Here is a 144,179-nt window from a genome sequence, read left to right on the forward strand (position 1 = left end):
TAAGTCGTTGTTTCACTTGACAATCAGGAGAAACTTAAAATATTTTATATTTCGAACAATAAAATACAAAAGAAATAGTGAGTGGATGACGTCATCAGTCTCCTTATTTGTATACCGAATTACCGATCAGGATGTGCATATAACTGTTTTATGAAATTAAGCAAAACTTTAAAATGTCATAACTTTCTCATTTCACATCCGATTTTGATCAAATTTTCAGTGTTATGTTTGTTGGATTTTTTCTCTTTTTATTCAAATCAAATTTTATGGGGGTGCATTAACGAGAGAAAATGCTACTTTGCTTTCCCTCACAAGAAGTAGCCCCAAAGTAATCAATGCGGCATGGACAAGCGACGGTCGAGCCATATACAGTGCGTATCAAAAAAAAGTTTACACTTTGAAAAAGCCCTGGGAATTTAAAAATATACAACATGTGGGTAATTTTTGCACATATAATCTTGGGTTTGGGTCTCATCTATCCAATGAAAGTAAACACGTTTTGTCAGAATGTTACACTTGAGTGAGCACTGTCCATTTCTGAAAAGCTCGCAGAAATCTGTTTGCGCAGAAATGCTCGTTTTCATGCTGTGACAAGGGGAAAGGAAAAAATCAAACTTACCCTACGAAAGATTTATCATACATTTCCCTTGCACTTTTAGTCAATTGAAATAAAACGGATACATTCCAGCATTTTGTAAAAAAATGTTCACCCATAGTGAAATTTCAACTCTTATTAAGCACAACCTTTAACCTATTTGTGCCAGCTGGATCCGAGGACATAACTGAATCTGAAGAAAAGTTGATATCAGATATCTCCAGCATTTTTTACTAAGTTTTTATCATTGAAAGTGGGTTTACATTTCATTTCTCATTTAATACTTGTTTCTCCAGACTTTTCTCAAGTTTAGCAATGATAAACATAATGAAAATCAAGTTTAAGCCATTTCATGTAAATCACACCTCGGTGTATAGCAACTATCGTCACGATGGGCTCGGTGTGTGGGGGAGTGGGGTGGGGCGAAATGCACTCTTCGAAGTGTTTTGGGCAAGGAAACAAATCTAACAAAGAAGAAGATATCTTCAAATCAATTTTACTAGCTAAATTCCATGTGTTCTTCATGATTACGGTCTACTTTTATTCGCATAACTATTTCAATGTTCTGCGCAAATCATTTTTTCACTAACTTTTCAAAAGTAAGTGGTGCTCACTCAAGCGGAAATATTTTTGACAGTTATATCGTTATTTGCTTTAATGAACCTGTACCAATGTTAAAATGTGGAAAAATCTTCAGGATATTACAAATGCATAATTTTACAGGATTTTTTCAAAGTGTAAACTTTTTTTTGATACGCACTGTAGAACTCATTTCTGGTGATAACAACTTAGCCATTAAAAGAATATTACATGTAAACAAGACCTAGACCGTCTACCAGGATAAATTGATAAAGACTTTCTAATATATTTCTCACCTGTTTAGTACATGTGTTTTCGTGTACTTTGCATATTGCTGAACTCCATTCTTATTCATTATATATTGCATATTGTTTATTTGTATTTTGTATTTTCATTCTTGATTTTACACAAATATCGTATTTCATAATGTATTTTATCAATTTGTAGTTCATCTCAGGAGGATTTTTATCTTGTTAAAATGTAGTCTTTTTACTATTGCTTATGTTGATGGAAACACTTAATCATAACGATATAACCTTCAGAACATGTCTGTGTACCTTGCAATTACGTAACCAATGAATGTATATCTGACTCAGGGGCGGATCCAGCTTTCGCCAAAGGGGGGGGGGTCGAAAAATATTTTCATCAACATATTTCTCGATTGGCTGCTATAATCTTTTTTTTTTTTGGGGGGGGGGTTCAGGGGGTAATCCTTACTAAAGACTGAAGTCTTAAGTATATGTTAGTTTTTATTGTTATAAATAAGATAAGGTATCTCATGTGGTCTTAATATATAATGCGAACGCGAGGGGCGAGCTAAAATTCTTTGATATTTTATGACCTTAGAACTGAAGATTCTGAGCAGTTTTTATAATCATGAGCAAAGATAAGTATCCAACTAAACAATGCGAGCGCGAAGCTCGAGCAAAAATTTTATTATAGTAACGAGAAAAGGGACTCAATTAGGACTGTTTTTTGTGATTAATGAAGAGGATACAAGTATCACCAATTAAACAATGATAGTGCGAAGCGCGAGCTCAAAGTTTTTGATATTCCGACCTGAAAACTGGAAAGTCTAAGCGCGTTTCTATTTAAATAATAAGCTGTGTGTCTCAAACAATTAAATGCCAGCGCGAAGCACAAGCTTAATTTGTTTTATACTGACATACTAAAGAAGCATTTTGACAAATTTTGGCAAGAATTTCCGAACAGGATAGGTATCTCACAAATCAAACAATGCGAGCGCGCAGCGCGAGCTGAAAATTTGTGTAAATCAAACAAAATAATGAAAGCTTGATGTGCGAGCTAAAATATTGTGTGCAAATTGTTTTCAGAACTGGACATATGAAGTGTTATTTAATCCTCTTAAATGGGATTCATTACACAGGCAATGCGAGCGCGAAGCACGAGCGAAAATTTGTATATAAAGTTTATTTTTCATTTCTTTCCCTCATCTTTTTCTTGTTTTCTTTCGGGGTCGGGCCGGCCGTTACGAGGCTGTAAATTGCACATCATAGGTATAATACCTCTCTCTTACTTTTCTTTCTGTTTTTCGTAGTTACTATTAAGATAAAGAGTACAATTTTTTTCTGCAGGTTGTCAAAAATAGGGGGGGGGGGGCCGGCTCGGCCCCCTCCTGGATCCGCGACTGTGACTTACTACTTCCATTTCACTGTTTCATGATGCTTCTGATAATGAGTTTACCAACGTATATGATTGTAAGTGGTGACAAAATTGAAGATGATAAAGCTATTGCAAATTCCTTTAACCCTATCTAGGCCGGGGGGGGGGGGGCCTCGGAGGCCCCCCCTCAACGAATCGCGCGATAATTTCGCCGTGCGAAATTGTTTGACCGCGCTGCTCGGTGACTTTTTACTTTCAAGTCTTGCGCAACTTTTGAGACCAATTTTGCGTCACCCGGGTACGTGGTTCCGAAATTACGCATCATTATGTAAGTGCATGTCAGACCGAAAATTGCTCAAAAACGTGATTTCGTGTACAAAGTCAATGCAAATTGTGTTTTCAACCAAAATTCATAAATGTATGATTATTTTTAGTTTTGCTGGTCTAAATATATTTATTTTATTCTTTTTATGACCACAGAAGAGTCCCCAACAAATTTCACTGAAAAAACAATGAAAAACAAAAGGTCAAAAAACAAAGAAATACATAAGAAATTGAAAAAAATAACATAATACATAAGAAAATGATTTGATATCGCAATTTTTGTCATGTACACTTGCTAAGAACACCACAAAGAGCTTGTATACCAAAAATTAGTACATTTGGAGCTTTATTTAGGGAGTTAGAGGAAAAAGTATGATTTCGCATACTAATTACGCATAAATTAGCATAATCACTTAATAGCGATTCGCATGAAATAAATTACTATACAATCTTGTAGATTATGTCCCAAGCAACCCGCGTGCCAATTTTCGGCGCGATCGCGCGGTCGACGGCCGAGATCTTAAGGGGGGGCCTGGGAGGCCCCCCCGGCCTTATGAACTCCCAAAATACCCCGGCCTAGATAGGGTTAATGAACTATTTCTGAATCCTGGTAACAAATTGCATACGTCAATTGAGAATAATTCTCTTGATTTTGAACAATACATATTGCACAAAATACCTGAAAAATCACTTATCAAAACCTATTGATGAAAGTGAAGTTTTAAATGTTGTTAAATCTCTTAATCCTCAAATTTCTGTTTCTGTTTGTGGTAAATCTCGTAGGAACTCAGCAGGACAGCATTTTGCTGGTAACGCCAAGCTGGTATATAATCAATTACCTTGGAAACATTTTACGTCTGGGTTAATCAGTCATAGTGGCTGACGTAATAGACGACAGATATCCCTCCTGGGCCTTTTTATCAAAGTGGAGACAATGGCAGAGTTTTTTTTTTTTTTTTTTTACATTAGAGCGCCTCACAGGCAGCACTGTATTTTGCTCTGCAAGTTTTTTTTGTGTGTGTCTATCTCTATCTTTATTGTTTATAAATTGTGACATCCTGTTTATTATATATCACTGATCTTACAGGACCACTTTGGTAAGGTTTTGTGCTCTAGAATCGATGTATTTCTATGATAGATATTTTAGTGTTTGTAGGTCTGGTTTGGTTTGATTTGCTATGCCCATGGCTTCCATGTATGCATTGTACACACGTTCTATTGAGAAGCCTTTGGCTTATACCAGAACACTTTTATTGTATATATCCCTGTTAATCTTGTTTCTTTGTTATACATGGTCAAGTAGACCTATTCATCCATTATTCTCAGTGGATACTGGCATAATTGGTCTAATTACTAGATCTCAAATTCTTGAATTGAACTGTGATTTTAAGCTGCCTTGTGATGTATGGTCACATATCAAGGAATTGGGAATACACAGGAAGCCTATTACTAGGCGTAGAACAAGAGCTGGAAGGAGGAAGGACAAGAACAAGGCTGAGCATCGTTCAGAGAGAGCCGCCGGAAAACATCGAGGTAATAAGCCATTTCGTTGTTCCTTTAAGCGCATGATCAAAAGATTCTACGCATGATCAGAAGAAGGTCATTTGCACTAAAGTGACATGGTGCTTTAAAATCTAATGAGATAAGCACCATCTTTGATGTCTTGATTATTCATATATTCTTTTGAATTGTCGTTTTCATTTACATCCACAAAAAACAACAATGCTTCCACCCCGGGGGGGGGGGGGGCACTCAGTATATAACGCATAGTGGGTATGTGCCGCGGAGGGGACCCCCATTTTTACACTCAAATTTCCGTTCCAAGGCATAGCATTTTTGCCTTGTTGAGAAAAAGAACAAAGAAAGCCGCTCCAAGGCATAGCATTTTCTTCTTATCAAGAAAAAAGAAGAGAGGGCATTCTCGTGATCGAAGCCACTAGTGGACTCTTTCCCCCGGACACTTTTGGTATTCAAATCATGTCCTACCTTTCGAAATTGAAAGTCTTTTTTTCAGCAAACTAGCCGTCCATCCAGGAATATCGTGCGCTTACATTGTACGTCGTCGCGTCGCATCTGCTCGAGCTCTGCCCAATTCGTGTGCAACTGTCATGCGCAGACACAAGTCGTACACAAATACGGTACACACTACTAGTGATCACCCGATGCATTTGATGACGATTGGGAGGCGGAGTTTGGAAATCTGTGACTTTGGGGGTGAAATATACCACGCGCATCAATTTCTTTCAAATTCTGTGGTTTATTTCGTTTTCCAACAGGTGGCTTGGATGTAATCTACTATGGGCTCAATCTATTTGGTCTCCTTCGAGGCCACTACTGTGTATAAACCTATGGTGTATTTTCCATAGACTTCTACACAATAGTGGCCTGGAAGGAGACCAAGTATAGTGAGCCGATATTTACAAAAAGTTATTGTTCAAGCTATACTTGGTATCCTTCGAGGCCACTACTATGTATAAACCTATGGTATATTTTCCATAGACTTGTACACAATAGTGGCCTGGAAGGAGACCAAGTATAGTGAGCTGAAATTTCTTTAAAAAAATATTGTTCAAGCTATACTTGGTCTCCTTCGAGGCCACTACTGTGTATAAAACTATGGTGTATTTTCCATAGACTTCTACACAATAGTGGCCTGGAAGGAGACCAAGTATAGTGAGCCGATATTTCTAAAATCTTATTATTCAAGCTATTCTTGGTCTCCTTCGAGGCCACTACTGTGTATAGTTTAACGGTGTATCTTCCATAGACTTGTACACGATAGTGGCCTCGAAGGAGACCAAATAAAGACAGATTTATATTGTATTTCATCAAATATTTTTTATATTAAAGCGTTCTTTTAAAAAAAGATAAGTTGTATAATTGTGTTTATTTTTATTTTCAGGAATAGGTAACTGTCTGAAAGTGGCAGAGTGGTCTTGAAGAGGAGGGAAATGAGGGGTAGATGGAATATACAGGTTAATTACCTTAATTCCCCTGTATTAGCAGTGGACAGTGCGAACAGTCCACATTTATGTGGACTGTTCGCACTATCCACTGCTAATACAGGGGATCTGCATTATTTCGTGTGCACACGCTCACAATTTTTGCTATAAACGTGATCGTGAGTGCACACGGTACTCGGTGTCATCTCGCAGCTAATTTACCCTGCATGGGAGGCGGAGTCTGGAAATCCGTGCCTGCGCATTGGTGATCATAAGCTTATCGATTGGAAGAATGGGCCGCGGAGGCGGAGTCTAAAAATCCGTGCCGTGATGAAATTAGCGCATCTATGTCAAATTCTGTGGTTTATTTCGTTACTAAGCAACACATGTGGCTTTGATGTAATATACTTTTAAAAGTGAATCAGCTTTAAAAATAGTCTCATTCGAAGCCATATTAAACTCTTGACGTATTTTTCTTATAGACTTTTGGTTCGAACAGACAATCATCTGAATATTTTTAAGGATGCAGGAATAACCGTCTGAAATTAAGTGGCAGAGTGGTCTTAATTGAAGAGGAGGACTAAAGTGGACCTTCCTCATTTGATAGATTTAGGTTATCGTCAGATCTACTTCATTGTTTTACCTTTTTTCTTTAATAATTATTTTAACTAAATAAACTCAAGGGTAAAATGAGTAGGCCAATAAACTCAAGGGTAATGAGTAGGCCCAATCTGTCGAAATACGCAGGTGACAACTTGGTTGATTTGATTACTTTTTATAACTTCATTTTATTTTCCAAATATCATGCAGTGCTAGAGGATTGCACTTCAAAACTGCGGACTAAATAAAGCCTACATGGCCCATGCACCTCACCAGCTGCAGCCCGTCTCGATCGAGAAAAATTACATGCTTAACGCTCGCTAGCGCTGTGCTGCAAAGTCACGGACAATGTAATAAAAACTGAAGGCGGAGACTCGGGCATGAGCAAAACTTTTCGCCAATATGCACGTATACATGCACGTTGCACTGCCGAGTGTGGCGCCCCCCATGTAGTGATATCTGCAATCTCATTGGCCAAAAGTACATACATCCACGGCGACGTGCGCAGAGAATTGAAATATACATGTTTGGTTGACTGGACTATAAATTCTTGAGTACTTACGCCATGTACCAATATCTTGCGCATGCCTTCTTTCGGCCAATGACATTACAAATAGGTCACTACATGGGAGGCGCCACTCGACGGTACTCGATCGTGATTGGCGAAAAGTTAGCGCACGCCCTATGGGAAAATACGTGTTGTAGCAAGGTCACTATTTCGGTTCGTCTGTGGGGGAAGTTTCGCATCGAGGACAAAAGATTTCTTTTGAAAATCATTGAAGCCGTCATTTCATTGAATCGGCCTGCAAATATTGGTAGGTGTTCGAAGAGGTCCTAAGTGGCTTATAACACGATATGGCCGAAGAGAGAAATCCGCTCCAAAGCTTCGCATATTTTTCGTTACGCCGCTCCGATCGCGTTGAATGAGCTGCAATTTTGGTGAAAAGCGGCCGCAGAGCTCCCCGGCGGAGGCCGCGCTAGCTGCATCATGCACGCATGACCGTTCCGTAGGGATGCATACGCGCTCACACGCTGGCGATCCGTTCCAAGGACCCCCGTTTTCACAAACATTTGTCGTTCCGAAGGACCCTCCTTTTTACAATAAGCCCGCTCCAAGGCCCCCGTTTTTTGTCTCGCCCGCGGCACACCCCCCACCACTTTTTTGGTCGAGTGCCCCCCCCGGGGCTTCCACGAACGACTAGTATTTCACAGTTTGTCAAGTACATTGTGCAACATGCTAAGATATGCATTCAAAGTAGGAATGCAACAAATACCTTCATTAAGCGTTCATTGGTGTGCTATTCTGGTCACCTGGTCTATTCAGTTCCTTCATCCTGCTATGTAAGGCAAGCTTACGTAATATCTTGCTTTGAAATCTGCCTATCATGATGAAAGAAGTGAAAGGTCATTTGACCAAAATTGCCATGAAGTAATTACGAACTGGTCTATACAAGTAGGTATGGATCTGTGAAAGCATGCCTTTGGAATAGTCAGTCAGTTCCCAACAAGAGTGTTCTACTGTGCGACTTGATCGTCGACAATGACTTTGACATCGCCTTCCTAACAGAGACTTGGCTTCAGCAGGATGACCGGGTCATCCTTGGTGAGATTTGTCCACCTGGCTTCTCCGTTCTTAGTGTAGAGACGAGCACTAACTTTATGTACATGTATCATGAGAATACTTCCTTTAATCTAGATTGTATGCTGTGTGAACACAGCCTCTACTATAACAATAGACATTCCCCTCTCTTGGATACAAGATGTTCTATTATATATTAGCCTTAAGCTGCTGCATTGGGCAATTTATAGGGATCTATTATAACATCATGCCTTGATCATTGATGCTTGGTAATGACCTATTAGGCACAGGGTATATATAAGCTAAGACACATTTGAGTATGAGTTGTTGTTAAGAGTCAATTGGATCCACCGCTGAATGCGTACTGGCCTGAGGAAGCACCATACCCCGGCAGCTACACTACAACTAGGATTCAGAGCGCTCTGACAACGGCACCTGACTTCATCTAGTTCGAGTTCCATTCCAGGCCTTCATCGAACTTCGAGATCCATATATTAAGGTTAGATTAGTGCAAAGGTTATCGTAGTTTACAGTATAAATTTATAGGCCACGATACAATATTAGTGTTCCTCGAAAAACTTCTTGTGGTGGAGGTATCGCGCTGCAGTGTATGACAGCAATGTAAAGCTGCAGGATTGTTCTGATGCCCTCCCTGAAGTAAGCTCTTTTGAGTTTGCTCTATTCAGAAACCCACAAGTCAATTTTCTTGTTATCTACAGGCCTCCTTCTGGATGCCATCATCAACATTTTTGAAGAATTCGAGAAAGTACTCAGCTGTGCAGGTCTGCTGCCGAACAGGCTTGTGGTCGTGGGAGATTTTAACTTTCACATGGACTGTCCAAGTAAGCCTGAGGTCAAAAACTTCAACTCATTGCTTACCTCACTTAACTTCAAGCAGCTTGTTTAAGGATCCACTCATCGTTTTGGACATACCCTTGATCTCCTCATCGTTAAGGACAGTGACACTATCATCCAGACATGCTTCGTTGATCAGATCATCCACTCTGATCACTCTATGATAAAGTTTGATCTCAATCTAAAGAAGCCAGTTACTGCTAGTGACGTTCGTGTTCTCAGAAAGTTTAAGTCAATAGATCATGATCTGTTCTCTAAGGATCTTTCTAAAAGGATGAACTCAATCATGGAATGTGATAGAAGTGACATAGATGATCTTGTGCTACAGTACAACAAAGCTTGTCGTGAAGTCCTGGACGCCCATGCCCCTGCATCAACAAGGCCAATGTCTGTTCGCGTGAAGCCTAGCTGGTACACCGACGAAGTGAATGAAGCCCGACGTACCAGACGACGTGCTGAGAGATGCTGGCGCATAGCAAAGTCAGATGCTAACTACAGACTTTGTATTGAGGCCCAGCGGAATGTTGTCGATGTTGTTGTTTCCGCTAAGAAAGACTATTATCGTAACAAACTTTCTTCGTGTAATACTAAGGACATGTATAAGACTGCCAACGAATTGCTCAATGCCAGTGGTAATGTCCTTCCTGTGTCTCCCAGCTCTACAGATCTTGCCGAAAGTTTCTCAAATCATTTAGCCACTAAAGTTTCTAAAATTAGGGATGATATAGAGGGCACTGTCCCAACTGAATGTAGTGTATCTAACGTATCTTCAAATACATGTAAACTTGATTCAACTCTTGATAAATTTGATACTGTGAGTGAGAATGTATTACAACGTATGATTTTTTAAGTGTTCCTCAAAATCTTGCATTTTGGATCCCATGCCTACATGGCTGGTTAAGAAGCATTTGTCTGTTTTACTCCCAGTACTTTCACGTATCCTGAATCTGTCAATGTCTACTGGTGTTTTCCCAGAGAGTCTTAGATCGTCCATTATAACACCGGTTTTCAAGAAGTCTACTCTGGACAAAGATAGTTTAGGTAGTTATAGACCTGTTTCTAACATGCAATTTGTAGGTAAAGTGATTGAAAAGGCTGTTTCCAAACAGGTATCTACTTTTGTTACACGGAATAATTTACTTGATCCAATGCAGTCTGCATATCGTAAGGCACATAGCACTGAAACTGCTCTGATTAGCCTACAGAATGATAATTGCAATTGACAATAAGCAAGCTGTTTTCTTATTTTCTTATTATTGACCTCGCATCTGGCTTTAATACGGCAGATCACAAAATCCTTTTGCAAAGGTTGGCTGACGACTTTGGCCTAGGTAATAATGCTCTTTCCTGGTTCAAATCGTATCTTAGTAACAGGTCTAGTCGAGTACACATAAAAGGGTCACTTTCAAGTGAGAAACCATTGGAATATGGTATACCACAAGGGTATATTATCGGGCCTCAGTTGTTTACATATACTACATCGGTAATATTGGGAACATCATCAGTCGACACTCAATTCAGTACACTGTTAGAAAATTTATCCTTAAACTAAAAGAAGTTCCTGCAGCAGAGTCTTGAGAACACCTCTAATCTTACCAGATTGCGTAATCTTACAGGAAATTGGTATTTGGTGTGTGTAATCTTACAAATTTCCTTAAATAAAACACTCTTTTCCCTTTTTCTAACAGACCTGTTCTGTTAAATTGCAGAAAAATTCCTGTTTCATGAATTTAAAGAATGATTCTGGTATTGCTTTCTGCAAAATCTTCTTTTATTTTTCTGTAAAATCAGGGTTTTTTTAACAGTGTACCATGTTTATGCCGATGACATTCAGATGTTCACCACTTTTGATCCTACCAAGCCTGGAGATGCAGCCTACGCGTATTTTCGCATTTCAAAATGTTTGTCTGACATTGAATCGTGGCTTGTTGATAATAAATTGAAATTAAATTCTTGTAAAACGGAGTTCTTTGTTGCAGTGCAGCTCCTGCACACCTTGATCGGTTCCTTGACCTTTCTTTTTCTTTTAATGGCATAGATATTCCATTATCTTCAACCATTAAGGATTTAGGAGTTGTTTTTGATAGTGAAATGAAAATGACCGAACATGTAACATACTTGTGTCGCACTCTCAACTGGCAAATATATAATCCCAATCGCATGAGAAGCTTCCTGGATAAGGACACGTGCCATAATGTCGTTAGGGCTCTTGTGCTCTCCAGGCTGGACTATGGTGGTTGCTTGCTGGGGGTATTAGTAAACAGGATCTTGGAAGACTTCAACGCCTTCAGAACAAATGTGCACGATTAATCTGTCGAAAACCAAAATGGTGTAATGCTACCCCTCTTCTAAATGAACTACATTGGCTACCTGTTTCTGATAGAATACATTATCGAATACTTGTTCAAACCTATAAGTCTCTGTCAACCACACAACCTTCTTACATTTATTCATTATTTCAGCCACAAAGATCTACTTACTCTCTTCGTTCTACTGCTGCTCCTTCCTATGTAATTCCAAAGTCCATTCAGAAAACAGGCCGGTTTCAACTCCTTTCAATCTCTTGCCCCCCGTCTTTGGAACAAACTCCCTCCATCTCTTCGAAACCTCTCTTCTCTTAACCTCTTCAAAAAACATCTCAAAACACACTTATATAACCATAAACCATTGATCCGGTATTGATGATTTGAATGGTGAAGTCATAAGCTATCATTATTTTATACTGTTGTAACTCACACACTTATATTTCAAATTAATCTATTACCATAGGGATAGTTACGTCTGAATTAAAAGTTGCTATAGTTGTTCCGATTCATAAAATATGACATATATAATTCCTCAAAATACCGTCCTATTTCAATATTGCCCTTTTTCTCCATGATAATCATTAGAAAAGGTTTTATATACTCGTATTAATGATTATTTGTGTATAAACAATATGACCAATCCATGTCAATATGGTTTTCAAAAAAAATATTCAAACCGAAAAGGCTCTAATTGACTTACATGATACGATTATTTTTCTTTGAATACAAAAGTATACACGATTGGAATCTTTATAGACTCATCTAAAGCCTTTGATTCAATTGACAATGATATTTCAATTAAAAAAGTTAGATATGTATGGAATCCGTGATATTCCGTTACTATGGTAATTTTTTTTAGATTACAATATGTATCTTTAAATAAAACACTTTCCGACCCACTACTCACTTATTGCGGTATTTATTGAGGTATTCCCCAAAGGTTCAGTCCCTGGTTCCTCTCCTCTATCACGACGAAGACATTCTGGGGGCGTTTCATGAAAGGACTTGTCGGACATTTTATCCGACAAGTCCCATTTCATCCGACAGATACCATAGGAACGGTGCCTCTCAGCCAATCAAAATCATGGAAAGATGTCAGATCTGACAACCTGTCGGATGAAAATATTGATGAAACGCTCCCCAGGTGGGTGTTTCATAAAGCTGTTCGTAAGTTAAGTGCGACTTTAAGAACGACTGGTGATCCTTTCTTGTGTTACATGGTGTACACCAAAATGTTCATTGGCGATGGTTTAGCGCGTAAGAAAGGATTACCAGTCGTTCTTAAGGTCGCTCTTAACTTACAGATTTATGAAACGGCCCCTGGTCTTTGTCATTAGCGGAGGCGTTTTCTGAGTGCCTCCCGACCGACATCCTGGTCATTTATAATCAGCATAATTAACTTTCATGTCTTCGATATACTGCTTGGATCTCTTATGGATGTGATTTCTTACGTTTTTGCTCTATTTTTTAAAGAAAATAAACATTTGCAGATTTTATGTGATCTATAAGTTCATCATGGCTCCACCACCGAATACACGCAATTCGAAACAACAAGCTGAAGAGGTAATACCAACACGAGCCGAACTTGATAAAGTGTTAGAGAGTGACGTCGACATGCTTAACAAATTGGTAAGTGCTCTTAAAAAGACTCTTGTTGACGAAATCACACCCGTCATTACCAAACACATGACAGAAAATATACGTGAATTTATGAAGTTTGAACTCAAATCGAGAGATAATGAAATTGCTTCCCTTGAGACTCACATCCAAATTTCGCTCGAGAAACATGATGATTCTGAACAGTACACACGAAGAAACTGTCTAATATTTCATGGTATTAACGAATCTGAGAGTGATAACACCTATGAAACTGTAATCGCTTTATGTTATCAACGGATGAATGAAACACTAGATGCAAAGGACAATGACAGAAGTTGTAGTTTAGGGCCCAGAAAGGAAAGTAAAGGAGCAATTGTGAAATTCACCATTATGACACACAGGACAAATCTGCAGAAATCGAAAAAGATTGAGGGGTTTTATAGACAACGCTATGTTTGTTCATGAGAGCCTCACCAAAACAAGATCTTAACGTTTTTGGAAAGTCAAAACTAGCATGACTAGTGTAAGAGATGAACTTCATGCTCTACGGACCCAAGATGGCCGAATTCTGTGCGTTCTAAAACTTACGAAAAAAAAACGAGTCTCCATCACAAAGGAATGTGATCTGAAAAAAATGAATGCATCATAATATATTCTCCGGAAAAGGGATTACAGAGTCAATTTACCCCTCCTGTCTTCGAACTCGTCATCCCCTGAATTGTCCGCTCCTGTATTGCGATTGTGCGCCTTCTTTTGAGCCTTTTAACTAAATCCAGTGTTTTCACCTTGGCTCAACGACCGAACGCGTCATCGCTCTTTTGTGAACATCGGAGCTACTTTACTTCAGGCTACATCGTGCCAAGTCTGCCCAACTTCGTCAACGCCTTGATATCCGCTTTTGTATTATGATTATACGCCTTCTTTTGTCTTCGTGTCTCTTATCTTGGTGATCCGGATTCCAATGTTCTCACCTCGACACAACACATCATCCCACCTGAGATAACCTCTTTTGTTAAAAATCAGAGCTGCTTTATTTCGTCGATTAAGGCTCCACTTTGCCAATTTTGCCAAATTCCGTCAACCCCTTGAATCTGCCTTGAATTAACGGACGCCCTCACGGAATAAACTATGTATGAAAGAACTCTAGCGCCATCTACCTTCCCTAATTTGAAAATGTATAATCCATCGTACTGAGTTTGGAGGGTGGTCTCGTTGGATTAAATTTTACTATTCAAATCTTTTAACAATCATCCTAGCTCACAACAGTAAACAGATAATAATAAAACAAATATTCATAGTATTCATTTATCATTCCTTGCTCCTTGTGAAAAACTTTGTTTGATATGATAGCAACCTAATTCATTCATTTTACAAATATTTAGTGTAAATTCTTGCCAAACTATTTAATTTTATGATCTTTTCTTATTAGTAACATGATATATCACATCACTTTTGTTGTTTTGTTTGATTTACCGTATATGTTTTGCTTGTTTCATGTGTTTACTTTTTACTGTGTATTGTATATGGACCCAATGGAACAATATAGTAATGTCGACTAAACTGAATATGCGCTATCCATATGTTTTGCATTTTTGTGTGTGTTTTTTATAAGTAAAATAAACACTATATATAATATTTATGTAAGTGATTTCTGTTATTTCTCTTATGTTTTTAAGGTTATACTATTTGCTGACGATGCTACTTTGTTAAAATCTCATGAAAATGTTGTTGAATTATCCAATGTAATATCAACTGAACTAAATAATGTTAGCAAGAGGTTTGACAACAACAGACTACTTATCAATGTTCAAAAGCCTAATTATATGTATTTCCATAATAAACAAAAAGGTTTTTCCTAATATGAATTGAATGAAAAATTTAACAGTAAAACCAGTTTTAAAACAAACTTGAAGTGGTCCAGTTTTTAGGTTGCCCTATCGAACATGTTACTTGGATACATCATATACAATATATTTCATGCAAAATTTCAAAGACCACAGACATCCTTAGTAAATCACGTCCTATATTACCCAAAACAATTATTAGATTTTTATATAAATATTCTTATCCTACCCCACTTAACTTATTGCAATAGTGTATGGGGCGATACTTATAAATCACGTTTACATGGTATCTACAACAGAGAGTCTTAAGAATACACTCTTAAAACAAATCAGTCAAATTGACTAGACCAGTAGTCAGCTGGGAGCAACTGATATGGCAATCACTGATATTCACATTTCTGACATATATTCTAGTCAGAAATAACTCTGTTCTAGTAAGATAATATCTTACTAGATATTGACCAGAAAATAGTAAAATATGAGTAGAATAACAGTTGCACCCAGCTGACCCTATTAACTTGTCATTTTTGACTGATTTGTTTTTGGAGTGTATGTACCCTGCAGAATTTAGGGCCCCATCAAAACCTATGTATATCTCATAACGTTTTGAACATAATTATATACCAACTCAATAAATATTGCACAATGATCTTACCCTTCCACATGCATTAAATAACATATTATCTCTTGATAGCAGTATTCACTCTTAAAATACAAGAAGTTTGTCTAAATTCCATGTTGGTATAAAAACAATGAAGAATTCATGTTACAATCCATAAGGCATTCAGACCCATCTTTCTGGAACTCCCTTCCCTCATCCATTCTTGTTTCCCCTTCTCCAAATGTATTCAAACGAAGACTCCAATTATATCTTTTGTCTCACGATTTGGATTATTGATTATTTGACCAAAATCCTTGCTTTGAATTTGCAATGTACTTCCAGGTATTTCAATCTATTTATTTAGGCCTATGAATTTTAATCATTTTAATTTCTTCTCATATTCAATTATAAAAAATTGTTTTTAATCTTCAATTCTATGACTTTCTCTTGTAAGGTTATGCCTCGACTAAATAAATGTTTTTTTTTTGCAGTTTTCCTTTAAGGGGAATGAAACCTTTGGAACAAATAGGCTTGTGTAGAAACGGAAAAATCAAAGAATAAGAATACAGAAAGTTTAAGAAAAATCGGACAAATAATGAGAAAGTTATGAGCATTTGAATATTGCAATCACTAATGCTATGGAGATCCTCCCATTGGCAATGCGACAAGGATGTATGATGTCACTGATGAACAACTTTCCCTTTGGTGGACTATAAAATACCCTCAAAATGTCTCTTTTTGCTTTTTCTTATGATGATACAAACTCTTTATCCATGATGTATTCTTAAAAAATATGTATTACATGCCCTCATGTAGAAAGAACACATGATCTATGGATAGATGTGATAAAAGAGGCATTTCAAGTGAAATATATACTAAAGTAATGGGGAGAGTTGTCAGTGACATCACACATCTTTGTCGTATCGCCAATTTGCTATCTCCTTAGCAATAGTGATCGTAATATTCAAATGCTCATAACTTTCTCATTATTTGTCCGATTTTTCTTAAACTTTTGTTGATCTGTTTCTTTGATTTTTCTGTTTTCACATCTTGTTCCAATGGTTTCATTCTCCTTTTAGTCCATCCTTTTCTTGAAATCTCTTTATCTATTTAGGCAAGCATGTTTATATGTATATTTTCATAATGTCTTTTTTGTATTAACAATCTGTTATTACACCCACATGATTTTTTCTGTACATATCTTTTTATCGCAATTGAAAAAAAAAAAATGATCGACGCGTGAAACAATAACACGTGAATTATTATAGTGCTCAGTGATTCAGGGACTCCTGTACGCAGGGGCGAATCCAGGATTTTCAAGGGGGGGGGGGCGGCAAATTTTTCAGAGGAATGTTTTTAACCCCAAATCAACAAAAAATTAACAAAATATTAAGGATATTTCGTCCCCGAAAAAATTGACAAGCCCCCCCCCCCAAAAAAGGGGGGGGGACACTTCTGTTTTAACAGTATTTTTACATTACAAATTTTAATTTTGCTCCTCAAAGGGGGGAGCACGGGCCGGCTTTGCCACCCCCCCTGGATCCGCCAGAGCCTATGTGAAATTAGACGGCAAAATCTATAAAAAATAATATAAATTTATGACTGCAATCCAAGACTAAGCACTCGTTCGCTTTGAGGGTGGGGCGAGCTGGTATAACTTCCCAATACAATACCAACGCACAGGTGCATGAGGGGGTGAGGAAATCGCTCGCCTATCGATTGAGGGGTGCGCCGTTCGTAGCTCGTAAGTTGCGCTCACTAAATCGGGGATCCCGGGAAGGAATACTTAAAACAAAGTCGTCTGGTCATCGCGTTGTTTTTCTGGTTGGAATATTCAGAATTTCAGGACCCTCCTCTAAATTGAAGGAATATTTTCTCCTGTTTTTGAGTGTTCGAGGGATAAGCCATGCCGGTTTTTCACACGAAAACGATCGAAGCAATTTTGGATCCTGTCGCCCAGCAGGTAATGTATTGAGGCCAGTGTAAAAAGTTAACGGGAACTCGGTGGCTTTGGTCGCCTGAGCTCTCCCGTACATGTGATCCAGAACTGTGTGGTATGCTTATAAGTTATAGTAGATCCATTACGCTATGGATATGATTGATAAGTTATACCTAGGTTTTTTACCTGACAGCTAAGAAAACATGAATGCCTGTGAGCAAGCAACCAGGGGACCAATGGTTAGGGTCCTCTCCAGCTCCACCCATGGGTTCATATCGTCTCGCGAGTGAAGGATTATCAGTCATACGCACGCGACACACCACTACACTTCGAAAATACAGTGGGCTTTTGCCCACATAAAATATTATGTATAAATAAATATTCCACATCCTGCTATGACACTTACCGAATCATTTAGATCCTTCCGTGACTTCTCCTTGAAGTTTCTTTCTAAAAATATGTATATTTTCTTGATCTTTAGTGAAGATTTTACGGAGATAGAAATCAGTCAGCGTTGATATCAATTTTCTCCTGAAGAGGGCGCGCGATTTATATTCATATCAAAGACACGACAAGGGAAAGAATAGGCACCTACACTATTTTACACGCATATCGACGCAAGGCATTACGCAAAGTCCGTGAAGTGTCCAATCTTTTCATTGTATAGACTTTGGTATACCGTATACGTATTATTGACGTTCGTCCAAGCTTGTACTGCTGGTTTCTTTCCAGGCACGTATATTATTTTCATTTTTTTTTTATCAGTCATCTTTTTAAATTAATGCAAATGAGTAATATCATCACCAATAATAATCATTAAATATGTTTTTTGAAGGCATTTCATGAATTGGTGCCCATAATTAGTAAATTAATCATGAGGATTGCGCATTCAAAGAATTTAGATACAGTTATAAAATTACCGAGGAGCTGAATCAAGGTTGTGAAATTATTAGCGCCACCAACGGGCTTCCTTGTATTTCCGTGGAAGGGACAAGCGAAGTCACTTTCGAGGCCGAGGTAAGCAAAATGTGCTTTTTTTATCGGATTATTATTTTATTATTATTTGTATATTCAACAAACTCTTGCTACTTACCGGCAAGAGCCCCGGTGCGTAGCGAGAAGGAGCTTCGGCAAATATTACTTCAGCAATGAAGCGATGTTTGCCGACTACTTCGAAATCCAGGGTCAAACACGGTCTATTGTACGAGGTTAGTACATACTAACCTCGTACAATGTGTGAGTGCTCCAGCTCCAAGTCCAAGGGACCTTGTATTGTAATGAGGATAATGCCTTACCAAGGCAAAGTCATGAAAGTGGGCCGTGGGGGGGGGGGGGTTAATCTGGATCTGGGCATAATGCAGTTTCGTACCGGCCGACTACAAGAGAACTTCCCCAGTAATAATTGTTTGCAAATCCAGTAGAGGCGCACAGCACAGCCATTATCATGGGAGACTAGTCTTGAGGACGATGATTTTTTAGATACTGTCATATACTTCTTCATCATCGACGTCTTGACACTCCTCCATATTGTTTTAAGCGAAGGACCAAAGCAAAGATGGATTTCTCTAGGAAATCCATCTTTTCAAACCAAAATCGTAAGGTTTTGAAAATTATTTAAAAAAAAAAATGAAGATTTCTTACCTTACTGATGGTGTAGTCATGAAAGTGGGCCGTGGGGGGGGGGGGGTTAATCTGGATCTGGGCATAATGCAGTTTCGTACCGGCCGACTTCAAGAGAACTTCCCCAGTAATAATTGTTTGCAAATCCAGTAGAGGCGCACAGCACAGCCATTATCATGGGAGACTCTAGTCTTGAGGACGATGATTTTTTAGATACTGTCATATACTTCTTCATCATCGACGTCTTGACACTCCTCCATATTGTTTTAAGCGAAGGACCAAAGCAAAGATGGATTTCTCTAGGAAATCCATCTTTTCAAACCAAAATCGTAAGGTTTTGAAAATTATTTAAAAAAAAAATGAAGATTTCTTACCTTACTGATGGTGTAGACCCCTCGATCCACATGTAAACAACGGAAATACAATAGTGTCGACCCTTGAACCGCTTATGTATGTCGTACTTTTGAAAAGCAATGCCGTCTTAACAAACAATTTAGAGTTATTATTTAACAAATATTAAAATTTATTTTTTTATTATAAATAATATATCAATATATTTATGATCACGAAATAAATTTCAATCATTCGTAACTCTATGGAAATTCATCAGTGTCATAATTTTTTCTGCAGGAAATGTGCAAAACGTCTTTTGTAAACAAAGAAGAACATACCGCACTGTCAAGAAGTCAAATGAATTTAATATGGATACATATACAGTTCATACATTCTTATCTAGAAAAAAATTAAGCAAACATGCATTCCATATGTTGACTTTGCTGGCTTTCCATAGTTGCGGTTGATCGGATCAATCGCAACTCTTTGTAAGATGGGCGCCAGGGGCCCTGTGGGTGCTGCCTATTGAGAATGCAGCACTCTCGCCTCCAGGAAAATCTGGGGAGATGCTAAAGCACTCCCACCTCCGAGGGCCATGGTAGTCTAGTCTGGGTGGGTTTTTTTGGTACCTCTTCTTGAAAGTTGGTCTCTCTTCTTCTTGGACTCTCCTTGAAACCTTTATGCCTTTAAATTAATGCGCCTTTTTAGAAATTTATTGGACATGTACATGAATGTATGTTCCTTGATTCTATGTTTCAATATTGCAAATCCTTTGTAAATATTGTGATTTTTGATGATTTATTGTACCAATATAAAAGAGTGTGGTTGTGAATGATGATAAACCTTAAGTGACTTCGATGTCAAATTTGGGTTGCCATAAAGGTCTTCTATGTAAAGATCTTCAAGTATCAAATTTATTATTACTCCCTGCAACCATTATCAGGGTGCTTCATAAGCACTTGCCTGATTGCTGGGGCAAGTAAAAGTTAGAGTCGGGCAAGTGTTTAGAAGCAAAGACCAAAACTACATGTACTTGCCCGAATTGGGCAAGCAAAATTCTCACAGTAGAGTGACCAAAATTAGGGTCCACTCGATATGATATTGACCCTGATTTTGGTCATGGCAGGCAAAATACATGTAGATTCACTTTGGAAAAAAAATGCAATAACAAGGTACAGTGTAGATCAGTTCAAGAATGTAAAAAGAGAGGTCAATGGTCAATGGTTTATAAAACAGTAAAACTTTCTTTTCAAGAGGTAAAACTTTTTTTTCAAGGATTTTTTGGCAAGTGGAATAGATTTTTGGGCAAGTATTTCCCAACTATTTAAAAATTTACTTACCCGTGACTGGGCAAGTGCTTCTCAAAAGTATTTTAATCAATCATACTAGTGAATATTCAGTCAAGTTTAATATCAATGGAATAAAAACTTCTTACCAATTTAAAAAACCCACAAATCATTAAAGTCATCAAGAGCAGGGTTAAAAGTAACCATTCACTAAAGAAAATATTGGGTAAACTTGCTCCATGATGGTAATTATGTGTCCAACCAACATTGGGCATTTATTTTGGACTTTTATTTATCAAGTGTGATGAAAAATTTGCCCATTCTATAGTAATTGCTGCCTATGCTTCCTGCATAGGATAATATTCTGCCCAAAATTGGTTGGACACATAATTACCCTCGTGCTGGAAAAAAATTTACCCAATATTTTTAACAGTGTTGGACATCATCAAGATAGTAAAGGGTACTGTATAGTTTAAAGCTGCGCATTGAACCACTCGATGACAAGTAATTGACACCAAAATCAATTGTTCTAAAGGCTAAATACTAAGCCTGAGTCGAATCGATTTTTAAATCGGTGTTCGATCGATGTAATCGAACACCGGTGCAGATTTTGCAAAATCGGTGCATCGAAAAAAAAAAATATCAGCAATGTCCAACTTTACTACCACTTACTTGATTTCTATTGCCCCCACAATGAAACCGATTGAGTAATTATGATGCTATTCACCATTAGTTTGAAGTTTATTTCGATCATAGTTCGAGTCTTACTCGTCTGCTCGTGCCGAGATAATTTATGCACGATGAATTCATGAATGGAAGTCATGGCCATCGATCGTGCATGCGCAGTACTGTTCTTTAATCAAACCAGAAAATAGCCGGAAATTTACGCGATCAACGTAAAGTAAATCTTGCTTTCATGAACAATATTAATATCATGACCATAGAACATTATTTAATCGTAATATTTAACAATAATTTGCATATGATAATCATTAATATGAATTTAGAGCTTGATGTGAAACGTTTGTATTTCGTTTCAATTTTCAATGGCGGGCATCTCATGACGATCGACTTGACTTCTTGAGTCGAGCTAGTGCACTTGTCTAAAAAAAATAATCACGTCAGGATTGATTCTCGAACATTGTCTACATGCAAAAACTCTGTTCAAGTTCGTAATATCACCATATAATAACATTTTACATGACAAAACAGAGAAAATTGCGTTTGATTTTTTCCCCATCAATTTGAAGCTAGTTTGCGCATTGTGCTTATTTTCTCGGAGCTTGGAGGAGACGTCCAGAAATGGAATCATAGAAATAATCCCAGTATTAATTCTTCCATATGAACATAACATACTTTGCTGACATCGTCAATATTCTTAGTATGACCATAAAATCTTGTTAAATCGTAATAATTTAGATGAATTTAGGGCTCGATTCGAACCATTCGTATTTATTTTGATCGCATGCTCAATTGCGCCTAAAAAAATGGATTGTCATCAGGATTAATTCTCGAACATCGTCATAACTCATATTCCACAATCTTTCCTCACAATCGTTATATCAGCATTGAATAGCAATTCAAATGACCATCCAGAGAAAATTACGTATTTATTCCCATAAATTTATTTGGAGCTCATTTTGGATCCAACTACACAATCTCAGGCAAGTTACAGCGCTCTCCGTTGATTGCACTTGTTTGCTGGCGCTGACGTCAAGCACGCCTGTCGTTTCGGGAGAGTGAGTGTACGGAGCTGCGGACGGGGCTGGTGAATGGACTGCGAATGCTAGTTGACCGAAAAATCATTCGGATCGACTCTGCGTGATTCATGTCTTTATTGTTTCATTTTAAACTTATATGTTGTCATCTGCAAATATCATTGTTGAAGATATTTTGGGAAGAATTCTGCTTTGGTCCCCGGCATTTTTTGTGTGTTTTGTGATCATGAAAAATACAAACGAACTTTGCTCTGTCATCTGCTTGTGCAACGCTCACCCGGCCAACGCCAGCGCAGACCGTCAGTGCGTATAGTGCATATGCAAAGCGCATCGCATCGACGCAAAAACAAGACTGAATTTTCCCCGCCTTCAATATTCGATGCATCGATGTTCGATCGAATTAGAGCTGTCGAACACCGGTTTTCAAAATAATCGATATGACTCAGGCTTAAGGCTAAATACATAACCTCCGCATCACTAAGTGGTTTCAGACAGCCTTGAAGTTCGTCAGTTCCAGATCAGAAAATACCAGGTAATATTGGCAATGTGAAAGCAAATTACGCGTAATATCCCCAAAAGAAAATACCATAGTAGGAACTTGGCAAAATCACGAGAACTTTCACGGGGAATTTTTCCTAGGTCGCAGGTATTTTGGCAAAGTGAAAGCAGTTTACAGGAACTTTTAGCCCAGCATGTAGTTGGGCACGGGTGCCGAGGATGGCTGCTTAGCTACTGGTTTTGAATCTTGCGCCTTGCCCGTTTATCAGACCATACTGCACACGCTCCTAACTTCAGGAATTCATCCCGAGGGTACATGTATGTTTTGGGGCGGTGTTAATGCAGGAATAGTTAATGGGTATTTTTAGCCTGAAAAGGCTCTCGTAATTTAACAGGGATTCTTATGATCAAGGCAGTTTGAAACCACCTACTCTTTGTTTGTTTTAAATATTCTACTTAACACTGTTGGTAGGACGCTTGCCAATTTTAGTATTGATTACACTTATTATACCCTTTTCATAAACCTATCCTCCAATTAGCCGCCTTAGAGTAATGCGGATATATCAATAAAAATTGCGTTCATAAACACCGAAAATAATCCGCACTTTTTTTACGAGCGCCCGTCCTGAAAAAGGAGGATAATCGTCATGGCAACCACACACACCCCCTCCGATGCGGTTACGTTGGAAGAGGGTGACCTTGTGACCGCACCATGGCAATTATCCGCATTATTTGGAAATGCGTTCATAAAGTCAAAATCTAGTCCCGATGCTGCTATTATGCAGATAATAGCAGCATCAAAATAATGCGGATAACTCTGGTCCTCCTCCGATTTAACAACCAAATTATGCTGCTATTAGCCGCACAATTGGGTTTATGAAAGGGGTCTTTCATAATGTCCATTATCTTGGTTGATCAATGCATTTGTGGATCTACAAGTATGTAGGCCTACACATAGTGTATGTGTAGGTCTTGCAATGTAGGTTGTTGCCCTTTACACCGTAAACATGTAGGTCTTTAGAAATCCAGCTAAGCTGCGAATGTAATACAATATCTCCCACTGCCTGCATGCCTCCAAGAGAAGGGATCTATCCCTAACCCGTGAAGCATTCCATACATGTATTATGCATTATGGGTAAGAAGAGACCAGTAGGTCAGTGTAAGTGAGTTATTCGATAGCTTTAAAGCTAAATGAAAGTAGTTGCAGTGAAACACTAATTTCGTGAGAAAGTCTGTAAAACCAAGGTTAAGTAAATTACTATATCATCGTGGATCTAGATCTGGTACAGTTACATATACACATGTAAACTGAACTTTGTAAAATCATGAAATCTAAGCTGAAAGTGAATAACGATGACACTGAAGATCGCTATTAAACACAGATAGGCACACGTGGGACAATGTATTATTATTGCTGGAATAAAGACCCGACGGAAGTGCCCGAATCTGGGCTTATTTTGCTTATTTCCCAGCAACGACACAATTTTTTTCCAGAATCCTTTGGCACATGTTTTTTATTCATGATACAAACAGACACCTGGGTGGTCATGAACTGTAAAAAGTCATTTTGAGATTAATACCATAACTGGCATTTATCTTAAGTTATATACTTGATTGATTTTAATTGATTTAGATTGATTTCAAGATCCTCTTGCTGCTCAACCTTCCAATCACTGTTTGACGAAATCAGCTCCAGTCTATCTTTAATACCCTTTTCATAAACCCATCCTCCAATTCGCCGCCTAAGAGTAATGCGGATAATTCAATAAAAATTGCGTTCACAAACTCCGAAAATAAGCCGCATTATTTTTACGAGCGCCCATCCTGAAAAAGGCGGATAATCGTCATGACAACTGGACACGCCCCCTCCGATGCGGTTGTGTTGGAAAAGGGTGACCTTGTGACCGCACCATGGCAATTATCCGCATTATTTGGAAATGCGTTCATAAACTCAAAATCTTGTCCCGATGCTGCTATTATGCGGATAATAGCAGCATCAGAGTAATGCGGATAACTCTTGTCCTCCTCCAATTTTACGACCAAATTATGCTGCTATTAGCTGCATAATCGGGCTTATGAAAGGGGTATTAGAGTTAATATCAGAACATTCACCCTCCCGCAACTTGTGCTCAAGAAACAAATCACTCTTAATAGGTGGTTTCAGACCGCCTCGAAGTTCGCCAGTTCCAGGTATTCTCTGATCGGGAAATTTACCCCGATCAGAAAATACCAGGTATTTTGGTAATGTGAAAGCAAACTACGCGTAATCTCCCCGAAAGAAAATACCCGCTAAATAGTAGGTACTTGGCGAAATTACGAGAACTTTTGTGGGGATTTTTCCAAGGTCGCAGGTATTTTGGCGATGTGAAAGCAAATTACGGGAACTTTTATCCCAGCGTGTCGTTGGGCGCGGCGGCGTGGGTGGCTGCTGGGCTAGAGATTTTGAATCTCCCGCCTTGCCTGCTTATCAGACCACACTGCGCATGCTCGTAACTTCGGGAACTTATCCCGAAGGATGTGTTTTGGGGCGGTGTGAATGCAGGAATAATTAACGGGTATTTTTTAGCTTTAAAAAGTTCTCGTAATTTAACGGGGATTCTTGTGATCGAGGCGGTTCGAAACCGCCTAATACTTCCTGCCACCAATACCCAGTCTTGTGGTTCACAATCTTTTTATTCGGCATCCCCTCAACTCTGGAACAATCCACCGCAAAGTATAAAACAAGCAGATTCAACAGAGAAATTCAATCCCATGTTAAAAACCTACTAAATAGCCTCTCCCTTTGCATGTAAAGCCCCTCAACTCTTCTGTGAACTATTCAGTTACTTTAGTTTTCTGCTGAAACTCCTTGAACTCTCTTTCTGTTATTCTTCCTAAGCGCTTTAGAGACATGTTTTGTGATTAGCGCTGTGTACTTGGTTATTATCATTATTATACATACATTTATGTACACACTGACAGTACACTGTCCATCCTTTTAATTGTACATGTAGCCCCAGGTGGCAACATTTCTGTTTAATAATCTGGGATGGTATTCTGGAACACTGTCATAACATTTGTCATTTCTCTCCGAGATGTGCCGCTATGATTGTCACAAATTGGTATTCTGAACATTGTTTTTTCCCTGTCATATCTCTCAAAATTCCCGCCCATCTTTTCGGAAGCAAACCAATCAAAATCATTGTTAGTTCCCAGTGGGAGCCCTTCTAGCCAATAGGAAGGCCCCGTTGCAGGTAGGGCGTATCCCCAATACAGTTGCTGGCATCGCGCAACTACGCGAATATTGGTGCGCTTAATAGCAAAGAGAGACAGGGAGCTGTGAAGCATGTAGAAAAAGAAGGAAACAGAGAAAAAAGGAGGGATTAATATGTAGGGCCTAACTAATTGTAGCATGAAAAAATAATTTTGAAAATTTTCATGGATGATGAGTGAAACTAATACCACAATTTAATTTAAATGATATGATTATATGCTTGACATTCAGTTGGCAGGGTACCTGCCACACCCAAACCAAAAATAAGTCGACCAAAATGAATATTGAGATTTTTATTTAGCTTGAAAAATTCACACGCTTCACAATTCACAAAATTCATAAGCTTTAAAATTATATATGTTAAAATTGACCAACAATAACCATAACGAAACTTGTACCGGTACTTGATTGTATGCAGAGGAAATTCAGCAAGAGCTTAAAAAATAAGGAGAAAACATGGTTTGTAGTTTGGGGTTCACTTAAGCATGAGATGTGCATACATGTACTGTGTAATCTCAGTGAAACTTCCAAGCAGTCCAAGAAACCCTTGTATCTTTTCTTTTAGTATTCAACTTCACGACTTCATATTTTCACAGACTTAAGAAGAAGAAATGCTATTTCAGATAAGCTTTTTTTTTTAAATTTTGGGTTTTTGGAGACTAAATTACTATTTTGGCGACATACAGAGAACCTTACCTGGTGACTTAGAGGCCATTCTCATTACGCTTTCTAAAACTTCAGGTAATGCGCTGCTGTGGAAACGCTCTCAGTGGGGTGACATTTTTCGTGTGAAATTTGAAACAGCAACATTGGCATTCTACACCTGTCGTGTGGAGTAGCGCGCTCAAAATGTGCGAAGATCGCTTCCCGAAGATCAGTTGTGTCCTCACGCTCGCTAAAACCAGTTTAACGAGGCAAAGCGATCTTGAAAACTACATCGCTTCCAAGGCCGCTTTGACCGTTCTCACTACACTTTAAACTGGTTTCCACTAAACTAGTTTCCAGTAAACTAGTTTTAGGAACGTAGTGAGAACAGCCTCTTATTGGTGGAATCGGGGTGGTACAGGTGTCACATATATAGACTTACCGAGGAGGGCATTACATGTTTACATTGTAGATTGCAGTCCTGAGGTTATGGCGTAAATAAATCCTCTTACATAACAAAATAGAAATTTTATCTCATTGATAATTACAAATTTCCGGAAGAGAGATGCTTGTCTTTTGGCATAATTACGTGTTGAGCCTCCAGGACATACATTCAATATCCTGTTATTTCAATTTCCGTACCATAATTTCATAATACTATTTGTAATGCGATCATAATGAAATGAATTCTATCAGGATGTTTTTGCACATGTTTGCAAACATTTCCAGGGTTTTCGTCAGCGAGCTATCCAAGCCTTCTTTTGTGGTAAAAGTGGCAGGAAATCAGTTTTCTGAGACACTTGTCTGTCAGGTTTCGATTTCATGTACAGGAAATACCAGTAGCAGTTTCGAAGCAAAAGATCAACTCTAGAGCCTGGTGTGCGTGCATTGGTTATGTTTCCAATATATTTAGGGTGCGGCCATGGGTAGAATCAGACTGACTGAGAGCATTTTCATAATTTGTGAGGGGGGGGGGGGTGTAGATTAGATGACATTTATACCTTTGTATGTGATAAAGGTGACATTTCTTCCTCAATTCAGATATTGAATAATATACTGTTTACAGACCTCTATATTTTTTTCTTTCCTTTTTTTTTCTATTCTCCGTTCTAATCTTGTGTGGCCTCTCTCTGTTTAAAAAGTCATGAGGGCAAGCGGGTCTCTCCCTGCTCCACTGTATTGACAGTGTGGCACCCCTTGATGAGGACTACCCCCCATCTTAAAAAAATGACCCCCCCAAAAAAAATTGAGAGTAACAAGTATTATTGTTTTTTTTTAATTCTCAATTCGATATTGAAAATTTGTTTAAATGATTTTAAACAAGTTTGTATAATTTGAATTCCTTTCTCTCTGTATATTAACAGTGATACATGCGTAAAATGTGGCTGTGTTCATGTAGGCAAGGACTTTATAATTCAAATCAAAGTCTCCAGCTTCAACAAATGACCTAACTGGAGCTACACATCTCACCTGGCATATTATTAAATCTAGCATTTCTTTAATAAAATACAAAACTTGCCCTTTACACACAGATGTGTAGACCTACAATGTACATGATGAATGCTTTAGTTTTTGAAATAATCTCCAACACACTTCAGCATGAAAGGTAAAAGGGCAAATATTACAGAGATTGAGTAGTCTGGTAATGCCAATATTGTGGTTGACACAAGAATAGTCTTGAATGCAGACCCATTTTTTTATCAATGATCAGTACTAGGAAATATTTCTCAAGTCTGGATCGTTGTACATGTACTTGTAGGTGATTATGAATAAGAGGGGATTGAGAGAAGAGGTAAACAGCATAAAACTTAGGAGAAAAAAGAAGAAAAAAGGAGAACAAGAAGTACATGGAGAAGAAGATCAGAAGAAGATGAAGATGGTGAGAAGGAGAAAGAGAAGAGAAGAGAAGGGGGAATAAAAAGATGAAAAAGAAGATGGAGGAGAAGAAGGAGTTGAGAAGAAGATGAAGAGGAAGAAGAACACGGAGAAGGAGAAGAAGGTGAGGAGGAGAAGGATGAGGAGGAGGAAGGGATGAGAAGGAGGAGGAGAAGGAGGCGGAGGTTGAGGATGAGGAGGAGAGGAAGGGAAGGAAGGGAAGGAAGGAGAAGGAGGAGAGAGGAATTGCAGGGAATGAGACACGAGTAGGATGAGAAGAAAATACATGGAGAAGTGGGGGGGGGGAGGATTTACAAAATTTTCATTTGACTGATGATAGAGAAATGAAATGTTCCTGGCAAAAGAAAGAAGAAGAAAAAAAAAACAACCCTCAAATGCCTGGGCTTACATACATGCACATGTTGCACATACTGTATATTTCGTGTTTATAGAAGTCTTAAAGAGTTATAGGGCTTTTGAAAAATTCAGATGATTACATTAGATGTCAAAATTAATACCTCAAGTTGTGTGCATTCCTTCACTCCTCAATGTGACCTCAAATGACCTCAATGGCCAAAGACGTGCTAGTCTCATTTTGCAGGCCTTTGTTACTGTGATCTTATGAGCCATTGGCAAGGAAGGAGTAGGGCATATGGGGCATGAAACTGAATAATGTACACATAAACAAAAGAGGAGGAATAGGGAGGATACAAAGACAGAATGTTCATCAGGGGTCCGTTGCAGAAATCTTGAGTTGCGTTTAAAAGCAAGTCAGAAAATCAATCGCAAGTCCAAAATGCGCGCTGTTGATTGGTTAATAATCAAGTTGCGCATGATTTTTAGACTTGTGTTTGATTGCAACTCTCTCTGCAACGGGACCTTGGGCAGACAAAGGAGACAAAAATGAAAGTACATGTACAATGGTGATTGAAAACGCAAGAGAAAGTATTAGATTAATGCATACATGTATGCAGGCTAACATTTAAAATATTCCCAATGAAATCATGTCCTTTACATACGTGTAGCATGTAGGCCTTGATAAGCAAAGTGTGCAAAGGAATGGAACCACAAAATATGAAAACAGTGACTGTAGGGCTCAGCATGCTGGCATATTGTCAACTGATATTTCCCCGCCTGTGCACATTTGCCTATTACATGCATGTTTCACAATGAAACATAATATGCAAATGTGCAAAAGAAGAAGTACATACATGTATCATTAACCCTCATAAAATATTATCGAAAGCAGGAATGTAGACTGAAATGAAAATCCAAAGTGCTTGAAAAGTTTTGATAAAAAGGTTAATAAAACACATAAAACTGAGCCATACTGGTCCGTATTTATTAGCTCCGGTCTAAATTTGTGCTTGACTATGAATATGTTGCAAGTTTTTGACAGTAAAACTTTAATTTGTCGGGTCATTTGAGATTTCAAATAATTCATAACTGTCTGTGAATAATAATTGAAATAGTTTTCTTCATCAGCCTAAAAATTTATCCTTAAAATAAAAGAAGTTCCTGCAGCAGAGTCTGGAGAACACCCGTAATCTTACCAGATTGCATAATCTTACAGGAAATTGGTATTTGGTGTATGGAATCTTACAAATTTCCTTTGATAAAACACCCCTTTCCCCTTTTTAAACAGACCTGTTCTGTTAAATTGCAGAAAAATTCCTGTTTTATGAATTACAGAATGATTCTGTTCTTGGTTTCTGCAAAATCTAATTTTTCTGTAAAATCTTCTAATTTTTCTGTAAAATCTGTTTTTTTAACAGTGTAGGGGAAAGTACAGAGTACATGTAGGGCCAAATTGTAAGAAACATTCCAATGTTTAACCGTATCTGGAAATTTTTACTTTTCCATATTTTTTTCCATTATTGCCACAAAATACACGAGGACGTTTGTTAGGCACACAGGCTACTGAAAATAATTTTCTCAAACTGATTTACTGGCTTGACTCAGCTCATTACTCAAAATTTCAATTAAAATATTTTCTGAACTGGCATACACGTATGTTAATTGCCAATTCGTCCTCTCACTACATGGTCTAATTTCATTTAGTCTAATGCCATTCTGTCCATCAACATTTCATCTAACAGCCATTTGGTCCAATAACCATTTGTTCCAATCATCACTTTGTCTAATCACCATTTCGTCTGAGACCATTTCGTCTGATAACCAGTTGACCTGATTTCCATTTTATTTTTATTTATTTTGCACGATTAACACTTGTCCAATTAGACCAAATGGTATATGGACTAAATGGCTATTTTACCACCTGGTTATTAGACGAAATGGTGAGTTGACGGATCGGTAATTAGACCATGTGGATACTGGACGAACTGATGGTAGACCACATGATAGTAGACGAGTTGGCAATTTGACAAATATGGTATCTTTAGACGAATTGGAAATAAACCACGTAGTATTCAGATTAAAGCCTATGTTTATCCCCTTCTGGTAGGTGAGGCTATTTCTATAAATCACAGCATAATCAAACTCAAATGTAACTTTGAATGTCTTTAAAATGGGGCAAATTTACAATTTTTTGTCTTTATATAATAATAATTACCAATATTTTATTTTCAGACTTTTTGCAGGAAGGGCTGAATTGTACAGAACTTTAACATATTTAAAAGATATATAAAACATAACTATCACATACAAAGCATGAAAAAATATAAAATCATCACTTTTGGGGTTACATGTAATATGAATCAACACAATACTTTCAAGGTAATTGCAGAAGTTTTAAAATTTGTTTAAAAGAAATTCACTTTATAATTTGTTTAAAAAGGTAGAACTACATTTCCAAATCAATTCAAAGCATTCGATAAAAAACAATCACAAGTAGGACAGATATCACAGTAATATTTTTAAACCAAATTACAAGTCAACACATGGTAATATGGCGTATTAGATTTGAAAATGGTGTAAAAGCCAAGGTTTAGCTTGTAAAAACTTTACTGTATGCTTATACAGGAAAATGTGCAACAATCACAATTTTCATTTTTTATTGATGGGAGTAAAATGGTCTGAATCTACAGACTAAATAACGCTACTGGGTAAAGCCCAGTCTGACCAAGAATGTTGGAGTGGAATTCCAAAATTCTAATGAGCACAGTCATGTCGGATATTCTGGGATTCCTGAAGGAGTGCAAGCTTGAGTACAAGTTAATTTGGTTTGACAAACGCTGGGGAAAAAAGAAGAAAAAAAAATCATATGTGTAAAATGCTGTCGTCGTTGGAAGAGAGAATAAAGGTGAAAAGAGTGTAGTAAAAATGCAAAAGAAAGCCAGAGGAAAGCAATATCATTCATAAGCCATGCTCCTCTGTGAGCAATAACATTTACAAAGTGAATCAATAGTTATGCTAAGGCTTCCATGTTAAAGAGGAAATATCTTGATGGTGGTAGCAAGAAATGGTTCCATGACATTTGCTCTGGCGACAATCGCTCCGCTGTAAATTCCACACACTCAAGAAATAACCAACTTAAACCCTGGATTTAACACTATACCCCATCCTAAGCCTGTCCTAACCCTAAACCTTACATAGAACCCTATTGAAACAATGCAAACCTAACCTTATATCTTTAATAGACGAAATCTTGTACAAAGCCCAGAGCAGTTGTCAACGGAGGAATTACCGTGTCACCAGCAGAAACATCACTTGAAAGTTTCTGTCAATTAAAGCATTTTTAAACTTTTCGTAAAGGGTCTATAATTTTGATTAGTAATGTACAGTATTATTAAAAAAAACTCCCCCACATCTCTGTATGCACATAATTGTAATATCCTTTTTCCAAGGCCAAATGTATGTGTACATGTAAAGACCATGGACGTGTACACATACACTTCGGCCAGCAATGTACATGTGCATGTATCTGGTTACTAGTTCCGTTTATTACTTGATATTTGAAGGGCAGATGGGAGGAGGGTATCACCCATAGAAATCTGTGATAGCCATTAGCATTGTATGTCAGTGTGTCATGCTGCAAACCAAAATTACAGTCCACTAGTCTTACTGTCACAGACCCAGTTATATGCCAATCTGATCCCACCGCTGCCACAATAAAGAAAGAATGAAAATTTAAACAAACATGTCTAGATATACTAATCTTGAACATATTACGGGTGGCAGACTAGGAAATGGCTAAGGCCAGGGGCAGAATCAGGATTTTCCAAAGGGGGGGGGCACATTTTTTCGAGGAAAAATTTGACCAAAAAAGAAGGTTTTTAACCCAAAATTAAGGATATTACGTTACTTCTGTTTTAATGGCATTTTTACATTACAAAAATTAATTTTACTTCTCAAAGGTGGGGTGGGGCATGGGCCGGGTGTGCCCCTCCTGGATCCGCCAGTGGTTAGGGCGTTTTTGGCCTCCTTGCAATCCAAATCACTCCCTGCAATTAATACGCAAATGGAACACTTTTATAGGGGTGGCCATGTTTTCTATGGTCGCCCGAAGATCTACCACAAACAAAAACAAAACTTTTACAACAATTTTCACTGGCAGAATAATGTTTGCACTGGTTTCTTTTTTCATATCATTTATCAATAGCTTTGAAATGAAAAAAAATGAACAAAAGCAAACAAACAATGGCCCCCTAATTCAGCATTAGCCTAAAGGTCAAAGTGAGAAAACAGAGCATGGGGGTGTTTCACAAAGATTTAAGTATGACTTCCATGTAGAGTCGTACTTAAATGCCTAGTTGCGTACGGTAAAAAAGGCTTGACCGTATTGGTCAATCATGTCATGAGGACGCGCACTACTGCATATCAATAAGATGATGTGTGGCATATCATGTACATGTCGACATCTAAGTGCAACTTAAGTCATACTTAAATCTTTGTGAAACACCCCCCAAAATTATTAAGAATTATTTTCTCCACTGATTGCATAGATGAAGGTTACATAGGTGTTGATTTTGATTGATTTAATTTGATAGAATGTCATGGCCAATTACATCTAGCCAAGAATGTCCCATTAAATGGCCTCAATTCCCCCTACTTGGTCTTGGATATTTATTGTGCCTTTTTAGAATTGTCCCATTTGTGCTTATACTAAGACCTCATTCTCATCATAACTCTGTTTTACTGGAAACTGGTTCAGGAAACAAGTTTGGAAGATCGCTTTGCTAGCATTCCCCATTTGATCACCCAAAAGTGGTTTTCCAAACCACCTTACGTAAAGTGGTCTTGTTGCTTTGGGAACACTCTCAGTGGGGTGTCATGTTTCGTGCGAAATTTGAAACCGCAGCATAGGCATTCCACATACAGTGTGTGGAGTAGCGTGCTCGAAATGTGCGAAGATCGCTTCCCGAAAAACGATTGTGTCCTCACGTTTATAAAACCAGTTTAATGAGGCAAAGCGCTCTTCGAAACTACATTGCGAGGTGGTTTACTGAACCGGTTTGGAAGATCTCTTCCAAGACCGCTTTGACCGTTCTCACTACTCATTAAACTAGTTTCCAGTAAACTAGTAAACTTTTAGGACGGTAGTAAGAACGGTGTCTAAGTAAAAAGATGTGTTGGTGTGTGTTAGTTTGGCATGGGGGGTATGTACATGTAAATCTTTATACTACAGGGTACATGTACATGCATAGTGGGTAGATCTAATGAAGTAGCATACTAATCCTATTTGTCACTACATGCATGCATCATGATCAACTTTCATTCATGTAGTAGTTCTATACTACACAGTCTACAGTTTGGGCCAACATGTACATTCTTTATTGTTGTGATGGCCTGCATGTAGGCTGTAAGAGTGTCTGCTCACAGTTTTTAACAAGGGTTTTTAGGCATTTAAAGGGATGGTCCAGGCTGGAGATATTTATATCTCAATAAATAGAGTAAAATTCACAAAGCAAAATGCTGAAAATTTGATCAAAATCGGATAACAAATAACAGAGAACTTGAATTTTGAATATTTGCATTATTCCAGTGAATCAGTCCTAGGCACATCTTCATGAATATTCATTAAGTGTGCTAATGATGTCATATCCCCACTTGTTCTTTTGTATATGAAATTAGGTTTGTTCAACATTTTTCTATCAAGAAGTAAAACAATTGGATTGACAACTGATTAAGTGCATTAGTTATTTTTGCCACAACTTATTTCATCATGATGGAGACACATCGTTTACACATGTATGAAAAATGAAACAATTATGATTTCATGTAATAACATGAGAAAAAGAAAAGTGGTGATGTGACATCTTCAGCCCACCTAATGAATATTCATGACGATGCGCATATAACTGTTTTCGCAAAACGTTGATAAGCTTTAAAGTTCAATAATTTCTTTATTATCCAATTTTGATAACATTTTCAGCATTTTGCTCTGTTAATTTGACTTTATTTATTACATACAAATATTTTCAGCCTGGACCATCCCTTTAACTTCAGATGATGTTATTGGGATAGTTAAAGAAGAAAACATTTTCTTTGTGCATCTGACAGCTTCCATAAAGTTGTCCTTCGTTGACCATTCCTTATAATGAATTTCAGTCTGTTTTAAGCTGACATCATTTAGTGTAATGTATGTAGTCTATAGGCGGTGCTGCACCATCCCAAGTTTGCTCAATTTCGAGATTTTATACCGATCGGCCATCTTCGCGATTAATTTCAAGATTCAAGAAACCTCGTCTCCACCATCGCAAGAAGAGCGATTCCAGCTTGAGCGAGGCGTCGATGCATTGATGCATTATGGTCTGACGCCGTGAATAAATAATCCCGAGTGTGTCTGCACCTACGAATTAGCGTGATAATTCGCAAAATAGCGCATTATTTTGCAAATAAGATTTGTAAGAAATAGATAGTGATTTTCCATTTCAAAAAATGTTTTTTTTTTTCGTTTCTGATAATCTGTAATTCCGTTTCAACTTGATCTAAAAATGGAAATTCTGTTTTGTCACTGAAAATGTACACAACAAAAACCTGAATTCCGTATTGCAAAGGTTAATTCCATGTTATTTTTTACATGAAAATTATAAGAACCGAACAGAATTTCTTTTTCATTTACAGGTAAAACCCCCCAGAAAATCACTGTCCCTAAAGAAATTGGTACCAAAATACGTGGGGAGAATAATACCCCTTTCATAAACCTATCCTCCAATTAGCCGCCTTAGAGTAATGCGGATAATTCAATAAAAATTGCGTTCACAAACTCCGAAAATAAGCCGCATTATTTTACGAGCACCCGTCCTGAAAAAGGCGGATAATCGTCATGACAACTGGACACGCCCCCTCCGATGCGGTTGTGTTGGAAAAGGGTGACCTTGTGACCGCACCATGGCTATTATCCGCATTATTTGGAAATGCGTTCATAAACTAAAAATCTTGTCCCGATGCTGCTATTATGCGGATAATAGCAGTATCAAAAGAATGCGGATAACTCTGGTCCTCCTCCAATTTTACGACCAAATTATGCTGCTATTAGCCGCATAATTGGGTTTATGAAAGGGGTATAACACTATCAGGACATGATTAAATCAGTGAGTATTATATTTCAGTCTTGGGACTTTTTTATGACTCACTCTGTGTTCATATTAAGGGGCTTTCACAATTGCTTGCGCGATCGTTTGTGATCAATTTTGGTCACAGTATATGTTGCACACATTCGCAACAGGTGTAAGCAGTTGCACCACCAGTTTGGAAAGGGGCTTTAAATTCCTTGTTTTTGCCCATTAAAAAAAAAAAAAAAATGGCCAACTTTATGCAGCTTTAATAGGTCATCCCTTGGAAGTTACTTTTGTATTAAAAGCAAAAAATGGCAAAGCTGTAAAAGCTATCAAATGAAGAGAGGTTATTCAGAAGCAATCTACGTGATTGATACTTCACCTTCCTCTTGCCTGTGAATCGATATTGAACTTTCTGTATAGCTCAAGCCAATGCCAGGGACAGGGTAATAATAATAGCACACTCAACTCAGAATAGATTATTTCTAGTCAGATAAATATAGATCCCCAGGCCATGGACGGAAGAATCCAGTTTTAAAGGGGAAGTTCACCTGGATAAAAGTTTGTTGTAAAAATGCCCGCCAAAATGATAAATAGCTTTGGTGTAGATTTTAGGATCCAACCCATCAAAGATCGAGGAAGATAAGTTTTTGATTTGTGACATCATACATGTACATGTGTGAGCAGCTGCCCCCTACATGTATGTTATGTAATCTGAAATGCATATATTTATACATTCATTTTTTTAAAGGGTCTTAATGACGAGTACTATGTAGAATTAGTTTTCTTTCGGGAATGGGTGAGAAATGACTTTATAATTCCTGCTATTTTTACAATAAACCTCTTTAGTTTTCATAAGGGTGAATTTCCCCTTTAAGACAGGTCTTTGGGTGGTGACACACTCACTGATCAAAGTTTCAATCAGGGTCTGTGCCTGCAGACTAACTTTGTTATTTGTTAGATGATGAAATTTGTCCCAATTTGCTCTTTATTCAAATTCTTAAACTTTCAGCCCAGAGTACCCCTTTAAAGGGATGGTCCAGGCTGAAAATACTTACGGGTATATCTTAATACATAGAGTGGAATTCACTGAGCAAAATGCCGAAAATTTCATCAAAATCGGATGACAAATAATAAAGTTATTGAAGTTTAAAATGTAGCAATATTTTGTAAAAACAGTCATCATGAATATTTATTAGGTGGGCTGATGATGTCACATCTCCACTTTCCGTTTTCATATTTTTTCATTATTTCATACTTGTGTGATTAATACATGTATGTCTCTTATAATGGATTAAGTTGCAGCAATAAATATCTAATGCACTAAATCAGTTGTCGATCCCATCTTTCTATTTCTTGAAGGAAAAAATTTGAATAAACCTAATTTCATATAATAAAATACAAAAGAACAAGTTGGGATGTGACATCATCATCCCATGTAATGAATATTCATGATGACTGTTTTCACAAAATATTGCTAAACTTTAAAATTCAATAACTTTGTTATTTGTTATCCGATTTTGATGCGATTTTTGGCATTTGGCTCAGTGAATTCTACCCTATTTATTGAGCTATAAATACTTTCAGCCCGGACCATCCCTTTAATGACTGTTGTTCATGCAGTCATCACTCATGTTCCATCTTTTGCATGAACATAATATCTCTATCTGATGTCTCCACTTACATGTATCACTTTGTACAGTGTATGTTAAAGTGCCCATCAGCCATTCCATTGTGACCCGTGTGACATTCATACCAAATCTCCACTTCTTAAGATTCATTACTTGAAATTTGTATATTGCAGACTTGTTTTTCCTATTCTTTTCAATCAAGTTGCTAAAAATGCACACTGTCAAATTAATTTTTTTTTTTACAGGACTTACATGTATGTAGGAGATATTTCAAATGGTTTGTTGTGACTTATGTGACGCGACACTATTGAAGATACCTGACCTTACTGTATAATTTCTTTAATTTCCTAAGAAGATACTCACCAGATTTTGAAAAAATTTTAGGAGAGTATTTTTGAAACATCTGGAAATTTACACCTGTATGTTCCAAATTCATAAGGTCTGACTTATTATTTTGGTTCGATTGCCATTTGAAAATGTGACTCGCGTGACACAGGAGAGTGACTCACGTGACAAGTATCAATTGGGGGCCCTGATGAATCTCTCACCAAACTTGGACCTTTGTAATTCATGTAGGACTCCATGATGCACCAACTCTTTTGCATCCTTTCAATGGTCAAACCTCAACGGTCAAACCATACTCTTGCAGGGAATAATTTTCCTAGTATCGCATTGCAATTGCTCCACATTCTTTAAAAGGGTGCTGCGCATAACGTCTTTTACATAGCATATTCTTACATCAGACTATACATCACTTAGTTGAGAGCTTTTGTCGTATGACCAAAAATTCTATTCAAATTTGTAAAGCGAAATTATTCCCTGCTCTTGTGTGTCTGGACGGCATAGACTACTACCTTGCCCCTGACACACACAACCAATAGCATTCTACATACCATTCCCTCATATGGGAACCCCTTATTACAGACCGGTCTGCTTTATCCAGAACAGACCGTCGAATAAATTGATACATCTTGTGTCCACAGATAAACAATTGTAGGGTGATTAGGGGTTTTAATTACTCGTTAGGACTGCTTTTCTTAAGCTATATAGCAATTAGGGTGCGATATAGTGTGTACATGTACATGTACATGGTGATATAAAGGCTTAAAGGGGTGAGCTGTTTGCAGGCAGTATGCCAGACATACTATTTAAGGTCAAGTCCACCCCAATAGAATGTTGATTCGAATAAAGAGAGAAAAATGAAACTTCATTACACTGACAATTTCCTCAAAATCGTTTGTAAAATTAGAAAGTTGTGGCATTTTAAAGTTTTCGCTTATTTTTCTCAAAACAGTTTACTACACCTCAGTGAAATGCAAAAATGAGACAGGAGTGTTGATTATGTTCCTCACTATTTCCTTTTTTTGTATGAAATTTAAATTATAAATAAAAATATAGAATATTTCAATTTTTACAGATTTTACAATATATTGACCAACTTGACTGAACTGCAATATTGTATTTGGTAAATCCACATGTTCGGGGAGGAACAAATATTTGTCTCATGTGACAAAAAGGAGAAATTTAAAATATTTTGTAAAGATATTGTGAGTGGGTGACGTCATCAGTCCTCATTTGCATACTGAACATGATGTGAATGTACATGTACATGTAACCGTTTTGTGAAATGGAGCGAAGGTATAAAATGTCATAACCAATATTTTACACCCAATTTTTATGCAACTCATTTGGATGTAACTGGCTCGTTCATATAACTATTTCGTTAAAAATAAGCGAAACTTTGAAATGCCATAACTTTCTTATTTTATATCCAATTTTGATGAAATTTTCAACATTGTGCTTGTCTGATTTTTCTATATTGATTCAAATCAACATTTTTCTGAGGTGGACTTGACCTTCAAGTATATATTTTAAGACTAGCTATTTATCACACAAAGTCAATGAAATACTACACACAGCAAAGTTGGTCAGTTCGCTCCCCCTTTAAATGCAGCAGTGTTTCCAATCTTCCCGAAATAATGGATATTTGGATTTTTCCAGGAAAGTTTCAGGAAATGAAAAAATTACAGGAAATTTCGGGAAATCAGAAAATTTACATGTTGGTTAAGGTCTTTATTTAAAGAATTATTTGCATCAAAGAGCTACATAGCTCAAGCTTTTTGCTTGTGCTTCACGCTCGCATTTCGTAATTTTGTTCCCATTTTTAGAGAGGGCGTGAAAAAAAGTTTAATTCCTTGATTTTGATTACTTTGGTCACTGCCTGATTTTCGTTAAAAATCAAACTTGGAAATTCTAGGAAATGTCTGGGAATTTCAGGAAATTTGGGAAATTTGTTTTGGATCTAGTTCTCAATACTGAAATGTAGATACATGTAAATTATCAGAAAATTAGAGGTGCTTTAATAGGAGCTTATTGAGGTGATTATAAAATGTCAAACGTAATACCTTATTCAGTACCGGTAGCTTACCGCATAATTACTAAACGATTGTGGGTGATTACGCACTGCAAATACTAATTAGGATTGCTTTTCTTTAGCCATGTAGCAATTAGAATTAACATAAATTGTCTACACTGTGATAATAAAGGGGGTTAAAGATGTGTGGTAACAGACAACATTTCAAACACACAATTAAAGGACAAGTCCACCCCAACAATAATATAATTCAAATAATAAAAAACAAAAGAAATAGTGAGTGACATCATCGACTCTCTCATTTGATGTAACTGGCTCGTTCATATAACTATTTTGTTAAAAATAAGCAAACTTTGAAATGTCTTAACTTTCTTATTTTACATCCGATTTTGATGAAATTTTCAGCATTGTGCTTGTCTGATTTTTCGCTATTGATTCAAATCAACATTTTTCTGAAGTGCAATTGACCTTTAAGTCCCAGTCTCTTCAGGTATAACTGTAAACTTTCTTCCTACATGTACCTGGTACTCGTCCACCTCACCTGGGTAGAGTGCTGATATTGAGGACCTACCTTTTAACAAATGTTATCATTTAAAAAAAATCCGAATTATTTTAGATGAATCAAACCCTCTTAAAACAAAAACATGAGTTAGAAATGACTCAGCTTAGAAATGACTCAGACTTTCATGTAGAAATGACAAAAATGGTCAGTTGGAAACAAGTGCTGCAGTACAACCACAGACAGGAGTAGTTACTGCGAAGAAATCAGCATGTTTCTTGTACTGAGCATTGCATTTTAGCCTACAATACCAAGTAAACTGCAAATGCATACTTTTATTTTATGTAAGCAAGGAATTTGTTTAGGCTTAATTGACTTTGTAAGCCAAGTGAGCAATGGATGTGCCCCATATTGACAGGGTCTAATTAAGTGGAAGATAGGCATTCGCTGAAGATGGCACATCGTGCTAATTGAATTAGAGAGAGTCGCTAAGCAAATTATCAGCATGCTGCACCTGATACACAGTAAAAACACTCGTACATGGTGCCCGGGGGGGGGGGGGCACTCAGTATATAATGCATCTAGTGGGTATGTGCCGCGGAGAGGACTCCCATTTTTACACTCAAAATTCCGACCAAGGCATAGCATTTTTGTCTTATTGAGAAAAAGAACAAAGAAAGCATTTCATTCTTATCGAGGAAAAAAAAGAAAGAGATCCGCTCCAAAGCTTCGCATATTTTTCGTTACGCCGTTCCGGTCGCATTGATCTGCTACAATGAGCTGTAATTTTGGTGAAAAGCGGCCGCAGAGCGCTGTCTGACCATCGCCTCTGCGCGAGCGCACCTGGCGGCTAGCTGCATCAGACACGCATGCCCCTTCTCGCGCTGCCAGTTCCATGGGGATGCATACTCACTCACAAGCTGGTGATCCATTCCAAGGACCCCCATTTTCACAAACATTTGTAGTTCCAAAGCCGTTCCGAGGACCCTCCTTTTTACAATAAGCCCGCTCCAAGGCCCCCGTTTTATGTCTCGCCCGCAGTACACCCCACCATTTTTTTGGTCGAGTGCCCCCCCCCCCCCAGGACATGGTGTAGATGTTGAGAATTTAAAGATAAATGCCAGTTGTGGCAACGATTTCAAAATGATTTCGTACAGACTCTGATGAAATGTCCACCAAAGTATGTTTTTTTTTTTAAATGTGCCAAAGGATCCTGGAAGAAATTGTGTGATTGCTGAGAAATTAGCATACATGTATAAGCACAGGATTTGGGTCAAGCGGCGACATTCAAAGCTATAATAATACACTGTCCCACTTGCGCTTATCTGTGTAGGTGATCTTCAGTGTGAACATTTTCCAGTGTAGATTTCAAGAGTTCACAAAGTTCAGTTTATGTAACTGTACCAGATCTAGATCCTCGATGATATACATGTAGTTACAATTAAGCCTGGTTTTACAGACTTTCTTGTGAAATCAGTGTTTACTGCGACTACTTTCATTTATATTTAATGTGTTTAGATTTTTCAACCCTCTGATGTGCTTTTCTCTATCTTTCTGTCACAGGTTTCTCAATTGGTTATCCTCCATGAAGAAGCCCAGGATGGAAACGCCATGCCTGACCTATCAAATCCTGTCATGGCGGTCAGTGCTGCTGTCCAGAACCTGGTCAAGGTAACAACATTTTTTCTTTGGTCTAGTGGTTAGAGCATTGGACTCCTGATCGCAAAGTCATCAGTTCTAATCTCTGCTCTGCCATTGTCTCCACTTTGATAGCAAAGATCCGAGAGTAATTTTGGTCTTTTATATAATTAGCCACTATCATTGACTAACTTTGATGTGAAATGTTCCCTCCGAGGCCCCCCCGGCCTAGATAGGGTTAAGGGGAGATGGTGAAATATATTATTTGCAGAATTATTATGTGAAAATGAATCACCATATTGATTTAACAATGAAAATTTCCTTAATCTACTATGCATTAAAATAATAACTTTTGCTACAAAAGTCAAGTTTAAATGAGATATCTTAGTTGTTTGTGATAGGTATAAATTTTTCTAATTTAAAGCAATCTTTCATACAGTGTGAAATTTGAATGACAAGAGCTTGAGAATAGATTCACTCATAATATTCTTCACAAAACATTTCTGATGGGCCCTGTCTACAATGTCTGTAATTTCTCGTGCGTGCATTAAAGATCAATTATTCCTATTGGTATCAAACTGGAAGCAAAACATAATTGATAATTTCTATGTTTCCTTTTTTGACACCCTGTATAGTTTGGTAACGCCATTTTAAATATCATTGATAAAGCTGAATTACAGAATCTCTTGTAATTTTTCTATACAATGCCTATACTTGTAAAGTTGACTTGCTACATGTATTAGTTACAGATATGAATTGAAATGTATTTGATGATTTTGTGACAATATTATGACATGGATATCCCTTTTTCTTGGACACCCTGTATAGGTTGGGAAGGACACTGCCAACAGCACAGACGACAAGATCTTGAAACAAGAGATGCCTCCTGCCTTCACAGGTGTAGAAGAATCGTCCAACAAGCTGGCTGAAGCGGCCATGGAACTCAAACGAGATCCGTACTCCTCACCGGCCAGGAAAAAACTGATTGACGGTGCAAGAGGTAACTATTCTTGAGCTGTAGTGTGAATAGGGTTTCAAGAACAGTTAATGTTATTTGTAGATGTCTTCTTCATTATTCTTGATCATCCTCTCTCTGTTAGTCATCAAAATTCCATTTTTATCTTCCATCACCTTCTTTACATTTCCTTTAACACACCAGATTCACCCTTTCATCCTTCTATTTTGTTCATGCTCATGTTCACACATACATTATAACTCTTGCTAAGTTCTTACTTTCTGATTGGTTCTCTCCCTCTGACTTAAGTTCATTAATATTTAGTAGTAGTTATTCATATGCTATGTATATTCATGTATTTCTTTTATTTGCTATCTTTGCTTTTTGAAGATTCATTATTTATCTTTGTTGTATATAAATCAAGCATGAAATATCTATGCCAAATAAACCCCTGAGATTCAAATTTGTTCAGCCCTGGGCAGTTCATGACAGGCAATCATCGAGTAAGGTTGTCCACTTCATGTCTCTGTATAAGTTAGAACCATGCCCCTTTGCCTACCACTCTGGCCACTCTACACTATCTAGCACCCATCCTACCAAGATCGATGATTGATCCTATCGTTTGGGAGTCTTCGCTTCCACGACACATGACACATTCAAGAACACAGTAAATCTATTGAAAATGACCGTCAAGTCACAATGAACAGCTGGGAAGTCTTTGTCAGAAATTGGTGAACCAGAACAGCAGTTTCGTCCTAAGTTTGGAACTGATGAAAAATTTCAAATACGTGGTTTTTCAGGGGTCCAGGAAGAAACTGCTGTTTTTGATTCACTAAGTCTTGACATTGACTTCTCGTCATGGGCATGAAGGGCGTTTGACAGTACATTCTCTTTGTTCTTGATTATATTGTACGCTTTGAAGCAAAAAATCCCTAATTGTCCTGACCATTTCAGAAAAATATTGATTTGAATCAATAGAGAAAAAGCAGACAAGCATTATCCTGAAAATTTCATAAAAATGTATAATAAGAAAGTTATGACATTTTTAAAGTTTTGCTTATTTTTCGCAAAATAGTTATATACACAATAGTCACATGCAAATGAAAGAATCGATGGTAACCCTCACTCACTATTTCTTTTGTTTTTTATTGTTCATTTTGGGGGGAATATAAATCAAGTAAGTAGTAGTCAAGTTAGACATTACTGTTTATTTTGCTGATTGTGTAAACCAAACGAAATTGTAGGTCGATGTATTTGACCTACTTTTTTTCGATGGACCGATTTTGCAAAATCTGCACTGGCGCTCAAAGACATCGATCGAACACTCATTTTAAAATCGATTCGACTCAGGCTTAGTTCATTCAGCCATGATGTTGGTAGTTGGCATATTATTTTCCTCTTGTTTCGTTGTAAGGTATTCTGAGTGGAACTTCTGATCTCCTTCTCTGCTTCGACCAGTCTGAGGTCCGCAAGATTGTCCGGGTGGCTAAGGGTGTCCTGGAATACCTGGCCGTCTCTGAAGTGGTTGAATGTCTGGAAGATCTGGTGACATTTGTCAAGGTAAGTCACCGTATATTCAAACTTAAATCTATTCAAAGGAGAATTAGCATTTTCAAGATTCTGGACCGAACTTGAGAGAGAGAGAGAGAAAACCCACCATGATTTGTAGGTTCAATTTGTTACCTTGAATGCATTTCATTTCAACAAATCCTTTCTCAAGTTAAGGTCAAATTTGCCAAAGTGGCCTACAAAGCAACCTTGAGAAATAACGATCTGTTAGGCTAACCTAGGTATGAACTCAAGGAAGAAGTTATCACCAACCAGGCAGTTTTTGTGTTTGTGACTTGTATGTTTTTGATAGATACATCTCAATGATTATTAACCCATTGCCCACTGGAACCAGGTGGTCCCTATACAGAGCTTAAGTAGATCCTCGAATTCAGTGGACAAAGTGTTAATAGTCTTCATAGGTCTTGCCAGCTATTTGCAAGGAATCTGTATCCTCAGAGTGTAGAAATCCTATCTGTTATTTACCACTGAGCAAGTACATTGTAGCGCCTTGGTGTAGTGGTTTTAACTCGCCTTGTAATCAGAGGGTCATGCATTCAAATCCCAGCTTAGCCGAGCATCCTTTTGCAAGGCATCAATCCACACTTAGCTACCCTCACCAGGTGCTAATTGGGTACCGGTAGGAACCAACTGTCATTATGGTTGGTTTAGCAAGTGTGTGCCTAATACGTTGCTAAAAAGCTATGAATCCAGTTACCGGGTTATAATTGTGAAGCGCTTTGAGCAGTTGTGGATTGATAATGCGCTATATAAAAGCCAATTATTATTATTAGGTGAATTCATTCAACTTAAATCTGTCGTCACGTGTTTTCGTGAGCTGCTGACTGGTCACCCTCTTTACCCTGAAGTCAAGATGTGCCTGTCAAATTCTTGCTGAACGTTCTAGATTGTCTTTGAGTGTAGTCTTTGCTTCTTGCTGTATCTTTGCAGTTTTCATTATTTCTTCCTGTAGATTTCTCATGATACCATATTCAATAACTTCAGTTTAACTTAATCTAGGTTGATATTATTTGATGTGTACATGATAGTGGAGGAGCCGTGGTGTAGTGGTTCTGACTCTCACCTTGTAAAAAGAGGGTCATGTGTTTGAATCCCACCGCGGTCTGGTGCCCTTTCGCAAGGCGTTTATCCACACTTTGCCACTCTCGACCCAGGTGCTATATGGGTATCCGGTAGGATTTGAAAGTCATTGTAGCTTGTCCAGTACTGTGTGTGCCTCATCGGCGACTGACTGGAATAGATGTGCAAACATTTTGTGCGGGAATGACTGATTGAATCCGATGAGCGGGGTAAAAATATATCTGTAAAGCGCTTAGACATGTTGTTTCGATGTATTATTATTATTACTAGCATGGATCCCAGGAAGCCTTTTGATTTTGAGGTCAAAAGGTTAAAGGTCATGGTCACAGTGACATGTCTTCATCTTACCCTTCTGAAGTCCTTTAGTCCTTTACTTTAACTTTACCTAGGCTCATATAATTTGATTTACTTCAATAACTCCATACATCTACTTGATTTGCTAGTTCAGCCCTCTGGACTGCCATACCCGAAAAGAACTCCCAAGGATTTAAAAAGCGCGAGCGCGCCCTCTCCCGTTCAGGCTTACTACCCATGATCACCGCGCAATTAGCGTCCATCTTCCTCAACTTTCGCAAGCCCATACGTTGAAACATGTTGCTACGCAAGGCGGAGGGTCGGTGGGAGGGTATCAAGTAGATGTATGAGTTATCTCGTAAATAAGAAAATCAGGTAAGTATTTTCATAGTTTGTATTATACTAGTATGGATTACAGGAAGCCTTTTGATTTTTAGGTTAAAAGGTCAAAGGTCAAGTCTCCCCCTTTCACTTTTCTTGCTTGTGACCAATAACTCCATTGTCCATGTTACAGGCGGGTGTAATATGTGCTCGCCCTAGCGATGCTCTTGTTTTATATTATTTAATTGGTCTGTGAATGCAGGCATTTACATGTATAAAGAATTTGTGCATCCAATTGCTTTTAAGTACACACATAAAAGATAAAAATGCAGTGTATCAGAAGAATAGAAAAATATACATGACCAAAATAGTTTAAAATTTCCGGAATATATTAATGTCATTATTATTCATCATCCCTGGAAGGGATGTACACTTTTCTGGTCGTTATCAAGTTGTTTTCTGGTTTCTTAAACAGAACTTGTCTCCCGGGATGGCCAACATGGCCAACAAAGTTACCTCAAGAAGCAAGGAACTGACCCATACTGCCCATGCCAATGGACTGATCAACCACACCGAGAACCTCAAGAGGACCACACCGGTCCTGGTGTCCTCTATGAAGATCTTTGTCACTGTACTCAAGAAAGGAGGTATGGGTTTTACAGCTAAGGCACCTTGCCAAAATAGCCGTATCTTACATGTGGGAGTCCCACAAGCGGCCTTTCATTCCCAGTTCTCATGCTTCCTCAAAGTGCCTTTGGGGTAGGTTTCCTGCTAAAAAGACACGGACAGACTTTTGACTAAATACCTGAATCGCTCTTTCATTCCTTGTGACTTCACTCACACGGAGTAAAGCAAGATCATCTGGAGCCCAGCAAACTCAATGCTAGGGCACTCAGTGGCAGACCATGACCCGGAGGAGACAAAGCATCGGAGTGGCACTGTATTGTTTGTGATCATTGCTGTGCCCCTCCAATGCTTTGTCTCCTCGGGTCACGGTCCGCCACTGAGGGCACTAGTCAAGCAAGCCTAGCTTCCAGATTCAAATATTAATGGGGTGTTTCACAAAGATGTAATCATTACTTAGGTATAAGTCTCATGCGGAACTTTATGGCCCGAATTCCCAAAGGTGGTTTTGAAAACCCACGGTTGAGTCCATGGTTAATGCAGATTTCCTGTATTAATTACGCTTATTTTACAGCGTATATTAAAATTTGTCCAATGCAGATGCACGTTTTTGTCACAGTTCGTCAAATTGACGCCTGTTGCCGTGCTTATCCATGCAATTTTATTCATGAGTCCACTGTTTGAATAATGAGTCCACTATTCAAACAGTGGACTCATGAATAAAATAGCGTATCTTACTATGGTAACAAGCGTCAATTTGGCGCACTGTGACAAAAGCGCGCATCAGCATTGGACATATTGTATTCATGCTCCCGATACGCGCGAAATTAAGCATAATTTATACAATACAGGAAATCTGCATAAACCATGGATGCAGTTGTGGGCTTTCAAAACCACCTTTGTGAATTCGGGCCATTGTGTTTTTGCAAAATATTTCATTTATTCATGTAAATTCACTTTTGCTCATTTTATACTTGGTTTGGAAAAAATCAAAACAACCGAGAGAATTATTGCTTTAACCCTAACAGATTTAAAGGTTTCCCCAAAGGAAAAATGCGAAAGCATTCTTTCTTTGTTTTTAGAATTTCTTACGTGCTTCTTTGTTTTCTAATCTTTTGTTTTTCAATGTTTTTTCAATGGAAATTATTACAGACCATTTAACAACTAAATTAAACCCTATATTGTTAAAGCAGACTAATTAGAACGAAAAATAATCATCCTTTTATGAATTTCATCTCCCATAGACTTTGTATAAAAAATGAGCCATTTGTCATTACATTGTCTTGTAAAAAGTCATGTGATGTCACGATGCTATACTCGTATGTTGCAAATTTGGTCTCGAAAGTTGCGAAAGACCTAACATAAAAAAGTTATAAAATTTTTGCAGCACTGTCTTTTTGCGTTTCGGAAATATCGTGTGAAGCGTCAAGGGGGGGGGGGGCATCATGCCCCCCAGTCCTTTAGGGTTATACGTAATTTGATGAATGTGCATAAAAAACTGAATATCCTGTATATTAATGAATCATTTATTTGAATTTGTTTGAAATGTACATGTATGCTATTTTTCAATTACAATGTATCTTTTCATGTGATACTTATGTGTGGAATGAGTTGAGAAATAAAAAAATCTTGAAAAAGGAAAAAAAAGTTTTGTGTGATATAAAACACATCCTTACATTATTGCAATAAAGCTTGGATGATGTCCCTTCTGTTTAGTCATTAATGAGATTATGCAATAGATATCGTTTGCGCATTGCCATTTAAATACAACTCATTGCACATAACAAAACAGTCAGGTCGGCTTGATTTTCTCTCATTGCCCTTCTATGAATGTTCAATCCTACTTATTCCGATATTGGAAATTATGATCAAAGACATTACCAGTTCCAAGAAACAACTCATCAAACATCAATGATGAAACTTATCTCATTTTACTGGACAAAGAGTTGCTCACAATATTGCACTGCTTTGTTCTTGTTCCAGGGGGCAGTTTCATAAAGCTGTTCGTAAGATACGAGCAACTTAAAGAACGACTGGTGAACCTTTCTTATGCGCTTAACTATCGCCAATGGTCATTTTCCATAAGAAAGGATCACCAGTTGTTCTTAAAGTCGCTCTTAAATTATGAACAGTTTTATGAAACGGACCCCAGGTGCAATATAGCCCTCTGTGTAGAGTGTTTTAGCACTGCACATTTTTTAATCATAATTAGGAGCAGGACGGGATGAGGCTCAGCAGAACCGCAACTACATCATTGGATGCATGTCCCACGATGTGAACGAGATCATCCGCATCCTTCAGCTCACCTCTGCTGATGACGATGAACTGTCCCTGGATGATCTTGCAATCATGAAGAAATCCTTGTTGAATATCACCAACCAGATGACCATGGCTCAAACTTGGTTGGCCAATCCCAATGGTGAACCTGGTGGCTTAGGTGAGTGAATGCAATCATCTTGATGCCATCTTGAATGCAGGACACTGATTCATATCATGGCCTTGCTCAGACTAGGTAAGGCACCCCTAATGCAGAACCTTGTGGCTTAGGTTACTTGTCTAATGGCATTCATTTCTAGTTGAATATCACCAACCTAATGACCATGGCTCAAACTTGGTTGGCCAATCCCAACGCTGAAGCTGGTGGTTTAGGTGAGTTTATGCATTCATCTTGATGAAAATTTTGTGTGCTTTTCTTTGCTTACATAGGACATTCCGTAAATTTTGTGGAGAAAACAATTATCGGAGTATTTGACTTCCATATAAACCCCGCAAAAAAAGTTTTGCAACTCAGTTTTAGGGAATGATATTTTATTGGTTAATACAGTATAAAGGATGAAAGTGGTATCATTGGAAAGCTGAATTATTCTTCTTTACAATGACATGCCATTTGCTGTGATTATGTAATCATGGAATATGCAATCACCCTGAACATTGAGAAAAGTCAGAAGTGAAATGTTGCAAAATGCATTGATTTCTACCAAGAGCCTCCATTTCTATAGAATTTTCACCATGCAGGTGACAGTGAATGCACTCAGTCCATCCTCGAAACAATTGGAAATTCGCTATTGGAAACGACGCATATTTCATTTCTAACATTGCTGCGTATTATCATGTCTGTGTATTTCATGATAACACAAGCATTACAAATCACACATGATTGTAAAGAGGAATAATCATGCTTTCTAAAGATATCACTTTTACACATGATGATGGCATATTCAGAAATTTATTAGCACTCAAAACTTGCAGTTTGAGCTGCAGAACTCAACATGACATGGCAACGAATTTTGCAACATTTCATTTTTTACATTGCTGCATAATTTTTATGTCTGTGTATTTCATGATAACACTAGCATTACAAATGACACATGATCGTAAAGAGGAATAATCATACTTTTCAATGCTACCACTTTTACATAGGATGATGGCACACTAAGAAATTTATTAGCACTCAAACTTGAGTTGCAGAACTTTTTTTGAGGGGTTTAGTTTAGGTTGATTGGATCATTCATAACTTTCGTAAGGTGGGCCCAGGTATCATGTTCACTGGTTGGTGTTGATTAATACCTAAAGTGATTGTTAAATTCTCATGCAATTCAGGTGAGAAAGCAGTGCGAGATATCCTGAGGGATGCCAGGAGGGTAGCAGACCGCCTTGAGGGACCCCAAAGGGAACGTCTCCTTGCAGCAATAAATGAAATTGAGGCAATGATGAATGAACTTTGTGACTTGAGGGCCAAGGGACAAGTAAGTTCAGCGTCCCCTTTTATCCAGACTTGTTGTAGTAAAAAATGCACAATTTCTATAACAAATTTACCATCAGCCAGTAAGATTGAAGTATTTCAGTAGCTTTTAACTGTATTCCAAATTTTTGAAACTGTCCCCTGAGGTCTTATTGAAGTGTTGTTATTTGCCTAATCTTCAAAGGAAGGCACAGAATTGCTTGCTCATTTCGTAACATACTTTTTTTTACCAAGAGAAGGGATGAATGAATATTAAAGCACTTCTTTTAGTTAAGTAGACTAATCCTTTGTTTTAAGCATAAATTAGCCTAATTATTTCATGTGAAAAATCACACCCTAACTGTTACTTTCACACCAACCCACTCCCTCACCCACTCTTCTACCCTCAATATCACTATCACACCCACTCTCACCCTCACCTCAGCCTCTATCCCACCCTCACTGTTACTTTCACACCAACCCACTCCCTCACCCACTCTTCTACCCTCAATATCACTATCACACCCACTCTCCCTCACCCCAGCCTCTATCCCACCCTCACTGTTACTTTCACACCAACCCACTCCCTCACCCACTCTTCTACCCTCAATATCACTATCACACCCACTCTCTCAATCACCCCAGCCTCTATCCCACCCTCACCCTAGCCTCTATCCCGCCCTCACTGTTACTTTCACACCCACCCACTCCCTCACCCACTCTTCTACCCTCAATATCACTATCACACCCACTCTCTCCCTCACCCCAGCCTCTATCCCACCCTCACTGTTACTTTCACACCCACCCACTCCCTCACCCACTCTTCTACCCTCAATATCACTATCACACCCACTCTCTCCCTCACCTCAGCCTCTATCCCACCCTCACTGTTACTTTCACACCAACCCACTCCCTCACCCTCTCTTCTACCCTCAATATCACTATCACACCCACTCTCTCTCTCTCACCCCAGCCTCTATCCCACCCTCACTGTTACTTTTACACCAACCCACTCCCTCACCCTCTCTTCACCCTCAATATCACTATCACACCCACTCTCTCAATCACTCCAGCCTCTATCCCACCCTCACTGTTACTATCACACCAACCCACTCCCTCACCCACTCTTCTACCCTCAATATCACTATCACACCCACTCTCTCCCTCACCCCAGCCTCTATCCCACCCTCACTGTTACTTTCACACCAACCCACTCCCTCACCCTCTCTTCACCCTCAATATCACTATCACACCCACTCTCTTCCTCACCCCAGCCTCTCTCCCACCCTCACTGTAATTTTCACACCAACCCACTCCCTCACCCTCTCTTCACCCTCAATATCACTATCACACCCACTCTCTCAATCACCCCAGCCTCTATCCCACCCTCACTGTTACTATCACACCAACCCACTCCCTCACCCTCTCTTCTACCCTCAATATCACTATCACACCCACTCTCTCCCTCACCCCAGCCTCTATCCCACCCTCACCCTAGCCTCTATCCCACCCTCACTGTTACTTTCACACCCACCCACTCCCTCACCCACTCTTCTACCCTCAATATCACTATCACACCCACTCTCTCCCTCACCCCAGCCTCTATCCCACCCTCACTGTTACTTTCACACCAACCCACTCCCTCACCCACTCTTCTACCCTCAATATCACTATCACACCCACTCTCTCCCTCACCCCAGCCTCTATCCCACCCTCACTGTTACTTTCACACCAACCCATTCCCTCACCCTCTCTTCTACCCTCAATATCACTATCACACCCACTCTCTCCCTCACCCTAGCCTCTATCCCACCCTCACTGTTACTTTCACACCAACCCACTCCCTCTCTTCTACCCTCAATATCACTATCACACCCACTCTCTCCCTCACCCCAGCCTCTATCCCACCCTCACTGTTACTTTCACACCAACCCACTCCCTCACCCTCTCTTCTACCCTCAATATCACTATCACACTCACTCTCTCCCTCACCCCAGTCTCTATCGCACCCTCACTGTTACTTTCACACCAACCCACTCCCTCACCCACTCTTCTACCCTCAATATCACTATCACACCCACTCTCTCAATCACCCCAACCTCTATCCCACCCTCACCCTAGCCTCTATCCCACCCTCACTGTTACTTTCACACCAACCCACTCCCTCACCCACTCTTCTACCCTCAATATCACTATCACACCCACTCTCTCAATCACCCCAGCCTCTATCCCACCCTCACTGTTACTTTCACACCAACCCACTCCCTCACCCACTCTTCTACCCTCAATATCACTATCACCCCATCCTCTCCCTCACCACACCCTGTCTCTTACCCTAACCATCACACTCACTCTTTCTCTTTCAGCCCCCCACACACTCCTACTCTCAATCGCACCATCGCACTTACTTTCTCCCCCACCCACTCTCATATCACTGTCACTATCGCCCTCACCATCTCCCTGAGCCTCACCCACACTCTTATTTCAATAAATGTCACTATCACACCCACTCTCCCTTACCCACCCTCTCTCCTACTCTCAATGTCACTATCTCACCCACTCTCCCTCACCCACCCTCTCTTTTACTCTCACTGTCACTATCACACCCTCTCTCCCTCACCCTCTCTCCTACTCTCAATGTCACTGTCACCCACTCCCTCACCCACACCCTCCTCCATTACGCCACCCTCTCCCTCCACCCTTACTGTTACTATCACACTCACCCACTCCCTCACCCACTCTTCTGCTCTCAATATCACTATCACACCCATCCACTCTTTTCTCAATATCACTACATGCTCACCCACTCTTCTAATCTCAATGTCACTATAACGCTCACCCACTCCCTCACCCACTCTTCTAATCTCAATATCACTATCACGCTCACCCACTCCCTCACCCACTCTTCTAATCTCAATGTCACTATCACGCTCACCCACTCTTCTAATCTCAATGTCACTATCACGCTCACCCACTCTTCTACTCTCAATATCACTCACACCCACCCACTCCCTCATCCACTCTTCTAATCTCAGTGTCACTTTAACGCTCACCCACTCTTCTTATCTCAATTTCACTATCACAACCACTCTCTCAATCACCCCCAGTCTATCTTCCAACCTCACGCCACGCACTTTATTATGAAATACATTCTTTTTGGGAAAAATACACTTTTAATCACAGAATACACTTCTTCATTCCCAGAAGTTGGCAGGTCTGCATCCCCTTCACCATGAACCTCACCATCGCTTTCACTCTCACTGTCATCTCATCCTCATTCGAACACTACCTATTCCCTTTACACTGGAGACTTCTTTACGTTGAGCACATGTTCATTAGTAGTTATGTGGTTTGCCTTGTTTCTGAAAGATTTTCTCATTGCTAAGAACATTTTGTGGCATAATACAAATGTAATGCAGGGGGCCCTTTTTATAAAGCAGTCCGTAAGTTAAGAACGACTTTAAGAACGAGTGATGATTCTTTCTTTCGCGCTAAACCATCACCAATTCAATATACCACTTACTGCAAGAAGGGATCACCAGTCGTTGTTAAAGTAACTCTTAACTTCCGAACAGCTTTATGAAACACCCACCAGGTCATGTAGAGAGAAATGGAAACCTTAATTCATTGCAAAGTGGTGCTCAAGTCTAAACTAAGGGATTGTTTATCATGATTTCTTTTACAGGGTAATTCCCCTCGTGCTCTGCAGCTTTCGAAGCAGATCGGGGAGAGACTGGAGAACCTTCATCGGATGGTGGATGGTTCGGTCAAGGAAGCCATTAGGAGTGGGGTGACAAGGACTGCTTACACCCTTGCGGGTAAAGTGGAGCAGGCCCAGAAGTGGCTTAGGAACCCTGCCCAAGACGACAAAGGAGTGGGTGAGTTGGACCGATCCACTTCCTAGGAGGGGAGATCCACCTTGAGTTTATAAAGCTTTGTATATAATGAAAGTATCATGTAAAGTGGGATATGCAGATAAGTGTATGAAAGTTCTATGGCAGATGTATGCATCAAATTAGTGGATTAGTCACTTTTATCTCCTATCAACTGTTTGGCAGAGTCACATGTACTACTCTATTATTTGCCCTTTTTATTTAGGACGCAAAGCCATTGCTGGTATCGTTGCCCAGGGAAGGAAGGTGGCTCAGAACCTGACAGGCCCGGAACGATCAGAACTCCTGAGGCTCTGTGATGAAGTCGAAGGCCTCTCTCAACAAATAACGGATCTTGTAAACCGGGGACAGGTGAGTTATTAAAAGGGTAATCCGACCTGAAAATAGTTATATCTAAATAAAAAGAGAAAAGAAATAGCGAAGTTATTGAATTCTAAAGTGTAACAATATATTGTGGTAAAATATTCAGCATTTTGTTTGTTTAGTTTTTCTTCTTCTGTTTAGATGATATTGCTTTCATTCTAGAGTAGCTCTTTAGCCTTTTTTCATCAGTCTCAATCATCAATATGGCACAATTTTGTACAGGTAATTTCCTAAAAAAAACTGTGGTAGATTAATGATGAATATACATATCTGAATATCAAACCCCAAACCAACATAATGTCACTTAATATTTTATATTGAGAATTTCATACAGCTCGAACAACACATCCTAAGCTTCAAAGTGATATAAAACTTGTCAAAATTGATCAACAATAACTGACCGATTAACTTAATTGAATTTTAAAATAATTTGGTGAGGCATTCATAGAATAAGGAAAAAAAGGCTTTAATTTCGAGGTTTACACAAGCATTAGATGAGTACATGATGCAGTTCCTTGTGTATTTCATTTTTGCTTCAGGGGAATTCCCCAGCATGCTTGGAGGCTGCAAGAAGACTTGCTGAGAAACTTCCCGTTCTGCAGAAAGCCATAGAGAATGCATTAGTGAGGGAGGTGGCCGATGTTTTCATGGACACCACAACACCACTCAAGGAGTTAGAAAGAGCAGCTAAGGCTCCTATTAGTAAGAAAAAATATTTTTTCTCTTTTCCTATAGCATTGAAAAGCTTGAACCACATGTCATTTTTTTTTATCAGACTTTATGAGTACAAAGTTGCCACCTCATTAAGTCACCAGCTGTAGAAACCCTCCACCAGTACTTACAGCCATACGTTGGTGTCCCAACATTTTCTGAACCCTGTAGGCTGATCGTGGCACTCGTCATTTTTGTAACAAAAGATCTTATCTTTCTCTTTAATGAGGACTACTGATTTTCCACCACATATAGAAAGATGTCTCCGGTAGGCAATAGTCCTACAATGTACACCTCAAAGGCAATATCTTCTTAAACCATGCCAACAAGATTTCATTATCTGTATTTTGATCATTATTTTCTGATCCCTTGTAGACTTGCCAGTGCCACCAATGTCTTAATAAAAAAATCATCTTTGTATTTATCTTTAATGAAATGAAACACTGATTTTATACCAATGTATAGATGTGCCCAGCAGGCAACAGACCTACACCTCAAAGGCCACTATCTTCTTGAACCATGTCAACAAGATTTCCTTATCTGTACTTTGATCAATATTTTCCGAACCATTGAGTCTGGCCATGCCTCATATGATTTTCTAAATAAGAAATTGTCTTTATCTTTATTGCTCCACTGATTGTCCACCAGATATAGATGTGCCTGACAGGCAACAGACTTACACTTGAAAGGCCACAGTCTTCCTGAACCATGCAACAAGATTCCTCTTGTCTAATTTGATCATTATTTTCTGATCCCTTGAAGACTGATCGTGCCACATGTCAATTTCTTAATGAGAACTTGTATTAATTGACTTCTGATTTTCTACCACGTATCAATGTGCCCAACAGGTATCATTCCGACTTACACCTAAAAGCCGTAGAGGCTGTTCTCACTATGTTCCTAAAACTAGTTTACCGGAAACTGGTTTAGTGGAAACTAGTTTAATGCATAGTGAGAACGGTCAAAGCGGTCTTTGAAGAGATCTTGCAAACCAGTTTTGAAAACCACCTCGCGATGTAGTTTTCAAGATCGCTTTGCCTTGTTTTAGCGTGAGGACACAACCATTCTTCGCACGTTTTGAGCGTGCCTATGCTGCGGTTTTGAATTTCGCGGGAAAACGTGTCACCCCACTGAGAGCGTTTCCATAGCAACAGGATCGCTTTACGTGAAGTGATTTAGAAAACCACTTTCGTGTGGTCACGTGGAAACAAGAGCAAAGCGATCTTTCAAACTGGTTTCCTGAATCAGTTTCCAGTAAACTAGTTTTAGAAAGCGTAATAAGAACGGCCTCCTAGTCTCCTTGAATCATGCAATCAAGATTTTCTTATCTGTACTATGATCAATATTTCCTGAACCAGTCTGTCTGTGCCTCAAATAAATTGTTTTTATAAGAACTTACATTTATCTTGATTAATATAGAGCACTGATTTTCTACCATGTATAGATGTGCCTGACAGGCAACAGACCTACACCTCAAAGGCAACAATCTTCTTGAGGCATGCCAACAAGTTGTCGGACACTGCCAAGCTCGTGGCTGAGGCAGGGGCCAGCAACGACAGGCCGCTGGTTGTAGAACTCAACACCAAAGCACAGGAAGTGAAGGATCTTGCCCCGCAGGTGGTGGCCGCTGGGAAGGTTCTTCTGCTCAACCCGGATGAACCGGTAGGCTTTTTAACTCATTGGATCTGTATTATGTTGTCCAGTTTAACTCTGACCATTGTCTGATCCTTTGCTAGAATTATGGAAAGACAAGAATTTCAACCTTTTGTTTACTGTTTATGCTTAATATTCTTACTCTACTCTTTCATCATAATTTAAAGATGAAGTTAATTATTTTAGTTATTTCCAGACAGTTATATATATATATAGATAGATATTTTTGTTGTTGTTAAAAACCCTCAAACATCATTAGCGCCAAAGCAGAATTCTGTAGATTTTACATATGCATGGTACAAATTGGAAACATTGAAAAGCTCAATAATTACTAACCATGATTACTTGGATGAAGCAAATTTTTGGAGTATTTCATTTCATGTCTATTTTGAACAATAATATGTGGAATTTCATTTTCATTTTCATTTTGTTATTACTCATAGAATGCAGTTGCCCACTTTGATGAGTTGAAGAAGGAATATGTGGGAAAAGTCGAGGCTCTGACCGACTTGGTAGATCAGGCTGTTGATACTGTGGAATTCGTCAAAGCATCCGGTGAGAGAGAAAAAAAGGACATTATGGAATGGGTGTCATGCATAAGTAATTACCGACGCATGGCCAGCCATGCATCAGGTTATTACTTGTGCATGGTAAATTTACCGGATACATGGCTAGCCGAGTGTCCGTAATTACTTATGTATGGTTGTAAAAGGATTGATTTTTGGCCCCAAAATTCCACCATTCTATAAAATAAATGATACACAGGTTTGTTTGTGAATAGGTAGTAGAGTTGCAAGTAGAGTTGCAAAGGGCTGGAAAATTTCCTGAAATTTTGGAAACGTTCCATTGAAAGTTGCGGGAATTTTCAGCTGCCGGGAATTTTGGGAATTTTTGGGAATTTTCATTTTTTCACAAAAAGGGATAAATTCTGTTTTCAAATACAAAATTATAAATTGATATCCTCAAATATCATACTTTCCATTTGTATTTATACTATTATTCATTCTTTAAATTGCCCAGGGTTTAAAATATCAAACTGTACATAAATACATTATAGTACATGTATATGTATCCATTAACATGATGGGGCATTATGTACAAAATGAAGCTTTTCAATTTCAATCTTCTTGAACCATGCCAACAAGATTTCCTTATCTGTACTTTGATCAATATTTTCTGAACTATTGTTGTCTGTCTTTGCCTCATATGAATTTTTGAATAAGAAATTGTCTTTATCTTTATTGGACCACTGATTGTCCACCAACTATAGAGGTGCCTGACAAGAAATACTTACACTTGAAAGGCCAGTCTTCTAGAACCATGCAACAAGATTCTTTTTCTCTACTTTGATCATTATTTTCTGATCCCTTGAAGATTGATCGTGCCACATGTCAATTTCTTAATGAGAACTTGTCTAAATGGACTTCCGATTTTCTACCACCTATAAATGTGCCCAACAGGTATCATTCAGACTTACATCTGAATGTCCCTAGTCTCCTTGAACCATACAATCAAGATTTCCTTATCTGTACTTTGATCAGTATCGGTCTGTGCCTCATATAAATTGTTTTAATAAGAACTTACATTTATCTTGATTAATACGGAACGCTGATTTTCCACTGTGTACAGATGTGCCCGACAGGCAACAAACCATTTGTGGCAATAATAACTAATGCTCTTAATCATTTGTTAATCCAATTGTTCTAGTTCTTGGTAGAAACAAATTTGAATAAACCTAATTTCACATAATAAAATACAAAAGAACATGTGGGGATAAGACATCGTCAGTCCACCTAATGAATATTCATAACGACATTCCTAGAACTGTTTCACCAGAATAATGCAAATATTCAAATTAAAAATCAAATATTGATAGAATTTTCAGCATTTTTCATTGTGAATTTTACATAATTTATTGAGATATAAATATTTCCAGTCTGGACCATCCCTTTAAACCTAACATAAAACCATATTGCAACCTTAATCCTAACCCTATACCTTATGACAAAATAAAGCCCTGAGCAATTTTCGCTGGAGCAAATGTTGTGTCACCGTTCTGAATATTTCTACACCTTTTTCCAATCCCTCACAGAGGAAGCGATCAAGGCCGAGAGTGAAGATGTAGATAGGGCCATCAAGCAGAACAACGCCCCTGTCATCGCGGAGAAGGCATCCAACATCGCTAGGCGTGCCCAGCGGGTCGCCGTGGTCGCCTCCAAAGAAGCCGCCAATTCAGAGGACCCCAAGTTCGTCCATGATGTCAGCCAGGCAGCCAATCAGCTTTCAGCAGGTCAGAGGTCCTATGTCAAGGTTTAGAGTCCAAAGGGTTGGGCAGATTATAGTTTATTGAGCTGTTGTTGTTCTTCATATTGGTAGCCTTAGTATTTTTCTGTTTCTGTTTGTGGTTACTCCCGTAGGAACTCGGCAGGACAGCATTTTGCTGGTAAACGCCAAGGTGGTATATAACCAATTACCTATGAAACATTTTACGTCAAGGTTAATCAGTCATAGTGGCTGATGTTATAGACGACAGATTTCACTCTCGGGCCTTTTTATCAAAGTGGAGACAATGGCAGAGTTGGGATTCGAACTCATAACCTTGCGATTATGAGTCCAATGCTCTAACCACTGGACCACACGACCCTTGTTAGCTGTCATTTCTGTATCAGAAATAAATTGAATAAATTATAGTGATGTGAAGAATCTCATAAGAAGCTAAAGGGCGATTCCATGCGTGTCATAGGGGACATTTCGACAACGATTTCCTTTCCTGTAGCTGAATGCTTGAGCGATAAAATTTTCTTTTTTGTCAGGGATGAAGTCATGTGAAAAACCGATAACCAACAAAAAAATTAAGGTGAAAAATGTTGTGTGTCGTCTGGCACTCAGTAATGTCCAATTCGACATGCAACATTTTCTCCTCTAATTCACCCATGGACACCTTATTTTTGTTGGTTGTCATATTTTTACGTGACTACCCCGTAGTTTAACCACAAAGCACAAGTTCCTGATTTGTTCAGAAAGCAGGTTGAAAAGTGTTGTGAAACTGGCTGATTTTTCTAGCATGGAATCACCCTGAACATATGTGAAAGGCTTTGGGAATTGTTTTTTTGTTCTAAAGTTTCCTTTGTGTTGCCAATTTTGAATAGATCATTAATTAACAAATTTCTTAATTACTGGCCAATGCCAAATGAATGCAATATGTTTAGCAATAAGAGCTTGGGACTCTTGTATATTGTTATTATTTTTATTATGGTTATTATTAATTAATCGTCATGATTATGCTTTAATCCAATATTAGATATACCAGCTTCTGTGATAGCAGCTAAGACAGTTTCCCAAAACCCCAATGACCGGAATGGACAAGACCATTGGTATTCAGCAAATAAACAGGTGATATATCATTATATTAACCATTATGTAAACAATTATATAAACCATGATATAAACCTACATGTATCATGTAGGCAATGTGCATATATTTGCCTTTATTACAGATGGGTGTTTCAAAATGCTGTTGGTAAGATAAGAGCTACTTTAAGAACGACTGGGGATCCTTTCTTGGGTAAATGGTATATTAAATTGGCGATGGTTTAGCGCGTAAGAAGGGTTCACCAGTCGTTCTTAAAGTCGCTCTTAACTTGCAGACAGCTTTATGAAACAGCCCACTGGTGCCCTCTCTTGTCATTTATATTGTCCCATTTACCGGTGTTTCTTTAAGATGTTAGTAGGTTAAGATCTACTTTACGAACGACTGGTGATCCTTTCTCAGGAGCCAAATCCACACCAATGAAAATATGGTGCGCATAATACTACAAGAAAGGATAACCAGTCTTATGTGAAGTCACTCGTAACTTACAAACAGCATTATGAAACGCCCATCCGGAATAGTTGTTGTTTTTGGGGTAAATCAACTTTCTTTGTTGAACCATTTTATTTGGAATCAGTTAAATTTGGCCATAATTTTTGTGTGAACGGGAAGTGGATATTGCACACTTTCTCAAATCAATTACAGTACTATTAACAGGGGCCGGGGAAGGGGGGGTGCTTGAAGCCCCACCACTTTTTTTTCCGAAACCGTGTACAAAAACGTATAAATGACCATGTGATTGTGATTTTTTGCATGGTCAGTCCCCCCCCCCTAACTGAAAACCGTTCCGCGGGCCCTGATTATGTCAATGAAAATGCACATTGTAATTTCGTTGTTTACATTTAACTCTCTGCATAAAGATGTGCCTTTTGTGGCGGGGTTCACTTACTGTTGAGCGCAACTGAATATATGTCATGAGTTGTGTAAATGGGACAATATTTATGGCAAGTACAGGCAAAGATATATTTTTTTAGGCCCCTCCCATAATGTAAAAGCATTTATGAGAGTGCTCTTTGATAACATCTTTTGATTTATTCTACAATAATGGCAAAAGAAAATGCTTCATAATTGTTAATTGCAGACATGATATTCTGTTATTTTGTATGCAGATGTTACATGGTTCATTATTTTATTCTACTCTCATCTTTTTTTCTTACACCTGTATTGTTTTGTGAAAGAAAATTTTGTCATTAAAAATTTTAAGTGAATTTATTGTTCAATATGGCAGAAAATTGTAGAGTATGTGAATCTGTTATTTGTTATATGACTTGTATAATATATTTCCGGAAGAAACTTCATTCATGCGAAAAAGGAATCGCATTTTGTTATGAATTATTTTGTATTATTTTTGTTTATGGTTGTATTTTATTGAGAGAATATTTTATGTTGAATGTTTTTTTTTCTACTTCCTGATTGACAATATTCACCTTTTGTTGTGGATGCTACATTATTACTGACATCTTTATTTCATAAGTAATTTATATGAATGTTATTTTATTTGTCATATATTCTTTAGGATTTATTTGCAATAAACTTGGAGAGTTATGTTTTTAAATATATGTTCATGATTCAATTTCATCAATATTTATGTATCAGTTTGGTCTATAAGTCTGAATTTTCATTATATGATTTTTGCGAATATGGTTTTAGCCGTACATACATGAATGAATATTAATTTTCTTTTGTTCGCAATGAATATGTATGAGTTTCTTTTTCCCTTAGTTGAGGAAGTCTATTGCAGCTGTGCGAATCCCTCTCACCGTCGAAATTCCTCTGGAGCAGTCCCTCCCTCCGCCACCGCCTCTCCCCCCCATGGGAGCGATGGAACATTCTGCAGTGCCACTGCAGGTTGTTGACCCCATTCACGCAGATCATATGCAAAGCGATATGCAAATGAGTCCCCATTTAACTTCCTCCCTCATTAATCATTCATGAAAAGTGTAGCCGGCTAACCAAAGAATCCAAACAAGCTTATTTTTTGTAGCATGAGTAAATGTGTTAAAACCGATTTCTGTCCAGTTGTGTGTATGTGTACTTGTTTCGTGTGATTCATATACATGTACATGTAGAATGTTCTTATTGTTGGTAAAAAACACATGATTTATGTAAAGAATATATTAATCATATGCCAATTGATGTAGATTTATCAATCTAATCTTCTTTCCCGCCATGCATTTAGCGTACTAATTTGCAGGTCACCATACTTTTCCTCCCTCAAAAGTTGCCAACCATTGCAGAAAATTTCACATGTTTTTTAATATTCATTTGAAAGCTGTTCATGACGTAATCCTCACAGCTTCAAAGAATTGAGAGTGCATTGAAAGAAATCAGCTTCAAGAATGCAGAATTTGTATGCACGGAATATACACATTATGGCCTGTATTCTGAAGTCTGCATAGAATCTTGTCCACCGTCTATTAAACTCTGCGCTGAAATTATAAGAAGTAAAAAAATGCTCGAATTTTGTTCTTATTGTATGTTTCTCATGTTTTCTGTGCTCTTGATGTGATCGCAAGAAGAAAACTGTTATCATTGCCAGAATTCCCAGAGAGATATGGGTATTAATGATTGGAGTTAAAAATAAGCTGTTAAGTCAAGCATGTACTGTTCAATATCTTTGTGACAGTTAGCTATCAATAGATAGACCACAAGTTCATGAAGACCAGAGTTTACATAAGACCCGAGTTCAGAATACGGACCATGATGTTCAATGTTATGATTGTCTTTTTCAATCTGGCATTAGGCATTTGTTAACAGTACACTTCTAAAGGTTGGCAGCTGTGTTTATCTAACATTTTAGATTACATGTATATATCTCTTGCCCACAGCATGGTTGATGGCCTGATGAATATTCATAAGCACAGTGGAGTGGAGCAACCAATCAGCTAACAGCATGTAAATGAGTATGTAGAACCCCACCCCCTGACAGTTTCATGATATTCAATTAGATTTCATATATTTTATACCTCCACATCAGGGGCCCATATCACAGAGCTCTTTGTCATTGATTTTCACCGACAGCTGTTACAAGCTGCTGAAATGCTTGAAGCTGACTGGCTGAGGGCAAAGTTGCCAGTGAAAATCATTAGCAAGTTGCTTTGTGAAACACTCATAATCCTGATTGCACCCAATAACAAATTAAGTATTGTTTTTGGAAGGGGGGAGGGGTTGGGAATAAGAGCTATTTGTGATTAAAGAAGATAAACATTGAAGACCTTCTGTTGAGAGAAATTTAAAAAAAGGGAATTTTAGCTTGAATGCTCAGCTCTCAAATGTGTGTATGTGAGTGGGATTGCCTTGTTTGCCATAGTAGGGGTTAATGGGTCTTTACATTGAAGAGCCTTCATGTAGTGGTTCTGACACTCGCCTTGTAATCAGAAGGTCGTTGATCCACCCTTTGCCACTCTCCACCCAGGTGCTAAATGGGTACCCGGTAGGATGTGAAAGTCGTTGTTGCCTAGTCTGTGCACCTCCAGGGATAGAGCCTCGTTGATCTGGCGCTGCACGGCGGCTGCCGGGCCCACGATCAATTGGGCAGGGAGAGGAGGATATGCATACATTGTGTGCGATCATGTCTGAATGAGTCCGATGTCCGGGGTAACAATAAATCCTAAGCGCTTCGAGACTTACAGTGCATGTTTTAAGCGCATAATAAATTACAAGATAATTGAATCTCTCTGGATTTTGTCCATATTATAGTACAGTCAAGGTAAATAATAAAGGGCACACAAAATTTTCAAAGCCCCATGAAAGGGACATTGAGGCTAATGAATAACGCATCCAAGGCAATGGCCTTCGATATCCTTGCATGAAATTTGAACCATGGGATATCATCATATGCATCCTTGACTACTGACAGACTGTACCCTGCAACCTCAAATATTAATAAAATTCCTGATTTAAAATGATAATAGAAATGGAATGAAGGGTTGGGTGAATGCATGTGCCGATGTTTGACCTGGGATCGAAAAGTGATTATCATAAGTGTGTGAAATGGTTAGTGGCTGATACATGTTCAAGCTTACTCTATGTTGTGTGTGTGTGTGTACTAAGTGAGAATGTATATATGTACGACTATTGTGTGTATATTTTTATGAAGACTGTGTCTTATTGATTGCATTTGTGTATTTTGATTGTGTGTGTAAACTGTGTATACTAAGTACATGTAAGAAATGAGAATGTTTGTGTGTTGCTTTTTGTGAGGAATCAATTGTATATTATTTTTTATTTTATTTGGATCAGTTCCAATGCCAATCGCTGACAAGATTGAAATGAAATCAATCAAAATTGCATGAAAATTGGGCAGTCCTTTAAATTTTGGGACTAATTACTTACCATGGATGTACATGTATTATCCCTCTATTAAAAGTAATCCTAGTTTATATGAAACTGCAAGAATAAGAGGAGAAATGTTTTTTTTTTAATTTATAAGGAAGTGTGCCTTGTGGAGTTACATGATTTGTATTTTAAGTGTATAAATACCAATGCCAATTGCTAGCAAGATTTAAATAAAATCAATGATTTTTACATGAGAAAATGGGCCTTTTTTTATCTTCATAGGGAGTAATCATTATCTTCTGCCTGACAAGTTTTATTTGAAACAAGAAAAACAAAAACAAAAAGAAACACACTTGTATATAGCATGAAGTTACGCTGAACTTTCCATTTTTTTGTGTGTGAAATTAATAACCCAGTTTATGAAAGTACTGTTCCACAAATTATTACAACATAAAATGATTGCAAATTATTATTCATCATTTATAACTCTTGAAATATAAGCAGTATTACATGGTATATAGTACACAAAAGCCTCCCTCCAGGTAATAATTCAAACAGATGCACAGTGTAAACAGCACACCATTATGATGTCCATAAGACCATGCGTAATTTGTAATTGTATTGTACATGTTTTGCACCTATCTGCATGAAAATACATGTTGGTTTACTGTATAAGTTTTCTTTCTGTGTTACAAATATATCTTTTTTAAAAATTTCATTAAAATAATTCGATGAATTCATATTTCGTAGTTAAATAGATAATCACTTTAAGTTCCATTTAATAGTAAGATTTAGATTTTACATCTGTACCTATTCAGACATTCTTTATTCTTTTCCTACGTAAAAACCTAGAATGGGTGTGGAATAGGGGATAATGTAATTCCATAATCAAAAAGTCGATATGTATTTATTTTTGAAAATGGATACATAATTTTATTAATTACCAGAATAATTCAATTCAATGCATTTCAATTCATTCATTGCACTTCATAAAAGACAATTTACAAATAAATACTTTCAGTAGTAATGAATTTGTTATTTTTAGGCTGCATGATTTATATTCATTTAATTTCTATAACCAGAAGAATTGTGTTTTAATCTATTCCTGAAAATACTTATCCGTTCCTTAGAACCCAAAGTTCAAAATTAAATTGTAATTTTCAAGTAATTAAACATAATGAATGTTTGTAGATGTACTTTGAACCTATAATAGATACAATAAAGGGATTCCCTATGCTGATGTGTAAATGTGTATTTTGTGGAAATACACATTTTAAGTTTTAGTTTTAGGCATGCATATTCATGATCTATTGATTGGGCGGTTTCTATCCATAGAGAGGGCCGTCCTTTGATCCAATCCAGGCATCGTCCGGCTACGCAACAGAGAGTGCACCAGCCGTGCCTCCTCCACCTCCGAGCTCCGCCTACGCCAGCCAAGCCACGCCCTCTTACCAGGTTCATTATTATCTATTGAATATTCATTAATATATTGAATATTCATGTTGTAACATTATTCCATTGATGTCATAAGGTACACATTTGGTTAGGCCTAAAAAAATTATTTTTTTATTTTTATCTCCCACATACAAGTGTCTGTAATGAATAGGAAGAGTCAACATAATAAGGAAAAAACATGTTTCACCAATAACGATCAAGAATTTGTTAATAAATTATGTTTTGTTTTATCTGTAATGGCACGTTCTATTTTTTTTCTTCACTTTTTCCCTATTCTGTAAACTACACTAATTGCAAGCATGAAATTTACATTCTATTAAAAGAATAAAATATTATTGGAAATTGAAAGATATGCAAGCTGATTTATGACATAAACAAATCTTAGATACAAGATGATATTGGTGGGCTTACTATTAAACCATAAAGTTGTGGGGGATATAATGACAAATAAATGCATGGAGTTTGCATCATTCTAGAGTTTGTACAATCCTATCTAATTCATAATATAAATAAAGGAGAACAAAAGCATTTGAAAGTAATTTGTATATTTTCATTCCTCCCTAATTCATGACCCATTGCAAAGGAATAACGCATTTGACAGTGTTAACAGTAGTTTTTTTTTACCTGGTTTCCTACGATCCTTTCCCCTTACAGCCTCCATACCCTGACTCCAACCAACCTTATATGTCATCCATGAATGATCATCCCTATCACCATGACAACCCTCCAACTTATCATCCCCAGCCTTCCTCCCATCCTTCAACTTCCTTTTATAATGAGGTTAACCTCTTTGTTCAAATTATACTGATTAATTTAATATTTAGCTGCACAGTCCTTTGCAAAATGCTTTTTCCTGTCTTTTTTTTTTGGGGGGCAAATCCACCTTTTCAATAATTTTTTTTTTTGGGGGGGTTGTTTCTCAGTATACTACTTCGCCTGTACTTCTGTTTTATTTTCAATATTAATCATATCATTTCTGTATCATCCCAACCCCCCAAAAAAGGATTATAAGTTTCAAGCCATTAAACATCTTCATTTTATTTTTGATGCAAAATGACACACCTTCTATTTAATATTATTTGTTAGTGGATAGATTTCACAGAAAAAAAATTTCTTAGACCTCAATTTTATTTGAGTTGGGTTCCTTTCATGCTTTCATTCTGTTCTGCTTACTATGCCATTACGTCAAACTTCCCTTTGAAACAATATGGCAGTTCGGATTGAGAACTGCGGTGTTGTACCCCATTTTCCATTTGGATCTCCTAAAAATAGTTTCCAAGCCCTTATCAACCGCGCTTGGCCAAGTAATCCAGGGGTAATCCCTGCTGTCTCAATTTCACCCCCACAGGCCAGTATATGAGCGTTGAGCGAAGGACGAAAAGATAAACAACAGCTGCGCTATTACGTAAGACTTCTCTGCCTGTAGTAGGACCTTCGGAATGAAATGATTGTATTCCATATTTAATCACGTTTTCAAAGGCACATTGTATTCAGTAACCCAATGTTAGTCCATTTTCAATTTCGAACGAAGAAAATCGACCTCGGAATAAGGAAAGTAAGCGAATAAAAATGACGGCATGCTTACAGGGACCGCACTCAGCGCTGCGCATGCATCCCATCGTGTGTGGCCCCCTGCTGTGACTGTATATGCCGGGCTGTTGTTTTATCTTCGGACCAACGTCAAGAAACAGGTGTTTTGATACTTAAATTGCTTTCTTGAGGCAGTTACGGCTGGAGAAGAGAATATATGAGAAGGGGAACTGGGGTATAGTGTTCTCAAATGGAAGTTTTTCGTCATGGCATATGGCATGCGATTCCATGAAACTATCAATATTCTTATTTCTCTTTAAAGTACTCAAGTCTGCAATGTAAAACAGCCTCTGTGCTGATTGCTTATATTCCATATAAAATATATTTGAATGATTAAATGAATAAAAAAGATAAAAAGAATCCTCCCTACATATTATGAAATTGAAGAGAGAGATAGTTTCTGTACAGTTTGACAAATAGGGGAAGTGACATACATGTAAGTACGCATATACATTAAATGGAATTACCTGATAATTTGTAGTGTAGTGCAGTTCTGTAATTTGTATAATTTTATCTATATCCATCCTTATTTACAGGATTCCCTACCAAATGCTTCTCTTCAATCCTCCCACCCTCTAAACCCTGTGACCTCTGACCTTCGACCCCAAGGCCATCCTCTTCATATGACCTCTCCCTTTGACCCAACACTAACTTCCGACCCTAACACAAGTGGTCCTTCCTCCAACCAACCAAACTTTGTCTCGAGCTCCTCAATACGCTTGAACCCTCAGCCTCTGCACGACCCTGCTGTGACCTCCTCACCCCTCTATGACCTCAGCATGACCCCTGTTGACCTGGAGGTCAGTATATTGCAATGACATCTAAGTGATATTCATTTGGTTGATGAGTTGCCAACTACATTTTAACTAAAATACCCAAGGGACTTCATAAAACAAAAAGAACAAACAGACATGATAATCAAATCATATAATTTGTCTTAAGTTCAGATGAAACAATATATTCCCAGCTACAATTAAAGAGTCTGAAAACTTGAAATTTAAGGAAATTTTAACTTAAGTGCTTCTTTATTTTGTCTGGGAACTTTGTTGAGGCATTGCCCAACTGTTCAGTAGACCCATATGTGGCATGAGGATTTGATTTAGTATTAGGTTTATATTCTGTTACAGCCAAATGATGATTCTACAATGATAGTGTTAGTATAATTGTAGGAAATTATAATTTGTTAACAAATTTCGGCATTATTCCCATTTGTTTAAGATCAGTATGCTCGATCTGTAATGAAAATCATGAGTCAGAAAAAATTGGAACCAGTGGGATTGGAAGCTGCCATCTACTGCTTTCCAGGCAGCGAGTTAACTTTAAACTTACCCTTCTTAATATGCTATCTATTGCACCTATTTAATTGTAAAAAAATATTCAGTATTCAACAGATTAATTAATTGCAGCAACCTTTTTTTGTCACATGCCCTTAATACTCATAATCTGAGATTGAAGTGCTGATAATGATTGTCTTGATTTCCTTAACAGAATGGTGAGCAGTCCGTGCCGCCCCCTCCCCCGCCCCCGCCCCCAAAGGCAACCTCGGAACCTGCAGACTACCAGGTCTCTGTCGATTAACTCTTTGAATGCTTTAACTGATTGGTTTTGATTCTGAGATGAAGTGTGATTTGAAATTACGATATGAATCCCAATCTATGACTATAAGCGTATATTCAAATGAATTAATTTAGGAATGACTCTGATCTACATGTATCTCTTGGTCAAAATGAGTGAAACATGGGATATTGTTGCTTATTATAAGCCCTTCATGTGTGAAAATTGAATCCTGGAATTTTATCAAAAAGGGTCTAAAATGTATGAGAAACTGACTAAAATCCTCATTCAACATTCATAAACAACATTCCATTTTCTTAATTTATGTGAAATGTAATTTTTTGGACTTTGGTTTTTGTTAAATTCCTAGTATACAGGAAATAAAGTAGAATAGTTGAATATGGGTTTGATGATAATACAGAAAGCGGTTATTTAAGTTTGTTTCATGAGAAGTAATTACATTCTTTTAGATTAGATCTTATTCATATTCTCCCAATATATTTTAGTTAAAATTCATTCTTGGGGAAAGTCTTTCATGTGTACAGAAATGAAGGAAGCACAATATTTTGTTCAAATTCTGTTTATGTTCTCATGACCACATGTATCATATGAGCGTGGGTCAAAATGTGAGGGTCTTTGTGATCGTACCTGGGTGTGGATGCGTTTGTCTATCTGTGTGATTTTGGAAATTGTTTCATTTTTTTGAGACGGGTTTGAGTCTTGTCTGTCAGTAATGTTGAAATATCAGGTTTTAAGATAAATGAAGAATTCACAGCAAATAGGGAAAACTCTGTACGAGATAAACATCAAAAGATAGAAAGAATATAGCATGTTGTAAGATAAGAGCTCATAGTAGATATAAAAGGAGAGGAGAGAGAGAGAGGAGGCGTGGGAGTGGAGGGGGAGGGGAGGGGGGAGAAAGAGAGATGAGTCAAGATTTTAAAATGCATTTTGAGATTGTAAGGAATGGAACACTGCAATACTTGAAAGATAAATGATTTGCATCGATTTAGATTTATTTGATTTAGATTGATTTGATTCACAAGCATGCTGACACAGGGGTGGATACTGACTAATAACACCTTTCTACATTTACTCACAAATTCTTTCCTAACAGCCTTTAGGGACATCTCGCAATTTTCCTCACGGCCACGGCTCTTCACAGAAGAGGGCGCCCTCTGCTCACGATCCAGCAAGTCAACATAAGGCTCCTTCATTCACTATTCCACAAGAGGTTTTCATATTGTTTTCTTCTCTTCATCATAATCTAAAAATATTCCATTCATTTTTCCCCCTTTGTATATTCATGTTGCACTTACATGTTTTTTTAATATTTGATTTATGATTTTGTAAAAATTTGATTTTACCCCCTTTATTGCACACTAACAAAAAAAACTATGATTTGCAGATAAGCAGATGTGCACCAATGGCAGAGCTCCATCCATAAGCACCCATGTTGAGTGTCATTAACAATGAAAGCAGGCTGCTGATTGGCTACTCGCGATCAGAACAAGCGTCTGTGTTGAAAAGTCATTGCACTCTACCAATTAAAAAGAGAATGATTCGTGAATGCAAGCCCATTTGTGATTGGCTGATTTTGTTGTAACATACATGTATCGGGGTCTGTGAGTGGTCAGAAATGTCTGTTGTGTATGGTGGGTTGTGTTGTTTGTTCTGTACAGAGTCGTATATGAATATGTGTGTGTATTTTTGTATTAGTGTAAACTATGATATCAAACACACAGATGCCAAACCGTGAAAACCCCATGTGACTACACTATTACTCTTGTCCTATTTTACAGGTTATTTTCCTTTGATAATGTTTTTAAATATACATACACTTTTAAATTTGTCTTATTATTTTAAAATTCTTTTTGAAAACACAGTGGAGAATGAGTAAGGAAAAAGAATGAAAGTATATCACATTGGGTGCATAGGACATGTATAAGTCCCTTTTCCTCCACTCCCCACAATACCCATGACACAGCATAATAGCTTTAGATTTAGAATTCTTATGCCTCAGATTATTCATAATTTAAAACCATGGCCACCTTTACCTCATACTGTGTAATGCACCCATTATGTAGTACATGAATTTTCTTTATTGACCGCACACAGTCACCACTTGAATTTCCACTCCTTATATATAAAGCTAATTTACTGTTTGACTTACTATTTACATATGTGTTAGAAACAACCCACAATTCTAAATCCCTTATACTTATTAAACCATATGTGGCTTGAACACACCAATGTACATATACATTTTAGTATCACACACTATTTTAGCCCTATAAAGACACCCAACCTTATGCATGCCCATAGACTTATTAGACTTCACACTTCAAACTACTTATGCCCTGTTAGAGTGAGTATACATACTCAATAACCACATAAATGATATAGGAAAACCATATATGGTATAAGAATGCACATAAGAATGCACCACATTACCTGTGTAGCTATGGATACATGTATGTCAATATAACACCGATGTGACAGGCTTATAGGCCATTGAATATGTAGTATGTTTGATATTGTAAGAAATGAAGTTGGTTATGATGTATCTTGCAAGCTGTTTCATAGGCTGTTCTTAAGTTACAACAACTTTACCCACAGCGAATAATTTTTCTTGCATACCTATCATTTTTATTCCAACTGGATTAATTTCAAATAGAATCCTTATGGAATAAAGTTCTTGCATTAACAAACATCCACACACAAAATAATTTGACCAGCTTTGATATAGGAAATTCACTCCCAATTTTACAAAAAATGGGCTAGCTTATTTAGCACTTGATAGGTCATCAGTTGTGCATAAAGCTATGAATAAAATTGTGAATAAAGTTGTGCATAAAGTTGTTCTTAACTCCTGGGGGGTGTTTCACAAAGATTTAAGTATGACTTAGAGTCGCACTTAAATGCCGAGTTGTGTATGGTATGAAAGGCTTGACCGCATTGGTCAGATCGTGCCATGAGGACGCGCACTACTGCGTATCTATCAATAAGATCGCGCATTGCATATCATGTACGCGTCGGCATTTAAGTGCGACTTAAGTCATACTTAAATCTTTGTGAAACACCCCCCTGATCAGCTTTGTGAAAGGCCACCCTGGAGCCTGTTCTTGCTACAAAACTTGTTTTCCAGAGCTAAAACATGAAAAGCACCTTGTCGAATATGCCAGAGCATATTGTCCTTCAAGGCCAGGAAAAATTGAACAGTTTTGCTGACAGTCAGGCAAAAGGCAGTGTATGTTTAGATGTTTGATAGAGCTCTGGCATGTACATGTAAATGTGTAGTTATCTGTACATAGTTGGTGAACAAGTGCAGGACTGTTGCAATGCAAATGAATTTGGAACTCAATTGTTAATGTGTACATGTATTCACATGTAGCGATGGTTCTGTATAAAATGTCTAATGGATTTTTACATAGTCTCAAATCTTTCAACAAATCAACCAGTTGAAAGCGTTTTCCATAAAAAGGTTTTATTGTGCCAAATTTGTAGGATATATTGAATTAGGTATAGTGTTGACCACAATTGTGACTCACCACCCCAAAACCAACTATAACTTTGCCAAAATTAATTTTGAGATTTATAATTATATTGAGTGTGAAATAGCCCATCCTAAGTTTTCGGTGATGTACATATATATTTTTTTCAGTATTGATCAACAATAACCTACACAACGACTGAATGTAGAAGCAATTCAATGAGAGATTTTAAGAATTACACAAAAAAAGGTTCTGAAGTCTGGGGTACCTCAAGAATTGCAGGTGAAAAAAATCCCCATCAGCAGAGATCTTGGTCACTACCTCAAATTAAGAGTTTGCTTTTTTCATGGTTGATTTTTTGGAAGTTTCTTTATTGTGATTTGTATTCATATCAAGGCATCCGCAAACTGCATGGCTTCTTTTTAGCTTATCAAGAACCTCCCGCCCCATTATAGTACTCCCAAAGAGGATGTGTATACTATTACTGATTATTTGTCTGATATAGAGTTATATATATTTATTAGTATTTTATGTCTTCATGTACATCACATGTAGGTATATTAACATATTGCTATTTCATATTGGTGAAAGAATTTGTAGAAAGCCAAGGTATTTAACAATTTTTTCAACAGAATCAGGCAATCCATTTTAGAAAATAAATTCTGAATATTTTCTGGAATATTGTGCAAGACCTGGAATTTTTTTTACTTAGAATGCATCATAGACATGCTTCACCATGCCTTATATTTTGTTGTATGTAAAAAAAAAGTAGTTTTAGTTGTAAACATTGTAATAGAAGTGTATGTATAGATATGTAAAAACCATAAAGAGATTGAATATATGTATGCTCACTGCGCTAAATTTAGGTTTGATTTATTTTCACATATTATAGCAGTAGTCATCAGCCATTGCAAGTAGATGGCTAATTGTCTCAATATCTGATTGGTTAATAAGCTGATGACATCACGTTTAACCAGCCAATCACGTTTGCTTGCACACACTGCTCCCATATAGATACAAGACGACTTGGACGCCGTGCTGAAAACGTTCCCAAATTACCCTAGCACGCCATCGGTAGAGACTCCTACTTATGCCCCGCCCCCTGTGAGATCGGCTCCGCCCATCACGTCTCCCAAGCCAAGACAGGTTGACCAATCACTGCATCCTGTGTCCTGTTGAATTATTCATGAGTGCTGTCCACAATTAGTATACTCATTTACTGCATTTGCATCGTGCCACTGTGTTAACATGTCTGTTTTTACCTATTCTCTTTTCATGCGATGAATATTCATGGTGTTTTGAATATTCATCTTATTCATTTTACACATCCCCCTCCCTTCTTTTTGCATGAAATATGCCATAAGGGTAAATGTAAGGATGACAACAAGTTCAATACTATTCAATCAGTGAAAATATTTTGTGCAACATGATCCAGGCGCCTGTTCCAAACACCAAGCTGGGCAATAAATCGTATAGTTAATTCCAAAATTGGCGGAAAATGGTCATAAAAAGTTAACTCATAAAATAAAATGCTTTTTGAGGGGGATAAAACAAATTGTCCCTTACCTTATTTTTGAAATCAGTCCTTTCCCCTTCTTTGTGTTCAATTAGAATCAATTGTTTCAAGGCAGATGAAATTCGAAGATTCATTTATGTCTTCGGTAATTTCTCTTTCTTTATTTCTTCAAGGCCACATGGGAGATTTGTGTGTTTTTCCAGTGTGTGTGTGTGTGTTGGATAGCATGTGGTTTTTCAAGTGTTTTTCATTTTTTGTGAATTATGTGTTCTTAGCTTTGTTGTTTTCAGAATCATCACATATATTCACAGAAAAAAAGAAACAATTCTGATAAAATTCTGGCAAAGGAAATGCCTTGAACAGTGATGAATTATTTTGAAAAGGCAAATTAAAATTTTATCTTAGAATCACTTCAAACTGGAATGGAAGGATAATGACATTGTCAACTCCATCATTTCTTGAGACCGTTTTTCTCATGTAACGTCCAAACAGAAATTGTAGAATGTTGTTTTAAAGTATTGTTTTACATTCACAGGGGACATAATGTCCTGCTTTGAAATCATAAAAAAATTGACTATCCAAGTTAGCAACATAGTGCAGTCCTAATCAATATTATATACCTTCTTGTCAATATTCACAAAATAATCATCTGTTTGAACCATTAATATAATTCTCATCTAAGATATTGACATCTATTGAGTATCTGACTCTTTACTTTTGTTCTCATTACCTGAATGTCATCAAATATACCATTGTACTGTTCTCTCTATTAATTATGTGAAGTATTATATAAGATATTGTATTTGAATAGATCTAATCCCTATCATCCTTTACCAATTGCCATATGTCAGAAAGCGATATATTTGACTAACTTCACCACCTGTTTCGTCTCTGCTTCAAAATGTGAGTTTATTGTCGAATCTGTGATCGTGACAATGAAGTGGATTGTATCAACTTCAAGGCAACTCATGATATTTTCTTCATTTAGGTTCTACAGTTAAACAAACATCATGTATGAGCTACCATAACCATTTAGATATTTGTATTTTCATGGAAATGCATCAAAATGCATTGTTGCAGTACATCGGATGTACATAAACTAACACCCTACTTTTGTCTATACAGCTATGATATATGCATGTAATAGTTTTATATAATATGTTTCTCTGACTAACTCGTATTATAATTGTTTGTTTTTATGAAGTGTGTTCAGACTAATCATGTTTACATTTGAATCCAGCGCTAAGTGTTGGCATCGCGTATGAACATGGCTTTCATCATTTGTTGTGTTTCTGTTTTAAATAGCTAATGTGAATATTGCAGACCAGCCTTATTATTACACTTGTTTTTTGTTCCATTTAAGCTTTTCTTTGTACTTTAGCTTATGCAAGAAAATCACAATATCTGATGCTAACTTCAGAAACATTTTGTTTTTAATGGACAACATAAATACAATGCTTCCCACACAGATACTTTGATTGAAATTCCACAGTTCCTTTCACATTTAACACTCTGCCTATACCAATATGAAATCATATCTATATCACATGTGTTTTGACAATGTTTTGTAACGTAAAGAAGAATATACAGATAGATGAACCTTGCACTGTTATCCCATTCAGAAGCTCTTTTATCTGATGATGCAAGGGTTACAGTTTAGTTTAAATTTACGTTTTCATAATTGTAAATTTTGGTCAAAGCAAAGGCTCTGCTCAGTTACAGTTTAGTTTAAATTTACGTTTTCATAATTTTTAATTTTGGTCAAAGCAAAGGCCCTGCTCAATAGATGCACATCTGCACTTGCTGAAAAAAGGCCCATGCAAAATCATTTCAGTCTGAATTTTTGTTTGGAAAGAAATCTTTGTCAAAGATAATATAATTTCTAATGTGAAGGATTATACTTGCATGTATACAGGGTCCTTGGTGATATACAGGTTGTAAATTCATGCCATTGTCCATTTCAGTGCAGCTTTTATTTTTTTGGTTATTTTTTAAAATTTCATTTGAATTTAAAGCAAGGCATTTTAACTGGTTATTTTACAACATCAGATATAGTTTTAGAAAATATATTACAGGGGGTGAAGACACAGAATGGATTCAAATTTAGATTCATTTAGTGTATAGTTTGATATTTCTAAGGATTTGACTTGTTCACCTAAGTACTTCATTAGCTCCTTATTCATTCAATGTAGTTCAGCATGTCAAAAGTGTTTTTAGTTTCTGTTGGCACTTGTCCTATACGAGTTGAAATTGAGACAAGTGGTATAAAAAAAAAAAAATTCCATGGAATTTTGGCATATAAATGATGTATCGTGATCCTATAAGTTTTTATACCAGTCTTCCCATGTGGAATCAGGCATAGGGTCTGCGATAGCTTGTATTGCTGTTGCAAATTCCCATTGAATCATATATACTAGGCACTCCCTAACTAAACATCGGGCTTATGTGTAAAGAGGGATTTGAATAAAATGCTATATTTGAATAAAATCCTAGAATATTCAAAGGTGAAATCATAGCATTTCAAGTATTTGAAAAAAAGGTTCCCATTGCTTGCGAGTAGGTGAGATCAGATGTAGACATTAATATGTGTATTTTTCTAAAATTCAAATCCTTAGTGAAATTCAACATTTTTGCTTTGAATTTTTTAAAAAGTCCTTTTGAGTGGTCTTGCACTAGTTTCGTTCAGACATTAGGCTCAATTAAAACTACTTATTACTAAACTACTCCATTGGATTATAGTCTTTCTAAAGGAGCAATTAGATATAGGTTTCCAGACATTTGTTTCCAGACATAAGTTTCTTTGAATAATTCCCATTGCATTTTTGTCTAATGCTAGATGCAGCCGGGCATAAGGTTTTAAGGAAATCCATTTTAATGTTGTCTTCACTCGGGTTTATTCAGGCCAAAAATTTATTTTTCTAAAAATTACATTTCGCATTGCCATTATGTACTAGGTACAATAACAAATAAGGTGCCTTATTAGTATTCATTTTAAATTCCTATGGCATTATTGTCATTTACCAGATAAGAAACCATACATGGGGATTCATGTAAGTATTAACTTTGGATTTCCATTGCATTTTTCGTATCAGGTGCAATGATGCATGGGGATTCATATAAGTATCTACTTAAAATTCCCATTGCATTGGTGCTTTTTACCAGGTAAAAGAAATGATACATGGGGATTCATATAACTATTTACTTTCAATTTCCATTGCATTGTCTTATATCAGGTGCAATCAGATGTAGGAGATGTACGCAAGGCGCTTACAGTCAACCAGGAGCCAGCTATTCCACCACCACCTGATATGAGCAAACTCCAGCTTGAAGGTTCGTGCTAATAACTCTCTTGAAAAAACCTAGATGTCGCACTTGAATTCCAAGATTGTGCATGATAAAAGACACAACCACATTGGTCAGATCATGCCAAGAGGACGTGCACTACTGTGTATTAATCAGTAAGATTGCGTATTGCATATCATGTACAAGTTCGCATTTAAGTGTGACTATAAGTCATCCTTATATGTAAATATTTGGGAAACACTGACCAGGGCTCTGAACAAACAAAAATGTTATTATTTTCACTGTTAGTACATAGTTTGCCACGGACGTCCATTTGGGCTCATTTGTACAATTATTATATTCCAACTTTTGCCACAATTTTACTCTTGTGGAAACTTAAGGATTTGTTTATTTATTTATTTTATTTTTTTGTGGGGGGGGGGGGGGTAAATGAGCAGAAAATATGTTGAAAGTTTCCCCATTGTGAGCAAACAAGACAAGGGATGAGTTATAATACAATTGGTTATATCATATTGGCTACCATAATAAATTAATACTAAAGTTTAATGCAAAGCATATGAAATGTCACAAGTGATTGTGCTCTGTGAGAGAAATAACTTGTCATTCCCAGTTTCCTTTTTCTGGGACACACCATACTTGTGCTGCAATGTTTCTGAAATTCCCCTGTTCACTGCATCAACTTCATTCTTAGTGTCTCATTCACTCTGCAGAGGCTGCCCCACCCAGGCCACCCCTCCCTGGTGATGTACCCCCACCCCGCCCACCACCCCCTGAAGATCAGTCCCTGCCAGTCCCAGAGCAAGGATCTCACCAACCCATTATGGTAAGTTAGCTGCATTAACGGGACGACCACTTCTGGGCACTGTCTTAGAAGGAGTTGCAATTGATCCTATCAAAGACAACTATGGAAAGCCAGCATCATTAGCATCTGAAATAATTGTTCAAGATATTTTCCAAATATGCTGTATATTAATTGCTTCCTTGAAAATTCCACATGCCTCTCTTAACCACTTGACTGCTATAGGCTGTAATGCGCACCGAAAAAACATTTTGCGCGACAGTGTAGTGCTGAAATTTGTTTGGGGGGGGGTCAAAATGACCCCCCCAGTTTAGTTAGGAGTAAACCTTGGTAAACTTGGACCACTATTTTATGATATGCCACCAAGTGACATTCTCATTCTGTGCAAGAAGTTAAAAAAAAAGTTGTGAAATGTCAATATACAAAATTAAATGAATTAATTAGCACATTAAAAGTGCCACAAAAATCCAAGAAATATTAGCACTCCCTACAAGTGTGATTAAAATTCTAGTTTAGACTAGGGTTGAGCCTAGGTTTATGCTCGGCTAAATGGTATGCGGTAGGCATGGTAGTGAGAGGTTTCTACACGAAACTCTGCAAACTTTTTGTTGGAGTCAAGAAAAAAGAATACCATCCAACATATCTGCAGACACACCATTGAGAAGGTTCTATGATTATTTTGAATGTGATTTATTATGTTTTTTTATTTTTCAGCAAGCTGCATATGACCTTCATGTTGAAACAGCACAGTGGTCCAGCAAGGACAATGATCTCATTGCAGCAGCTAAACGAATGGCACAACTCATGGCTGCCATGAGCAAACATGTCAGGTATGTCGGATTATCTATCGATTCTTTTAACGATCTAATATTACTTGGGTTTTTTCCTATTATGATTATTTTTATTATTGTTATTTGGATTGTGATTATCATATCATGATTCTGTTTTTCTTTGTTCTGTTTCTTGTTGTCTTTTTTCCTTTCCATTGTCTTCCTCTTCTCCCTTTTCTTTCTCTTCTCTTCTTTCCTTTTTCTTCTCTTCTCTCCTTTTTCTTCTCTTCTCTCCTTTTTGTCTCACCCGCGAAGCAAAGTGAGACTATAGGCGCCGCTTTTCCGACGGCGGCGGCGGCGGCGGCGTCAACATCAAATCTTAACCTGAGGTTAAGTTTTTGAAATGACGTCATAACTTAGAAAGTATATGGACCTAGTTAATAAAACTTGGCCATAAGGTTGATCAAGTATTACTGAACATCCTATTAGAGTTTCATGTCACATGACCAAGGTCAAAGGTCATTTAGGGTCAATGAACTTAGACCATGTTGGAGGATTCAACATCGAAATCTTAACCTGAGGTTAAGTTTTTGAAATGTCATCATAACTTAGAAAATATATGGACCTAGTTCATGAAACTTGGACATAAGGTTAATCAAGTATCACTGAACATCCTGCATGAGTTTCACGTCACATGACCAAGGTCAAAGGTCATTTAGGGTCAATAACTTTGGCCGAATTGGGGATATCTGTTGAATTCCCATCATAACTTTGAAAGTTTATGGATCTGATTCATGAAACTTGGACATAATAGTAATCAAGCATCACTGAAAATTTTGTGCAAGTTTCAGGTCTCATGATTAAGGTCAAGGGTCATTTAGGGTCAATGAACTTTGGCCGAATCAGGGGTATCTGTTGAATTACCGTCATAACTTTGAAAGTTTATTGGTCTAGTTCATTAAACTTGGACATTAGAGTAATCAAGTATCACTGAACATCCTGTGCGCATTTCAGGTCACATGACCAAGGTCAAAGGTCAATGAACTTTGGCCGAATTGGGTGTATCTGTTGAATTACCATCATAACTTTGAAAGTTTATGGATCTGATTCATGAAACTTGTACCTAAGAGTAATCAAGTATCACTGAACATCCTGTTCAAGTTTCAGGTCACATGATCAAGGTCAAAGGTCATGTAAGGTCAATGAACTTTGGCCATGTTGGGGTTTTTTGTTGAATAACCATCATATCTCTGTAAGTTTATTGGTCTTGTTCATAAAAAGTTTTACATAAGAGTAACCATGTATCACTGAACATCTTGTGCGAGTTAGAGTAGTATTCAAAGTCAGCACTGCTGCTATATTGAATTGCGTGATGCAGGTGAGACGGCCAGAGGCATTCCACTTGTTCTTCTCTTCCTTCTTTGTCTTCTCTCTCTTCTATCTCTTTTTCTTTCCCATCTTCATTTTGTTCCTTTTTGTCTTCTTATCTGGGGGGCGTTTCATCAATATTTTCGTCCGATAAGTTGTCAGATCTGACAACTTTCCTGGATTCTGATTGGTTGAGAAGCACTGTTACTATAGTAACTGTCGGATAAAACAGGACTTGTCGGATAAAATGTCCGACAAGTCCTTTCATGAAACGCTCCCCAGATCTTCAGTATTCCTGTATTATTTTTATCATTATAACATATTTTGTTTTAATTCTCTTCCCTCTTATTTTATTTCCTCTTCTTTTTCTTCTTCTTCTTCTTCTTCTCCCCATCCTTCTTCTTCTTCATCTTCTTTTTCTTCCACTTTTTGCTAATATAATAAGTATAAAGCTTCATTTATTATTCTCCACACCTACGATATCTTATTTTATCCATTCTCCTTATAATCTGAAACCTCTCACAAACTAAAATATACCATCACTATTGTTTTTTTTTATAATCTGTCTTTACACTTAATGTCTTTTTAATATTGGTACAAGGTTTAACATTTCTGAGATATTGTTATTAAAGCATCTGTGTGATTCAAAAGAAAGACAAATCATTTCAAATAATCAAACAATATTTTCTCCTTGGCTCCATTCCAGTTACTTTATGATTTTTATGTGACCTGCCACACCCAAACCAACAATAAGTCGACCAAAATGGATATTGAGATTTTTCTTGAGCTTGAAAATTCATTTCCAAAACTTTTAAATGATATAAAATATGTTAAAATTGACCAACAATAACCATTATAAGTACTTGATTGAATGCAGAGGAAATTCAGCAAGAGCTTATTGAGGAGAAAACAAGGTTTGAAGTTCGGGTGTTTACTCAAGCATGAGATGTCCATACTAAATCTCATTGAAACTTCCAAGCAGTCTGAAAAAGTAGTGTCCAAGGAACTCTTGTATCTTTTCTTTTATTCTTCATGACTTCAAATTTTCACAGTATAAAGAAGAAGAATTGCTCTTTCAGATAAGCTGTTTTGTTAATTTTTTTATTTTGGAGACTAAATTAATATTTTAGCTATTGACAGAGAACCTTAACCTGGCGACTTATGAGTGGTTTTGGGGTGGTAGGTCACATATGTTGGCAACATCCCATTGGCCCTTAATCGTTGACCCTGTAACCTTTAACCTTTGACCCCCATGACCTTTATCAGTGGAGAGGGTGGTAATAAGAAGGACCTGATAGACACCGCTAAGGAGATCGTCAAGGTCGCTGCCTTGGTGACCCGCCTGACCCGCGAGATAGCCAACCAGTGCACCGATATCCGTATGCGAGTGGTAGGTACAGGCTGCCTAGAAAAAAATTGGACACGTCCTTGTTTCAGTACAAGGTGTTCAAAGACATGGATAGCATGTAGTGTCACTAACTTGCTCTTTCTGTTGACAAGAAATTATTACAAATCCCTTACGTGATTTTTTGTGACAATATATATGTGTGTGCTATTATGGAATATTATGATATGTATGTGTAGTGTGTCCGAATGAATTTCCGTGTTTCAAATTTCAAGCATATTTACTTCATATAAAAAAAGCATGCAAGAGCTGTATAATTGTATACAGTTATGTGCAGGAAGGATGCGGTAATCCTTGTACATGTATATTTATCTGAACCTAACGATGCCTGGCATTGCCCTTTTATATGCCTTGAGAAAAAAAAGCTCCATAATTATATGCGTACTGTTTGCATGAAAAAAAAGGCATATATTTTATCCCATGCACATTATCGCTAAAGTTTCTATGCACAATATCAGGCAAGCCCAAAGCTGGGGGAGTTGGGGAGTTCAGAACAATTCCCTGAAATATTCAAAAGCAAGAAAAAAATAAGGGAGGAAAAAAACAAGAGAAGGAAAGAGAAGGGTTTGAGCCCCTTTATGGAAAACCCTGGCTCCGGGCCTGTGTAGTTTGTTCTGCTTTAACTGTATGTGTAATCAGCTTACATGTATGTCCTAAGATAACTACTGATAATACTACAGATAATGCAACAACACTTTGAAAAGGCTGATTTTTTCGATTGACTTTTCCATCACTTGGTCAAGTTGAGTGAATCTCTCGGGTAAACATTCCTCGTATTACAAGGGGCCACAAATTGTATGACATCTGGAGAATAGTCCGAATTATTATTTCTTTTTTGAAAAATATTTCCTGAAAATGAATTTATTATTCATTTGGATGTTAAGCATGATTAGTAACATGAATAGTGGCCCACATACACTTACATGATGCACAAGTCATGTTTAGGAATGATGGTTTGCTCTAGTCTTGTCAACAGAGGGAGCCAGTTTGTTATTCAAATCATTGTTTGTTATTGGGACCCTGTTTCATAAAACCTGCTACAGCAAAAAAATGATTTCTGACAACCTGGCTCTCAACCAATCATGTGCCAAGATTTAAAGCTAATACCTGTCATGTCTACCTTACACCTGGAAGTATGAAAGATTTTTTTGATGGTAGGTTTGGTGAAATAGGGCCCCCCATCTCCTGGATTCTATCATAGTATAATCAATGATGATGCACTGCATAAGATCTGATTTGTCAACTTCTTTTTGGCAGTTCTAGAAAATCAAATAGAAATGGAGTTCAATGGAATATTTTTAAGATGGTAGTCATGGTAAATACGACATATACATGTATATGAATTTATTGATTGATTTTATTTTATTTTCTTTTTTCTTTTTCTTTTTTGGGGGTGGGGGTGGGCTTTGCTCTCTAAATTTCTGAATAAAGCTGAATCCAAAATTCCCATTTCTTTACAGAGAGGCAGGTCATTGTATCTTTTGCAGTTCATTTCATTGATTGCACTATGCACCGTGTCCATACAAAACCAAAGGAAATCCAAGGACTAACCCCAAACTTTGCAAAGATAATCTGATTGTTAGCTTTGTTTCCATCCCCTTATCTAGCGGTGAGAAAACGTCAAAGAAAGAATTAATCGAGATCGCTAAGAAGATCGCTCTGGCGTCGCAGGAAGTCGTCAGGCTTGCCGGAGAAATCGCAGCTCAGTGTACTGATAAACGCATGAAAAACGTGAGCATGTAACCCATTTCATGGTGGTCCCATTCAGTCTCTTTCTTGTCTTGTTTTGCTTGTTCCATGCCTCTTGTTTTGCATATGTATTAGTCATTTCTTTAATCTGTTTTGTTTGTCCTTTTCCTTTGAGCTCTGTTGTTTGGTCTGCTCAACCCAACTCGATATATGGGTGAAAGATATGGGGGAAACTAGGTGAATGTTAAATTATGATAATTAAAATATGTGATGACCAGTTGAGAGTCACTGAATTAAAAAACATAAAAGTCGTAATGTAGTGATAAACAAAGTTTATCACTTAAAACTTAAGAAAAAACAGACCATTTGACATAATTTCTAAGATGTTTCGACTAGCTTTCTTGGAAATTTTAAGTTGGTGAAATTGGCCGGAATTCACAAAAGTAATTTTGAAAACAATTGGTTGAACCTGCGTTTATTAAAAAATGTCCAATACTGATGCATGCTTGTGTCACAGGTGCCAAATTGATGCCTGATGCCATAGTAACGCATGCTGTTTTATTTATGAGTCCACTGACTTGAAGAGTGGACTCGTGAATTCAAAGCATTATGATCAAGGATTTATTTTAGTTAAACATCCTTGATATTTTCCATGGAAAAATTTTATTGCCCTTAGTTTTCTCAAACTTTTTTCTATTCAGAAAATAATCTTTCATTGCGTTGTTTCACTATTCAAAGGAGAAAAAAAAGTGATTGGATTGTCACATAATTGTTTTCAAACTATTCTAGCCACGCAGGCCACAGGACCAGTTCATTATTGTTTTATGCTTTTCCACCCCCAATTCTAATGTAGGGATATTGTGCATTATGTTATCTATTCTGTTCTGTTGTATCTCGGTTTAGCATATTTCTTTTTCTAAATCTTTCGCTTCCATTTTGTTATTTCTGTTGTAACTTTCCTCCAACTTTTGAAAGAAAAAAAAATCAGAATCTTCTCACTTCACCATGTCTTTTAGTAACTTCACAATTGATAACAGCACAGATCTTCTCTGTACTTTTTTATTTTTTAAAATGAAATTCACATGCATGCCACACAAAAATGCATGCATGGGACTACGTACAAATCTTCAGCCCAAAACATTCACCATAGGGTTTATTTAATATGAATATTTAGAATATTAGGGCATCTGAAACTTTGGATATCTTTTTAATATGATATTCTTTCTAAAAAGAAGAACATGCACATAAATGGAATTATCACAGAGTGCTTTATTGTTTTTTTTCTTCAATATTTCAATAATGAAAGCAGTTCTGTGAATAGTCTTTTTTTATGTATGGTACTATCGTTATGTGTCTTCATTTTGTGCACTGAATTGCATGTTTGGTTTAATTTAACAAGAATGCACTTGTGTTCCCCGCTCCTGTTCATGTAAATGTGCACGAGAGCATGCATGTAAAGTCTTCCAAAAGTCAAAACATGCACAATTAGCATTTTTGTTTTTTAATACGTGAATGAAAATACGATAAATGAAAGCAAACTAATGCTATTTTGCTTTTGATGTACAGGTGTATGCTTTTTATTCTGATGACACATTTTTTTCTTCAAAAGAGATTTGTTTGAGGCATATTGTTGTCTTTATGTAGCCTTATAATGATTATCTTTGTGCATAAATGATTATAATACCCATAATATCAATTTGGTTGTATTAATTGCAGTTATCAGTTTTGGAATTGATTTTTATCCTGATAATGATATGATATTACAGGTGATTTTTCTTTTTTAGTGTCTCCCAAAGTAAAGGAAATTATAAAATATAGTATTGCAAGGTTTGATTAGTTACTGTATTTTCTTATTTTGGACAATAGTACTTCCAAATGCACAAATTACTTTTCAAATTAATGATGACTTTTTCTCACAAACATAGGAAGTCTTTGCCAGCCTCACACATGGGGCTTTTTTTGTTAATGTGTCTGTTTTTTTTTCTTGGACATAATTGTGCATGCTGCATTACTTTTTCTTTGTATTTATTTCATTTATTTCACATTAAAAACCATACAGAATATTACAAAAGAAAGAAGAAAATTTTCCATGTACATATAAAATAGATAAACATACAACATACAACAAAATTGAAATGCAATTGAAATACTTACTTTGGCTTTTCGCATTATTATAATGCCAAGATACAACAGCCTACTGAAACTAACACTTTTCATGATATTTACCAAAATGGAAAAAATACCATAATTCAAGTTGAGGGATGTTTAGCCTTTTTTGAATAGAAAGCTAATTTTTCTTCTTTGATTCATCAAAACATTTCTGTAGACTCTTTTATTAATCATCTTTCGATTTATAAACTTGACATCCCCTTGCTTCTTTAGAGCGAGGGGCCAGTATTCTGAAGTCGGGTTTAACTTAAACTCAGGTTTAAAGTTGTGGTTTAAGTATGGGAAGCCAAAAGTGTCAAAATCTTTATTAAATTGTAAGTTTCTTATGTTTACTGTGCTCTTCCCTGATGCATCGATGGTGAAGACAATCATCTATATATACCTTCTAGACAATTATGAATGATATGAGAGCCAAATGAGCTGAAATATGATATCTCTATTGTTAGTGATATATGTAACAATTGGCTGTCCATACTTAAACCACAACTTTAAACCTGAGTATGAGTTAAACCTGACTTTAGAATACAGGCCAGGGTATCTGCGTTTAGTATTATGACCAAAACATGGTAGCGATACAATATTCAGAACTTTAATATTGAGCCATGGATCATTAGAAGGTGCAATCAAAATTGCTATAGGCTGAAATCACAAGTCTGCATCAAACCTTGTAAAAATAGTCACAACTTCATCACAAAAAACTGATGTATGTTTTGATTAATCCAGGAAAAAGTCAAATCCCTTCTTTAAGAAAAAATAAATCTATTTATGGACGGAGAATAGTTTCACATTCTATGTGGGACACTTCTTCAGCTCGTCTGATTTTGCATTTTCTTTTTGGGAAAAAAGAACATCCAATGTGCAAATTACTTCGAAAGAAGCATCCGGGAACGGGCGGGAAACTGTTCTCCGCTTCTCAAAAGAAAGTACAGATGAAGAGATTTATTTTCTTTTGGGAATTTAATTTCATCATGACCATTGATTGTATGTTTTTTGTAATCTGTAATCATAAACATTTTATCAACTCATATTGTCTATTAGAATATTAGGTCAGGCATTGTATCACATTATTGACTTATCATATTTTGTAAATGCTGGAAATCATAACACAAAGTTCTTGAAATCCAGAATTTTTTGTTTAGATATTTGTGCAATGTTAGATATTTGCCATGTCTGAGTGATGATTCATTTCTAGTTACATTGTGATTTGCTTATTTCTTAGTTGAATACAGTTTTTAAGGCCTGGTCACACCTCCCGAGCGTTGTTAGAGCGGAGAGAAAAAATCATCACCACTCGCTACCGTTTACCATTTTCGATTTCGATTGTTTTTATTTTGTTTTCGATTTTTTCCCCAATTTTGTGAGCGAAATTCGACCCTCCTTCACTTCCGCTCCACGACCGCTCCAACAATGCTCGGACCAGGCCTTTACATATATGTGTGATTGATGATATAATGCTATTTATACTGCATGGTCATAAGTAGAATCAGGGGCACGTTACACAAAGATTTGCAATCAAACACTAGTATAAAACATTAATGACTGGTTGAAAGTGATGATGCTAGACACCATCCCCACTCAACAATGACCGTTTCAATTTTGCGATTGATTGTAAACCTTTGTGCAACGAGGCGCATTTGTTTAGTTGCATCTTAGTAGTAAGTGTATGAACTTAGACTTGTATCCCCATAATGTTTGTTCAACTTAGACTTGTGTGACAGACTTTTCGTGTGTAACCGTCTATCGTGAGTGTGGACTAATTCATACATCAGTACTGCTTAGCTGCGACTCCAGCCAGAAAGGACGCCATCGACGGGAGAGATGTCTGTCAACCTTGTGGGCTCCATATCATAAACAAATGCACAGTGTACTATCAGCCAATGAGACTGAAGCATTCCAGTAGCTTTAAACTGTCTTTGCAATTTTTTTATTATAACAAGCTTTATGAAACAGGCCCCTGAAGAAGCAAATGAGATATTGATCATGGTTGTCTTATGGGTAAACCTTATACATATATCACAGAGCAATGGTCAATAAGAGGTGACCTTGTATATAAGACAGATTTACTGGCATAAGAAAGTGGTTGATAAGATTTGACTTAGGCGATGTCATCACATATGCAAATTTTGACTTGCATAAGTCAAATTTACTGGCATAAGAAAGTGGTTGACAAGATTAAACTTATGCAATGTCATCACATATGCAAATTTTGACTTGCATAAGTCAAATTTACTGGCATAAGAAAGTGGTAGACAAGATTAAACTTATGCAATGTCATCACATATGCAAATTGTGACCTTCCACCCCAAATGCAACAAGAAGTCACCCAAAATGAGTCAGAGCAAAGCTCAAGTCACATTTGCATTGATCTAAAAGATTCCAAGGGTCTCATTTCCATCCATCAGATATGATTGCATCAGAATAAATATTGAAAGATATGGGATCAGTCATGCATTAGAGGTAAATGCTATTTTTGGTAACGATATCAAAGTGAGTTTGCACAGAATCCAATGAAATGACCACCAAAGTGTCTGTTTGTATGAATAAAATGCACGTGCCAAAGGATTCTGGAAAAAAATTTGTAATTGCTGAGAAATCAGCAAATAAGCACAGGATTCGGGTAGAGCGTCGGGCCCGATGCTCTAAGCAATAATTATACGTTGTCCCACGTGCGCTTATCTGTGTTGGGGATCTTTGGTGTGAACATTTTTCAGCGTAGATTTCAAGATTTCACAAAGTTCAGTTAATGTAACTGTACCAGATCTAGATCCTCTATGATATACTGACAATTAAGCCTTGTTTTACAGACTTTCTCATGCAATCAGTGTTTACTGCAACTACTGGAATTTCTCTTTAACATAGGCTTGACATGATAGAAATGAGCATTTGTCAAAACATTGGACAAGTCAAGTCTGCTTGGATGAGATGGGCATCGGCCAAATTGGCAAAAAATATTGCATTTACAGTTTGAGATGCTGTAGATATTAATAAAAGTCCAATTGGCATATATGTGAAAATATAAGTCAAATATATATAAACGAAAATATGCATTTTATGAAACATTGCATAAGTTGACTGTTGTCGCAAAACCCTTTTTCTTATTTTAAGAAGGGTAAATCCTATCAACTTGAACCCTTTTCTTGATTTTGTCATGACATGATATGCCGGAACACAACTGAAAATAATACCTAATTTTGTTGTAAAAATGATAGAAAATGGTTTAGTCAAACTGAACTAAAATGCATTCAGCATACCAATGTACTAAGAATTGATGTATAGTATTGAAGTGAAGTATATTCATGGTTTAGCGCATAAGAAAGGATCATCAGTCGTTCTTAAAGTCGCACTTAACTTATGAACAGCTTTATGAAACAGACCCCAGTGATAGTAAAAAAGGTGATAATGCACAGAATTTTTGTACATAGGGGATGTTTCATAAACCTGTTCTTGACTTAACATGCGAATGGAGTATGGAAGGCTAGCTGCATTTTTAAATCACTTTGAATTGAAATTTCAATTGGCTCAAATTCAATGTGCATGGTTCTTTCAATTGTAATGTAGGGGAGATCGAGGCTAGTTGGAACGCGGGGTAAGTAGAAACAATGTAATTTTCATTAACGCTTGTAAAATGAATATATGCAATACTGCCCTCAATCATTGCTCTAAATAATACAATAGTGTTGTATTATTAATAGCAAATTATTTTACAGGCGTTAAAGAAAATTACACTGTATCAACTTACCCTGCGTTCCAACTAACCCCGATCTCCATAAGTCCCTTCAAAAAAATTGTTTTCCATAATGGGTTGTTACTTGATTTACCATCATTGCATATAGTCTTCTGCCTACTCAGCCTAGGTACATGGAAATTTTTCTGGTGTAATACGGGACTGGCTTGATATGACCATTGGGTTAATTTCTCAGAAAAAATGTCTGGACTTATATTCTAGCACTTCATACTCCATTGGTCTGTAAATCATGCACAATGTTGCAAACATCTAGAGGAAAGAATACCCTGATGCATATTTTGCATGAATGCATTTTGCAAAGCTGTATGATTCCCATGCCAACCACCGACTGTAGGGGCCATGGACCCTCCTAAAAATAATTTTACGGCCAAGAAAAATAAAAGAGGGAGAAAAAAATAAACGGATAGGAAAACAAGGTGAAATCAGATATTGTTTTGTTTCTGAATATTATGTCAAAAACTATCACAATATTTTGATACAATATACGGGTCGGGAAATATTTACGCTTGGTGGATTTTATTCCAGTTTTCATAAAGATTACCTTGAATAATAAAAAAAACATACAAGAAATAAATGCATGAAATATTATTTTAATGCAAACTTTTTAGAACCAGGATCTACATCTAGACTTGGATGGAGTTTTTATGAAGATTACATTGTATAACAAAATGGGAAAGAAATGTATACACAGGAAGTTAATATTTGTATTATTTTTTTTTGGACAATCTTTATGGAAAACATCTACATTTGGTTGGATTTTATTTAAGTTTTCTTGCCATTTTCTCTGTAGAACCTTCTTCAAGTTTGTGAGCGGATCCCTACCATCAGTACTCAGCTCAAGATCTTATCAACAGTCAAGGCTGTCATGCTTGGATCACAAGGTAAGAGGTCAAAGGTCAACCCTTAGGTTACACTTCGTAATTCCAAAGGTTCTTTATTCCGAAGGTTCGTAATTCCGAAACACGTAAATTGCCTGTACCTCGATGTTCGTTAATCCGAAAAACGTAAAAGGGTTTGTTAATCTGAACATTTGTGGCGTTATTCCGAAGGTTTGATAATCTGAAAACGAAGTAAGGTTCTATGTTCCCAAGGTTCGTTAGTCCGAAACAAAATAAGGTTCGTTCATCATTTAGTTTTCGGACTAACGAACCCTCGGAATTACGAACCTCACTTCATTTTCGGACTAACAAACCTCATTTCGTTTTCGGACTAACGAACCTTCGGAATTACAAATCTTCGGAATAATGACGCTTCGGAATTACGAATGTATGTGCAGCCCTTATTACATCTGGGTCCCATCTTACAACAGTTGCGATTGAGCTGATCAACCACAACAATGGAAAGCTGACAACAGCATGTAAAATGCATGTTCAACATATTTTCTAGATATACTCTGTATATTCATACAGTTGTCCTTTTCTTGAATAGATTCAGTGTGCTTCTTTGTTTATTTTGCAAGTTTCATTGTAGAATGAATTATAACATTGATGGACTTCCATACAGTTCAGGTTGATTGGATAAATCTTTGTAAGATGGGGCCCAAGAGAACTTCCACAGATCTCGCAGAATAGCCTTTTCTTCTTGAACTGGCACGATTATTTTGCTTCCCCCCTACCATTAAAGAAACTGGAAAGTCTTTGAGTGAACTGAGCATGCTTGCACAGGATAGAACAGAATGGAGAAAGGTTGTCTTTGTGGTCACTAGAAGTTGAGAATGACTCAATGGTATTTAGAAATAACACCTCATCCTGGTTGATGGAGGCATTATGTTTTCAGTTCGACTTTTTTGTTCTTGCACCTGAAGAACCATTATATTAGATGGATCATTGGCAATACTCAGAACCTGATGATACTGAGTGTGTTGATGTTGATGGTTTAGTTCTTAAAATTGAATGCCAGTACAAAAATACAGATTTAGTATCCATATTCCATCCAAAATCTCGGCTCTCACGTCAAAAGTAGTGTTCAGAATTTATCCCAACTGCAAGGGGGATTAGTAAGTTTTTATGCAACTGCAATTCATTCTTCTATAATGTATAGTACTATGAATCATGATTTTTTTTTATGTGTTTCATTTGAATACTTGAACATATGTATATTTGTTCTGGTCCCTTAGAATCAGAGGAGGACATGGAAGCCACAGAGATGCTGGTCGGCAACGCCCAAAACCTGATGAAAGCCGTCAAGGAAACGGTCAGAGCTGCCAAAGCCGCCTCCATCAAGATCAGAACGGATGCAGGCTACAAGATGAGATGGGTCCGCCAAAGACCATGGTACCAGTAGGTCCACCCAAGAAGATGCCACTGCTTTGATGTTCTGTAAGGCACTTATGCCGACCCTTCAGAAATTGAATTCGCCCTAGTCGAAGCCATATTCATTTTAAATGCATCTCCTTAGCAAAATTTCTCGGAAGATAAGATGGGTCCGCTAAAGACCTTGGTACCAGTAGGTCCACCCAAGAAGATGCCACTGCTTTGATGTTCTGTAAGGCACCTTGTCTTGACCTTTCATGATTTGAATTCGCCCAAGTCAAAGCCATATTCCTTTTAATTGCGTCTCCTTAGTAAAATTTCTCCGAAGATAGGTTTGTCAACGATTTTGGTACCAGTAGGTTTATCCAAGAAGATGCCACTGCTTTAATGTTCTGAAAGATACCGTATGTTGACATTTCCTTAAATTGATTATGCCCAAGTCCAAGCTTTTTTTCAGACCAGAATATATAGAATCTTGTGTGATATCCCACTCCTAAGTCAGAGTTCCTGTAAGATGAGATGGGTTCGCGAAGCTCTTTGATACTGGTATGTTCTTCCAAGAAAATGCCACTGCTTTAATGTGCTGTAAGGCACCATAGGTCCATGTACCTTGCCAAAAGTCCATGCCACGTCTTTTATCAGGCATCCTGCTCTGAAGGAAGAATGCATCTTTTCAGAGTGGCTTTCTTTCATTCTCCATTGTGTTTTCTATGATAAAGTGTGAGAATTGGTACTGAAAGCGTGCTTGTAGGATTCCAGCACAAAAGACACGGCTCCGACTTTTTACAAGGTATGTTAATGTTCTGTGAGGCATCTTGCATCTATCTACCTTCCATAGATTGAATCTGCCAAAGTCGAAGCCATTTTCAGACCTGCTTATGTAAAATCTTGTGAGATATCCCACTCCTAAGTCATATTCCTCAGTGGATGAGATGGTTAGAAGATCTTCAAAGACCTGGGATGTGTGTCATGAAAGTTGTCAGTGCCGACAATATCAGTGGAATCCTTGGTTTTGATCAGCCGAGAGGCACTGGCCTCTGACTGTTACTATAGTAATTGTTGCAGGAAGTCATCTTGTCAGTGATGATAACTTTCGTGAAACGGTCCCAAGGTACAATTAGGCTCTTCCAAGAGGAAGCCATAGCTGCAAATCTCACAGTGCCGATGGCAGCGTTAGTTGCCCAAGACACTTTAAATTTTTGTATCAAGCATTACCTTACTTAGAGATCGATCTGGGAACCATTACGGAAAGAGTTGCAATCAGACGCAAACCTAAGTATCCAGCGCAAGTCTTAACCCTAGTAAGATGGAGGGGGGGGGGGCTGATTCGGTCAAAATTGCTCAATACGTGTGTACAAATCCAATGCAAATAGTGTTTTTAGCCAAAGTTCATGAATGTATCATTACTTTTTTTTCCTTTTTCTGATTTACTTTCATAATTTGAGTGATGAAAAGGATGGCTGATAAAAACAAGATATTTTATACATATACATATATTTTCATTGCAGCACTTGAACAAATCATCTATTGGCTAGGGTATGGATTCTATATGCCTGTACAGTTTGCATTTGGTATATGTTACTTTTTATTCTGTTTCGCATTATAAAAAATACATTTACAAGAGAGTTCTAGGCAGATATTTATTCATTAGTTGCCCACACAATTTCAGAATCATACAGATGTGCTTTGTACATCGGGGAACAAATTGTGTGAACGTATTTATCCATTTTTTTACATTTTGTACTTATATGTGTTGTTTTTGTCAATGAAAAATAAGTGCTCTCTTATGGCGTGTTTAGACATAGCGCAACAACGTTCAGCAGCATTTTTGACATACCCCCTGACTCATGCCGATCAATGCCCATTACAGAATTACAACTCTAAAATGTGGGGGCATCGTGGTGTAGTGGTTCTGACACTTGCCTCTCGATCAGAGGCTCGTGGGTTTGATTCCCAGCCATGGCATGTTTTCATTCACCAAGAGATTTACCCACATTTTGCTATGAAGCCTGAAAAGCCTGGAAAGATGCCAGGGCTTTAATTCAGGCAAAAATGTAAAGACTGGCATCTCTCTGTAAAAATACATGTATGAATATGTCATGTGCCATGCTTCAAATGGATCTGTTTACATTAGTATATCCTTCAGGTGATGGGATATTATGTTTTCTTATAAAGCAAGTGTGGACGGTGTTCAATAGTCTTCCGTGTATAGATTCTTTTTTCTTTGTTTTTTTTATGGTTAATGGTATATAACTTGTGTATGTGTTGAATGAGTTATGTAATATTTTGCTTTCTTTGTTCTTATAGGAAGTGGTTTGTAACATGTGTATGTTTTGAATTTGGAGTAACATAATATTTTGTATTTTCTTGCTAAATTGTAACAAAATATTGAGAATAGATTGGTGCTTTCTGTAAGTCTGAATTGATGTTGGACAGCAATGAATTATGGGTAAATGATTCAATTAGTAAAATTAGGACTTTTGTATTACAGTGGTATGTAGGAAATAAGTTGGTAAGTAAGTGGTAAAGATAATGATGCAAGGTTTAGTAATAATGTGAATTATAGTTATATGATTATATCTTGGGTATGATGATAATGATATCGGTGATCAGGATTATTAACTTGTGAAAGCAAGATTATATTTAGAAGGCTGAGTTTGAGTATACTGCCCATTGAGAAATCTGATAGATTATTAGTCATTGAAATTCATTATGATTGTCATGCACAGCATTCTTTTTTTTATTAACTTTTGAATGGATAATACTCATGAAATTTGAAAATAAGTGTTTGTTCGATAAAGAAGAAAAGGCGGATTTCAAAGACATTTTTCTCAGCGCTTTGTATCCTCTGGAAAAAGCGCTATATAAATCCAATTATTATTATTATTAAGATGCATGTATCATGCAAATGTTTTGTCGTAAAATCAATATACTTTTTTATTTAAATATCAAACCATGTTTTCAGACAATCATTTTGTTTGTCTAATATTTTGTAGAAACGTTTGTAGCTTCACGAGGAGAGAGAAACAAATATATATTTTCTTATTGATTATACATGACAACTTTAGAAGAGTTGTGCCTGTTGGATTTATTTCTTAAACTTTTCTTTTTTATGTAGTGAAATTCTTAAGCGGTAGATGAGCTTTGGTGGTTTCTTTTTCAAACATTGTTTTTCTGTACCCGTGTGATTATATTGTGATTAAGAATGCATGTATATGTCCAAATTATTTAATGATAGAGTATAGTGTGCAGTATTTATTTAGCTTCAAAAAGATATATTTAATATAATTAGATGGATGAAATCCAGGTCAGCTCTCGCACATGGCTACAATTGTAGCTCAACTAAAACTGCTATTTAAAGTATATTCAACAAATTTGTTACAAACTATTCTGCCTTGCATGAATGCTTAGAAATATGTTAAGTCAATCTCCTATTTAGAGTATGAGATATATATATTCTATCTACTAGTATTTTCTTTTGTATTGGGTAAGGTTTTTCATAGACCTACAGTTGAGGCCAGAAGTTTACATACACCCAGGAAATTCAAAGAAAAGCTGACATTTGTCAAACGTCATAGAATTTACTGTATCTTATAAAATATTTGTGCTATCATGACAAATTTGATATCAAATTAATGAGTATGTCATGCCCCTTCATCACATTGCTTTGTCACCTGGAGCTGAAGCATATTCATGTGAATTAAACCCCAAAATCTTCATATTTTAGACGAATTAAAAACAAATATTTGACAAAAACATTTCATATTTGTGCTAGTTACTTCTCAAAACAAACATTTCAGATTACACATTTTTGTTCAGTGGTGACATATCATGATAGAAAATGTAATATAAATCATAGATTTGACATTTATATATTTTTATGAAACGATGTTTGAAAATATAAAAACTAACAATAGAATACAATGGCATTAATATTACTTTTTTTCTTCAAAGAAAATTCCACCTGAAATATACTTTGATCTCAACAGTATTCCAATCATGTGGAAGAGCTCAATATGCTCTTTCACTTGATACCAAATTCTTCATGGTAGTATTTATATTTCTGAAGATATAGTAAATTTAACGATGTTTGACAAGTGAACGAATTTCACTGAATTCCATGGGTTATGTAAACTTTCGGCCTCAACTGTATATCCTGCAAAGGTAGATCCTGTTTTTATACATCTCTAAAACCTGTACATGCTTGTTTTAAGCTGGTAACAATTATATACCTATAGCAGACAATATCTGAGTTTATAGAAAAAGAGCAATAAAAAGGAGGTACATATTTGTACTAAGTGTGAACAAGCAGTGTATTTTAACAGTAGGAATGTAATAATATGCACATATTACGCTTTGCCAATGTGGCTTTTGATTTTTTTTCTTTTGTTTCGAAGAACCATTCGGCATTGACTAATTTGAGTATGCAATTAATTGAAAGTGATAATTCTTGTCATATTCAACAAATAAACTCTCAAGTCCTTTCATACGTTGAGCCTATCGAATCTGATTCTGTTATGCCGCTTATTTCTTTAAAGGGTGAGTGAACTGTGTGTGGTCTCTAATTGACTCTGTGTTATAAATATATAGTCTTAAAATATACATTTTCAGGTATCTAATAATACTACAGAGAATAGATCGACCTATAATTGCATTTGTATTGAGAAACTAAAATGTTTTGAAAGGAAAAGTAATTGTTTTGGTCCTTGATAACATAATTATTGCGGTATAAATGTATTGAATGGAGTGGTTAATCTGCATGTTGTAATTCAAGTGGGTCTATATTACTAGACTACACTAGCATTATGGGTCAGGAAATTGGCCAGGTGTGAGTAGTTGAGGACTCGAGATGGCGCTATTGGTTCATAACTGCTTCAAAACATATAGGTTAAAGTGTTATTAGAGTGAGAGATACAGAATATCCAATCGATTATGCCGATGATTAGTGAATTTTTTATGAACCAAATTTTCATTTGACAAGGTTAAAAATCATATGGGACGAAGCCGAAATTAGACCATTTTGGCACAAGGCTTAATGAAATCTATAACAAATGTTTGATATTCTGATATGCTAAACATGGTTGAGATTAACAAGGGTTACCTTAGACCACACATTTATGGAGTGCTAGTTGTCAACATATTCATCACGTGGCAATAATTATTATCCTATTGCACGTATTTGTCAAATCATTGAGTTATGAATGGAAAGGAAAATAGAAAAAAAATATAATGAATATTAATTGGTACATTTACATTATAACAACCATAGATATGGAAGACGCCCGGAGGGGCCACTTACATTGACGAGTGGATACCATGCGCGACCAAAAAAACACGTAAAAAGGATGTCTTTTTCACGATAGGGCACGTTACGTACGTAACGTGATAAGGGTGTCAAAAACACAAAAATAATGAAAAAAGGGTATCTATTTCGCTAGGAAAATTACGTGTTTAGGGTCGAATTTGCGGGGATGATAAAACAAAATTCAAATGTTTTATAAAGGATGTCCTTTTTGCCCCAACACTTCGTGTTTAGAGTCCCATTTGCGCGAGGTGTAGAAGGGGTCGTACTAAACCAAATAAGGTAAAGCCGACGACCGAAGGACCCGTAACAATAAAACATTCCTGTACTTGTTTAGGGGTTCATTTCAGGGAATATTTGCCAAGAGTATATCGTTTTGTTTCCAATACTTGTTAAGGGTAGGGTTTCACACGCCAATACTTGTTAAGGGGTGCATTTTCAGAATATGGAAATTACGTGTTTAGGGTGCTTTTCGAGACCCCATGGTCGCGCATGGTATCCACTTGTGAATGGAAGTGGCCCCCCCGGGGGAAGACGTAATATGGCGACAGCATTCCATAGAAATGTGGTTTAAATGTCTAGTTTTGAAGAAGAGTTTTTTTTAAGAGAGATGCGAAATAAATGAATTTGAAAACCTAGGTTTTAATTTTCAGAATACCACCCAATGAGTATAAGACCAAGTGAGTCTTTAAAGGGGAAGTTCACCCTGACAAAAAGTTTATTGTAAAAATAGCAGAAAAAATAATAAAAAATTCATCAAATAATTAAAAAGTTATTAGAATTTCAATTATTTGATTTGTGACGTCATATGCGAGCAGCATTCCTACATAGCGAATGGTAAAATATCAATGAAATGTCATTTTCTCAGAAAATTGAAAATGGTTTCACTGTAACTTTTGTATATCAATAGACAAATCATTTCATACCCGATCATGAAAAGAAAACAAAATTAAGTCATCAGGAACCATACAAAATTTGAAATTCATACATTTTATATTACATAACACATGGGGCAGCTGCTCGTTTATGACGTCACAAATCCAAAATTTTGAACTCTAATAACTTTCTTACTCTTTAACGGATTTTCCTCAAACCTTCACCAATTTTTTTTACTATTTTTTCTGCTATTTTCACAACAAAGTTTTTTTTCAGGGTGAACTTCCCCTTTAAAGTGACCTTCCATCTACAAATCATGGGGATATCAAGGCTAATCTAAGAACAGAGAAGGGACTCAAGCCTTTCACTCGGCTGCATGCCTGCGGGTGTTATGTAATAGACGCTGGCATGTCTGGGAGGTCTATCTTTGGAGAGCAATGGTAGCCTAACCAACCAGAAGTTAACTGCGTGTTTTCATTTTGAAATGTCTAACTCCACAGAGGTTATTTATTTTGGTCTAGCAATCAAGAGACCTGCTATGAGTCTAGGAATGGGGATCATTGTTGAAAGCTCCAACTGTAACGACCCAAAGTAAATAACCATCACGAGTACGGTCAAGTTCGTGCTGTCCTAACTTTGATCGCATTAGTCCGATGGGCGCTCATGACCGACGAATATTAAATATGCAAGTCAATTGGCCTTGCGCAAATTTCGTATTGATTCAATTCGCCCATGATTTGTCAATTGCCGGGCGCTTTAAGTGTGACTGTTGGACAGAGGGAGAGAGAGTGGGGATACTGAGATGGAAATAATGGTGGGGAATCCGTCCCCTCCAAATTTTTTTTTTTTTTCTAAATGAAAAAAAAAATCTGTTAAAGAATTTCAGGGAGGAGGGGGTGGGGCAATTTTCAGTGTGGTATGCTTGTTGTGGATTTTTCTCTTTTTATTCAAATCAACTTTTTGTTGGAGCGGACTTGTCCTTTAAGTTAAAGTGATTGGTTAACATTGGTTTGACTTTTAAAAATCTGAGCTAGGTCACACTTGTCACCTGTGTCTGTGATATGTTCCAAAAATGAAGCCCAGAAAAAATTGCGTTCGAAAATGATTATTTAGTGCTTCAAAAATTGAAATATAAAGTGACCGGAAACACCGTCTTAATTTAATCCCATACACTTATGTGTACTATTTAGGTGTCTATAAGACGCCTATTTACAAAATCGGGGTTTGCCTTGTAGTTTTAGCATGTCATTCTCAAGAATGGTTGTTTTCAGGGTTTATTAGTTCTAATAAATGCACTTGTACACATGTTTCATCTTGGTTTGAGAATTTTTTAAATCAGCTGCTCACAAAGTTAAAACAATACCTTTAATCTTTTAAAATTCAAGATTCAAGATGATGGCAAAGGCATTTATGATATGTAGAAATAGTTAAGCATCTTCATGGAACCTGTTCCAAACAGTGTGCCCCCCCCCCATTCTCCTCTTTCACGGTAACACAAATATACATACATACTACACAGGGGTGTGAGTGGTCAAAAAAAGCTGAAGGGTATTGAAGTCTGAAATAGAAAGAGCTCCCATACTTTTTGTACAGAGGAAAGCCAAATATAAGCTGAAGTTCAGCTGAAAATCAAAACCAAAAAATCTGAACTATCACACCCCTGTAAGTACCAATCGTCATCCCCTCCTTATAACACACACAGGCACACATATACATATTTTTTTTGTCAGCAATAGACATATAATGGTTCGACATACGGGGATGTTTGCCTGTGTTTATAATACCTGTAACCGGGATGTTGATAGAAAATGATTTTGTCCATATTTTACAAAATGTCCCCGGTTGGATAGTAATCTGTCATACTCACACGGTTAGAAAGGCTTATACACAGACAAACATTCTCTCTCACACACCCATACAAAGATTTTTTCAGTGATGTGTGTCAGCATTTTGTTATGAAAACTCTGATGAAATATCAAATTATTTTGCACACGGCTTTAACAGAATAAAATACAGTCATAAAACAAAGGGTACACTATCTAGTTCATTATTTCATTTTTTTTTTCAAAAATAAATTGATCAAATATGAAATTATTGCACCATTATGATTAGCTACTCAACTGAGTAGAGTCAACATTCATTTTTTCCTACAGGAATGGGCAGGGAGCACAAACAAATCTTATCACAAATACATACATAAAAAAAGAAAAATAATGAATAAATTCAAGTTTTAAAAGAGAGGGTGAATTACACAATGAAAAAAGTATAAAAAACAAAAGCAACACTTTCTTGAATTTAAAATGAATGGCTGCATTCGCCCCAAAAAATAAAATAAAAATAAGTGACCCCCAAAACATGGAATACTTAGATAAATGAATGGATTACAGAAAACAAAAACAAATACATGCAAATGAATAAATTAATATAGTAAAAATAGATTGAATAAAGTTTTTTGTGAATGCATTTTCTTCAACATTTTGGCACTTACAACCCACAATAAGAATTAAAGAGGCACTTGATTCTATATTGGAAGCACATTCATAATACAAAGTGATTCAACAATCAGTCTCCTTATACTAATAATTACTATAAACTATGGCAACGTGTGTGTAAAACCTCGAATTTGATTCCATTTACCATAATGGTATTTAGTCTGTGAAAACCTCAAATTTGATTCCATTTTTTAATACCATAACGGTATTTAACCTTCATGGCCGTGATTTTCTTTGAAGAATTTTCTCCCCCTTCTGTTTCCTTTAAATCATTAAACATCATAGTTAAGGCATGGTCACACCGCCTGAGTGTTGTTGGAGCGATCGTGGAGCGGAGAGAAAAGAAAATCACCGCTTGCTACCGTTTACCATTTTCGATTTCGATTGTTGTTTTTTTGTTTTCGATTTTGTCCCCAATTTTGAGAGCGAAATTCGGCCCTCTTTCCCTACCGCTCCATGAACGCTCCAACAACGCTCAGGCGGTGTGACCCATGCCTTTAGAAAATGATTACATTTGAAGTTCTTGATTACCATTCATCTTATTTGTATATAATCATTCAATTAGCTGATGTAGTTGCACAATCAATAGGACTTTCCCCATGTATTGAGAATCAGCAGAGTTGAAATTTCATTTGTATACCACTCTTTTGTGCTGTCAGCCATCTATACATCCAGCATTTCTATTCAATTTACCAGCAATGTTACACATTATAAGACAGACAAGAACACCCGTAATTGGAATTCTAATTCTTTCTTCTTCTTCAGTGCTTGTTATAATGCATAGCAACTATTGACCAACCATGGAATAGTTTTACTGAACTCATTGTCACAGTGTTTGAGGTAGGTGACCAACCATGGAATAGTTTTTACTGAAGACATTGCCACAGTGTTAGGGGTAGGTGACCAACCACGGAATAGTTTTTACTGAAGACATTGCCAGTGTTAGGGGTAGGTGACCAACCATGGAATAGTTTTTACTGAAGACATTGCCACAGTGTTAGGGGTAGGTGACCAACCATGGAATAATTTTTACTGAAGACATTGCAAGTGTTTGGGGTAGGTGACCAACCATGGAATAGTTTTTACTGAACACATTACCACAGTGTTAGGGGTAGGTGACCAACCATGGAATAGTTTTTACTGAACACATTACCACAGTGTTAGAGGTAGGTGACCAACCATGGAATAGTTTTTATTGAAGACATTGCCACAGAATTAGAGGTAGGACACTCAGTAGGACTCTAGTATTATAAGACTATTAGTATATACTACTTATTATTTATAATCACGTATTAAATTTTAGTATTTGTGAAACAACAATTTTTATTTAAAAATTGTTCTTCAAAGCGGCACTGCTAAGCGGATGTATGTCATAACGAAGCGGTTCAAGGGTCAGCCCTATTGTCTTTGCTTTGTTGACAAACGGATTGAGGGATCTACAGGAGATCAGTCTGGTAAGAAACGTCTCATTTTTACCATTTATAGTGAAATAATGTTTATCCCTTTATGCGCATTAGACGCTTGAAGGTTCATAGATATATAAAATTCAACCCTACAAACCGATTTCACCCTCTAACTATGATTTCCTACATGCAGGTAAATCCATCCTTGTGAACATGTGTCTCTTATACATATATGACCATTCTTATATCCAACATGCACATAAGGAGCTGATGATAATGCTCAGAAATGGACTTGACTCCATGAAAATTCATAAACATATAAACCTTGTAATGAGTCCCAATTCAGTCTGATTTTCTAGGAGACTGGTGACCAATTCTCATGTTCATCCTGCATATTGTCAGCATTAAATAAAAGCTTTAAAAAATCAGCTCACTCTATGAAGAATGATTAATGATGTATAAACCCTGTGAGTTTGAACTCAGCCTGCTTTTTAGGAGACTGGTGACCACTTCTCATGTTCCTCCTGCATATTGTCAGCATTAAATAAAAGCTTTAAAAAATCAGCTCACTCTTTGAAGAATGATTAATGATGTATAAACCCTGTGAGTTTGAACTCAGCCTGCTTTTTTAGGAGACTGGTGACCACTTCTCATGTTCCTCCTGCATATTGAGAGCATTAAATAAAAGCTTTAAAAAATCAGCTCACTCTATGGAGAATGATTAATCACTCTATGAAGAATGATTAATGATGTATAAACCCTGTGAGTTTGAACTCAGCCTTCTTTTTTTAGGAGACTGATAACCAATTCTCATGTTCATCCTGCGTACAAGGAGCATGATGATAATGCTGAGAAATGGGCTTTCACTCCATGAATAACAATGGCATTGTAACCATATAGAGGGACCTTGCAGGCTCCAATTTACTCTGATTTGTTGGGAGACTGGTAACCAATTCTCATGTTCATCCTGCGTACAAGGAGCATGGTGATAAGGCTGAGAAATGAGACCAATTCCATGCAGTAGAGGGCGTGTGACCAGGAATAATGCTGCGAGATGTAGGTCAGAGGTAGCCCAGCTAATACACCACCAGCTACAGAGCGGGAAAGGAAAGAGAGGGGGAGAGAGAGAGGAAGAATATATTAAAAGGGTACTTCAGGCTGAAAATAACATGATTTGAACAAATAAAGATAAGATAAACTAAACACTAAGGCCCGAATTCACAAAGGTGGTTTTCAAAACCACCAGTTGAGCCCATGGTTTATGCAGATTTAAACAAAAAAAGAGCCTAGACAATGTATGGCCAAAGTATGACGTCATCAATTTTCATTTTGGTCAGTTTTTTTATACCATATTCTAGTAGACAGAGCTACCAAGTCTAACGCATTATGCGTGAGACTCACGCATTTTGGACTCTTGTTCATCCCCTCAAATCTCTGTCTCATGCAACTATCACAGCCTATCCCCATATACATTGTACACAATGTCTGTGATCTCACTCAGATTCACAGAAAATCTCACACATAGCTGGTTTTTGAACTTGGCATCTCTGAGTAGAGCATGATGAAAACCCCCCACAACATAAATTTGGTGGGAATCAGTCCATAGGGCCCCAAGATATGACCTAACGAATATATGATTATCCCCACTGAAGCCAATGTATTATTGGCCTGGTTTCTAAAATTTAGAACCGACTTCAATGGGGCTAATTATGTATTCATGAGGTCATATCTAAGGCCCGCCCTGACACCACTGTCCCAATTCCAGACCTGCCAACCTCTGGGAATGAAAAAGTGCATTCTGTGATAAAAAAAACACTGTATTTTCCCCAAAATAACTGTATTTCATAATAAAATGTGTGGCGCACATGCTCATCGCGGCGCTCAAGCTACATGCAAGCTAAATTGCGCACTGCCCGTGCAGATGAAAAAAACAAATTGAAACATGTGTATATCTCATCCTGGTTTTAACGAAATGATTGAAAAAAAAAAACAAGTTACCTGAAATTACATTGATCCAATAACCATATTTGTTGAAGTTTTATGAAATAGAGACATATAGAGATGATTTTTCTCAATAAATTAGGAAAAAAAAATTTACATAGCAAAATCATATTTTTAAAAGAAAAAAAGTACTGCCGTACTTTGGTTGAAAAACGTATTAAATACGCCAAAAACGTACGGGTTGCCAGCTCTGCAACTTACCGCTTGAAGCCAGAGCAGCGAAGGCATGCACTGTCCCGGATAGATGAATGGGAGAGTTCTCAACGGCTAGGATGCCAAACAATGCCACACAGCTCTTCTGAGCAACCCCCAGGCATAGGCCAACCAGTAGTATAAGCTCCTAAAAGAGAGTCATAACAATGGTAATTTTTGATAATAATAATAATTTTGTATAATATTTTTAAAGCACCAAATCCAATGGATTACCTAGGCAGAGACCAACCAATAGAAGCTCCTATAAATTATAATAATATATAGCATTTATGAGGCGCCGATCTATCTAGTTGCCTATTCAGTGGCGCACTATATATTATCCAGGCTGTAGCTCCAGCTGCTAAAGGCACTTGGAGCATTCAAGGAATTAATCCTGCCGGGTACCCATTTACCTCACCTGGGTCGAGTGCAGCAGTGTGGATAAATTTCTTGCTGAAGGAAAACACGCCATGGCTATGATTCGAACACACGACCCTCTGTTTGAAAGGCGATTGTCAGAATCACAAGACCACGAAGCGGCCCCAAAAAGAGAGTAATAGAATAATAATTAAAAAATAACAACAATAATAATAATAATAATATATAATAACAATTACAACAATAATGATAACAACAACAACAATACTAATAATATTATAATTTTTTTTCAATAATTATGATAATTTAGAGTATTTCTAAATTGCAAAACTGCATGTATTACATGTATGTGTCCAGATGCTGAGAAGGGAGAACTTTCCATGGAAAGGAAAGTAACGAAGCATAAAAAGCACAACTACATGTATGATCATGACAGGATACTACTGGAAGGCAATTTTGAACTGGGTTTTTAGAGCAGTTTTGAAACATTTCAACTATTATGAATGCGATGAGGCAATCGATTCCACAGGGAAGTTCCAGCGTAGACATGGATGAATGAATGTTATTGCCAATTTGAGGAACTTCATGGCATCAATGATCCCAACATTCTGATGGTCCTAACATTCTTATTGTTATTTACTGTCTAGCTTCTTGGAAAATTATCTTATTCTTTAAATTTTCTTTTTAATACATTTAAATAATGGTTTCAAGGTTTCAACAGAATTTCGTTTACGTCCCTTGATCTGTATCTCTGGAGATCTGGCAACAATTAATCATGATTTTGAAGCCCTTCTCTCAAAAGCATAGCACACTTACATTACTTGTACTCAGCTTAATACCTTGGTCACATTTGTTCTACTGCGGCCTTACGGCGAGTCGAAAACAGACGTTTTATTAATTTTTACTAAAACTACTTATATGTAGCTGTTACAAACAAAATGTTAAAACGGCTGTTTTCGACTTGCTGTATGGCCGCCGTAGAACAAATGTGACCAAGGTATAAGCCATTCAAAATTTACCTGGTAAGTTTCTGGAGTGATGTAATTTCTCAGCGCGTGGAGTGATAAAAGATTCAATGCAACCATAAGTAGTAACCATGGATACCGTGATGTTCCCCTCCGCCTCCGTCCATACTGTTCATTTAAAAAAAATATAATGGTTCAAAATTTGCTGGCTTCCCGCAAGGAGAGACTATAAGAAATTGGTTAAGAATATATATATTTTTTAAATTTTGCCCTCTTTAATTTGTTGAAATTTGACTTTTACTTTAAAATTTAAAAACAATTTTTGCATCATTGGATAGAAAACAATGTACTTGCAATATTTAAGTATCCCTAGTACCCTACTTGCCGGAAGCCGATGAGTTATCAAAGTTCACAAGAGGTGCATTTCATACAAAACTAACTGATTTTCGAAGCAAGTGGATATATTATATTCCTACACTGAGAATAAAATCATTCCATTTGATCGCTAATACAATATTAAACTTGCTAGAATAGTATACATTTGTCATTACAAAAAGTCTGGATGAAATGGGACCGAGGAGAGAAGAACACTTTTCCAAATGGACATGGGATGCTGTAGCTTAGATTGCTACTAGTTTATCTGCCATATAAGGGGGGGGGGCTTCACAAAGAGTTAAGTATGACCTAGAGTCGCACTTTAATGCCTAGTTGCATGGAAAATAAAAGGCAGGACCGCACTGGTCAGATTATGCAAGGAGTACGCGCACAACTGCATATTGATCGAGAAGATTGCATGTTACTGCCATGCATGTGACGGCATTTCAGTGCGATGCTATTCATACTTAAATCTTTGTGAAACATCCCCCAGATGTTATACCTTCTATACGGGCACCAAGTGAATTTGCAATAGTCAATGAATTTTGTGCACAGCTTACCTTTGCTACTAGTTTATCTGTAATATATCCTGATGTTATACTGCCAACGGTAGCACCAAGGGAATATGCACTTGTAAATGAGCTTCCTGCAATGCAAAGTTAACATGAAAAAAATCAATGTTTTACATGTACTTATTTTGTCCTTAACTTTCTGCTATACACAGCATCCCATACAAACTTAACAAAATTACGGTCTTACTATATTATTATATCCTTAACTTTTTGTTATACACAGCATCCCATAAAAAAAAGAATTGCCCAAACTTTACCATAACTAAATAAGAACCAGAATATAATCTTAATCTCATCCCATCTCTCACCTGTTGTATGGGCAAGACCTTTTCTCTTGTATCAAGAAGAACTGGTCCCAGTCTTACCTCTCCCGAAAATCTTACCCCCATCTCTCACCTGTTGTATGACTAAACCTTTCTCTTGTATCAAGAAGAATTGGTCCCAGTCTTACCTCTTACACCAATCTCACCCCATCTCTCACCTGTTGTATGACCAAGACCTTTCTCTTGTATCAAGAAGAATTGGTCCCAGTCTTACCTCTTACAACAATCTTACCCCATCTCTCACCTGTTGTATGACTAAGACCTTTCTCTTGTATCAGGAAGAGTTGGCCCCAGTCTGTCATCCCAGTAACAAGAAAGTTGCTGATCATAAACAGTAGAGCTATAACCCAGAGTGCTGGGCTCGTTAAGATGGACTTGAGATTCTCAAAAATACTCGCTGATTCAGATGTTTTTGCTGGAAAGGATATTATATTGAAAAAACAAAAAAAATTATAGTTTGCTTTTACAAGATTCTCCAATATTCTTCATAATTCAGATGTATTTATTGGATTTAAAAGCATATTCAATGAAAACAATTATGGCTTGCTCTGACAAGATTCTCAAAAATACTTAATGATTTAGATGACCTTGCTGAAAAAAATTAATATTATAAGAAAATTATGGCTCGCTCTGACCAGATTGATTCTAATTTAAGATAGCTGAGAAACAACAACAAAAAAAAGAGCAAGGCTAGGTTACCCTGAATTAAAAACCAAGTTTTTCTGTTTCATGAAATGCAATATCTGTTTTTGTGTTTTAATAATCATATACCGTGACATGTACAAAACAGACAATAAAAACAAAATTGTAATTTTTTTTGTGTGTGCTCCTTGAATTTTACTTTGCTTTTATAATTTTCATTATATTGGTCGTAATTCAAATGTGTTCTATCGGCATATGTTTTCCATGAAACTATGTGAGCTGTCTGTTTTCTTCCTGAATAATGTGATTTCTTACGCTTTCCATATTTCGGATATCTGGGGACTCCACCCTACATCACTTACTTGTATCATTATTCTTTGATCGTTCAACATTGGAATGTAGAGATGGCAGTCCGACATCAGCAGGTGAGCTTCGTATTATGAATCCAGCCATCGCAGCGACAATAATAGCACTCCCAGCTGTAAAAAAAAATGACAGGGCTCGAATTAATCCAAGGCCATCCAAGGCCATGGCCTTAGATGCCCTCAGAAATGGCCTTGATGCCCTTTCAAATATTTGTAGACTTAAGGCCAAAATAACTGCCCTTTTTTGCTGTGGCCTTGGTGCCCTGCGGTAATCCAGTGCATGTGCCCCATTGAAAAGTGCATTATTGATGCCCTTTTTTGGTGGCCTTGGATGTCCCATAAAGTGAAAACTGCCTGCCCTTTCCCTTTTAAAAAATGGCCTTGCCCCTTTAAATTCTTAATTCGAGCCCTGAAATGATTATGGTCATCATAGCATGATCATAATTCTATCCATTCTGTGGACATTTGGGGGTGTCCTAAAATTATATTGAGCCAAAGAAAACCTGACACACTGGTTCCACAACATTTACTCCAGTGACAATTGATCTGCTATACAGTGTAGGTTTCACTATAAATTCCAACTTCAACCCTAGATTTAATACTATATCTACCCTCAGAGATGCCATCCATTACGGAAAATATCTACAAGACTTTGTCATGCCGTATACACCAGCTCTTAGCCCAAGATCATCACACCAGCAACTTCTTAAGACTCCCAAGACACGACTAGCATATGGTGCATGAGCTTTCGCTGCCTCAGCACCTTCTCTGTGGAATAATTTGCCGTTACTTTGAAGAATAATACCATCACTAGAGACCTTCAAATCTAAACTGAAGTCTTATCTTTTCAAAGAGTATTAGTTATTGGCACTTTGACGCTCATCCAAACTTTCTCATTCTTTCTATTCTTGTGCGCCTCGGAATAGAATATTTCTAGATAGATGGTGCTATAAATATGCTTATTATTATTATTAATATTAATCAGATAAGAAATTAAAATGTGAATAACAGCTGAACCAAATGTTTTCTTAAGAGACAAAACAGGTTAACAAAAGTTTTTCGCTCAGTCATTCAATCGGGAAGAAAACACTAAATATACATCAGAACACATCGCATTGATATTGTGTAAGGATTGACAACTCTGTACCCTACCATAAACCTACAAGTAACGTTCGCAATTTTTTTGTGGAAACCTATAAATTATATTACAAAGATTTGCAAAAAGTAAGAAAATTTGAAGTGAAATAGAGTGTTAAATATGCAAATAATGTTTTTCATGAAAAAATTTGCATATTTTATTCATAATGATAAAAAGTAATTATTTTCAGAATTTTTTTATACTAGCTTGTAGTTTATGTGGTAAGGAATGTGCGTGCCAAATTTCGGCACGTTCACGCGACGGCGGCCGAGATCTGAACATTTTCTTCAGATTTCATCTTTGTAATCTTATTTAAAGGTTTCTACAAAGTAAAATATGAAACCCAATTTTTTCCTTATGTATTTATCTGTATTTAGAATTTCTAATGTATTTCTGTTTTTTTCAATGGAAATTATTACAGACCATTTAACAACTAGATTAAACCCTAAATTAATTAAGCAGACCAATTAGAACGAAAAATATTCATCCTTTTATGAATTTCATCTCCCATAGACTTTGTACACAAAGTTAAAAAAATGAGCCATTTTCAGCATGACATTGCCTCGAAAAAAGTCACAGGACGTCGCGATGGTATACCCGTATGTCGCGAATTTGGTCTCAAAAGTTGCACGAGACTTCAAAGAAAAAAGTCATAAGATTTGCGGCGCTATCTTTTTGCGTTTAGGAAATATCGATAGAGGGGGGTGGGCCATCATGCCCCCCCCAGTCCCATAAGGGTTAACTTACCACAGAACTGCATTGCGCCTCTCCAACCGAAGTTGATTGCAAGTAGAGCCAGACCGAGGGGTCCTAGAGTCCCTGCGACATTAGCAGCAGATGATATCAGGCTCCACCATAGACCAATCTCCGATGGCAAATACCACTAAAGAATCCAGAAACAATATAATACAATACCACTTTAAATTAAACTTCACTGGTTACTTACTGATCACAAAAGAATTACATATAAAGTTAATTCAGAGTAACTGCAGTAAACACTGATTTCGCGAGGAAGTATGCAAAAACAACTAAAAGTAGGAGTGGGCTATAAATGGGTGATTCTTGGTTTTACTGTGGGAACAGTTTTTTTGTGTCCCTTTTACCTTATCTCAACATGAAATGACAATATTTTTTGTCTCGGGTCCGAGAAAAAAGTGTGCCGGGCCAAAATCCAAAATGGCCGCCAAATTAAACCCCCAAAATCACAGTTTTGGCCACAACTTCTTTATTTGGTGGTCTTTTTCTGTGGTTTTGGTGTCTATTCATATGTTTTAGGGGGCAGGCAATTTGTTTTTCCTATAATTAGCACTTTTAACCATTATTTGTAGAGTTTAAAGGTAATTATACCTAAATTTTCAAATTTTTATAGCCTTTTTTCAGCCAAATGTAGGTTTTATCGTCCCGGAGTTCTTGGATATTAGATGGTACGAGGTCAACAATAGCAAGCAGCTTTATAGAGCTATATTGCTTTTATTCCTCTTCTATGGGTTTTACGGATATTTGTGAAATATATCTTATTAAATAAAAATGTTAATTTTCCATAGGGGCAATACAGTATACAATGTACTGTTACTGTACACACTACACTGCATATTTCCATGCATGCACTGACCACCATGACATATGACAAGGCCTGTATATAAACTATAGTGTCATAGAAATAAGCTCTTAAGTCATAGAAATAAGCTCTTAAGGTTTAAAATTAGATTGTGAATTGTGAATTTGATTGCTTGTCAGCTGATGTACATGATGAAACCAGCAACGTAAACTGCACATAAAATATCACATATTATATACGTACATCACATATCTACATGTAGCTATATCTTCTTCATTTGGAGGCTTTTTTTACCTGGTTGTGGTGTCTAACTGGCCTATGTTTATGGGGTCAGGTAACGATACAATCATGGTAACGTTGATCAACAGCCAATCAGAACCAAGGATTACCATTAAGTTAACGTAATGGTAAATTTTTATGCAACGGGCCCAGAATATCTACAGTTCAAATGCCATGATGTTGGGTTAATTAGCTTTCTCCGCCCCCTGAATTAGCATATTTGACAAAACATGTCCTCAGTTTCTGAGACAAAACATATCTTCAATTTCTGAGGCATCTAATTCTAAACCTAAGAGCTCATTTCTACGTGTATAACACTATACCGGTAGTTTATACATGCCTTGTCATGGTGGCCAATGCATTTATGCAGTGCAGTATGTACAGTACATTGTATACTGTATAGCCCCTATGGATAATTAACATTTTTTTAAATTTAAGATATATTTCACAAATATCCGTAAAACCCATAGTAGAGGAATAAAAGCGATATAACTCTATGAAGCTGCTTGCTATTGTTGACCTCATACCATCTAATATCCAAGAACCCCTGGACGATAAAATCTACTTTTTGGCTGAAAAAAGGCTATAAAAATTGAAAAATTTAGGTATAATTACCTTTTAACTCTACAAATAATGGTTTAAAAGTACTAATTATAGGAAAAACATATTGCCTGCCCCCAAATACATATGAATAGACACCAAAACCAAAGAAAAAGACCACCAAATAAAGAAGTTGTGGCCAAAACTGTGATTTTGGGGGATTTTGGCGGCCATTTTGGATTTTGGCCCGGCACACTTTTTTCTCGGACCCAAGACAAAAAATATTGTCATTTCATGTTGAGATACATTACAAGGAATAAACAAAAACTGTTCCCATATTGAAATTACAAAAAAAGTATTTTTGACCCATGTATAGCCCACTCCTACTAAAAGGTTAAATTGTTACTGTATGGTTGTGGATCTAGAACTGGTACCTGTATTAATACTGAACTTTGTGAAATCCCCCCAAAACCGGGCTCCGTAACACAAAGATTAGCGATCAATCGCTAAATGAACTGACCAATCAAGATCAATGTTACACACGCGTTTGGCGCAAAATACTGACTAGGAACCAATCAGAAGTGTTCTTTCATATTTGCTAACACAGATTAGGTTTTAGGGTTGCTGGTCACATACTAGCTTCTAGTTCTAGCACACATTGTAGTGTCATACAACATGTTCCTACAGAGAATCAATAAAAGGTACTACCCGTGTACGTATCCAGAATTCCAGGAAACTTCCCTGTAGAAACAGACGCGAAGCTGTTTATTGATATTCCGCATAGGTGTTTTTTTTCCGTGTTCCACAATACGGAATGTGAGTTAATCTGATTATTCGCTCTGCAGAAACAGGTTGGTTCTAAGGCGATACAGTTTTTAGATTCTGGAAATATAAACTGTTTTAACAATTCTCTGTAGAAACATGCCAATAGTGTGTATATAGTAGAAGATAAGAAGATGTAGAAGAGAGGATCTAGGAGGAAGAGGAGGAGAAAATAAGGAGAAGACAAGAAGACAAAGAAGAAGAGGAAGAAATATCATCTCCTTGAACTCTGTTACCTGATTCAAGATCTTGGCTACTCCGGGCTAGCTCACGCCCATGAGGGAAGACATTGGGATAAAGCTACCATCCACCTTGAGAAAGAGAATGAAGTGAGAAAATGCCAGTGGCAAAGAGAACATGCAGAACAGAGAAAGAAACAAAGGAATGAAAAGAAGAGGTACAAGAAAAGAGAGAAATAGAAAAGAATGAAAGGACGAAGAAGAAGAAGAAGAAATGAGGAGGAAGGAAGAGGAAAAGACAAAGGAAGAGAAGGGAAAGGAAAGAGGAAATACAAGAAAAGAAAGAAATAAATCAGAAGAAAACAGAGATGAGAAAAAAAGGAGGAAAAGAAAGAAGAGGAAGGGGAATAGAAAGAGGAGGAAGAAGAAGAGGAAAGCCCTGTGGCAGGTAGGGCGTATCCAGTTGCTGGCATAAAATCTCTTACCTGTTTCAGGACCTTGGCTACTCCGGGCCAGCTCACACCCTGAGCAAGCCCCATCAGGAACGACATCACGATGAAACTTTCCACCGACGTCGAGACAGAGAACTGTAGCGAGAGAACACCGGTGGCAAAGAGACCCATTGGAAACATTACTCGAGGGCTGATCTGATCGGAGATAATCCCTCCGATAAACTTACTGATGGCGTAGGCTAATGTTAGACTACTTGTAATGGTACCTGAATATCGAAGGGGGAGATTGGGAGGATGAAAGAAGCAGCGATGTGAGCAATGATAAAGTGATCACAAATACAAAAAAAATAGCTGAAAAAAAACCCGACGAGTGTTGGAAAAAGAGAGCTGACATTGAAAGAACTCCCATACTATTGCTCAGAGGTAAGCTGGAGTTTAAAATAAAGCTGAAAGAAATTAAATCAGCTAAACAGCTGAAAACTTTCATCCTTGAAGAAGGGGGGGGGGGTAATGGGAAGGGAGATATGGAGGGAGGGGATGTGAAAGAAAGGGAGAGAGAGAGAGCCAGGGGAGATGATTACGGGTGTGCTGCATTGAAGAGGAAGAAGAGGAGGAAGAAGAAAAGGAAAAAGAAGAAAAAGAAGAAGGAGGAGAAGAGAAGAAGTAGAAGAAAAAGAGAAGTAGAAGAAGACGAAAAAGAAGGAGAAGAGAAGAAGAGGAAGAAGGAGGAGGAGAAAAAGGAGAAGTAGAAGACGAAAAAGGAGGAGGAGAAGAGAAATAGAAGAGGAAGAAGAGGAGGAAGAAGAAGAACAAGACGTTGAAGATTAAGAAGAGGCGTATTACGGAGAAGAGAAAAGAAGAAAAAAAGGAAGAGAAGAGGAAGGAAGAGAGGAAGAAGTAGAAAAAGAAGATGAGGAGAAGGAGTAAAAATGAGGGTGTAGTAAAGAAAAATTAGAAGAATACGGATAACAATTAGTTGGAGGAAAATAAAGTTGCAAAGAATATGACTTCGGAGGAAAGAAATTTGAAAAAAAGGTATGACTCACCAAGATCATTATTCTTGAGGCCTTCTTCCTTTATTATTTCTGGTAAAAGGAAGACAAAACTCTTTCTGTTTAAGACATAGAGAGCATAGCCAATGAAGAGTGTCCCAACGTTGATGAGGCGCCATTGTGTGTACACATTCATCCCCATCTCTGAGCCTCAAACTCCAATACGGGTATTCAAGGAGATGAAAATGGTGAGTTGTTCTGAAAGAAAGGGGGAAATCATAATGATAATAATAGTAATAATAATGGCAATAAACATAATAATAGTAATAGCATCATGTCCAGACTGAAAAAAGTTCTCTTGGAGAACAACACATTATAATAGTAACCATAAAAACTCAGTAAACTGTCACTTTTGTTACCAAAAATACTAATTTCCATACAGTTGCAATCTATTCTTCATTCATAATGTAGTGAGGGGATCACTGCTGAATTCACTCGAGCGCTCAAAAACTTAAATTTTGGGGCCTTTTTTTGTGCATGCCCTCTTTTGGTGGAAAGTAAAATTAAAAAAAAAATTGCATTTTTCAATCTCTATTCTTGATTCAGAATTTTTATTTGAAAGACTTCAATTTACTTAAGAACCAAGTAAAATAATGGTGCAATGGAAACTAACACTGACAGTATAAAAAAAATCAAGCATTTGTCCCCCAAAATAAGACAAAATGAGCCAAACATTAACAATATTATTTTGCCACACAGGGAGTAGATCTAACAGTGAACAAGGTTATATTGATCAACCTAGACCAAAAGCTTTGGTCTCTGTTATGTTGGCTGTTCCGCTGAACTCCGTTGGCTCCACTCACCAAATACAGGTCTAGACCGAAGTTCTACATGTAGCTCGATCTGTACAGGGACTCAATAGCCATATGTTTGTGTATTAATTTGGAATAGAACAGGGAAGTGAAGTTACACGACAGTCGAAAAAAGTCACTGTTTTTCCCCCTTTTAAGTTTATTTTTCCCCGTTTTGGTACATTTTATCTAAAACAGAATTTATTTTGGAACAGTTCTTTTTATATATTTTTACAAAATAAAGAAAAACAATTGATGAGCCCTGTTGGGGGAATTTTGCATTGTTAACTCTTTGTCCGCCAAGTTCGCCGATTGGCACACTTGCTGCTTCGCCAAGTACGCCGATTGGCACAAATCTCATGACAATCCGATTACATTGATTTAAACAATGCTATCAATCACATAAACTGAGCTCGCTAATCTGCACTTCCTGCCTTGAAAAATATATTGAAAAAAATAGCCTAGGCTTAGAGTATTGGTCCTGTACTATTATTATTTGACAAAGGAGTTATAAGTAGAGCTCTTCTTCTTATATCTGGGAATGAATAGCCTGTACACTTATAGTTTGCCATTTGAAACTAAGGTTTCCATTGATCAGAGATAAATCTTCTAAACATGAGTAAATATTTATGAAATATACATGAATAGAAAGCTAATTTCATACAGTACAACTTTACTGAGAATATTTTTCTGTAGGAAAAAGCATTAAAAAATTACAACCATGTAAACTACGCATGCACACCCAGAGCACCCATTTCTGGTGTCCACATAATTAATCCGGCAATAGGGGATTCGATTCACGGCGGACAAAGAGTTAACCCCCTACAGGTGGCCAGCCATCTGTGTACGAGGAGAAATTAAAAAAAAAAGAAAAAAATGTTAAACACTCCTCAAAACAGACAGGTGCTACTAACTTAGCTGTCATCAACCTAGACAGCTGGCAGCCGTCTGTTTCGAGGAGTTTTTTTAAACATTTTTTTATTTTTCAATTTCTCCTCGTACACAGACGGCTAGCTATCGTGCAGCCACCATTAGGGGACTTACAATGCAAAATTCCCCGTCGGGGATCTTCAATTTTTGTCTTTAATGAATCACATTTTTGAAAATTAATGCAACAGAAATGCAAATTAATATTCCCTCTTGGCATTAATTGCCAAAAAAAGGGGAAATATCAAGTTAAAATCCAAGGAACAAAAAGTGACTTACCTCGGCTGTCACGTAACTTTTTTACTTCCCCGTTTTATCAGTAGAGGCGCACGGCCAATATTGGAGACTGTCTCCAATGTGGGAGATTATCTCCAGTATCAGAGACTTTTGTAAAGAATTTTGGTATCCAATTTCAGAGACAGTCTCCAGTTTTGGAGACTAATTTTCTTTGTTTACATTTGCGGCAAAAGGATTACCTTGGCGGCAAATAAAAATGTGATAAGCAGATTCCTCATGAAAATTTACACCTTTTCACCGTCTACTTTATAAATTCACCGTCTACTTTTGTTTTGATAAGGATTTTTGTTGTCATCCACACACAAAACAAATGGGCTTCTGGCCTCAGCGAGACAAAATTTTGGGTGGAAAAAATTGTGTTTTTGTTGGTGTTGTTTCTTTTGTCCTTTTGCAAAGCAAGTCTCCAATGTGGGAGATTGTCTCCCCTATTGGAGAGAGTCTCCCATATTGGCCGTGCGCCTCTACTGTTTATCCGATCTTCATGATCTTAAGTACATATGGCCATTGAGTCCCCTGTACCCGTGTACCGATCACGCTAGAACTTCGGTCTCTGTATTTGATGAGTGAAGCCAAAAGAGTTCAGCTGAACAACCAACATAACAGAGATCATCAACCTAACGCCTAGCGTTAAGTTGTTCTTTGAACGAGTGGCGAGATCGCGAGAGGTTGGAATCCAATTCCAAGTTCCAACCAACCAACAAGTGGTTCCAACCCGAAGAAGAAAAAGAAAATGAAAGTGGGGTTTCTGGAGAAGTATTTTTCCCCTGACAGAAATAGACTGATTTTAGGGTCAAATCTAACGTTAGCTTAGATCCAGGCGTACGGCAGGGCCTACCCCGTTCCAACCGTTTCCGCTCACCTGCCTATTACTCAACCACGCCACAACCGGCAGCGGAAGCCACGCCGGGCTGGCGGGGTGGGCAATGACCCACTTCCCGCTCGATGGCGGCATTGGCTCGCAAAATCGACAATATCTTATCTTCAAGAGCTAAAGAAGCTCGGTGATGTCATGGTCTTACATATGTTGCTGGACTATTCTACTATCAAACATGAACCAACTAACGTTACGTATAATTTATCTGAAATTTTCCTAAAACCCACATAATTACAAAGTTATAATTCACCGTTAGACTCACCGGCACGGACCGGCGTGAAGTTGGTTGGATATTCGATATTCGATATTCAAACTGTGAAGTTGGTTGGATATTCAGGTTCGATATTCAAACGCGTGTGAAGTTGGACAGATATTCAATATTCGATATTCAAAAATTAGGGGGTTTGAAAGCTAGCTAGGGGGTTTAAAAGGTGGAGCACGTCTCGGGCAACAATAAAATAGCTGGCTTGCCCTAATACGAGGATTTTTTAGGGGACAAAAGTCAGTGAATAAAAGGGTTGGAAATTTCTAATTTAATTTTTTTTTTCAAGGGGCCCCCAGGGATATCCCGACGGCCTAGCCAGGGTAACCACCTATCCTAATTTGTAGAACTTGATTCGGGCAACAAGATAAACACCTGCTTGACCCGGCGCATGCACATTAAGGGGGCTCAAATTAACAAAATTAAAGGGAATAAAGGGCTATTTAGACCATTTTTTTTAATCAAAAAAAGTATTTTTTTCAAGGGGCCCCCAGGGATATCCCGACGGCCTAGCCAGGGTAACCACCTATCCTAATTTGTAGAACTTGATTCGGGCAACAAGATAAACACCTGCTTGACCCGGCGCATGCACATTAAGGGGGCTCAAATTAACAAAATTAAAGGGGCTATTTAGACCATTTTTTTTAATCAAAAAAAGTATTTTTTTAACGGCCTAAAATATAAAGGGAATAAAGGCGCTAACAAAATTAGACCATTTTTTTTAATCAAAAAAAGTATTTTTTTCAAGGGGCCCCCAGGGATATCCCGACGGCCTAGCCAGGGTAACCACCTATCCTAATTTGTAGAACTTGATTCGGGCAACAAGATAAACACCTGCTTGACCCGGCGCATGCACATTAAGGGGGCTCAAATTAACAAAATTAAAGGGAATAAAGGGCTATTTAGACCATTTTTTTTAATCAAAAAAAGTATTTTTTTCAAGGGGCCCCCAGGGATATCCCGACGGCCTAGCCAGGGTAACCACCTATCCTAATTTGTAGAACTTGATTCGGGCAACAAGATAAACACCTGCTTGACCCGGCGCATGCACATTAAGGGGGCTCAAATTAACAAAATTAAAGGGAATAAAGGGCTATTTAGACCATTTTTTTTAATCAAAAAAAGTATTTTTTTCAAGGGGCCCCCAGGGATATCCCGACGGCCTAGCCAGGGTAACCACCTATCCTAATTTGTAGAACTTGATTCGGGCAACAAGATAAACACCTGCTTGACCCGGCGCATGCACATTAAGGGGGCTCAAATTAACAAAATTAAAGGGAATAAAGGGCTATTTAGACCATTTTTTTTAATCAAAAAAAGTATTTTTTTCAAGGGGCCCCCAGGGATATCCCGACGGCCTAGCCAGGGTAACCACCTATCCTAATTTGTAGAACTTGATTCGGGCAACAAGATAACACCTGCTTGACCCGGCGCATGCACATTAAGGGGGCTCAAATTAACAAAATTAAAGGGAATAAAGGGCTATTTAGACCATTTTTTTTAATCAAAAAAAGTATTTTTTTCAAGGGGCCCCCAGGGATATCCCGACGGCCTAGCCAGGGTAACCACCTATCCTAATTTGTAGAACTTGATTCGGGCAACAAGATAAACACCTGCTTGACCCGGCGCATGCACATTAAGGGGGCTCAAATTAACAAAATTAAAGGGAATAAAGGGCTATTTAGACCATTTTTTTTAATAAAAAAAAGTATTTTTTTCAAGGGGCCCCCAGGGATATCCCGACGGCCTAGCCAGGGTAACCACCTATCCTAATTTGTAGAACTTGATTCGGGCAACAAGATAAACACCTGCTTGACCCGGCGCATGCACATTAAGGGGGCTCAAATTAACAAAATTAAAGGGAATAAAGGGCTATTTAGACCATTTTTTTAATCAAAAAAAGTATTTTTTTCAAGGGGCGTCCAGGGATATCCCGACGGCCTAGCCAGGGTAACCACCTATCCTAATTTGTAGAACTTGATTCGGGCAACAAGATAAACACCTGCTTGACCCGGCGCATGCACATTAAGGGGGCTCAAATTAACAAAATTAAAGGGAATAAAGGGCTATTTAGACCATTTTTTTAATCAAAAAAAGTATTTTTTTCAAGGGGCCCCCAGGGATATCCCGACGGCCTAGCCAGGGTAACCATCTATCCTAATTTGTAGAAATTGATTCGGGCAACAAGATAAACACCTGCTTGACCCGGCGCATGCACATTAAGGGGGCTCAAATTAACAAAATTAAAGGGAATAAAGGGCTATTTAGACCATTTTTTTCAAGGGGCCCCCAGGGATATCCCGACGGCCTAGCCAGGGTAACCACCTATCCTAATTTGTAGAACTTGATTCGGGCAACAAGATAAACACCTGCTTGACCCGGCGCATGCACATTAAGGGGGCTCAAATTAACAAAATTAAAGGGAATAAAGGGCTATTTAGACCATTTTTTTTAATCAAAAAAAGTATTTTTTTCAAGGGGCCCCCAGGGATATCCCGACGGCCTAGCCAGGGTAACCACCTATCCTAATTTGTAGAACTTGATTCGGGCAACAAGATAAACACCTGCTTGACCCGGTGCATGCACATTAAGGGGGCTCAAATTAACAAAATTAAAGGGAATAAAGGGCTATTTAGACCATTTTTTTTAATCAAAAAAAGTATTTTTTTCAAGGGACCCCCAGGGATATCCCGACGGCCTAGCAAGGGTAACCACCTATCCTAATTTGTAGAACTTGATTCGGGCAACAAGATAAACACCTGCTTGACCCGGCGCATGCACATTAAAGGGGCTCAAATTAACAAAATTAAAGGGAATAAAGGGCTATTTAGACCATTTTTTTTAATCAAAAAAAGTATTTTTTTCAAGGGGCCCCCAGGGATATCCCGACGGCCTAGCCAGGGTAACCACCTATCATAATTTGTAGAACTTGATTCGGGCAACAAGATAAACACCTGCTTGACCCGGCGCATGCACATTAAGGGGGCTCAAATTAACAAAATTAAAGGGAATAAAGGGCTATTTAGACCATTTTTTTTAATCAAAAAAAGTATTTTTTTCAAGGGGCCCCCAGGGATATCCCGACGGCCTAGCCAGGGTAACCACCTATCCTAATTTGTAGAACTTGATTCGGGCAACAAGATAAACACCTGCTTGACCCGGCGCATGCACATTAAGGGGGCTCAAATTAACAAAATTAAAGGGAATAAAGGGCTATTTAGACCATTTTTTTTAATCAAAAAAAGTATTTTTTTCAAGGGGCCCCCAGGGATATCCCGACGGCCTAGCCAGGGTAACCACCTATCCTAATTTGTAGAACTTGATTCGGGCAACAAGATAAACACCTGCTTGACCCGGCGCATGCACATTAAGGGGGCTCAAATTATCAAAATTAAAGGGAATAAAGGGCTATTTAGACCATTTTTTTTAATCAAAAAAAGTATTTTTTTCAAGGGGCCCCCAGGGATATCCCGACGGCCTAGCCAGGGTAACCACCTATCCTAATTCGTAGAACTTGATTCGGGCAACAAGATAAACACCTGCTTGACCCGGCGCATGCACATTAAGGGGGCTCAAATTAACAAAATTAAAGGGAATAAAGGGCTATTTAGACCATTTTTTTTAATCAAAAAAAGTATTTTTTTCAAGGGCCCCCAGGGATATCCCGACGGCCTAACCAGGGTAACCACCTATCCTAATTTGTAGAACTTGATTCGGGCAACAAGATAAACACCTGCTTGACCCGGCGCATGCACATTAAGGGGGCTCAAATTAACAAAATTAAAGGGAATAAAGGGCTATTTAGACCATTTTTTTTAATCAAAAAAAGTATTTTTTTCAAGGGGCCCCCAGGGATATCCCGACGGCCTAGCCAGGGTAACCACCTATCCTAATTTGTAGAACTTGATTCGGGCAACAAGATAAACACCTGCTTGACCCGGCGCATGCACATTAAAGGGGCTCAAATTAACAAAATTAAAGGGAATAAAGGGCTATTTAGACCATTTTTTTTAATCAAAAAAAGTATTTTTTTCAAGGGGCCCCCAGGGATATCCCGACGGCCTAGCCAGGGTAACCACCTATCCTAATTTGTAGAACTTGATTCGGGCAACAAGATAAACACCTGCTTGACCCGGCGCATGCACATTAAGGGGGCTCAAATTAACAAAATTAAAGGGAATAAAGGGCTATTTAGACCATTTTTTTTAATCAAAAAAAGTATTTTTTTCAAGGGGCCCCCAGGGATATCCCGACGGCCTAGCCAGGGTAACCACCTATCCTAATTTGTAGAACTTGATTCGGGCAACAAGATAAACACCTGCTTGACCCGGCGCATGCACATTAAGGGGGCTCAAATTAACAAAATCAAAGGGAATAAAGGGCTATTTAGACCATTTTTTTTAATCAAAAAAAGTATTTTTTTCAAGGGGCCCCCAGGGATATCCCGACGGCCTAGCCAGGGTAACCACCTATCCTAATTTGTAGAACTTGATTCGGGCAACAAGATAAACACCTGCTTGACCCGGTGCATGCACATTAAGGGGGCTCAAATTAACAAAATTAAAGGGAATAAAGGGCTATTTAGACCATTTTTTTTAATAAAAAAAAGTATTTTTTTCAAGGGGCCCCCAGGGATATCCCGACGGCCTAGCCAGGGTAACCACCTATCCTAATTTGTAGAACTTGATTCGGGCAACAAGATAAACACCTGCTTGACCCGGCGCATGCACATTAAGGGGGCTCAAATTAACAAAATTAAAGGGAATAAAGGGCTATTTAGACCATTTTTTTTAATCAAAAAAAGTATTTTTTTCAAGGGGCCCCCAGGGATATCCCGACGGCCTAGCCAGGGTAACCACCTATCCTAATTTGTAGAACTTGATTCGGGCAACAAGATAAACACCTGCTTGACCCGGCGCATGCACATTAAGGGGGCTCAAATTAACAAAATTAAAGGGAATAAAGGGCTATTTAGACCATTTTTTTTAATCAAAAAAAGTATTTTTTTCAAGGGCCCCCAGGGATATCCCGACGGCCTAGCCAGGGTAACCACCTATCCTAATTTGTAGAACTTGATTCGGGCAACAAGATAAACACCTGCTTGACCCGGCGCATGCACATTAAGGGGGCTCAAATTAACAAAATCAAAGGGAATAAAGGGCTATTTAGACCATTTTTTTTAATCAAAAAAAGTATTTTTTTCAAGGGGCCCCCAGGGATATCCCGACGGCCTAGCCAGGGTAACCACCTATCCTAATTCGTAGAACTTGATTCGGGCAACAAGATAAACACCTGCTTGACCCGGCGCATGCACATTAAGGGGGCTCAAATTAACAAAATTAAAGGGAATAAAGGGCTATTTAGACCATTTTTTTTAATAAAAAAAAGTATTTTTTTCAAGGGGCCCCCAGGGATATCCCGACGGCCTAGCCAGGGTAACCACCTATCCTAATTTGTAGTACTTGATTCGGGCAACAAGATAGACACCTGCTTGACCCGGCGCATACACATTAAGGGGGCTCAAATTAACAAAATTAAAGGGAATAAAGGGCTATTTAGACCATTTTTTTTAATCAAAAAAAGTATTTTTTTCAAGGGGCCCCCAGGGATATCCCGACGGCCTAGCCAGGGTAACCACCTATCCTAATTTGTAGAACTTGATTCGGGCAACAAGATGGACACCTGCTTGACCCGGTGCATGCACATTAAGGGGGCTCAAATTAACAAAATTAAAGGGAATAAAGGGCTATTTAGACCATTTTTTTTAATCAAAAAAAGTATTTTTTTCAAGGGGCCCCCAGGGATATCCCGACGGCCTAGCCAGGGTAACCACCTATCCTAATTTGTAGAACTTGATTCGGGCAACAAGATAGACACCTGCTTGACCCGGCGCATGCACATTAAGGGGGCTCAAATTAACAAAATTAAAGGGAATAAAGGGCTATTTAGACCATTTTTTTTAATCAAAAAAAGTATTTTTTTCAAGGGGCCCCCAGGGATATCCCGACGGCCTAGCCAGGGTAACCACCTATCCTAACTTGTAGAACTTGATTCGGGCAACAAGATAGACACCTGCTTGACCCGGTGCATGCACATTAAGGGGGCTCAAATTAACAAAATTAAAGGGAATAAAGGGCTATTTAGACCATTTTTTTTAATCAAAAAAAGTATTTTTTTCAAGGGGCCCCCAGGGATATCCCGACGGCCTAGCCAGGGTAACCACCTATCCTAATTCGTAGAACTTGATTCGGGCAACAAGATAAACACCTGCTTGACCCGGCGCATGCACATTAAGGGGGCTCAAATTAACAAAATTAAAGGGAATAAAGGGCTATTTAGACCATTTTTTTTAATCAAAAAAAGTATTTTTTTCAAGGGGCCCCCAGGGATATCCCGACGGCCTAGCCAGGGTAACCACCTATCCTAATTTGTAGAACTTGATTCGGGCAACAAGATAAACACCTGCTTGACCCGGCGCATGCACATTAAGGGGGCTCAAATTAACAAAATCAAAGGGAATAAAGGGCTATTTAGACCATTTTTTTTAATCAAAAAAAGTATTTTTTTCAAGGGGCCCCCAGGGATATCCCGACGGCCTAGCCAGGGTAACCACCTATCCTAATTTGTAGAACTTGATTCGGGCAACAAGATAAACACCTGCTTGACCCGGCGCATGCACATTAAGGGGGCTCAAATTAACAAAATTAAAGGGAATAAAGGGCTATTTAGACCATTTTTTTTAATTAAAAAAAGTATTTTTTTCAAGGGGCCCCCATGGATATCCCGACGGCCTAGCCAGGGTAACCACCTATCCTAATTTGTAGAACTTGATTCGGGCAACAAGATAAACACCTGCTTGACCCGGCGCATGCACATTAAGGGGGCTCAAATTAACAAAATCAAAGGGAATAAAGGGCTATTTAGACCATTTTTTTTAATCAAAAAAAGTATTTTTTCAAGGGGCCCCCAGGGATATCCCGACGGCCTAGCCAGGGTAACCACCTATCCTAATTTGTAGAACTTGATTCGGGCAACAAGATAGACACCTGCTTGACCCGGCGCATGCACATTAAGGGGGCTCAAATTAACAAAATTAAAGGGAATAAAGGGCTATTTAGACCATTTTTTTTAATCAAAAAAAGTATTTTTTTCAAGGGGCCCCCAGGGATATCCCGACGGCCTAGCCAGGGTAACCACCTATCCTAATTCGTAGAACTTGATTCGGGCAACAAGATAAACACCTGCTTGACCCGGTGCATGCACATTAAGGGGGCTCAAATTAACAAAATTAAAGGGAATAAAGGGCTATTTAGACCATTTTTTTTAATCAAAAAAAGTATTTTTTTCAAGGGGCCCCCAGGGATATCCCGACGGCCTAGCCAGGGTAACCACCTATCCTAATTTGTAGAACTTGATTCGGGCAACAAGATAGACACCTGCTTGACCCGGCGCATGCACATTAAGGGGGCTCAAATTAACAAAATTAAAGGGAATAAAGGGCTATTTAGACCATTTTTTTTAATCAAAAAAAGTATTTTTTTCAAGGGGCCCCCAGGGATATCCCGACGGCCTAGCCAGGGTAACCACCTATCCTAATTTGTAGAACTTGATTCGGGCAACAAGATAAACACCTGCTTGACCCGGCGCATGCACATTAAGGGGGCTCAAATTAACAAAATTAAAGGGAATAAAGGGCTATTTAGACCATTTTTTTTAATCAAAAAAAGTATTTTTTTCAAGGGGCCCCCAGGGATATCCCGACGGCCTAGCCAGGGTAACCACCTATCCTAATTTGTAGAACTTGATTCGGGCAACAAGATAAACACCTGCTTGACCCGGCGCATGCACATTAAGGGGGCTCAAATTAACAAAATCAAAGGGAATAAAGGGCTATTTAGACCATTTTTTTTAATCAAAAAAAGTATTTTTTTCAAGGGGCCCCCAGGGATATCCCGACGGCCTAGCCAGGGTAACCACCTATCCTAATTCGTAGAACTTGATTCGGGCAACAAGATAAACACCTGCTTGACCCGGCGCATGCACATTAAGGGGGCTCAAATTAACAAAATTAAAGGGAATAAAGGGCTATTTAGACCATTTTTTTTAATCAAAAAAAGTATTTTTTTCAAGGGGCCCCCAGGGATATCCCGACGGCCTAGCCAGGGTAACCACCTATCCTAATTTGTAGAACTTGATTCGGGCAACAAGATAAACACCTGCTTGACCCGGCGCATGCACATTAAGGGGGCTCAAATTAACAAAATCAAAGGGAATAAAGGGCTATTTAGACCATTTTTTTTAATCAAAAAAAGTATTTTTTTCAAGGGGCCCCCAGGGATATCCCGACGGCCTAGCCAGGGTAACCACCTATCCTAATTTGTAGAACTTGATTCGGGCAACAAGATAAACACCTGCTTGACCCGGCGCATGCACATTAAGGGGGCTCAAATTAACAAAATTAAAGGGAATAAAGGGCTATTTAGACCATTTTTTTTAATCAAAAAAAGTATTTTTTTCAAGGGGCCCCCAGGGATATCCCGACGGCCTAGCCAGGGTAACCACCTATCCTAATTTGTAGAACTTGATTCGGGCAACAAGATAGACACCTGCTTGACCCGGCGCATGCACATTAAGGGGGCTCAAATTAACAAAATTAAAGGGAATAAAGGGCTATTTAGACCATTTTTTTTAATCAAAAAAAGTATTTTTTTCAAGGGGCCCCCAGGGATATCCCGACGGCCTAGCCAGGGTAACCACCTATCCTAATTTGTAGAACTTGATTCGGGCAACAAGATAGACACCTGCTTGACCCGGCGCATGCACATTAAGGGGGCTCAAATTAACAAAATTAAAGGGAATAAAGGGCTATTTAGACCATTTTTTTTAATCAAAAAAAGTATTTTTTTCAAGGGGCCCCAGGGATATCCCGACGGCCTAGCCAGGGTAACCACCTATCCTAATTTGTAGAACTTGATTCGGGCAACAAGATAAACACCTGCTTGACCCGGCGCATGCACATTAAGGGGGCTCAAATTAACAAAATTAAAGGGAATAAAGGGCTATTTAGACCATTTTTTTTAATCAAAAAAAGTATTTTTTTCAAGGGGCCCCCAGGGATATCCCGACGGCCTAGCCAGGGTAACCACCTATCCTAATTTGTAGAACTTGATTCGGGCAACAAGATAGACACCTGCTTGACCCGGCGCATGCACATTAAGGGGGCTCAAATTAACAAAATTAAAGGGAATAAAGGGCTATTTAGACCATTTTTTTTAATCAAAAAAAGTATTTTTTTCAAGGGGCCCCCAGGGATATCCCGACGGCCTAGCCAGGGTAACCACCTATCCTAATTTGTAGAACTTGATTCGGGCAACAAGATAAACACCTGCTTGACCCGGCGCATGCACATTAAGGGGGCTCAAATTAACAAAATTAAAGGGAATAAAGGGCTATTTAGACCATTTTTTTTAATCAAAAAAAGTATTTTTTTCAAGGGGCCCCCAGGGATATCCCGACGGCCTAGCCAGGGTAACCACCTATCCTAATTTGTAGAACTTGATTCGGGCAACAAGATAAACACCTGCTTGACCCGGCGCATGCACATTAAGGGGGCTCAAATTAACAAAATCAAAGGGAATAAAGGGCTATTTAGACCATTTTTTTTAATCAAAAAAAGTATTTTTTTCAAGGGGCCCCCAGGGATATCCCGACGGCCTAGCCAGGGTAACCACCTATCCTAATTCGTAGAACTTGATTCGGGCAACAAGATAAACACCTGCTTGACCCGGCGCATGCACATTAAGGGGGCTCAAATTAACAAAATTAAAGGGAATAAAGGGCTATTTAGACCATTTTTTTTAATCAAAAAAAGTATTTTTTTCAAGGGGCCCCCAGGGATATCCCGACGGCCTAGCCAGGGTAACCACCTATCCTAATTTGTAGAACTTGATTCGGGCAACAAGATAAACACCTGCTTGACCCGGCGCATGCACATTAAGGGGGCTCAAATTAACAAAATCAAAGGGAATAAAGGGCTATTTAGACCATTTTTTTTAATCAAAAAAAGTATTTTTTTCAAGGGGCCCCCAGGGATATCCCGACGGCCTAGCCAGGGTAACCACCTATCCTAATTCGTAGAACTTGATTCGGGCAACAAGATAAACACCTGCTTGACCCGGCGCATGCACATTAAGGGGGCTCAAATTAACAAAATTAAAGGGAATAAAGGGCTATTTAGACCATTTTTTTTAATAAAAAAAAGTATTTTTTTCAAGGGGCCCCCAGGGATATCCCGACGGCCTAGCCAGGGTAACCACCTATCCTAATTTGTAGAACTTGATTCGGGCAACAAGATAGACACCTGCTTGACCCGGCGCATGCACATTAAGGGGGCTCAAATTAACAAAATTAAAGGGAATAAAGGGCTATTTAGACCATTTTTTTTAATCAAAAAAAGTATTTTTTTCAAGGGGCCCCCAGGGATATCCCGACGGCCTAGCCAGGGTAACCACCTATCCTAATTTGTAGAACTTGATTCGGGCAACAAGATAGACACCTGCTTGACCCGGCGCATGCACATTAAGGGGGCTCAAATTAACAAAATTAAAGGGAATAAAGGGCTATTTAGACCATTTTTTTTAATCAAAAAAAGTATTTTTTTCAAGGGGCCCCCAGGGATATCCCGACGGCCTAGCCAGGGTAACCACCTATCCTAATTCGTAGAACTTGATTCGGGCAACAAGATAAACACCTGCTTGACCCGGCGCATGCACATTAAGGGGGCTCAAATTAACAAAATTAAAGGGAATAAAGGGCTATTTAGACCATTTTTTTTAATCAAAAAAAGTATTTTTTTCAAGGGCCCCCAGGGATATCCCGACGGCCTAGCCAGGGTAACCACCTATCCTAATTTGTAGAACTTGATTCGGGCAACAAGATAGACACCTGCTTGACCCGGCGCATGCACATTAAGGGGGCTCAAATTAACAAAATTAAAGGGAATAAAGGGCTATTTAGACCATTTTTTTTAATCAAAAAAAGTATTTTTTTCAAGGGGCCCCCAGGGATATCCCGACGGCCTAGCCAGGGTAACCACCTATCCTAATTCGTAGAACTTGATTCGGGCAACAAGATAAACACCTGCTTGACCCGGCGCATGCACATTAAGGGGCTCAAATTAACAAAATTAAAGGGAATAAAGGGCTATTTAGACCATTTTTTTTAATCAAAAAAAGTATTTTTTTCAAGGGGCCCCCAGGGATATCCCGACGGCCTAGCCAGGGTAACCACCTATCCTAATTTTTAGAACTTGATTCGGGCAACAAGATAGACACCTGCTTGACCCGGCGCATGCACATTAAGGGGGCTCAAATTAACAAAATTAAAGGGAATAAAGGGCTATTTAGACCATTTTTTTTAATCAAAAAAAGTATTTTTTTCAAGGGGCCCCCAGGGATATCCCGACGGCCTAGCCAGGGTAACCACCTATCCTAATTTGTAGAACTTGATTCGGGCAACAAGATAGACACCTGCTTGACCCGGCGCATGCACATTAAGGGGGCTCAAATTAACAAAATTAAAGGGAATAAAGGGCTATTTAGACCATTTTTTTTAATCAAAAAAAGTATTTTTTTCAAGGGGCCCCCAGGGATATCCCGACGGCCTAGCCAGGGTAACCACCTATCCTAATTTGTAGAACTTGATTCGGGCAACAAGATAAACACCTGCTTGACCCGGCGCATGCACATTAAGGGGGCTCAAATTAACAAAATCAAAGGGAATAAAGGGCTATTTAGACCATTTTTTTTAATCAAAAAAAGTATTTTTTTCAAGGGCCCCCAGGGATATCCCGACGGCCTAGCCAGGGTAACCACCTATCCTAATTCGTAGAACTTGATTCGGGCAACAAGATAAACACCTGCTTGACCCGGCGCATGCACATTAAGGGGGCTCAAATTAACAAAATTAAAGGGAATAAAGGGCTATTTAGACCATTTTTTTTAATCAAAAAAAGTATTTTTTTCAAGGGGCCCCAGGGATATCCCGACGGCCTAGCCAGGGTAACCACCTATCCTAATTTGTAGAACTTGATTCGGGCAACAAGATAGACACCTGCTTGACCCGGCGCATGCACATTAAGGGGGCTCAAATTAACAAAATTAAAGGGAATAAAGGGCTATTTAGACCATTTTTTTTAATCAAAAAAAGTATTTTTTTCAAGGGGCCCCCAGGGATATCCCGACGGCCTAGCCAGGGTAACCACCTATCCTAATTTGTAGAACTTGATTCGGGCAACAAGATAGACACCTGCTTGACCCGGGCATGCACATTAAGGGGGCTCAAATTAACAAAATTAAAGGGAATAAAGGGCTATTTAGACCATTTTTTTTAATCAAAAAAAGTATTTTTTTCAAGGGGCCCCCAGGGATATCCCGACGGCCTAGCCAGGGTAACCACCTATCCTAATTCGTAGAACTTGATTCGGGCAACAAGATAGACACCTGCTTGACCCGGCGCATGCACATTAAGGGGGCTCAAATTAACAAAATTAAAGGGAATAAAGGGCTATTTAGACCATTTTTTTTAATCAAAAAAAGTATTTTTTTCAAGGGGCCCCCAGGGATATCCCGACGGCCTAGCCAGGGTAACCACCTATCCTAATTTGTAGAACTTGATTCGGGCAACAAGATAGACACCTGCTTGACCCGGCGCATGCACATTAAGGGGGCTCAAATTAACAAAATTAAAGGGAATAAAGGGCTATTTAGACCATTTTTTTTAATCAAAAAAAGTATTTTTTTCAAGGGGCCCCCAGGGATATCCCGACGGCCTAGCCAGGGTAACCATCTATCCTAATTTGTAGAAATTGATTCGGGCAACAAGATAAACACCTGCTTGACCCGGCGCATGCACATTAAGGGGGCTCAAATTAACAAAATTAAAGGGAATAAAGGGCTATTTAGACCATTTTTTTTAATCAAAAAAAGTATTTTTTTCAAGGGGCCCCCAGGGATATCCCGACGGCCTAGCCAGGGTAACCACCTATCCTAATTTGTAGAACTTGATTCGGGCAACAAGATAAACACCTGCTTGACCCGGCGCATGCACATTAAGGGGGCTCAAATTAACAAAATTAAAGGGAATAAAGGGCTATTTAGACCATTTTTTTTAATCAAAAAAAGTATTTTTTTCAAGGGGCCCCCAGGGATATCCCGACGGCCTAGCCAGGGTAACCACCTATCCTAATTTGTAGAACTTGATTCGGGCAACAAGATAGACACCTGCTTGACCCGGCGCATGCACATTAAGGGGGCTCAAATTAACAAAATTAAAGGGAATAAAGGGCTATTTAGACCATTTTTTTTAATCAAAAAAAGTATTTTTTTCAAGGGCCCCCAGGGATATCCCGACGGCCTAGCCAGGGTAACCACCTATCCTAATTTGTAGAACTTGATTCGGGCAACAAGATAGACACCTGCTTGACCCGGCGCATGCACATTAAGGGGGCTCAAATTAACAAAATTAAAGGGAATAAAGGGCTATTTAGACCATTTTTTTTAATCAAAAAAAGTATTTTTTTCAAGGGGCCCCCAGGGATATCCCGACGGCCTAGCAAGGGTAACCACCTATCCTAATTGTAGAACTTGATTCGGGCAACAAGATAAACACCTGCTTGACCCGGCGCATGCACATTAAGGGGGCTCAAATTAACAAAATTAAAGGGAATAAAGGGCTATTTAGACCATTTTTTTTAATCAAAAAAAGTATTTTTTTCAAGGGGCCCCCAGGGATATCCCGACGGCCTAGCCAGGGTAACCACCTATCCTAATTTGTAGAACTTGATTCGGGCAACAAGATAAACACCTGCTTGACCCGGCGCATGCACATTAAGGGGGCTCAAATTAACAAAATTAAAGGGAATAAAGGGCTATTTAGACCATTTTTTTTAATCAAAAAAAGTATTTTTTTCAAGGGGCCCCCAGGGATATCCCGACGGCCTAGCCAGGGTAACCACCTATCCTAATTCGTAGAACTTGATTCGGGCAACAAGATAAACACCTGCTTGACCCGGCGCATGCACATTAAGGGGGCTCAAATTAACAAAATTAAAGGGAATAAAGGGCTATTTAGACCATTTTTTTTAATCAAAAAAAGTATTTTTTTCAAGGGGCCCCCAGGGATATCCCGACGGCCTAGCCAGGGTAACCACCTATCCTAATTTGTAGAACTTGATTCGGGCAACAAGATAAACACCTGCTTGACCCGGCGCATGCACATTAAGGGGGCTCAAATTAACAAAATTAAAGGGAATAAAGGGCTATTTAGACCATTTTTTTTAATCAAAAAAAGTATTTTTTTCAAGGGGCCCCCAGGGATATCCCGACGGCCTAGCCAGGGTAACCACCTATCCTAATTTGTAGAACTTGATTCGGGCAACAAGATAGACACCTGCTTGACCCGGCGCATGCACATTAAGGGGGCTCAAATTAACAAAATTAAAGGGAATAAAGGGCTATTTAGACCATTTTTTTTAATCAAAAAAGTATTTTTTTCAAGGGGCCCCCAGGGATATCCCGACGGCCTAGCCAGGGTAACCACCTATCCTAATTTGTAGAACTTGATTCGGGCAACAAGATAAACACCTGCTTGACCCGGCGCATGCACATTAAGGGGGCTCAAATTAACAAAATTAAAGGGAATAAAGGGCTATTTAGACCATTTTTTTTAATCAAAAAAAGTATTTTTTTCAAGGGGCCCCCAGGGATATCCCGACGGCCTAGCCAGGGTAACCACCTATCCTAATTCGTAGAACTTGATTCGGGCAACAAGATAAACACCTGCTTGACCCGGCGGCGCATGCACATTAAGGGGGCTCAAATTAACAAAATTAAAGGGAATAAAGGGCTATTTAGACCATTTTTTTTAATAAAAAAAAGTATTTTTTTCAAGGGGCCCCCAGGGATATCCCGACGGCCTAGCCAGGGTAACCACCTATCCTAATTTGTAGAACTTGATTCGGGCAACAAGATAGACACCTGCTTGACCCGGCGCATGCACATTAAGGGGGCTCAAATTAACAAAATTAAAGGGAATAAAGGGCTATTTAGACCATTTTTTTTAATCAAAAAAAGTATTTTTTTCAAGGGGCCCCCAGGGATATCCCGACGGCCTAGCCAGGGTAACCACCTATCCTAATTTGTAGAACTTGATTCGGGCAACAAGATAAACACCTGCTTGACCCGGCGCATGCACATTAAGGGGGCTCAAATTAACAAAATTAAAGGGAATAAAGGGCTATTTAGACCATTTTTTTTAATCAAAAAAGTATTTTTTTCAAGGGGCCCCCAGGGATATCCCGACGGCCTAGCCAGGGTAACCACCTATCCTAATTTGTAGAACTTGATTCGGGCAACAAGATAAACACCTGCTTGACCGGCGCATGCACATTAAGGGGGCTCAAATTAACAAAATTAAAGGGAATAAAGGGCTATTTAGACCATTTTTTTTAATCAAAAAAAGTATTTTTTTCAAGGGGCCCCCAGGGATATCCCGACGGCCTAGCCAGGGTAACCACCTATCCTAATTCGTAGAACTTGATTCGGGCAACAAGATAAACACCTGCTTGACCCGGCGCATGCACATTAAGGGGGCTCAAATTAACAAAATTAAAGGGAATAAAGGGCTATTTAGACCATTTTTTTTAATCAAAAAAAGTATTTTTTTCAAGGGGCCCCCAGGGATATCCCGACGGCCTAGCCAGGGTAACCACCTATCCTAATTTGTAGAACTTGATTCGGGCAACAAGATAAACACCTGCTTGACCCGGCGCATGCACATTAAGGGGGCTCAAATTAACAAAATCAAAGGGAATAAAGGGCTATTTAGACCATTTTTTTTAATCAAAAAAAGTATTTTTTTCAAGGGGCCCCCAGGGATATCCCGACGGCCTAGCCAGGGTAACCACCTATCCTAATTCGTAGAACTTGATTCGGGCAACAAGATAAACACCTGCTTGACCCGGCGCATGCACATTAAGGGGGCTCAAATTAACAAAATTAAAGGGAATAAAGGGCTATTTAGACCATTTTTTTTAATCAAAAAAAGTATTTTTTTCAAGGGGCCCCCAGGGATATCCCGACGGCCTAGCCAGGGTAACCACCTATCCTAATTTGTAGAACTTGATTCGGGCAACAAGATAAACACCTGCTTGACCCGGCGCATGCACATTAAGGGGGCTCAAATTAACAAAATTAAAGGGAATAAAGGGCTATTTAGACCATTTTTTTTAATCAAAAAAAGTATTTTTTTCAAGGGCCCCCAGGGATATCCCGACGGCCTAGCCAGGGTAACCACCTATCCTAATTGTAGAACTTGATTCGGGCAACAAGATAAACACCTGCTTGACCCGGCGCATGCACATTAAGGGGGCTCAAATTAACAAAATTAAAGGGAATAAAGGGCTATTTAGACCATTTTTTTTAATCAAAAAAAGTATTTTTTTCAAGGGGCCCCCAGGGATATCCCGACGGCCTAGCCAGGGTAACCACCTATCCTAATTCGTAGAACTTGATTCGGGCAACAAGATAAACACCTGCTTGACCCGGCGCATGCACATTAAGGGGGCTCAAATTAACAAAATTAAAGGGAATAAAGGGCTATTTAGACCATTTTTTTAATCAAAAAAAGTATTTTTTTCAAGGGGCCCCCAGGGATATCCCGACGGCCTAGCCAGGGTAACCACCTATCCTAATTTGTAGAACTTGATTCGGGCAACAAGATAGACACCTGCTTGACCCGGCGCATGCACATTAAGGGGGCTCAAATTAACAAAATTAAAGGGAATAAAGGGCTATTTAGACCATTTTTTTTAATCAAAAAAAGTATTTTTTTCAAGGGGCCCCCAGGGATATCCCGACGGCCTAGCCAGGGTAACCACCTATCCTAATTTGTAGAACTTGATTCGGGCAACAAGATAAACACCTGCTTGACCCGGCGCATGCACATTAAGGGGGCTCAAATTAACAAAATTAAAGGGAATAAAGGGCTATTTAGACCATTTTTTTTAATCAAAAAAAGTATTTTTTTCAAGGGCCCCCAGGGATATCCCGACGGCCTAGCCAGGGTAACCACCTATCCTAATTTGTAGAACTTGATTCGGGCAACAAGATAAACACCTGCTTGACCCGGCGCATGCACATTAAGGGGGCTCAAATTAACAAAATTAAAGGGAATAAAGGGCTATTTAGACCATTTTTTTTAATCAAAAAAAGTATTTTTTTCAAGGGGCCCCCAGGGATATCCCGACGGCCTAGCCAGGGTAACCACCTATCCTAATTTGTAGAACTTGATTCGGGCAACAAGATAAACACCTGCTTGACCCGGCGCATGCACATTAAGGGGGCTCAAATTAACAAAATTAAAGGGAATAAAGGGCTATTTAGACCATTTTTTTTAATCAAAAAAAGTATTTTTTTCAAGGGGCCCCCAGGGATATCCCGACGGCCTAGCCAGGGTAACCACCTATCCTAATTTTTAGAACTTGATTCGGGCAACAAGATAGACACCTGCTTGACCCGGCGCATGCACATTAAGGGGGCTCAAATTAACAAAATTAAAGGGAATAAAGGGCTATTTAGACCATTTTTTTTAATAAAAAAAAGTATTTTTTTCAAGGGGCCCCCAGGGATATCCCGACGGCCTAGCCAGGGTAACCACCTATCCTAATTTGTAGAACTTGATTCGGGCAACAAGATAACACCTGCTTGACCCGGCGCATGCACATTAAGGGGGCTCAAATTAACAAAATTAAAGGGAATAAAGGGCTATTTAGACCATTTTTTTTAATAAAAAAAAGTATTTTTTTCAAGGGGCCCCCAGGGATATCCCGACGGCCTAGCCAGGGTAACCACCTATCCTAATTTGTAGAACTTGATTCGGGCAACAAGATAAACACCTGCTTGACCCGGCGCATGCACATTAAGGGGGCTCAAATTAACAAAATCAAAGGGAATAAAGGGCTATTTAGACCATTTTTTTTAATCAAAAAAAGTATTTTTTTCAAGGGGCCCCCAGGGATATCCCGACGGCCTAGCCAGGGTAACCACCTATCCTAATTCGTAGAACTTGATTCGGGCAACAAGATAAACACCTGCTTGACCCGGCGCATGCACATTAAGGGGGCTCAAATTAACAAAATTAAAGGGAATAAAGGGCTATTTAGACCATTTTTTTTAATCAAAAAAAGTATTTTTTTCAAGGGGCCCCAGGGATATCCCGACGGCCTAGCCAGGGTAACCACCTATCCTAATTTGTAGAACTTGATTCGGGCAACAAGATAGACACCTGCTTGACCCGGGCATGCACATTAAGGGGGCTCAAATTAACAAAATTAAAGGGAATAAAGGGCTATTTAGACCATTTTTTTTAATCAAAAAAAGTATTTTTTTCAAGGGGCCCCCAGGGATATCCCGACGGCCTAGCCAGGGTAACCACCTATCCTAATTGTAGAACTTGATTCGGGCAACAAGATAGACACCTGCTTGACCGGCGCATGCACATTAAGGGGGCTCAAATTAACAAAATTAAAGGGAATAAAGGGCTATTTAGACCATTTTTTTTAATCAAAAAAAGTATTTTTTTCAAGGGGCCCCCAGGGATATCCCGACGGCCTAGCCAGGGTAACCACCTATCCTAATTTGTAGAACTTGATTCGGGCAACAAGATAAACACCTGCTTGACCCGGCGCATGCACATTAAGGGGGCTCAAATTAACAAAATTAAAGGGAATAAAGGGCTATTTAGACCATTTTTTTTAATCAAAAAAAGTATTTTTTTCAAGGGCCCCCAGGGATATCCCGACGGCCTAGCCAGGGTAACCACCTATCCTAATTTGTAAATTGATTCGGGCAACAAGATAAACACCTGCTTGACCCGGCGCATGCACATTAAGGGGGCTCAAATTAACAAAATTAAAGGGAATAAAGGGCTATTTAGACCATTTTTTTTAATCAAAAAAAGTATTTTTTTCAAGGGGCCCCCAGGGATATCCCGACGGCCTAGCCAGGGTAACCACCTATCCTAATTCGTAGAACTTGATTCGGGCAACAAGATAAACACCTGCTTGACCCGGCGCATGCACATTAAGGGGGCTCAAATTAACAAAATTAAAGGGAATAAAGGGCTATTTAGACCATTTTTTTTAATCAAAAAAAGTATTTTTTTCAAGGGCCCCCAGGGATATCCCGACGGCCTAGCCAGGGTAACCACCTATCCTAATTTGTAGAACTTGATTCGGGCAACAAGATAAACACCTGCTTGACCCGGCGCATGCACATTAAGGGGGCTCAAATTAACAAAATTAAAGGGAATAAAGGGCTATTTAGACCATTTTTTTAATCAAAAAAAGTATTTTTTTCAAGGGGCCCCCAGGGATATCCCGACGGCCTAGCCAGGGTAACCACCTATCCTAATTTGTAGAACTTGATTCGGGCAACAAGATAAACACCTGCTTGACCCGGCGCATGCACATTAAGGGGGCTCAAATTAACAAAATTAAAGGGAATAAAGGGCTATTTAGACCATTTTTTTTAATCAAAAAAAGTATTTTTTTCAAGGGGCCCCCAGGGATATCCCGACGGCCTAGCCAGGGTAACCACCTATCCTAAATTGTAGAACTTGATTCGGGCAACAAGATAAACACCTGCTTGACCCGGCGCATGCACATTAAGGGGGCTCAAATTAACAAAATTAAAGGGAATAAAGGGCTATTTAGACCATTTTTTTTAATCAAAAAAAGTATTTTTTTCAAGGGGCCCCCAGGGATATCCCGACGGCCTAGCCAGGGTAACCACCTATCCTAATTTGTAGAACTTGATTCGGGCAACAAGATAAACACCTGCTTGACCCGGCGCATGCACATTAAGGGGGCTCAAATTAACAAAATTAAAGGGAATAAAGGGCTATTTAGACCATTTTTTTTAATCAAAAAAAGTATTTTTTTCAAGGGGCCCCCAGGGATATCCCGACGGCCTAGCCAGGGTAACCACCTATCCTAATTCGTAGAACTTGATTCGGGCAACAAGATAAACACCTGCTTGACCCGGCGCATGCACATTAAGGGGGCTCAAATTAACAAAATTAAAGGGAATAAAGGGCTATTTAGACCATTTTTTTTAATCAAAAAAAGTATTTTTTTCAAGGGGCCCCCAGGGATATCCCGACGGCCTAGCCAGGGTAACCACCTATCCTAATTTGTAGAACTTGATTCGGGCAACAAGATAAACACCTGCTTGACCCGGCGCATGCACATTAAGGGGGCTCAAATTAACAAAATCAAAGGGAATAAAGGGCTATTTAGACCATTTTTTTTAATCAAAAAAAGTATTTTTTTCAAGGGGCCCCCAGGGATATCCCGACGGCCTAGCCAGGGTAACCACCTATCCTAATTCGTAGAACTTGATTCGGGCAACAAGATAAACACCTGCTTGACCCGGCGCATGCACATTAAGGGGGCTCAAATTAACAAAATTAAAGGGAATAAAGGGCTATTTAGACCATTTTTTTTAATCAAAAAAAGTATTTTTTTCAAGGGGCCCCCAGGGATATCCCGACGGCCTAGCCAGGGTAACCACCTATCCTAATTTGTAGAACTTGATTCGGGCAACAAGATAGACACCTGCTTGACCCGGCGCATGCACATTAAGGGGGCTCAAATTAACAAAATTAAAGGGAATAAAGGGCTATTTAGACCATTTTTTTTAATCAAAAAAAGTATTTTTTTCAAGGGCCCCCAGGGATATCCCGACGGCCTAGCCAGGGTAACCACCTATCCTAATTTGTAGAACTTGATTCGGGCAACAAGATAACACCTGCTTGACCCGGCGCATGCACATTAAGGGGGCTCAAATTAACAAAATTAAAGGGAATAAAGGGCTATTTAGACCATTTTTTTTAATCAAAAAAAGTATTTTTTTCAAGGGGCCCCCAGGGATATCCCGACGGCCTAGCCAGGGTAACCACCTATCCTAATTCGTAGAACTTGATTCGGGCAACAAGATAAACACCTGCTTGACCCGGCGCATGCACATTAAGGGGGCTCAAATTAACAAAATTAAAGGGAATAAAGGGCTATTTAGACCATTTTTTTTAATCAAAAAAAGTATTTTTTTCAAGGGGCCCCCAGGGATATCCCGACGGCCTAGCCAGGGTAACCACCTATCCTAATTTGTAGAACTTGATTCGGGCAACAAGATAGACACCTGCTTGACCCGGCGCATGCACATTAAGGGGGCTCAAATTAACAAAATTAAAGGGAATAAAGGGCTATTTAGACCATTTTTTTTAATCAAAAAAAGTATTTTTTTCAAGGGGCCCCCAGGGATATCCCGACGGCCTAGCCAGGGTAACCACCTATCCTAATTTGTAGAACTTGATTCGGGCAACAAGATAAACACCTGCTTGACCCGGCGCATGCACATTAAGGGGGCTCAAATTAACAAAATTAAAGGGAATAAAGGGCTATTTAGACCATTTTTTTTAATCAAAAAAAGTATTTTTTTCAAGGGGCCCCCAGGGATATCCCGACGGCCTAGCCAGGGTAACCACCTATCCTAATTTGTAGAAATTGATTCGGGCAACAAGATAAACACCTGCTTGACCGGCGCATGCACATTAAGGGGGCTCAAATTAACAAAATCAAAGGGAATAAAGGGCTATTTAGACCATTTTTTTTAATCAAAAAAAGTATTTTTTTCAAGGGGCCCCCAGGGATATCCCGAAGGCCTAGCCAGGTAACCACCTATCCTAATTCGTAGAACTTGATTCGGGCAACAAGATAAACACCTGCTTGACCCGGCGCATGCACATTAAGGGGGCTCAAATTAACAAAATTAAAGGGAATAAAGGGCTATTTAGACCATTTTTTTTAATCAAAAAAAGTATTTTTTTCAAGGGGCCCCCAGGGATATCCCGACGGCCTAGCCAGGGTAACCACCTATCCTAATTTGTAGAACTTGATTCGGGCAACAAGATAAACACCTGCTTGACCCGGCGCATGCACATTAAGGGGGCTCAAATTAACAAAATCAAAGGGAATAAAGGGCTATTTAGACCATTTTTTTTAATCAAAAAAAGTATTTTTTTCAAGGGGCCCCCAGGGATATCCCGACGGCCTAGCCAGGGTAACCACCTATCCTAATTCGTAGAACTTGATTCGGGCAACAAGATAAACACCTGCTTGACCCGGCGCATGCACATTAAGGGGCTCAAATTAACAAAATTAAAGGGAATAAAGGGCTATTTAGACCATTTTTTTTAATCAAAAAAAGTATTTTTTTCAAGGGCCCCCAGGGATATCCCGACGGCCTAGCCAGGGTAACCACCTATCCTAATTTGTAGAACTTGATTCGGGCAACAAGATAAACACCTGCTTGACCCGGCGCATGCACATTAAGGGGGCTCAAATTAACAAAATTAAAGGGAATAAAGGGCTATTTAGACCATTTTTTTTAATCAAAAAAAGTATTTTTTTCAAGGGGCCCCCAGGGATATCCCGACGGCCTAGCCAGGGTAACCACCTATCCTAATTTGTAGAACTTGATTCGGGCAACAAGATAGACACCTGCTTGACCCGGCGCATGCACATTAAGGGGGCTCAAATTAACAAAATTAAAGGGAATAAAGGGCTATTTAGACCATTTTTTTTAATCAAAAAAAGTATTTTTTTCAAGGGGCCCCCAGGGATATCCCGACGGCCTAGCCAGGGTAACCACCTATCCTAATTTGTAGAACTTGATTCGGGCAACAAGATAAACACCTGCTTGACCCGGCACATGCACATTAAGGGGGCTCAAATTAACAAAATTAAAGGGAATAAAGGGCTATTTAGACCATTTTTTTTAATCAAAAAAAGTATTTTTTTCAAGGGGCCCCCAGGGATATCCCGACGGCCTAGCCAGGGTAACCACCTATCCTAATTTGTAGAACTTGATTCGGGCAACAAGATAGACACCTGCTTGACCCGGCGCATGCACATTAAGGGGGCTCAAATTAACAAAATTAAAGGGAATAAAGGGCTATTTAGACCATTTTTTTTAATCAAAAAAAGTATTTTTTTCAAGGGGCCCCCAGGGATATCCCGACGGCCTAGCCAGGGTAACCACCTATCCTAATTCGTAGAACTTGATTCGGGCAACAAGATAAACACCTGCTTGACCCGGCGCATGCACATTAAGGGGGCTCAAATTAACAAAATTAAAGGGAATAAAGGGCTATTTAGACCATTTTTTTTAATCAAAAAAAGTATTTTTTTCAAGGGGCCCCCAGGGATATCCCGACGGCCTAGCCAGGGTAACCACCTATCCTAATTTTTAGAACTTGATTCGGGCAACAAGATAGACACCTGCTTGACCCGGCGCATGCACATTAAGGGGGCTCAAATTAACAAAATTAAAGGGAATAAAGGGCTATTTAGACCATTTTTTTTAATCAAAAAAAGTATTTTTTTCAAGGGGCCCCCAGGGATATCCCGACGGCCTAGCCAGGGTAACCACCTATCCTAATTTGTAGAACTTGATTCGGGCAACAAGATAGACACCTGCTTGACCCGGCGCATGCACTTTAAGGGGGCTCAAATTAACAAAATTAAAGGGAATAAAGGGCTATTTAGACCATTTTTTTTAATCAAAAAAAGTATTTTTTTCAAGGGGCCCCCAGGGATATCCCGACGGCCTAGCCAGGGTAACCACCTATCCTAATTTGTAGAACTTGATTCGGGCAACAAGATAAACACCTGCTTGACCCGGCGCATGCACATTAAGGGGGCTCAAATTAACAAAATCAAAGGGAATAAAGGGCTATTTAGACCATTTTTTTTAATCAAAAAAAGTATTTTTTTCAAGGGGCCCCCAGGGATATCCCGACGGCCTAGCCAGGGTAACCACCTATCCTAATTCGTAGAACTTGATTCGGGCAACAAGATAAACACCTGCTTGACCCGGCGCATGCACATTAAGGGGGCTCAAATTAACAAAATTAAAGGGAATAAAGGGCTATTTAGACCATTTTTTTTAATCAAAAAAAGTATTTTTTTCAAGGGGCCCCCAGGGATATCCCGACGGCCTAGCCAGGGTAACCACCTATCCTAATTTGTAGAACTTGATTCGGGCAACAAGATAGACACCTGCTTGACCCGGCGCATGCACATTAAGGGGGCTCAAATTAACAAAATTAAAGGGAATAAAGGGCTATTTAGACCATTTTTTTTAATCAAAAAAAGTATTTTTTTCAAGGGGCCCCCAGGGATATCCCGACGGCCTAGCCAGGGTAACCACCTATCCTAATTTGTAGAACTTGATTCGGGCAACAAGATAGACACCTGCTTGATCGGGCATGCACATTAAGGGGGCTCAAATTAACAAAATTAAAGGGAATAAAGGGCTATTTAGACCATTTTTTTTAATCAAAAAAAGTATTTTTTTCAAGGGGCCCCCAGGGATATCCCGACGGCCTAGCCAGGGTAACCACCTATCCTAATTGTAGAACTTGATTCGGGCAACAAGATAGACACCTGCTTGACCCGGCGCATGCACATTAAGGGGGCTCAAATTAACAAAATTAAAGGGAATAAAGGGCTATTTAGACCATTTTTTTTAATCAAAAAAAGTATTTTTTTCAAGGGGCCCCCAGGGATATCCCGACGGCCTAGCCAGGGTAACCACCTATCCTAATTTGTAGAACTTGATTCGGGCAACAAGATAGACACCTGCTTGACCCGCGCATGCACATTAAGGGGGCTCAAATTAACAAAATTAAAGGGAATAAAGGGCTATTTAGACCATTTTTTTTAATCAAAAAAAGTATTTTTTTCAAGGGCCCCCAGGGATATCCCGACGGCCTAGCCAGGGTAACCACCTATCCTAATTTGTAGAAATTGATTCGGGCAACAAGATAAACACCTGCTTGACCCGGCGCATGCACATTAAGGGGCTCAAATTAACAAAATTAAAGGGAATAAAGGGCTATTTAGACCATTTTTTTTAATCAAAAAAGTATTTTTTTCAAGGGGCCCCCAGGGATATCCCGACGGCCTAGCCAGGGTAACCACCTATCCTAATTCGTAGAACTTGATTCGGGCAACAAGATAAACACCTGCTTGACCCGGCGCATGCACATTAAGGGGGCTCAAATTAACAAAATTAAAGGAATAAAGGGCTATTTAGACCATTTTTTTAATTAAAAAAAGTATTTTTTTCAAGGGGCCCCCAGGGATATCCCGACGGCCTAGCCAGGGTAACCACCTATCCTAATTTGTAGAACTTGATTCGGGCAACAAGATAAACACCTGCTTGACCCGGCGCATGCACATTAAGGGGGCTCAAATTAACAAAATTAAAGGGAATAAAGGGCTATTTAGACCATTTTTTTTTAATTAAAAAAAGTATTTTTTTCAAGGGGCCCCCAGGGAATCCCGACGGCCTAGCCAGGGTAACCACCTATCCTAACTTGTAGAACTTGATTCGGGCAACAAGATAAACACCTGCTTGACCCGGCGCATGCACATTAAGGGGGCTCAAATTAACAAAATTAAAGGGAATAAAGGGCTATTTAGACCATTTTTTTTAATTAAAAAAAGTATTTTTTTCAAGGGGCCCCCAGGGATATCCCGACGGCCTAGCCAGGGTAACCACCTATCCTAATTGTAGAACTTGATTCGGGCAACAAGATAAACACCTGCTTGACCCGGCGCATGCACATTAAGGGGGCTCAAATTAACAAAATTAAAGGGAATAAAGGGCTATTTAGACCATTTTTTTTTAATCAAAAAAAGTATTTTTTTCAAGGGGCCCCAGGATATCCCGACGGCCTAGCCAGGGTAACCACCTATCCTAATTTGTAGAACTTGATTCGGGCAACAAGATAAACACCTGCTTGACCCGGCGCATGCACATTAAGGGGGCTCAAATTAACAAAATTAAGGGAATAAAGGGCTATTTAGACCATTTTTTTTTAATCAAAAAAAGTATTTTTTTCAAGGGGCCCCCAGGATATCCCGACGGCCTAGCCAGGGTAACCACCTATCCTAATTGTAGAACTTGATTCGGGCAACAAGATAAACACCTGCTTGACCCGGCGCATGCACATTAAGGGGCTCAAATTAACAAAATTAAAGGGAATAAAGGGCTATTTAGACCATTTTTTTTAATTAAAAAAAGTATTTTTTTCAAGGGGCCCCCAGGGATATCCCGACGGCCTAGCCAGGGTAACCACCTATCCTAATTTGTAGAACTTGATTCGGGCAACAAGATAAACACCTGCTTGACCCGGCGCATGCACATTAAGGGGGCTCAAATTAACAAAATTAAAGGGAATAAAGGGCTATTTAGACCATTTTTTTTAATTAAAAAAGTATTTTTTTCAAGGGGCCCCCAGGGATATCCCGACGGCCTAGCCAGGGTAACCACCTATCCTAATTGTAGAAACTTGATTCGGGCAACAAGATAAACACCTGCTTGACCCGGCGCATGCACATTAAGGGGGCTCAAATTAACAAAATTAAAGGGAATAAAGGGCTATTTAGACCATTTTTTTTAATTAAAAAAAGTATTTTTTCAAGGGGCCCCAGGGATATCCCGACGGCCTAGCCAGGGTAACCACCTATCCTAATTTGTAGAACTTGATTCGGGGCAACAAGATAAACACCTGCTTGACCCGGCGCATGCACATTAAGGGGGCTCAAATTAACAAAATTAAAGGGAATAAAGGGCTATTTAGACCATTTTTTTAATTAAAAAAAGTATTTTTTTCAAGGGGCCCCCAGGGATATCCCGACGGCCTAGCCAGGGTAACCACCTATCCTAATTTGTAGAACTTGATTCGGGCAACAAGATAAACACCTGCTTGACCCGCGCATGCACATTAAGGGGCTCAAATTAACAAAATAAAGGGAATAAAGGGCTATTTAGACCAT

The 144,179-nt window shown here is 38.1% G+C and overlaps 2 protein-coding genes across 5 annotated transcripts; one reads left to right on the plus strand and one right to left on the minus strand.

Annotated features, from left to right (window-relative positions):
* Nucleotides 1–17,224: 17,224 nt before the first annotated feature.
* On the plus strand, nt 17,225–93,494 carry LOC121417289 (vinculin-like). Of its 4 annotated transcripts, XM_041610938.1 has the most exons (26): nt 17,225–17,410; nt 42,142–42,249; nt 43,045–43,216; nt 44,586–44,731; nt 46,911–47,082; nt 49,272–49,496; nt 50,660–50,805; nt 54,466–54,658; nt 54,879–55,024; nt 55,576–55,738; nt 57,192–57,409; nt 57,844–57,955; nt 59,493–59,690; nt 60,702–60,793; nt 62,493–62,618; nt 66,384–66,503; nt 68,630–68,893; nt 69,582–69,656; nt 70,765–70,881; nt 74,156–74,287; nt 77,891–77,987; nt 78,671–78,783; nt 79,474–79,589; nt 82,164–82,287; nt 90,696–90,786; nt 92,022–93,494. In XM_041610938.1, the coding sequence occupies exons 1-26, from the start codon at nt 17,354–17,356 to the stop codon at nt 92,186–92,188; spliced, it is 3,690 nt and encodes a 1,229-aa protein (XP_041466872.1). In that variant the 5' UTR covers nt 17,225–17,353; the 3' UTR covers nt 92,189–93,494. The 4 variants fall into 4 exon arrangements, with proteins under 4 accessions (XP_041466872.1, XP_041466870.1, XP_041466869.1 ...); XM_041610936.1 differs by lacking the exons at nt 62,493–62,618; nt 66,384–66,503; nt 68,630–68,893; nt 69,582–69,656; nt 70,765–70,881 and having other exon boundaries at nt 92,022–93,492; XM_041610935.1 differs by lacking the exons at nt 62,493–62,618; nt 66,384–66,503; nt 68,630–68,893; ... (1 more) ...; nt 70,765–70,881; nt 82,164–82,287 and adding an exon at nt 83,910–84,033 and having other exon boundaries at nt 92,022–93,492.
* An 8,978-nt stretch (nt 93,495–102,472) lies between these two features.
* On the minus strand, nt 102,473–114,261 carry LOC121417290 (glucose-6-phosphate exchanger SLC37A4-like). The gene is made up of 9 exons (XM_041610939.1): nt 114,058–114,261; nt 113,045–113,277; nt 109,929–110,064; nt 108,041–108,157; nt 107,281–107,451; nt 106,702–106,787; nt 105,821–105,934; nt 104,433–104,571; nt 102,473–103,321 (listed from the first exon to the last, which is right to left on the minus strand). The coding sequence occupies exons 1-9, from the start codon at nt 114,203–114,205 to the stop codon at nt 103,152–103,154; spliced, it is 1,314 nt and encodes a 437-aa protein (XP_041466873.1). The 5' UTR covers nt 114,206–114,261; the 3' UTR covers nt 102,473–103,151.
* Between the last annotated feature and the right edge of the window lie 29,918 nt (nt 114,262–144,179).

Source organism: Lytechinus variegatus, chromosome 6 (assembly GCF_018143015.1).
Source record: "Lytechinus variegatus isolate NC3 chromosome 6, Lvar_3.0, whole genome shotgun sequence".
Lineage (NCBI taxonomy): Eukaryota > Metazoa > Echinodermata > Echinoidea > Temnopleuroida > Toxopneustidae > Lytechinus > Lytechinus variegatus.

Coding starts and splice junctions, on each gene's coding strand:
- LOC121417290 (XM_041610939.1), bottom strand. CDS start 114,205: ATGGGGATGAATGTGTACACACAATGGCGCCTCATCAACGTTGGGACA. Junction 113,278..114,057: donor CCTCAAGAATAATGATCTTG/GTGAGTCATACC, acceptor TTCGATATTCAG/GTACCATTACAAGTAGTCTA. Junction 110,065..113,044: donor TAGCCAAGGTCCTGAAACAG/GTAAGAGATTTT, acceptor TGGATTCTTTAG/TGGTATTTGCCATCGGAGAT.
- LOC121417289 (XM_041610938.1), top strand. CDS start 17,354: ATGCCGGTTTTTCACACGAAAACGATCGAAGCAATTTTGGATCCTGTC. Junction 17,411..42,141: donor TGGATCCTGTCGCCCAGCAG/GTAATGTATTGA, acceptor TTTCTGTCACAG/GTTTCTCAATTGGTTATCCT. Junction 66,504..68,629: donor AAGCCACGCCCTCTTACCAG/GTTCATTATTAT, acceptor CCTTATTTACAG/GATTCCCTACCAAATGCTTC.